The 108,346-nt window shown below is 38.7% G+C and overlaps 3 protein-coding genes across 3 annotated transcripts; 1 reads left to right on the top strand and 2 right to left on the bottom strand.

Moving 5' to 3' along the window:
* Positions 1 to 3,728: 3,728 nt before the first annotated feature.
* On the bottom strand, positions 3,729 to 77,476 carry LOC125236404. Its single transcript, XM_048143194.1, has 3 exons — positions 76,163 to 77,476; positions 14,197 to 14,330; positions 3,729 to 6,542 (listed from the first exon to the last, which is right to left on the bottom strand). The coding sequence occupies exons 1-3, from the start codon at positions 77,360 to 77,362 to the stop codon at positions 6,539 to 6,541; spliced, it is 1,338 nt and encodes a 445-aa protein (XP_047999151.1). The 5' UTR covers positions 77,363 to 77,476; the 3' UTR covers positions 3,729 to 6,538.
* Positions 77,477 to 84,243: 6,767 nt separating this feature from the next.
* On the bottom strand, positions 84,244 to 101,374 carry LOC125236469 (protein Red). The gene is made up of 13 exons (XM_048143284.1): positions 101,305 to 101,374; positions 101,056 to 101,223; positions 100,777 to 100,974; positions 99,742 to 99,805; positions 99,340 to 99,414; positions 97,039 to 97,146; positions 92,156 to 92,223; positions 91,240 to 91,322; positions 90,644 to 90,804; positions 89,975 to 90,125; positions 88,822 to 89,031; positions 86,968 to 87,134; positions 84,244 to 85,144 (listed from the first exon to the last, which is right to left on the bottom strand). Exons 2-13 carry the CDS (start codon positions 101,199 to 101,201, stop codon positions 85,070 to 85,072), a joined length of 1,506 nt encoding a protein of 501 aa, XP_047999241.1. The 5' UTR covers positions 101,202 to 101,223; positions 101,305 to 101,374; the 3' UTR covers positions 84,244 to 85,069.
* Positions 101,375 to 102,085: 711 nt separating this feature from the next.
* Positions 102,086 to 103,753, top strand: LOC125236641 (macrophage migration inhibitory factor-like). The gene is made up of 3 exons (XM_048143520.1): positions 102,086 to 102,335; positions 102,446 to 102,618; positions 103,539 to 103,753. The coding sequence occupies exons 1-3, from the start codon at positions 102,228 to 102,230 to the stop codon at positions 103,615 to 103,617; spliced, it is 360 nt and encodes a 119-aa protein (XP_047999477.1). The 5' UTR covers positions 102,086 to 102,227; the 3' UTR covers positions 103,618 to 103,753.
* The last annotated feature ends 4,593 nt before the right edge of the window (positions 103,754 to 108,346 follow it).

Here is a 108,346-nt window from a genome sequence, read left to right as displayed (position 1 = left end):
AATAGATTTAGTCAATTAAATTTTCAATTAATAAACGTTAATTTTATTGTTTCTGGACGGTATGGCAGTGACAACTAGTAGTTTTATAATAAAGATTTAGTTTTAATTTTCAACGCGAGAGATAAGCAATAAGCATTATATAACTGCAACGATTTAAGTAAAACGGAAAATTTGAAAATAAAAAAGTTTTTCCTCATCTACGTGACGGTCAAACTAAGATCAAAGCCATTTACCATGAGATTTTTACGTTCTATAATACGTTACTCGGTACTCTCGGTAGCGTTAACACGCAAGTAAATCACATTCATTGTATGGAGAAAGCACCCCAAACGCCCACAGCGCCCCAAAACGATTCCTTACGTTATCCTGGCATTTGCCACGGCTCATGGGAGCCTGGGATCCGCTCTGAAAATGTTCCTAAAAGTGCTCTGACTCGGGCAACACAATTTCCAATCTACATACCATTGCCGCGTTTGTTCAATATATGCATTTTAACTATGGAGCAAACGCGGCAATGGCATGTAAATTGCTGGCAATTGTGTTGCCAAGAGCACTATTAGTGAAAATGGTTCTGGTCGGAAGATCAGCGCTACATGGCTAGCATCATGCTGAGTTGGGTCCATTTCGTGATGAACTCTTTTATGTCATTTTGTTCTTTGCCGTTTTATGTTTGATGTCTGTACATGTCCGTACATGTTAATATGTGATCGTCATGAATAAATGTCTTTTTATCTTTACTAAAATCAATATTCTAACAAGAATTTTAATCCATTTTTTTACCTATGTAAGACTGAAAAAACCTTCGAGAACCCCCTAAATATGACATCTTTTAAGTGCCGATGAAGGACAGAGTATAATTTCTACACCGGAAAATCACGCACGCGCAGACAAACCGAGGCCAATAACGTATTATGTATTACGGTATAAAACACTTTTACGGTGGTTGTTTATAAAGATTTTTTTTTTTTATGTGATAGGAGGCGAACGAGCAGACAGGTCGCCTGATGGTAAGCGATTTAGACGCCATCTATTGAATCGGTTGAAATTAGTTTCCTTTCGCCAAAGAAAAGTTAACTTTCTCTCTAGCTTGAGCTGCGTCTGCGCATGAAAACTTATTCAACAGAGTGTTCCTGTATTTTCCGTAAGATGGCACCACTCTTCTATACTATACGTTAGGTTAGTATGAAGAAGTAGAAGTGTGCTTGCTAACACATGCACATCATCTAAAGAGAAAGACCGTGTTTTGGCATCAATATTTATGTATCGGTTTCACTAGATGGCGTTATATTAGAGGATTCAAACATCATACCAGCGTTTTATTGGACCACTTATATTTCAAAATCAAATCGTATTCGATTCAGTAAGGTACAAGGTGTTTAAGAAACTGGGTTACCCCTAAATCGCTTAGATCGCGCCTCGCTTCCAAATTCAAATAACGCGTCCAAGTCATATTATCGAGCGCTGTTGAAGTTAAAACCAAAGGAATAAAATCACGAAAGTATAAACATATTATGCGATTGAATTTGTATGTTGACGTATATTGCTCAAACATTTATTAATGAGCAAATTTAAAACAACCAGTTTCCAGGCATTTCGATTTCTCTATTTTTTCAATATTTTTATTTGTCCGTGATACGATAGTTGCTATCAAAGGACCACCTGTAGATTTTATCATCCAGATTCCGGTCCAATCGGTCGATTTTTTTAGAATTACGTCATCCGTGCGCATGTTCCTAGCTTAAATCTTTAAAACTACGCAACGGATTTTGATGGGGTTTTTTTAATAAATAGAGTGATTCTAGAGGAAGGTTTACATGTAGGTATAGTACCCATGCGAAGCCGGGGCGGGTCGCTAAATTAACTAGTACATACGAAAAGCTTAATCATGTTTAGATAATTATTTTTTAATTATAAAATTTGTATAAAAAATATTTAATTAAAAATTATTTTTTGTCGATTTCCATAAGTTTCCTTGATTAGACCATTGGTATAAATTTCATAAGTCGACGCGACTTTGCAGGTCCAATGAAGGCGACTCTCAACAAATCCTAAGCAATGTATTGTTTTAGATGCGCAGGGCATTGTAAGCACGCTGAGTATATCTAACCCACAGAATAAGGGAATCCATACGGGGACATCTCTCGTCGTACGTACCCAAGCACGTTGTTACGCTGGACGAATCTGTATCTGTAATTTTAATTTTCTTCATTTGTTTACATACTTACCACGCAAAACTGAATTTAAAATGGATTGAAGCGTTAACGGCTTCAATAAACTCATCAAAATTTCATGATAGTCTGTCATGCAACCAGCTGACGGTCATTGCACTGCAATATGGTAAACGATTTTTTAACTTACAGTATCTATAATTTTAGGTATTTAAAATAACGTAAACCAAGAACGACTTAACACTGGACTGACAAAGCCTATACAAAAAAGCGTACCCCTGAAATGTATGTCCTTTTAGACTTAAAACTAGGTGGCGCTGTTTCGCGGCCGTAAAGTGGCCAAAATCATTTCCCCAAATATTTTTGGGTGTTTTTATTTTTTGTAAGAACAAATGACATATTTATTTGTTTTAAAATCATGATGTCACGTCAATACACATTTAAAAAAAATTGTAGGCATCATCAGTGTAGTTACGATAGTATTTAATAGGTGGCGCTAAAAAATCGAGGTACGAGGTACACTGAGCGAACTGTCTTTAACCTTCTTTGGTCGTGTAATATTTTAATTTACCCTCAAGTGGTATAAGGAGCCTTTTGAGAGTACATTTTGTTTACATTTTATTTACATACCTAAAGATACAGACTGTACTTACTGGCAAGGTTTCAATCAGGAGACGAAGAATAATGTTTTAAACATGTTTGGGTAGCTTTCATATCTTATCCGATCAACGAAACGGCAGGTGATGATGATGATGATGAATTTCTCTGTTTTGCCCGAAGGTTGACTGGTAGACAATGCCTTATAGCATTAAGTCCGCCTTGTGTACAATTGTATTTTCTTTAAATAAATAAATAAATACACAAGGGTTTTTTTTTCACGTCACCCGTTTTCACCCGGGATGCTATAAGTCCGGCAAACCTGTAATCTGTGGTCTTTGTGGGCCCTCTTTGGAGAATAAAGCCAATTTTATTAATTAACGACTATTTATTTATTAAATAAAAATTATATTTAATATGGATTTGAATACATCGTTGTCTACTCGTTGAAAAGATTAAAGATTTTATTACTAAAACATTTCTATATATATACAATGGAATGTTTTATACATTGAGAAACGTAACAAGATATTAAAAATATTATTAATTTTAAAACCCAACGAATAACGTTGATGGCACTCATAGCCTAAATGACAAACTATAATGCAGATTCTCTACATTTATTTATTATATAAGGATTATTCAAGAATATTTACAATACAAAAGTTTGTCTGGCACACGGCGGGTTTCTAATGTCAAACAACATCCTATTTTCACACGACTGCCCAATTTATTTTTAAGGCCTTCAATTCCTGATATGTAAGAAATAAAATAAATAATGAATAAATTATAAACACGACTGTATTTTTAAAGTAAACTGAAAAGATGAAAATAATTTTAAGATACGTTGCGTTAGTCAGTCAACTTAATGAATGTAAATTCGAAAAATGAGTGTTTAGTCAGGTTAGTTTAGGTTACTATTTTTAAGGTATTTTCCTTATGTTTCAGTGGCGGAAATTCCTGAACCCACCAATATGAGTGGCAGCTGACATCCACGAAGATTCGCTACTACCTACTAGTGCTTTAAAAACCAAGGTGAGAAAAACACAGGTAGTGTATGTAATTAATATTGTGGATACTAAAGTACAATATCGGATTGCAGGATACTAAAATAAGCTCGTCCTTTTTACATTTGTACTAATGGGCAATAGCTGGTAAGGAGGAAATTACCAAAAAAACTCGCCATATGCCAAATAGTATCTTACACATTTAACTGTTCCACATTCTCCTCATTACCGTGAACATATAATATGTGTCGATCACACGTTTTTTTTCTTCTTCATATTTTGTGTCACTTGACTATCGACACCTTGTATATTTTTAGTAGGTACATAACTATTTTTGTATCCAAGTGGATTGGAAAATGAAACACAGACACAATAAATTGTATACAAAATCATCCTGTATCGCTGTAGATATGTGTAAGACATATCTTTGCGTGGAATTTCATATTACGTATTTATATAGATAATGTATAATACATAGCTTGACGGTTAAAACAATGCTGGGTATTCTAACAGGTATCAACAATAACATTTTATTCTGATCATTATAAGGTGAACTAAGAAAATTTTATGACAATCAACACATAATATATGATCCATAAATGGGAACAGTAATGAATAATTGTAATAAACAATTACTATTCTAAAATAACTAAGTACATAAAAATATCGTTGTAGTGTATTACAATATAACAAATGCGGTATACAACGAAATTTCAATATTTATGGAATGTCACATTTAAGTATGTACTAATTACCTTTAGTATTTTCAGACATGGCCAAAAATGTAAACTACGAGTACTTAATGTAGATGTGAATATAAAACTTTTCTATGTAAGTAATAGGTATAAGATTTAATTAAGGCCTAGTTAACCTTCGGGTTGGGAGGTAAGATCCTGGCAGTCGCTTTCGTAAACTTAGTGCCTACGCCAAATCTTGGGATTCGTTGTCAAAGCGGACCACAGGCTCCCATGGGACGCAAGGAGGATGATGAAGATTTAACAAAATTAAAGTAGTTAGTATAAATAGACAATTGCAGAGAAACTTCAATATTGTCAGCGACCGACCCATTCGTTTACACGTTAGCCATGTCTAAGAAACACAAACAATATATACAGTACACGCATCATGCCCCTCTCTTTTTGTACAAAAATGTATTTATCCTATTTTTTACCGAAGTGGCTCCCTTTGCCAGTTATTTAGGACTAAAACAGATGAACTGCGTTCCGATTGCAACTTGCGTGTGTATTGCACATCATCTGCGCAATAAAATTGGTGTGCAATGAGAAGGCCCACTCAAAGGTTATTACAGATGGCACCACCTTAGAAGTCCATTGCAAAGATGAAAAATTTCATACGTGAGAGCGAGAAGATGATATTTTTTTGCTTTCTCTCACATATGAATGACAGTGACATGCCTAGACACTTGCACAGGCGCCGCCTGGCCGGATAAAACGTCAGTGTGCCTCCTCATTAATTTGTAAAGGGCTCCACTCATCTTGCAACAAATCGCATGCGATTTTTTATAGGCTTACTCGTGACCACAGAATCCACAGACTAGGCGAAGCGAGGAGGCCTACGATGGAGCGACTTCGCCAGGAGGTGTCTATTCACCCCTGATTTGAAATTTGCCGGGTTATGTGAGATCGATAAGTAGCGGTGTTTGATTTTTTCTTTTTACCATAAATGGGCTCACTTTATGGCCACATAATTTTATAATTTGTACCATCTAGCCGCTAGTGTACCGAATATTACTATCATATGCGATTTGGTTACGTCTGTTGGAGCCCTTGAGTTGCAAATATAATCTATTTCAACTGTTTTAGCCAATGTTGGTTGCAAACTACAGATAAAATACAAAATAATGTAACATTTTACAACATTTCCTTGGTTGACACATGTAAAAATATAAAATCATATTTACGCAAAAGATCTAAAGTAGGAATACTGATTTCAGAATTGAATAGTGTGATAAATATGTTTTTTAAATAGCTTTTGTTATTTGTGAGGCAAACATTTCACTTGCAAGCATAATATTATGATTCCGTATTCATGGACATTGGACAATAATGGCTTTTACAAATGTCACCGATAATGTCATGCGAATTCCATTCACTGAGGTATTTGTACACATTGCTCAACATTCAATAGATACTTTGATCCAAAATCAGTATTACCTACATTGAAATAAAAAAATAAATCTGTAAATCTATTCTCTTACAATACGTACATCTGATAAGTATAGTCAGCTGCAGATACCAGAGGGCGTTACGATCGTAACAATAGTTAATCATCAACACCAATTAAAAAAAAAGTTTTCTAATTTTCAAAAAGTGTATACGATTAACAGTACTTTACTACAGCCTTCGGACCTTTTTTTACATTATACTATGCAAATCAAGGCCGACCGCAAACCACGCTTAACATTTTGCCTCTATGCCAAATATATATATGAATTAGCAAAGAAGCGACATGTCGAACGTAATCCGCGGTAGGCCCTAGATTAGTCTGCAACTGACTATACACTCGTGCCAAATCGATACAGCCAACCGATTTGGCAATCGTTACCCTACTGCCGTAAAACAAACTTACAGCCACATTGTACAAGGGAGTTTCGACTTTAGTCCACGGACTTAGGGCTCGACGGAGCGGCACACGTTTGGTCGTCGTTGGAAGACTTGGAACCATGTCGAGGTAAGTGCCGGCCGGTATGCTCTAGCTTGTGGAAAGTGCTTCGATGCGCCGGTAGATGTCGCTAGTGAGGTCGTGTTATCTGGAATTTGAAATAATATTGGATTAGACACATGTAGAAGAAATGAAATTGAGAAATTGTTTATGAAATCTTAAGGCAGAATTCAGATGGCGATGTAGCCGTTACAGTTTGTAACGGCTACATCGCCATCGCCATCTAGTGACGTTCACTACAATGTTGCCACTTTTTTAGGGTTCCGTAGTCAACTAGGAACCCTTATAGTTTCGCCATGTCTGTCTGTCCGTCCGTCCGTCCGTCCGTCCGTCCGCGGATAATCTCAGTAACCGTAAGCACTAGAAAGCTGAAATTTGGTACCAATATGTATATCAATCACGCCAACAAAGTGCAAAAATAAAAAATGGGAAAAAATGTTTCATTAGGGTACCCCCCCTACATGCAAAGTGGGGGCTGATATTTTTTTTCATTCCAACCCCAACGTGTGATATATTGTTGGATAGGTATTTAAAAATGAATAAGGGTTTACTAAGATCATTTTTTGATAATATTAATAGTTTCGGAAATACTCGCTCTTAAAGAAAAAAAAAGTGCGTCCCCCCCCCCCCTCTAACTTTTGAACCATATGTTTAAAAAATATGAAAAAAATCACCAAAGTAGAACTTTGTAAAGACTTTCTAGGAAAATTGTTTTGAACTTGATAGGTTCAGTAGTTTTTGACAAAAATACGAAAAACTACGGAACCTTACACTGAGCGTGGCCCGGCACGCTCTTGGCCGGTTTTAATTTCTACTCTTTTTGGTCAGACTGTACTAACAAATGTCTTAAAATACTCCTAATTCAAATTATAGTCTGTGGATTGAATAAAAAACACGCTCAGTGTAGGGTTCCGTAGTTTTCCGTATTTTTCTCATAAAACTACTGAACCTATCAAGTTCAAAATAATTTTCCTAGAAAGTCTTTATAAAGTTCTACTTTTGTGATTTTTTTCTATATTTTTTAAAAATATGGTTCAAAAGTTAGAGGGGGATGCACTTTTTTTTCGTTTAGGAGCGATTATTTCCGAAAATATTAATATTATCAAAAAACGATTTTAGTAAACCCTTATTCATTTTTAAATACCTATCCAACAATATATCACACGTTGGGGTTGGAATGAAAAAAATATCAGCCCCCACTTTACATGTAGGGGGGGGGGGGTACCCTAATAAAACATTTTTTCCATTTTTTTATTTTTGCACTTTGTTGGCGTGATTGATATTGGTACCAAATTTCAGCGTTCTAGTGCTAACGGTTACTGAGATTATCCGCGGACGGACGGACAGACAGACATGGCGAAACTATAAGGGTTCCTAGTTGACTACGGAACCCTAAAAAGATAATGTTACACCATGTCTCAGAAAATCGATACCTATTTTCAAATAAGTAGGTATTCTTGAATATGGTGTCTTATTTATGTCCTCAGTTTGATATATGTAATAGGAGCTCTTTCATAGGTTTTATGTTACTGTTGTTAGGGATCCGTATTATTTAAATGAGGTGTCATACGAGAATGTACTACACCTAAGTAGGCCAACTACAAACCTAAACTCTCTCGTTAAGATTAGTTATAAGTTATAATTAGGTAAATAAGGTTATTATTTACAAAGATATGTAATTTCAGCGGGATGATATGTTGTCATAATAGTTATATTATACAATTTACAATAGAATATTCCCAAATGGTGTTTAATTATTTTATATGTACATATGTGGTTTTATAGTTACACCGCGAATTTGCAGAACATAATATTTAATATCTACCTAGAGGTTTATATAATGTTTTATTTAACCGGTAACCATACTTAATTTTAATACTACGTCGGTGGCAAACAAGCATACGGTCCGCCTGATGGAAAGCGGTCACCGTAACCTATGGACGCCTGCAACTCGAAGAGTGTCGCTTGCGCGTTGCCGCCCCATTAGAAACTTGTACACTCCCCTTTGCTGCGTATGCACAGCAAAAAGGAGTGTACAAGTTCAAAGGAGGGTTTGGGTTGCCGACGACTCAAAGGACAATAGACGGAACAAATTAGTTCCGTAAGTCCTCCCGTGCAGGGTGCAGGCAGACCAAAAAGGAGATGGCGGGACGACCTGGACGCATTCTACCCGAAATGGTGGGAAAATGCCAACAACAGGGTCGAGTGGAGAAAGCGAGGGGAGGCCTTTGCCCAGCAGTGGGACACAAAAGAGGCTAATTAAAAAAAAAAAAAAAAAGTCCTCCCGTCGTCAGCACCCCGCACCCTCGTTGAGCTCTGGCAGCCTTACTCACCGGCAGGAACACAACACTATGTGACACTATTTTTTGTTCGTCGAACTCAGAATTTCTAACATAATTATCCTAATCTGATATTTAAAAAAAAATCCAAAAAGTATAGATAAATTTTAGTTTCTAAACTACGATACGAATGATTTTTTTTTCTAATTGTTTATTTTTGATGGAGCAAGGGTATTCAAATCGCTTTTGAAATCTTAAATTAGTAAATGAAAATGCAATAGTTAACTGAGTAACGTAATGCTTTAAAAACTCAAGTGGACTTTTTTTATCTAAGGAGTGATTTCGATAAAATATTATATTTAGCGAGGGTATTAAAAGTTGTGTTTTATATCTCAACTTAATAAATAGAAAATCAAAATGACAATAAAAATATCAATATGTTCTCTAAGACAAAATTGATACCTTCGGCTCTCCATTCTTGCTCAGTCAATAAAAAAAACGAAATTTATATCCAAAAAAATACAAAAAGTTTATATAATCCTGGGAATCGAACGCACTTTCACGGCGTGACAGACGATTGTTCCCCAACGACGCCATTACATAACACGCTGTTACCGACGAAATTGGGCTATACATATATAATTATTTAAATATAAATAATAATGTCAAATCCATACTAATATTACAAATGGGAAAGGGTGTGTGTCTGTTTGTTTGTCCGTCTTTCACGGCAAAACCGGAGCGACGAATTGACGTGATTATTTAAGGGGATTTAGTTGAAGGGATGGAGAGTGACATAGGCTACTTTTTGTCTCTTTCTTACGCGTGCGAAGCCGCGGTCAAAAGCTAGTTTATTATAAATGGGAAAAGCTGGTTACTCTATAATCTGAAGTGGAAGAATTCGTTGTTTCACCAAAGATAATTTGTGTTTGTTTGTTTGTCCGTCTTTCACGGCCAAACGGAGCGACGGATTGACATGTTTTTTAAGTGGAGATAGTTGAAGGGATGGAGAGTGACATATGCTACTTTTGTCTCTTTCTAACGCAAGCGAAGCCGCGGGCTAAAGCTAGTACAGCACGGGTAGCATGGTCGCGCGATAGACGATAAAATATCAGGCCGTCCCTGTCGCACTATTAGTAAGTGCGATTATAGGGACGGCCAGATGTTTTATCATTTATCGCGCGACCATAATTGCCTGCCTGGACCAGATTATATTGATGATAATTATTATTTGTAACCATTTAGTTAATATTGTCTTCAGTTACCGCGATAGTTACTCATGAAATAAAAACTATGAAAACGGATTAAATCGTGTATAATGAATTTACAATTTATCCCGACGTTTCGAACACTACAGCGTTCGTGGTCTCTGAGCTCAACGGGTGACTGAGGAAAAATTACAATGTGCAAAAGCTACCCACATACCTACATACATATTCATATATAACTATTTAGTTGTTGAAGAAAAACATTCACACAACAATAACATAGGTCAACTAGCTCAGTAAATGTAAGGAAGTCAGCACATTACTAATACTAATACTATGCCACACTATGACCTATGTCGTGTAATATTTTATTTTATCAACAAAATTAATATTTAGCGAGTCTCACTAAGCCTGAGTATGAAAATCTGTTTTCATTAATCTCAGTTTTGTTTCATTTCACAACAGTCCATTTAATTTCATGATCTCAGGATAAGGTATCAAAGTCCTGAACAAAAAATATACCGCCTGAATGTATCGACTTATTTTACAAGTATTATACAATACCTGTCACTGCAATGTCACAATTTTAGTTTTCTTTCAACCTCTTTTTGCCAAGAGTGGCACTGAAACTTGATTAGTTCATGTGCTCTGCCTACCCCTTTATGGGATACAGGCGTGATTGTATGTATGATTGTATGTATGTGTTATACAATAAGTCATTGCACATATTTTCTAAAGACACCAAGAGTAGAATTTGACATCATCTGTAGGTTACCGTTATGGCAAACAGAACGACGGAGTTGACCACATTCCTCGTATTATAGGCGATCTAAGCAACAGGTTACGCGGGGTCCCACGCAAAGCAGTGACTTATAATTATTAATAGATAATAAAGTACATTTTACGTGAAGAAGAAATCTGTAGAGATTTTATGTCAAAAATTAGTTTTAAATACGACATAGCTAGGATATATCAGGCCCACTTGTACCAACCACTTAACTCAGGGTTAGTGAGCTGTCATCTATCAAATTCCATATAAAATGGTGGGTTAACCCTCCATTTTCGTTGGTACAAGTTATTTTCGACAAATAATATTGTTGATGGTAGGAGGATAATAATAAAAAAGTATTTAGCATTATTGCAAACAATGGTTTATTTATAATGTGGTTACTTTAGTTAGAGGAATGAAGATATTTTTTTCGAGACTTTCTAAAACTTAAAAATTAAGTAAGCAAGATTACAAGCCTACTATTATGTGTATGCAAACTATTTTTTAATAGTAAAATTTTAAATAAAATAATTACCATAAAGTGGCTACTCAAACCATTTTTCATACGAAGCCAATTATTTAGAAAATGCCAATTGTTTTTTTACACAAGCTATTACACAGACTGATCAGGTGGATAATTTAGATAATACCTGTTAGATTGTTGCAGTTTGAAGGCTACTTCTTGCAATCCGATATCCTGCGCCGATTTTTATCAGTGCAATTTAGTATAAAAACCTAGGAATGTTATTCTGGTAGCAATTCAGTTTTTACTTGGTCGAAACAATGTTTATCAACTTAACGTTAGCTATAGGTATTTCGATTTTCGAGTTTCGTTGCCTTTTGACAAGCAGATTGGCAGTTCCTAAGGTTACCGCAGTTCCTAAGGTTACCAGGCTTCAAAAGTATTTGCCATCATTGCCATCAACATCACGCTTACCATACACTTTTACGATCAAGGGATATACTGGTGGGTAAAGGTAGTCGTGATACCCATACCCATGATGTGGTAAGCAAAATACAGAGCGGGCTCCTATTCTGTGCAGAGTTGAAGGCCATTTGAAGATACCTAACGAACCAAACCTATACCTGTACACCCTGTTTTTATTGAATTCCGTTAACTTTAAGAGAAGATTTTTTAGTTCAAATACAATCAATTTCTCTAAAAAAACTAGCCTCTTAACTCTTACGGTTATCGAATTACTAAAAAAAAAAATTAATTGCTGAACACGTGTGTGGCATTATCCCTTACCACTTCCTAATGTTATTTGTTTTGACATGTGCCGTCAAACACTTGACAATGACTTTAATGTTATGATTAAGGTCCTCTCACACTAATTAATACATTTATTATGCATGGACACGAGAAAAAAAATCGAATTTAAAAACAAGCGATATACATGGTGGTTCTAGGGCTCTGGATATTCGCCTTAGCCCCGGCGGTGCTAAGCGTCCGAACTACCCGAACCCGCCGAAGTCCGTTCCCGTGTAGTGCCGTTCGCGCGTGTAGTGCCGAATCGGCGTTCGGGGCCGGACGGCCGGACGCACGGACTTCGGCACCGTTCGGGTATTGAACACACGAGGCGGCCGGCGGACCGATCGACTTATTGCCGTGCCGGTTTGTATTTAAAAAATAGGTGAAATTTAAAATTTATATTAATTTAGCGAACGAATACGAATTGGTTTTATACATACTCGTTTTATTTTGATCAATAACGTGTTAACTATATTTTTTGTACTTGTTCCCGTTACGTTGTAGGCTACTCGTACAGATTAGATAATATGGTGATATTCAATACAAATATTATAAACGTATTCCTATTCCTATAGGTCCATAATTCGCCAGGTACACTAGTCTACTGGTTTTTTTTTTTTCAATAAAGTTGCTTAAGACAATTGCGAAAAGTAGAGTTTAATGGACTTTATTTGTCTCTAGGTTAACCAATAGAAGTCTAAACAGGGTATTGGTTTGTGTGAAAAATACTATATTAAGTAGTTCTATTACTTGATTGTTTTATAATGTTCATGGTGCCTTACTATAGGGACCATACCACCTATAGTATAGTTATATCTATGTCTCATAGTTGTAAAATAAATAAATAAATATTGGGGACATTACACAGATCGACTTAGCCCCAAACTAAGCAAAGCTTGTACTATGGGTGCTAAGCGACGATATACATTAATTAAATAGATAAATAGATAACTATGGAAACGGATTATATTGCGTATCCTGAATTTACTATTCATCCCGACGTTTCGAACACTTTACAGCGTCCGTGGTCAACGGGTGACACTCAGTTTCCACAGTTTTATTTCATAAATATCTTTCAAATTAAGGAAATGTATTTGAACTATCGAGTTATTAGTTTTTATCTAAGAAGTTAGTAGAATTAACGTCGCATGAGAAGACAAAGGTAATAATAATGACTTGTGGGCGGCACAATAACGGTGATTTTTACTGATAATAATGACACTCAAACCTCACACTCGGCTTCCCTTTGACATGGACAAACATTTTGTTTGAAAAGTTCTAGATGTAGCCGCGCTGTTTTAGAAATATCTAGTTAAGAATGGTATTTTTTTTTGTTATTTTGGAGGGAACCACTTTGAAGTGAATATGTATCCATAGTCCTGGTTCTTAACTTGAGCTAGTCGGATAGGGTGTGACAAGAAGCATGAGACTTGACATGTATATAGATAACTTACAAACACTTAACAGAAAAAAATAAAAGTACGCAGACGCCGAAGTGTCGATGTTTTCCTCAAATATCTTATCTTCAGTTTTTTTATATTGTCATGAAAACCGTGAAAGCTATAATCACGATATTTAGGAAAAGTATATTCTCCATAAATTTTTTCTACAATACTGTCTTTTAAGGTATATAGCTTTAACTCATCATTTTCAAATTATGCTTAAGTCCCCCGCATAATATTTGTGTTTAACTACTAGTGGGATGAGTAGGGGTAACACTACCGACTGTTAGTAATATACTTAAAATGGAAATATTGTAGAGAATTTCATGGTACTTCTCCTAGACATATTTCTGGTAAGTACCTACTCGTAATATTTACTTATCAAAACCTTTAATAGTTTCCGTGAAAATTTTAAAACGCTAAAAATGGGATATAATAGTGGAGGGAAGAGATTGACTCCTCGGCGTGTTTCTACTTCTATTTATTCTTATGAACGTCAAAGCTATGTGCATACCAAGTTTAATGCTTTCTGACATCATAATAATTTACCCACTGAAAACGCGTGCCCTATATAATAATACCTAAAATGTAAAACATGGAAAAAAATCGAGTAATTAAAATTTGTCCCCCAGTCACAATTGCTTCGCTGTCCCTTTCTCGTTTTAGTTATTAAGGTTTTATCATTTTTGGTTCTTTAAACTGATTTTCATATCCTTACTGCGTGTCGAATTTAACGGACAAAACACGTGTTTCCGAGCTAGTGAGGGGAAAAATGTTTTATTGTGTGCCTACCTAGGTGCGTGTCTCGCTCTGAGCAGGTGGGGCGGCACTTCTCTCCGGTCCACCTCGTCAGGTCCCAGCTGCAGCCCTGCTACCAGCTGCATGATCTCCCGCTCCTTCTTCAGTTCTTCTCGACCTGTCTCCACCTGGAATTAACGAAAAACAATCATTAGTTCACTATTTTTTTTACAGCAAACCAGGGGTCAGGGGTTCTCTCAGACATGGACATAAGTAACATCGGAGGACCCACTTCAACTTTTCCGAGCCTGATAACCCTATTTGTTGAGGTAGTAGGTGAGTGTTTAGTGAGGTAATTCAGTTACGTGCTATGTTTCTCGGGACTCGCCTATTTTTACCCCTCTAAAGTATCTCGTCCGGGGAGATAACTATTGGCCCTACCCAATATACCCACTCCGGCGATGGTACGAGCCTGTGACAACCCTAAAAGGGGGAATCCAGGAGACTTGACCGGGGGATCGATTTTTGAATTTCGAACGCACGAATTCGCCGTTCGAAAGTCTGTGGAAAACGAAGTTATGCTATTTTTGAAAAAGGACCGCTAGTAATTTTAAAACTAATGGTAATGACAATGACCACTCCTTTTAGATTCTGTTAGTAGAATTTAAATCGCTAGTAGTACAGATATTATTGAATTAATTTCACGAAATCGAATGGCCGAGATTCAAAAATCGGCCCCCAGGTGGGAGACTTGAACCAGCACATTAATAAAAGTATCAAAATGAAAATATTTATTTGTTATTATCATGCATGTGTCATCATGCGCGGATCCAGGGGGGGGGGGTCATGGGGGTCATGACCCCCCCTGGAGCCTAAGTTGGCCATAGACCACGTGACCCCCCCTGGGGCCCCGGGCCTTTACCACGTGACCCCCCCCTGGGCATAAAGCTGGATCCGCGCTTGTGTGTCATGTCCAAATAGGCATCTTTAGGTCATTGGATTGCTGATACAATAAACAATTTCATTTTGGCATGCTATGAATGAAATGGTTCAAGTCTCCCGCCTATTGTAACCTCAGGAGGTAGCTCATTCCACATTCTGCATTCTAACAGCGAGATGCTCACTTATTGTTGATGATTCTAAAAAGTGGGGATAAACTGCGATCCTTTGGCAAGAGGTGCGGTAATAAAAACGAGGCGATCGATGGCACCAATAGTATTGTTTACCATATTCAATGACATGCCTAGCGCATAATACCTCAGCCACACACTCGACGAGCGGCGTGGGAAGTAGCGAGGGAAGTAGGCAGAGGCATAGTGTGGCCGCGCTACTCGTCATACCGCTCGTGATGCTCTTCGTCATGCCCACCGCTCCCTATTTTGTCGAGTTTTTGGCGCGAGTCAAAGGGCCGGCAACAACCTAGTGCGATTATCGCGCGAGTAGGGCAGTCTGTGGCCGGAGAGGGCAACATCGCGGCAGCGCGAAGAGCATAGTGTGGCAGAGGTATAAGGCATAGTAGCGTCAGCGTGACCAAGCATACTAAGAAAATAATCTTGCAAAATGCTTTTATTACACGATAATACCTAAAGAAACAAAGCATGCCTGGTTTCTGAATACCTCCATAAACGTTTTACGTCGCTCGTTGCAAAATGCCTTATTAAATGGCGATGCCTGATTATCATAGCAATTAATTGCAGGCAGTCTTTACGAGTATGTTCCTGTTACAAGCCATATCCTGCATTTAAGTTTTGTTCACTTTCTAATCTGTATACGTACATACATACCTATACCTATAATACAGGACTACAAAAAACATTGACCCGCCCGGCTTTGCATAGGGAGTATAAAAGTTATAGGATCCTAATAGCATGTTCCTCACGCTATTATATCGTTACTGCTGCGACATATTTCAGGCCAATTTAGGAGTAACTACAACCGTAGTTTCATTAAAAATTTGAATATATCTCACGAAAGTTTAGATTAAATTTAGTCTAACTATACATTTTTCTCGAGAAGCAATTTTTTATTATCGCAAAATGAGACGTTACGACCTGAGAGACAGCTTCTTCGTAATTAGTTGCATTTCTCTAAAAATACTTTTTTTAACATAAATATATACAAAGCACGATACGCGTCCTCTAGAATTACCTGATCTTATAATATAAGTAGATAGATCAACCTAATTTAAACCACAATAATGTCGCATAACAGCGGTTAGCTTTAAGAAACCCATATGCCTGCAATGACTGCACACGCGACATAACACGTCAATATCGGTGCAGCACACGTAACACATTGCTCAACCTGCAGACCGCAGTGTAAGATCGATGGTGCCCGGTTTCCTTATTGAATCTTACTTTTTCCTGGCTTTTTGTCAAAGATTTCAAAAGTAAAGGATAGGGCAGTTCATATAATTTTGATTGAACATTCTCGTTTCATTCACTATGACGCGTGCTTTGACGCATAATGTCAAATCAATAATGCGCAAGTTTTACAAACCTGTGGATTGCGAATGGCATATGTAACCGGCTAAAAAGTTGGGACACGGAAATTATGTAACACCTGTTATGTTAACCCTTTTTAAAAGCAAATAAAGATTATGAATTATGAAGTGCAACGCAATTGGTTGATACCTACATCACGCGCGGTCGCATAGACTGCACGTGAAGTTACTGACACCACTGTTCGGACACCGTTATTGGTGCCCGTGTGCCACGTCCTTTCGAACTAATATAAATCAATGGTTTTTATGTAATCTTTCTTGAAACCGATACAACATTTGCATTATAAACGGCAATTGGAATGTGCGTGCTGGCTGCATGGTTGTTAATTGTTGGTAAAAATTAAAATTTTGAAAAAAACCCCGACGGCGACATAGTGGACCGATTTTCATGAAACAATGGCTAAGAACACTCCCGACTAACTCAGCTTTCAAACAAAAAAAGCTAAATCGAAATCGGTTCATCCGTTCGGGAGCTACGATGCCACAGACAGACACACACACAGACAGACAGACAAACAGACAGACAGACAGACAGACAAACAGACATACAGATAGACAGACAGACAGACATACACACAGACAGACACGTCAAACTTATAACACCCCGTCGTTTTTGCGTCGGGGGTTAAAAATGTAACTGGTCAAAAAATAGCCATCGAACTGGTTTACTTGGTTGAAAGACAATAGTTATTTGTTATACAAGGGGGCAAAGTTGTATTTTAACGCCGAGTGTGGTATTGAAAAACGAGCAAGTGAAAGGATTCTATAGTTGAACCACGAGCGAAGCGAGTGGTTCGAGAATAGAATCCTGAACTTGCGAGTTTTTTAACACACGAGAAGTAAAATACATTTGCACCCGAGTGTAACACAAAACTTTTCCCCTCACTATAGCGAGGAAACTACAACGCAAAAAAATGCGTTTATCACTGGTTCCAGTAGTTCCACAGGTGGTAAATCATCTTAATTAGGATTCACCTACTTTTATCAATTTTAAAGCAGTTAATTTGACTTTATTCAAGGTCAAATTACTTTACCCACTAGTGGATAAAATGCGTTTTTACCCGCTGGTATTAAAGGACAAAACACGTGTTTCCGAGCTAGTGAGGGGAAAAGAAATAAACAAGGCATTTCAATAACTCAAAGTAAAGAGGCATTTAAATAACTCAAAAGGAAAGAGGTGGTTAAAAATACAGTACATTTGAGTTTCTTAAAGTCCTTATTGTTTGTGAATTAAGTATGTAGTGGTAGTATTTTGAACTAAACCTATTCAACCAGTAACGATTTTAGAGTCTATTCTGAGAGACAAAAGTTGTGATATCTATGGAAACCCAAACGTTCTATTAAAGCTCGGTCACACATGCGCGTTTTGAGAGCGTAGGCGGAGCTTCAGCGGAGCGTCAGCGGAGCGTCAGCGGAGCGCAATGATAGCGGTGCGCCGGACGAACGCTGGCGTTGCGCCCAGCGGACGCCGGCTGGAACTCACGAACGCGGATTGCGAGCTCCGCTCCGCTGCCGCTACGCTATCAAAACGCTTTATGTGTGGCGGAGGCTTTCTCTTCTCTTTCCGCACATACCATTTCCCGACGAATAGAAGACGAAGACTTCAAAGATTTCGAAGCCGACTACATCATCATCCTCGCCTCAAGGGAGCCTGGGGTCCGCTTTGACAACTAATCCCAAGATTTGGCGTAGGCACTATTTTTACGCAGCCGTCTCTGAACATTTTAAATAACGTGCAATTGCGGCTGCTTAACAGCACTTAAATGTACCTCGCTATTTATTTAATACAAAGTAATTTACAGTGAGTTATTTGTAATCCATGCCCGCTTATCCATCCGTGCCAAGTCGGCCGCTCGAATTGCGACAGCTGAATCTCACGGTCACGATGCAGTTGCACATTAATTTCTGGTAACGCATTTCAATAAAGGAGTCTATAATAGAGATAATAGACTAAAGTGGCTAACGATTTTTAGAGAAAAAACACCTGAGACCTGAGCCTAATCATTTAGTGTGCGTACCTAACCAACACAAGATTATCATTTTGTTCCTCTCCTCTGGCGTTGAAACTTGTCTATGAACTCCAAGTGCAAAAAAGGTTTTTGCTGATGGTGAACGAACTGGCGACTTCCTCGCGCAAAATATCATCAATTTGAGCACTGCAATACAAGGAAATGCTGACAATGCCTCAAAATTGGTCAATCTAGTTATTAAGTTGCCTTACTTAAAATTTTGCTGAAACCAAATTTGACTTTCTAAGATCCTTAGGTACAATGCCTCAAAAACCTTGGTCAATCTAAAACATTATTCTAAATCAGTTGCCTTACTTAAAATTTTGGCCGAAAGGGTGGCTGTTGAAACCAAATTTGACTTTCTAAGATTTAACAATAAATGCAACAAAAAGGGCAGCACAGATGTCGTTTCGTAAAACTACCTACGCGGATAGCTTGTCAAAACGGACCCCAGGCTCCCACGAGTCATGGAAAATACCGGGATAACGCAAGGAGTGACGACAAGACAACCTACTTTATCTCATTATCTGCAACATCTGTATACTCGTAGCCAACTAAAACTGTCCACAGTTCTCAAATTCCGTTCTCACCAACCATACAATTTCACCCACAAATTGTAAATGGTAGTTTCTCACGATAATCGAGGTATGCTGAGATTGTTGTACTAGTGTAAGAAGTTTACGCAAGGGAAGTCACAATAATAAAATTATAGCAATTATGACTCCCAGGGTCTCTGCCACGAATTTTTGATGTTTTAAGAAAACTTTACTCGATATAGTAACGCCATGGTAATAGTATGTAATTTTTGTATTCTTTTCTTGAAATTTTTTTAGCAATGTTAGTTCCTTATAAATCGCGGATAATTTTTTATTTAGTTTTAGGTTCAGGTCATGTCATACCAGAACAGTTAAGTAGTTGGCAAAGGACCGTACGAGTTAAATTGCTCCACCGACAAGAGCACAGTTCTTAAGTATGAAGAAGAAATCATCATTTCCCTTGCCCTTTTCCGATTATTTGGGGTCGGCGCAGCAGATCATCTTCCTTCATCCTCTCTATCAGCCATCATTTCCAAACTATTTACCTTTCACTCTCATATCATTGTTCACACATTCCATCCATCTTTTCTTAGGCCTTCCACTACCATTATACCCATCCACCTTCATATTTACCACTCGTTTTATAACATTGCTTTCATCCCTCCGCATTACATGCCCATATCATGCTAATCTACTTCCTCTCGCCTTCTCTGTTAGGCCGTTTTCACATTATCCGATCCGATATCGGGTGTCGGACCGACATCCTACACCCGATAAACGCTTCCGATAATGTCGGATGTCGGTCCGATAAAACGCATTGTTCCAAATCAATGAAGTATGATTTTGTATCAAAAAATATTTTTAAAAAGTTTTATATTTAATAATTATAAGCACTATATTTCAAATATATTATTGTAAAATTAAAATAACGAGCATAAAAATAAACCTTCGTATAATAAGTTGCATCAAGTAAGTTTACTTCATACAATCTGCATAGCACTTTAGTTGGCAACATGGCACTATCGCACTGTATGTAGGTGTTATTGTTCGAACCAAAACAACAGCGTAATGTTGTACTATAATTGTATGATGTATGCATTAGCATTGTTACATACATGGAGTGCACATACGTAGTATATATTTTTTAATTTGAATGTTCTTACTCTTGGCCACAGACTAGCCAAAGGCAAAGACGTGGCCTAGGATGGTGTGTGCTCGCCCGAAAGATGCCTGGCCCCGTAGCTAAATGGCATATCTACGACGCAAAACGAAAACGAAACGCCGCAAAAGGTAGTCTGGCTCTATCGCGCCAATACGCAAGAGCGATAGAGATAGATATCTACGAGCGACCGAGCGTTTCGTTTCGTGCTGAGCGTTTGTGCATTCGGTTACGCATTACGCAAGCTGTTCACCCTTGCTTTGAAGGTTGCCGGCGGGTTATATCTATTTGTTTCTCCTTACCTTACGTTTATTACGATTTACTACCCCTTCAATTCATGTCACACGGAAACTTGAGCAGTTTCATGTGCTCTGCTTACCCCGTTTGGGAATTCAGGGCTGTTGGCGGGAGTTTATCTATGTAATTTAATAATGTGAGGTCCTGCAGTAAGTACAGTCAGTAATACAATCCTCTTAGCATCTTTGCATACAAACTTCTATGCTGGGGGTCACTTTTCTCTGCAACCGATTACATCTTTGCTTGCTTATTGAATATTTACCGTATTCACTATTTCTCAATAATGTTTAACTCTGTATGCAAACGGCCCGGGGCGCATTTACCGACATTCGCCGGTAACTTTCTCATTCCGGGAATTTTAGTGCTACTGTTTATTTGTGACTTTCCTTGTCAGAAGGGTCCATGTGCTTCACGGGCAAACTAGACCTTTTTTATAATAACCGTGAATCATTTAGAACTCTTATTTTAATAAAATGGTTATTGAGACCCATAGTGAAACATAATAAGCGCTGGTGACCTAGCGGTAAGATCGTGCGACTTTCGATCCGGAGGTCGCGTGTTTGAACCCGGCTCTACCAATGAGTTTTTCGGAACTTATGTGCGAAATGTCATTTGATATTTGCCAGTCGTTTTTCGGTGAAGGAAAACATCGTGAGGAAACCGGATTAGTTCCAATAAGGCCTAGTTACCCTTCGGGTTGGAAGGTCAGATGGCAGTCACTTTCGTAAAAACTAGTGCCTACGCCAAATCTTGGGATTATTTGCCAAAGCGGACCCCAGGCTCCCATGAGCCGTGGAAAATGCCGGGATAACGAAAGGGGGATGATGATCTCTTTGATTCTTTATTTAATGTTAGTTTTCTACCTATTTATGATTACATTTTTATTTAATCAATTTTAAACCAAGATTCTTGGTTATTATTGCCCATAATGCCGATGTATAATGACCCTTTTGTAAAGGAAAGCCACACAGTTACGGTTTATAAGAGAATGACGGGAACAATGGGTGCTATGGAGTTTACGAGTACAGTAATGAGCAGAAAAGTGATAAGTTTAGTGGTTAGCTTAGCCTATGTGGAACGTTCAAATTTTCAATTAAGCTAGGTAATTTTCCTTCTCACCAAATATGCAGTAATGTTGGTTGGAATTGGTAATTAAAATTTTTAAAAAAAACCCCCGACCGCGACATAGTAGACCGATTTTCATGAAACATGGCTAACAACACTCCCGACTAACTCAGCTTTCAGACAAAAAAAAACTTTTTTTTTTTTAAATTATAAATGGGCTTACTCTTGACCACAGACTAGCCAAAGGCAAAGACGTGGCCTACGATGGAGTGAGCTCGCCCAGAAGATGCCTGTTCACTCTTGATTTGAAGGTTGCCGGGTTATATGAGCTAAGTAAACTAAATCTAAATCGGTTCATCCATTCGGGAGCTACGATGCCACAGACAGACACACACACAGACAGACAGACAAACAGACCGACAGACAGACTGACACGTCAAACTTATTAACACCCCGTCGTTTTTGCGTCGGGGGTTAAAAACTAGGTTTACTCGTGAACAATAGAAAATACTGTCAGTATCAGTAATACGTCGACATGAATCTATGGATTGATACGTAATATTTACATCGTTGATCGGGTCACTACTTTCTCGAATGAAGGTTGAGGGAGAAGATGTCTGAGATACGCGTCATAATTACTCGTGAATTGAATATTAGTGTCTGTCAGGATGGCGTGAGAGATGTCTGAATAGTCACGAATTGAAACTGAAATTTTATTATTGGCAGTTTAATGAGGTACAGTTTAGGTACATTTTATTGACATTATGCCCCAGAACATAGTTCCCACACGTTGGGGCGATACACGGCTATGCGCGCCAAGCTGACGTAATGTATTTAATGTTTAATTGCTTGAGGTACAGTTTTCTTCGCCATAGGTACAGTTAGGTACAGTTTAGGTACAGTTATTTGGTGCAAATTTTGTGACTATTCAATTCAGACATCTCTCACGCCATCCTAGACACGAATATGACCTCTTCTAATCTAAACAATGACTCTAGGTAGGTATCGAGTTCCTATTAGGTACATTTTAATTAAAACATATTAACTTCCAATAAACAATAACTTTCAACTTTTTAAAATATAATGTAGTTATTTACATAAATATTACATATATTTTACATGATACATTTATATATTTATTCATATTATGTGTACATACAAATCACGGGTAAACGTAGCGTGACAATATGCATTGAGCGCTTCTCATATCGCATGCTCGTAATTATGTAGTTACTCAGCGACTAATGCGGGCGCAATCTCTCATTAACACTTCTAGTACGGGTTTTACTGATTATCATTAACATTTCATATCAAAAAGAATGTACATAAATGCGTATTGTCAAAGTTTTGTGGTCACGGTGCATTTGCTGCCACCTCGCGAAGTCGCGACACACCTTAAAACAATTAAGAACCTCAGCTTTGACAATTTCACCCATACACAACAACAAATCAAATTATTGTATTTCGTATACTCTTAGTAAGCGACTAAGCCCGCTGGTGGCCGAGCTGGGGTTCGAACACGGGTCGTCACCTTACGCGGCTAACGTCCTTACCACTAGACCACCCACCCGCCCGCCGTAGTACCTACCCGAAGAAAATTCTCTAGTGTATGTTATTTCTGATAAGGCTAGGTTCTAGGTTTGATCCCCTCAGTTAGTAACTTATTAGGTGATAATGTGTGTCCTTAGTGGGCTTAATCGTTTTTTCTTTCGTGTGTGATATCTATTTACAGTTTATTTTATAAGACCTCAGCAGATGGAATTCCAAATTTAGAGCAGAGTCACCAGAGCCTAGCTGGGAAAGTAAATATCTCCACCTTACAGAATACCGCAGCCAAATAACATTAGACCCTACTCATATTTATTGCTGTGAAGTTGTGTTCCCGTCAGTGTGTATAGCTGCCAGAGCTCAACGAAGCTAGGGTTATTAGGGGCTATAATAAGTTTACATGACTATAAAATAAATTTATTGTAAAGCTTTTTAATTACATTTTCACTTCCTCATCAGTAAGTGCTCTTTAAATGCATATTCCTTGTTCGTGTTATTTTAAGTTATATTCCATTATAAATAACTATCCTCATAAAGAACATTAAGATAAATAAGATATTAGCTCTAGATACGATAAAAGGATGGTCGGTATGCTTGTGTCAAAAAAGTGTCGTGAAACAAAAACGTACTAATAAAACTGATTAAAGTACTGATTTTATTGCCCGATTTCGGATTACCGAAGTGCCGGATCATAGATTTATTTATTTAAACTTTATTGCACAGTAAAAAATAAAAAAGCGAACTTAATGCCAGAAGTCATTGTCTACCAGCTAACCTTTGGGCGAAACAGAGACCAATAAGAGATTAGTAGGAGTAGGAAACATCGCAGTAACGTCGTATTTCAAGACAAGATATTTATCGACAGTTCCCCTATCGATAGGTAGTTATCCCTACTCCTAAAGTACCTACGCTCAAAAAACGCCCATTCATTCAGTAATTTTCACCGTGTCCCGTATAACATAGATACTTCCGTAAGTAAGTATGTCAAAATATGCCCTATAACAGCTCTAAACTACGAAAAATTCCGACTCATACGTATAAATGGGTCTTAAATCATGCTTAAAAAGTAATTTCAAAATGACAGGCGTTTTCCGAGCCTTGTTCATTAGGTTCACCTACTGATGACAGAAGCCTAGGTACTTTCTACAGGCGAGCAAACAGTCTCTATTTGCGCTTGCGCACCGCGTAAGGTAACGGACCCAATCATGGACAGTTTAAGAAAAATTTTCGCCTCTTTTTGATATTTCACTCATAAATGTAAAAATTCTACCGCTAAGCGTGTTAAATCTTGAATGTCCAATCCTTCTTTTACATTTCAAGCGTATTGCAGTATGGATACTCCTATTGGTTTCTTCATAGTAAAAAAATTAAAAATAGGTGTTTTTTCTCCAATTATGGACGGCAGTTCTCCAGTAATGGATCCCCCATTATGGACAGTGAAATAAGTTTAAAATTTTACTTTTAAAGCCAACTGATACTCAATGAGTCAATATTATATACCATAAATGCAATTAGTTTGAGTTATTTTAACATAGGATTGTTTCTTGTAAATTTTGGTTTTGTAAATTGTTCCTTGTCCATCATAGGAGGTAGGCAGTTTTTCGGTTCCAGTAATGGACAGTCGCAAAATAACGCCATTTCTTTATATCTTTGGAGCAGCAAACTAGTATGTTTTATACCTTATCTCATGCCTAATGCAGTAAGTAAATCGCATTCAAGTTTACACCGAGTATTATTTTTTTAGTATTTTTTACATGAACTCAACTCTCTTAGCAACATTACTAAGAATTCGTCTTGATATTTTTTCAGTAAACTGATGAATTTTATCTTGTCGCCAAATCCTTCAGAAATAACCGAATTAATTGAAACTTCAAAATGAAACAGCTCTACAACTCTAGTTTATGGTACATAGCCGTCAGTTTTTAGAAACTAATTTTAGATACTTATTTTTAAGGATTTGTGTTTTTTTGTCCATAATGGCATCACCGTCCATTATGGGGTATTTCACCTTAATCACATTTCTATGCGTACGCGCCGGCACGTATCGATTTCAATGAGCCCAGTTTATTTAAGGCTTCGAGAAATTTATGATAATTGGCTGTGTTTCATTTATTTCTTGATAACAAAGGAGTTGTATTCATTAATGGCTAATTAATCGTATCTAATAATAATATTAGTGATTCAGACATTTTGTTCACAGGTTACAGACACGTTTAAAGAGATTTCCAAAGAATGATTTATTTAAACAAAAAAAATACTAATGACGTAGGTTACGTAAAGTATCCGATTTCGATCAGTTCAAATCATATAATTTAAACACATTTACATATTTTCAATGGATGATAGATATTGGTATAATTAATTTTGGCAAATGCAAAGCAAACTGCATTCATGAGTTCGTTCACTCTAACCGGGTCAACCATTGTGTTCAAATTAATAAATATTTAAGGCAAATTATACGACGATTTGCATATTGAACTAGGTTAAAAGCAGAACAGAGTACAACAGCCTACAATACAGTGACAACATTCATAATGACGACAATTTTCTCAATGTGACACCTTTTTGCCAAGCCGATATAAATTGCAAATAATTTCAATGAAAACATACTAAGTTAATTATAATACTTAACGCACTTTTAATGACGATCATGAATAATACGGTGGGTGGATTGAAGAACTTGATAAGTTTACAGATATTTTTTAACTAAAATGTTATATTAGAACATAGTTATCAAGATCATTAGGTCTTATGGTTCAGTTTTATTCGGTCCCTTACAACTGACATATCAAACAGCACAGAAACGGCGCGATATACCCGTCTCCCCCTAATTAAATAACGTCTGATAGGAAAAAAGATGATAAATCTATATCGCGAGCAATATACTGGCACTGTTGCGACCACTCCTCCTCCTGTGTTAATCTTAATTAAACAACAAGCCAGGCTTTATCATGGACAAATTCAGACCAAACAGGCTTATACTTAGATGGTTTTACACTACAAAATTACACCTACTTAAAACTGCAGTCAACACGTATAAGGTCTCCTATTTAGGAGAGCTAACACACGGAAGCTAAGCAACTAAGCACGCATTCTAAGTGTCATTTCACTCCTTCCTTGTCCACCTTCCAGACATTGCTGCTATTTCAAAAACGCTTTAACTCCATGCAAAGTTTGAACTTCTTACTATCTTCATGTGTAAGTCATTGGAGCTGTATCTGTTGTGTTGTAGAATGCCGACGACCATGAATTGTGCATGTTCACGATTCGTCGGCCGTGGGAGCGGGTTGATTCGATTTTGATTGACGTAATGTTCTTTGGGATTCGCAAATGTTTTAAAGTTGGCATCTCATCCTGTAAATCCCGTAGGAAGTCTTGTGCTAGAACGGGGCAGGACATAAACCCCGCATTAAGAAAGAGACAGAACGAACTGATGTGTCAATTTCTAATTTTCTATAGAAGGTGTCCCGAGTTAGCCCGGAGATCACGTGTCACTTTTATGGAAAATCACATCGGCCCGTCTCATTCCGTTCTAGCAAGAATTTTCTTTGAGACAGTTCCATGGTAAACCTCGACTAAAAATTAAAAGTGCACCCATTTGTAAAGCTTCAACAAAAACTGCAAATTTAATTGTTGCAGCACTTCCTATCAGGGAAAGAACTAGCAATATGCAGGACTATTGAATATTGATAGATTAGCTTACTTCATTAAATCTGCATTTTCGTGACGGCCATGCGTGTGACTCAGTGATTGTCAGTCGTTAGTGCACATGTACTTATTCATAAAGACAGTACATGATTTTCCACAAGAACCTTATAGCGTTTTCACATTATCCGATCCGATATCAGATGTCAGAAGGATTTCAAAGGCAAAAATCAAAGATGGCGGCTTAAATGTGTGGGATATCGGTCCTTACATCAGATATCGGATCGGATAATGTGAAAACACTTACGTACTAGCTTTTGCCCGCGGCTTCGCTCACGTTAGAAAGAGACAAAAAGGAGCCTATGTCACTCTCCATCCCTTCGACTATCTCCGCTTAAATAATTTTTAAGAAAAAAAAACCGCCTTCCTTTGGGGTTCTGGTGATGAATGTTGGATTATGTTATCAATACGTCTGTATATTTTTTAATGTTTGTTATTCGATATCTCCGTCATTTCTGAACCAATTTTGAAATCTGGATGATTCTGAAGTACTTACAGATGAGAATGATTATCAGAACGGAACTCTAACCAGGGGCGGCTCACTCTTCATCAGCAGTTCCACTGCACCAAATGTCACTGTTCTGGACGTAAGTGCATGCTGTTCTTATAAAAATACCAAAGTCACCAAAAGTGTGCCGTTCAGATTTAAGGAGTTCCGTTCTGACCATCATCAGCAATTCCACTGCACCAAATATCACTGTTCTGGACGTAAGTGCATGCTGTTCTTATAAAAATACCAAAGTCACTATAAGTGTGCCGTTCAGATTTGAGGAGTTCTATTCTGACCATCATCAGGAGTTCCACTGCACCAAATGTCACTGTTCCGTACGTAAATGCATGCTGTTCCTTTAAAAACACAAAAATCACCATATGTATGCCTTTCAGATTTGAGGAGTTCCCTCGATTTCTCCAGGATCCCGTCATCAGAACTGGGTTCTGAGAAAAAAGGGACCAATCTGTATGCATATACATTCAATCAAAAAAAAATTTTTCAAAATCGATCTAGTAACGACGGAGATATCGAGGAACAAACATACTGCCTGCCTGCCTGCTACGCCGCGGTCCCGGGTTCGAATCCCGGTAAGGGCATTTATTTGTGTGATGAGCACAGATATTTGTTCCTGAGTCATGGATGTTTTCTAAGTATATAAGTATTTATATATTATATATATCGTTGTCTGAGTACCCACAACACAAGCCTTCTTGAGCTTACCGTGGGCCTCAGTCAATCTGTGTAAGAATGTCCTATAATATTTATTTATTTATTAAAAAAAAAAATAAAAAAAAAAAACATACAGACGACTTGATAACCCCTTCCTTTGAGATTTGGAAGGCGGTTAAAAATCACGTCAATTCGTAGCTCCGTTTAGCCGTGAAAGACGGACAAACATACATTTATAATATTAGTATGGATTGTCAAGAGGGGCACTGTTATTCTGATGTATGCGGTGACAGTTATGCTTAGGTAGTATGAAAAAAATAGTTCTAATAAAATTCCGCAAGATGGCGCGTACTCGCGTAGTCATATATATCTGGGGCCCGTTTCTCGAAAGGTACAAGCCTTGTATTATAAGTGTGTTTCCATGACAACCCATACGATTTGACAGTTCGCGCACTTGTAATACAAGGCTTGTACCTTTCGAGAAACGGGCCCCTGGTCAGGCTTTATACCAGACGAGTTTAGTGTTTAAGTAATTAAAGGATAAGTGTTAATTCAATTACAATTTACTGTCTAAACCGAAGGTTGTAATTAAAACACCAATGCTGTGAAATCCATACTAATATTATAAATGGGAAAGTGTGTGTGTCTGTTTGTTTGTCCGTCTTTCACGGCAAAACGCAGTGACGAAATTGACGTGATTTTTTTAAGTGGAGATAGTTCAAGGGATTGAGTGACATAGGCTAGTTTTTGTCTCTTTCTAACTCCTTACTTCTCTAAAATGGCGGGTGGAAGTTTGTATGGAATGGAGCATTCCGCAATTTTCGAATTTAACGCGAGCGAAGCCACGGGCAAAAGCTAGTAATATTATAAATGGGAAAGTGTGTGTGTCTGTTTGTTTGTCCGTCTTTCACGGCAAAACCCAGTGACGAATTGACGTGATTTTTTAAGTGGATATAGTTCAAGGGATGGAGAGTGACATAGGCTAGTTTTTGTCTCTTTCTAACCTCCCACTTCCTAAAATGGGGGGTGGAAGTTTGTATTCCACAATTTTAGAATTTAACGCGAGCGAAGCCGCGAGCTAAAGCTAGTAATGTAATAAAGGAACCGTAAGCTTTAGTTATGCGTTTATACTAGTTGGATTCCTCGTATTTCCTATGAATCCATTCATTTCGGTTTACAGGCGTCCTTCCGGCTTTATACTATTGGATTCCTCGTATTTCCTATGAATCCATTCATTTCGGTTTACAGGCGTCCTTCCGGCTTTATCTATTGTTAATTATACACCTATCTAAAAAGCGTTTACCAAGAGTTTTTGATATTTTCAAAATAATCTAAATGTCCATTAAAGGTACCTAGTCCTGATGTTTTGGTTTTAATTTTAGGTCGTATTCCACGAGTACCAATCTCACTGGGAGACAAAAAGTGTCCCAAATTTTACATTTTTGAGTCTCACGGCGTTCAAATGTCAGAAAATGGTCACAAAATAAGAAAATAATAGGCAAGTCACCGTTTTCAGGACCGAAAAAGTATTTTAGTGACAGTATCAGACTCAAAAAAGTCGGCCCCTGAAAGAAATCTCAGGACCTTCAATCGTGGTACTTAGATCAAAGCTTTCAATGAAATACCATGTTCATCTTACAGAATTTACTGGATAAAATTGTTTACACATCATAGAATGTCTCTCTTCTCTTTGAGACAGCAAGGATTATTTATATAGGATAATCGTACCTCGATTTTTTTAGCGCCAACTATTAAATACTATCATAACTACACCGATGATGCCTACAAATTAAATTTTTCAAAATGTTTATTGACGTGATATCATGATATTAACATAAAGAAATATGTCATTTGTTCTTATAAACAACAAAAAGACGCAAACATATTTGGGGAAAATATGATTTTTGCCACTTCCAGGCTTCGAAACAGCGCCATCTAGTTTTAAGCCTAAAGGCTCATACATTTCAGGGGTATGCTTTTTCGTGTGGGTTTTTTCAGTCCCGTATTAAATCGTCCTTGGTAAGCGTTTGGGGAGCTGTTCATTTTCTGGCAGTCATCGAGTCACATTTTAAAACGTGAAAAAATCGCTACAGATGCTAAACATCGCGATATACGAGACACCCTGGGTGGCTAGCCGAATGACACAATCGCTCACGAAACGCTCACGAAACGAAGCGCTAGTAGATATCTATCTCTATCGCGCATGCGTATTGGCGCGACAGAGCCAGCGGCGTATCGCTTTCGTTTGGCGTCGGAGAAATGCCATTCGGCTACGGGGCCAGTAAAGAATGTGTGGAATCCGTAATTACAATTTACAAAATCCGAAAGTTTGTAATGTAAATGCATGTCTAATCTAATGAGTTGTTATAAATCCGCTTGGTATGCTAAAGGATGTGCTGGGCAGTAATTTACATGCTTGGTTAATGAATAATATTTAGCGGTTAGATTGCTGGCACTCGGTAGTATGAGTAATTGAGGATTTCCTATAAATTGCATGTTTCTTGAAGCAATGCCACTATTTACATAGAGTTGAGCCGACGCCCATCCGAATAAGACCGTTTTCACATTATCCGATTCAATATCGGATTTAGGTACAACAAATTTGCTCTGGATCATTATCCTACACAGACAAGAAGTTAATAGAATTATTTAGCCCTCCATGTAAAACAACAACTAAATCTCGAGCCAGCTGAGTGTGAAAGCAGTAACCTTGAACGTCACGGCGAGCGGCCGGTGACCTAAAACCATATTGAACTGTACTATACTCTAGTCTAGCGGTACGCGACACTGACAATGTAAGGCAACCGACGATTATCTTAAAAATTCTTAGGGATGACTATAAAAAGGGGATTAAAGCCTCCGCCATACATAAAGCGTTTTGATAGCGTAGCGTTAGCGGAGCGCAATGATAGCGGTTCGCCGGACGAACGCTGGCGTTCCGCTCGCAATCCACGCGCATTCCGCTCGCAATCCGCGCTCCGGCGCACCGCTATCAATGCGCTCCGCCCACGCTCTCAAAACGCGCATGTGTGGCCGAGCTTTAAGGGGTTCAAACCACTCCGGACTCGACAGAGTCGTAAAACCATATGCAACGCTGACAGAAAACAATGTCCCATCCCTTTTCTGTACGGAATCCTCAAATCCTGGATGCTTGTCCAATTTCCTTATTATATAAGTACTACTAGCTTTTGCCCGCGGCTTCGCTCGCGTTAAAAAGAGACAAAAAGTAGCCTATGTCACTCTCTCTCCATCCCTTCAACTATCTCTAAAAAATCACGTCAATTCGTTGCTCCGTTTTGCCGTGAAAGACGGACAAACAAACAGAGACACGCACACTTTCCCATTTATTTATAATATGAGTACAGATGAAACAGTCTAAGATGTTAGTAACTTATGTACCTCTGTGTGTATGTAGTAACCAAAATTACAGTTAAATCAACCTATCTCAAAAACTATAAGAGATACTTTGATCAAACCAAAAATCGTTGAAAGAGTTAATTAGCATGCATCACCTCTATTTTTTTTAGAATTTTATACCCCGTAGTTATAAAAATAGAGGGGGGGGGGGGACATACTTTTTACGACTTTGAGAGCTGATATCTCAAAAACCGTTCACTTTAAGAAAAATGTTTTTTAGAAAACTTTATATCATTTTAAAAGACCTTTCCATTGATACCCCACACGGGTATGTACATCGAAAAAAAAAATTTTCATCCCTCAGTTACATGTATGGGGGCCCCACCCCCAATTCTTTTTTTTTACTATTTAGTGTCATAATTTTGTAGCGGTTCATACAACACATATTCCCATCAAATTTCATCACTGTAGTACTTATAGTTTCCGAGTAAATCGGCTGTGACAGACGGACAGACGGACAGACGGACAGACGGACATGACGAAACTATAAGGGTTCCGTTTTTGCCATTTTGGCTACGGAACCCTAAAAATGGACTCTTCGTGTCTAACGTAAAAGATACACAAACAATAAGTACAATACAAACATAGGTACACCCTTAGACCCTTACATAAAAAGTTCGCACAGGTAGACACATCAATCGCATCATTTATATTATTGACAGATAAACAACTGAGTGTTTGATCATTCAATTGGTAGCTTTTATTCCGTTCCACTAAGGTTTGAAAATGTTTAATGCTTAAACGATTGTATTAATAGATACAAAAGCTGAACCGTTTTGAATACCAAATACAAAGCGTCGACAAAACGTTTCCTGTAAGCTTTATGACTAAAGCTTGTCCGATATCAAAGCCCTTCCATGGCTTCCTGGGATGTACAATACCTTCACTAACCGGATATCAGCCTTTAAACCAGTATAAGTTTTTTTTTTCTTTATTTTTTTTTATATTATAGGACATTCTTACACGGATTGACTGAGGCCCACGGTAAGTTCAAGAAGGCACTCAGACAACGATCATAATTATAAATACTATATACATCATCCATGAGGAACAAATATCTGTGCTCGTCATCCGCGGCGTAAGGCAGGGTTAGACCGGTCGTCGGGCGGGAGTTGAAGCTAGAGTTCCAAATCAATTTTGTATAATCAGAGATCAATTAATATAAGCCAAGTTCTGATAAGTGTAGATGTAGCCCGTAGAAACACAGGCTGAGATAAGACCGGTTCTAAGGAATAAGGTACTAACTATGTATGGGCTCCATACAGTTACTACATTTTTCTTTTAAGGAAAGTAGTGGATCTATTAAAGTTTATGCAATGATTACATCGGGCATCGTAAAAAACGCGTCTGTTTATGTCTGAGTCTGAGACAGAAGTAAGAACAAGTAATAGTCACATTGAAATAGAAAGAGCTCGTGACTGTGAATTACTGAAATAAACACTTTCTGTAGCATAATCTTTTCAACATAGTATCAATAGAACCAAATACATAGTCTGTCCGTATGTCACAGACATGTTTACTTATTTTTTCTTATGAACAAGAATACACAATCTGGTTTCGGACATCATGTCAACGATCTTTACTAATCGGCTAGGTTTAGGTAGGCCGATATTACATTTCATATTACATATCTTTGATCATCATTAACATATTTGCCAATTACTATATTGATAAAACGTTTTTTGTAAAATGAACATTTGCTAAAATTGTTTTGGTCAAACATTAGTGAACCACCAGAATAACAGCGCCCTCCTGACAATATTCATATTATATTTCTGGTCAGGCTTTACAAATATGATCGGTTCACTAATGTTTGACCAAAACAATTTTAGCAAATGTTCATTTTACAAAAAACGTTTCATCAATATAGTAATTGGCAAATATGTTATTCCGCATATGTATCATTTTACAAAAACTTACTTGACAAATAATCATTTATTAACATTAGTACAATATGTTACTTAATAAACTATCAATTGTATATTTTTCATGTTACCTAATAGTATGTTTGACAAATTGATACATTTACCAAATGTCATGTAATAAATTGTTATAAAGGGGTTACAGTCTTTTCTTTTAGCCTAGGCTAAACTGATCCCCACTGTGTGACCCACTTTTTTAGATCAGTTTGGTTTGTGATGGTCACAGTTCTAACCTAACCTAACCCACTTTTCTAGTATTACTTCGGTTTTGTGAGGGTCACAGTTCTAACCTAACCTAACCCACTTTTCTAGTATTACTTTGGTTTTGGGAGGGTCACAGTTCTAACCTAACCTAACCCTCTTTTCTAGTATTACTTCGGTTTTGTGAGGGTCAAAGTTCTAACCTAACCTAACCCACTTTTCTAGTATTACTTCGGTTTTGTGAGATCTACAGTTCTAATCTAACCTAAGCCACTTTTCTAGTATTATTTCGGTTTTGTGAGTGTCACAGTTCTAACCTAACCTAACCCACTTTTCTAGTATTACTTCGGTTTTGTGAGGGTCACAGTTCTAACCTAACCTAACCCACATTCCTAGTATTACTCCGGTTTTGTGAGGGTCGCAGTTCTAACCTAACCTAACCCACTTTTCTAGTATTACTTCGGTTTTGCGAGGGTCACATTTCTAACCTAACCTAACCCACTTTTCTAGTATTACTTCGGAGGTTTATTAGTCAACATATTTGTTAAATATCGACTTGTCAAAAATATCGTTTATAAAAATTTTGTAAGTTAAATATTTGGTTATGAGAATAATTTGTCAAAAATGTTTTTGTAAAGTGAAGACTTGCCAAAATATAATTTTGCCAGTAGTTGGTTGTCAAGTGTCAATTTGCTAAACAAGTTTTGGTCAAACGATAGGTCACCTATTCGGGTACCTATGCGGTGACAGTTCAGTTTACTCGTAGTATCAAGAAAATAGTTCTAATGAAATTCCGCAAAATGGCGGTATAATATTGGCCGTAGGTACAAACAAAACAATTTTCCTTCTTAATTCTAGACGCGCGAGTGGGCTACCTATGTATTCCACGAATAGCCACTGATGCTATCTTACCAAGTACACGGAACAATGTAATAACTTAAACTCGACAATGGGCCAGATATCATATACAGTCAACTTTTCAATTTAAAACTCTTTGATTTATTAAGAGGTGTGTTCCCAAGCTCCCAAACATTTCAGGCCACGAGAAAGTAAAATACACAAAAAAGTGGTCTGACAAGTTTCTCCCGCCAAAACGGAGATCACTGACCGATTGACATTCGATTGGCCTCACAACGCGACAACGTACCATCGACAACATGATGAAATGGCATTTTTTTTACATATGTAGGCTGCTGTGTACGAATGCCGAATTTACATTTAAATCGAAACCTTGCATTATTTATGAGGCATAAAGTACCTACTTTTGAGAGTTGATTTTAGTTTTATGAATGTAAGTGTTTTAAGAGATTTTCGGTATTGCAATCGTAACGTGAGAAAGCTTTTTACAGTTTAAGTTTGTACAATGTAATAATTTTATAATATTAAAGCCCAGAAATAAATATTTTTTTTTTTTATGTCTTGGTTTTGACCTACATAATTGTTCTCTTTGTGACACTAACGTAAGTACAGTCAACCAATTGGAACTCTAGGTACAACCATGTCAAAATGACAAGCAGTAAGAGATTTTTACAATCTGATTTATAACGTCACTGTGACATAGTTCAACAGTGGCCTAGGGTTCCAATTGGTTGTACACATTTATGAATGGAGAAAGACCATGAACTAAACTTGTCACGATTCTCATTGTCTGTCAATAAGGGCGGCGTTGTTGTCAAAAATAATTACTTACGTGCCGACAGTAAGAAAAACGTCAGCTATTAATGCCGGTTTTAAAGTAACAGGTATGTAATATACAGTCAACAATAGGTATAGCTGTTAATATAGACAAAGTGCCAAAAATATGTATAGTATACATTGTATACAGAACTTTGTTGCAAGTACATTAAGATGTGTACTTACTTACTTACTGCGATGGCTCAGCGACCCGAAGTGGATCTTGGCCTCCGACACTAGATTCCGCCATTCGCTCCTATCCTGTGCGATCTGATGCCACTCAGTCACTTGAAGGTCACACAGGTCTTTCTGGACCTCATCGATCCATCGGTACCTGGGCCTTCCGACCGGCCGTTTTTCAGTAGATCGCCACAAGTGAGCTCTTTTGGCCGCACGATCCTCTCCCATCCTCTCCACATGGCCGAGCCATCGCAGACGAGAAGCTTTACTCTCGCCGATGACGTTGGGCTCGCCCACTAGCTCTTCCACCTCCAAGTTCTTTCTGACTCTCCAAGAGCCATCCCCTCGTCTCGTAGGGCCTAAAATCTTTCTGAAGATCTTCCGCTCTGCCACTAAGAGCTTATTCTCCTCCTTCAGGGTCAACGTCCAAGCTTCGCATCCATATAAGAAGATCGGCCTTATCACGGTCTTGTAAATCCTGATCTTGGTTCTTCTGCTGATGAGCTTGGACGTTAATATTTTGTGAAGGGCTGCTGAGCATCTTAGGGCATTCTGGATACGGATGTCGATTTCGTCTTCTCTCTGGTTGGTGTCAGTTATCGTGCAACCGAGGTACTTGAATGATGATACGCGCTTGTAGCAGTTCCCGTTAATGGTTATCCCGTCTCGTTAAGATGTGTAGGTATACATATTTCGGCTTGTCTATATTCAGTGTGTTGTTGACTGTATACCTTTATTTTATATATGTTTAATGATGGCTAAATCACCTTTGAACATAAGTTATGTTGTTTGGACTAAAATATATTACTAAATATATTAAAATATATTGCATACCTTTCATCAATAAAATATTTCTGTTATAAAAATTGTTCTGCTGTTATGGTGAATTTAAGCGTGTCAAATGTATCCACCACCGTCACCCAGCTCACTTTCCGGGCGTCAATTTTTGTAAGTTGAAGTCAACCAAAACATAAAAAATGCCTCGTTACGTGATATTCAATTGCAACAACACAAAAATTACTTCAATCAAGAGCCTGAGACATATTTAAAATTACAGGCAAGAATCAACTTTACAAAATTTGCTTTACAAATATATGAATTTGTTTCCTATCTAAATTAAGTTCTGTGGGGAATACAGGCTTGATTCCATGTATGACTGTATGTATGGTCTACAAACAGATGGTTTAATAAATCAATAAAGCGAAAGTAAAACTCAATAAAGCAATTTGCAACGATGGTTAACGAGACAATTTAATCAGTCAATTAAAAATCAAAAGTATGCCTAACGTACCGCAGATAAAGTTAATACTCCCACGCTTTTTTTGTGGATATTACGAGGTTTGGAAATGTGTCTTTGGTTATTTAGAAGAAAGTTTCCAAACAGCGGTTTTTGGTCAAGAATGCCGATTATTGCGGTACTGAGTTTCGTAATTCAGCTGAGGTATGCACAATTTACACATTTATGTATAGATATTACTTTAATAGAGAATGGACCTAAATTCTTTTGATGTTATAGAATGATAAGGCATTATCGAATAACTTATCAATACAGTCGAGTTGGTTTACACTTTACTACTATATTGGAAGAGCTTTTAGACTTTATATTTAGAAGATTTTGTTTATCATTTGTATGTTTACTTATGTATAATAGTACTTAGAGATATGACACGAGACACGACAGTAGGGACCTACCGAAAGGTGTCGTGTGAAAAAGACTAGCGGTTCACATTTTTTGTATGTTGACATAGCTGACTTGCAATATTTATGTAATGGCAGATGATCAGCCGGTTTAATGGACATTAAACGGTAAACAGGTAACATTTACAAGGGTCAGATGCAAACTCTTGATGTACAAGTTCAATGATGTAACTGAACTGAGGTATAAATTATTGAGACATAAGTAAAATAGGAAGCTTTAGTGTCCCCCCACATCTAGCGTCTCGCGAGCGTCGCGTCGGGCCAACTGTATGGGCAAAGCCTGACGCCGCGTCGACGCGACTTCGACGCGTCGTCTTTTTCCATACAGTTGGCCCGACGCGACGCTCGTGAGACGCTAGATGTGGGGGCACCCTTAGGCACATCCATTCTTCTCTGAGAGCCATCTTAGTGCGTTTTCACATTATGTAGTATCATAGATATAGGAAGGATTTCAAGGGCAAAAATCAAAGACGGCTAAAATATATGGGTCGGTCCTACATCCGATTTCGGATCGGATAATGTCAAAGCACACTTATTTACACTTGCTCTGAGTCTTGCAACTGATTTTACAATGCGGTGGACAATGAACCCCTTTTCATTTTGGAATGTACAATTTTATTTTGACGATCATACATACCTAACTTGCAACCTTACCTTTATTGATGTTAGTTAAAAGTTTAGTTACACAAGCTTCAAGGGGCGTTTTATTCTCAATTCTGCGTAATTTGTAACGTTGGCATTTGATCAGGCTTCCTGGTAGGGCAGTGGGTCCGCGATCGCGAGATCGTGTAAAGTTGTAAACCATTACTACACCGGTGTCGCAACCGCATTGCTGCGCTCGGTAACACGGCAAATTGGTTGTACTTTATTCATTTTTCGATATTTTTATCGGACATATTTAGTAGATGTATTTTTATTCGGATACAAAAATTTCTTGCGCAACGTAATGCGTCAGATACTAATACCAAGAACGTTTAATACTGGACTGACAAAGCCCATACAAAAAAGCGTAAGGTGCATTAGGGTAATTCCGAAAGTCGTCTAATTTCGTCGTAATCGTAATCGTCGCACAAAAATCACCATTACCTACTTCCATCATAGGTATCAAGATTCCCCTTTCGGAATTAGCAGAGCATTTCTGTCATTCAGAGCGCTTTCAAAAAATCTGCTTGCTCGCATTTCGACGCCGGCGGCGCTGGCGTGCGCCTGTGTGCAGACGCACACTATAACCAGAAGCATAACGATTGTAGCCTGCGGTACAGACATAGCGTGCGATCCTCTTCGAACCAACCTTACGTGCGGCTAGAGCGAAAGGGATAGCATTCATGGTCGGTACCGCCACGCCGTCAGTGGCGTTGCGGACTAACCATTATTGATACTTGCGTAAAAACACCACCATATATATTACATATTTGCATACATGATTTCGTGCATAAATACTTGACCTTTTAGTTTAATTATTAAACTTATCACAGTTTTTTTTATTAAAACGTGTGTAGCCTTGGAAGAAATAAATTAAAAAACTTTTATAATATAATAAATTGTGTATATAATATTGTCTTCTGTCACCGCGATAGTTACTCATGAAATAAATTTATGGAATCAGATTATATCGCGTATAATGAATATAATCCGTTTTCTTAGTTTTATTTTATTTTGTATATGATATGTTTTCTAGGTTCTTTTCGGTGAAGGAAAACATCGTGAGGAAACCGGACTTATTCCAATAAGGTCTAGTTTACCCTTTGGGTTGAAAGGTCAGATGGCAGTCGCTTTCGTAAAAACTAGTGCCTACGCCAAATCTTGGGATTAGTTGTCAAAGTGGACCGCAGGCTCCCATGAGCCGTGGCAAATGCCGGGATAACGCAAGGAAGATGATGATGTTTTCTAGGTACATATACAGAGTGGGGCCTGTAACAAAGGCGAAGAATTGAACTCTAGGCTATTCTCCTTAAGCCGTTTTCACACTATCCGATCCGATATCGGATGTCGGAAGCATTTCAATAGAAAAAATCCAAGATGGCGCCTGTAATGTATGGGATATCGGTCCGACATCCGATATCGGATCGGATAATGTGAAAACGCACTTATACTGATCAACATTTGTTCGGCGACTTTTAAAAATAACTTGTATTTTGATTTTTATCACCCTTGAAAGTTTTTTCTAAGAGGTAATGTATTACGAATTCTGTTAAGTCTAAAGTGTGACAGACAACGTCAATGACAACAATAATGGCGTACATTGAAGCTAATATTTATTTTGTATGAAAAATTAAAAATTTAAAGACTTCATAATTTTTAAAAGTCACTGAATAAATGTTGATCAGTATAAGGAGAATAGCCTACAGTTCAATTCTTCGCCTTTGTTACAGGCCCCACTCTGTATATAATGGAACTAAGATCGGTTTTCTTTAATTTTAAGTAGTTTTTTTTTATATTTAAAATAAAAGAGTTTTGAATGATTCACGGTTATTTTCATTAGACTTATATCTGTGCTTATATTCACGGTCTATATCCCGGTCAATATAAGTTTAATATTTAAAATGTGTTTTTAGGGTTTCGTAGTCAACTAGGAACCCTTATAGTTTCGTCATGTCTGTCTGTCTGTCCCTCCGTCCGTCCGTCCATCCGCGGATAATCTCAGTGACCGTTAGAACTAGAGAGCTGAAATTTGGTACCAATATGTATATCAGTCACGCCGACAAAGTGCAAAAATAAAAAGCGGAAATAGTTATTTGTTATACAAGGGGGCAAAGTTGTATTTTAACGCCGAGTGTGGAATTAAAAAACGAGCAAGTGAAAGAATTCTATAGTTGAACCACGAGCGAAGCGAGTGGTTCGAGAATAGAATCCTGAACTTGCGAGTTTTTTAACACACGAGAAGTAAAATACATTTGCACCCGAGTGTAACACAAAACTTTTCCCCTCACTATAGCGAGGAAACTACAACGCAAAAAATGCATTTATCACTACTTCCAGTAGTTCCACAAGTGGTAAATCATCTTTATTACTAGATTCACCTACTTTTATCAATTTTGAAGCAGTTAATTTGACTTTATTCAAGGTCAAATTACTTTACCCACTAGTGGATAAAATGCGTTTTTACCCGCTGGTATTAAAGGACAAAACACGTGTTTCCGAGCTAGTGAGGGGAAAAAATGTTTTATTAGGGTATCCCCCTACACGTAAAGTAGGGAGTGATTTTTTTTTCATTTCAACCCTAACGTATGATTTATTGTTGGATAGGTATTTAAAAATGAATTACTGAAATAGTTTTTTGATAATATTAATATTTTCGCGAATAATCGCTCCTAAAGAAAAAAAAAGTGTCCCCCCCCTCTAACTTTTTAACCATATATTAAAAAAATATTTAAAAATCACAAAAGTAGAACTTTATAAACTTTCTAGGAAAACTGTTTTGAACTTGATAGGTTCTATAGTTTTTGAAAAATATGGAAAACTACGGAAGAGCCGAGCGGCTATTTACCAACGCGGCTTTAAAAACCGGCCGAGAGCGTGTCGGGCCACGCTCAGTGTAGGCACTGAGCGTGACCCGACACGCTCTCGGCCGGTTTTTAAATATTATGTTGTTTTAATTGATTGATTGCTCAAGACCGTGACGGATGGAGATCCATGGGGGAGGCCTTTGCCCAGCAGTGGGACACCATGTAGGCTATTAATATATTTAATTGCATGGAGCACAGGAAGGTCCACATCTATGTATTGGTTTTTTGTAAGGAAATACAACTCTACGCTACGCCTACCTGCTTTAGTTGACTGTTGACACACTGAGACAGTGGATGCGCCAGAGTATAAAAGAGTGATTACCATCTCTTGTCAAAGATCTTGTTGAGACGAATCAAACGAACCCAAACACGAAGTGGTTTCAAGACCTGGTCGTGGAATACTCTTGACTACCTTCCAGCTTCATCATCAGATCCTGGGTACCATCTCTTGTCAAAGATCTTGTTGAGACGAATCAAACGAGCCCAAACACAGAAGAGTTTCAAGACCTGGTTGTTGAATACTCTTGACTACCTTCCGGCTTCACCATCAGATCCTGGGTACCATCTCTTGTCAAAGATCTTGTTGAGACGAACCAAACGAGCCCAAACACGGAGTGGTTTCAAGACCTGGTTGATGAATTCTCTTGACTACCTTCCAGCTTCATCATCAGATCCTGGGTACCATCTCTTGTCAAAGATCTTGTTGAGACGAACCAAACGAGCCCAAACACGAAATGGTTTCAAGACCTGGTTGATGAGAACTCATGACTACCTTCCGGCTTCATCATCAGATCCTGGGTACCATCACCTCTTGTCAAAGATCTTGTTGAGGCAAATCAAACGAGCCCAAACACGAAATGGTTTCAAGACCTGGTTGATGAGAACTCATGACTACCTTCCGGCTTCATCATCAGATCCTGGGTACCATCACCTCTTGTCAAAGATCTTGTTGAGGCGAATCAAACGAGCCCAAACACGAAATGGTTTCAAGACCTGGTTGATGAGAACTCATGACTACTATCTGACTTCATCATCAGATCCTGAGTACCATCTATTGTCAAAGATTTTGTTGAGACGAGTCAGTAACCTCAAATGATATTCAATAATAAATAATACTTAGTAAAAATATTAGTCAAGTTAATTAGTTAGTTACCAAAGTCGTCAACCCAAGGATCAAAGTTTTCGGTCACAGTATACATGCAACAGTACAGCCAAACACGCACACAAGTGCGGTTTTGGACACGGCGGGTGCCGCACACAATGACAAAATAACTTCGCGATCGTCGAGCCGCGTGCGGAGCGGACAAACATACGTCCTGCCTCTACAAGCTCTGCCGCGGTACTGACATCGCAAGCGCGCGTAACCGGTAATAAGGAGGCATTTTTAAAAAATCGTCAAAAATATTAAATTGCAATTAATAGAAAACTTTTGCATAAAATCTGTTTGAGTAAGCGTTGCAGATTATTTTTATATTAAAACTACTTCAAAAACACGTAAGTTTTCGAAGAAATTGACACTTATTCTGAGGTGATTTCTGAAACAAATTGGATTCATCATATCCTCATTTACTCTATTCTAAAGCCTTATAACAAAGAAGTAGTCTCAGATGATTGTAGTACAGGATATACATAATACAAATTTACCACTTGAAGCATTCAAAACTATCCAAATTTTACAAATTAGACGGACTAAGTCAGCACTTTTCGCGGGTTTTCCTAAACATGCACCAGAAAAAAAATCATAATTTATTAAGTGAGTTAGTTTTTAAAAATCCAGTCTCACAACATGTAAGTTAAGAAGATGTCCTAATCGAATCCTGAACTTAATAAGTCTTTTAGATGAAGGAAAGTGTAGCATTTTGCCGACTAAAACTATCAATTTTACATTATTACGACGTTTTCGTTGAATGCCCTCTTCAGAATTACCCTAATGCACCTTACCCCTGAAATGTATGGGCCTTTTAGGCTTAAAACTAGATGGCGCTGTTCACAGCCTGGAAGTGGCCTAAATCATATTTTCCCCAAATATTTTTGCGTGTTTTTCTTTTTAACACGCTTTTATTAGGTCGTCGTGTATGTAACTATGTATGTAATGGAATCTAAGGAAGCTAATTTAACCATCTTCCAGGAGTCGTAGCGTAATGAAAATTGGCAGCTATATGTAGTTCCGATGACAATACAATAATATGGTACTGTTGAGCTGATCTGATGATGGAGTCGGAAGATATGAACTGGAACTACATGATGGAACATCGTATCATAGCCGTTTTTGGGTTTCTTAGAAAAGTCTTGTAATGAACTTTGACTACAATTAGGTTTCAAGGTCTGATGATGAAGCCGAAAGATATGAACTGGAACTACATGATGGAACATCGTATCATAGCTGTTTTTGGGTTTCTTAGAAAAGTCTTGTAATGAACTTTGACTACGATTAGGTTTCAAGGTCTGATGATGGAGCCGGAAGATATGAACTGGAACTACATGATGGAACATCGTATCATAGCTGTTTTTGGGCTTCTTAGGAAAGTCTTGTAATGAACTTTGACTACAATTAGGTTTCAAGGTCTGATGATGGAGCCGGAAGATATGAGCTGGAACTACATGATGGAACATCGTATCATAGCTGTTTTTGGGCTTCTTAGAAAAGTCTTGTAATGAACTTTGACTACGATTAGGTTTCAAGGTCTGATAATGGAGCCGGAAGATATGAACTGGAACTACATGATGGAACATCGTATCATAGCTGGTTTTGGGCTTCTTAGAAAAGTCTTGTAATGAACTATGACTACGATTAGGTTTCAAGGCCTGATGATGGTTCCGGAAGATAAGAACAGAAAAAAGGGGGGGGCTCGAGGGGGGAAGCATGAAAGAAAGATCAACGTAGTATTTAAAATAAGTTGGGTTAGCGTTTTCTTGCGACCTTTCAGAGCAAACAAAGGGGGGCTCGGGGGCGAAGCCCCCCGCATAAAAGAAAGATCAACGTTGTATTTAAAATAAGTTGGGTTAAGATTTTCTTGTGATCCTTAAGAGTAAAGAAAAGGGGGGCTTGGGGGCGAAGCCCCCGCATGAAAGAAAGATCAACGTAGTATTTAGAATAAGTTGGGTTAGCGTTTTCTTGTGACCTTTAAGAGCAAACAAAGGGGGGCTCGGGGGGCGAAGCCCCCCGCATGAAAGAAAGATCAACGTAGTATTTAAGATAAGTTGGGTTAGCGTTTTCTTGTGACCTTTAAGAGCAAACAAAGGGGGGCTCGGGGGGCGAAGCCCGTTGTATTTAAAATAAGTTGGGTTAGGGTTTTCTTGTTATCCTTAAGAGTAACGAAAAGGGGGGCTCGGGGGGCGAAGCCCCCCGCATGAAAGAAAAATCAACGTAGTATTTAGAACCACCATGAACCACCATGACATATGGTGCCGAGACATGGACGCTCACTAAAAAGGCTGTGCATAAGATACGGGTAGCACAGAGAGCGATGGAGCGCACCATGCTCGGCATTAAACTCCAAGATCGAGTGAGGAATGTCGAGATCCGACGCCGCACCAAGGTGCGGGACGTGGGTGACGTCATTTCCAAACTAAAATGGAATTGGGCGGGGCATGTTGCCAGGCAGAGTGATGGCAGGTGGACTAAAATGTTGACCGAATGGTGGCCGTTATCGGACGTAAGAAGCGCCTGGCATCCGTTGGCTCGTTGGGTGGACGACATCCGAAAAACTGCGGGGCACTTCTGGATGAGATTAGCCCAGGACCAGTGGCGGTACAGCCATATAAGCCCAAAAGCCGGGCTTGCCCTAACATTTTTAAAATCGCGCGCTAATATTAGATAATTATTATTAAGTTCTCCATAAGTGAAGCTCACGGCCGACCGACCATACGGTACAGACCACAGCATGTTGCCATGTTTTGCCGTGGCGCTAGTGCAGCGCGGAAGAGCACGTTCACTACGTTCAGCTATATCTTGCTCGCTCGCACTCGTTGGCTTGCAATGGGGCTTGCTCTTGCATCCTTTTTTTCCTAGCTTTTAGCCTACATTCTGCCTAGCAACTTATATAACTATTTGTAGGTATATATAGAACATTTGTTCCACGATTTAAGCCGGGCTTTTGGTATGAAGTGAGGAACAAGATTGAGCGCGCGTTTGATTGACAACTTCAAGTGTATTATTATTTAGTCGAAAGTTTTATTTGCGTTAAGTGAATGTGCTCTTCTTCGTTTTCTTGTTATTAAGTGTTTAATTCGTTTAAAAATCCAATTGACAATGGATGTATTTGTTCCTTGTGACGGTGACAAATGCGTGGTACACATATTACTCGACGAAGGCAAGGTAAAGTAGTTAAATTTTGCCCAAAAACGAGACATTATTTCCGCGCGAAAACCAACGCCCGGCTTGTGTATTTCTCAGAAAAGTGCGGCGCGTAATAGAACATTTTGTAGGGCTGTGAGTTCGAAAATTGAAGATTAAGTAGTTAGATATTGCCAAAACGTACCTTTCGGCTTGCCTCACTTTGAAACCCTAGGCACGCCACTGCCCAGGACCGGGATATGTGGCGTACACGAAGGGAGGCCTATGCTCAGCAGTGGGCGATTAATGGCTGAAATGATGATGATGATGATGAGTATTTAGAATAAGTTGGGTTAGCGTTTTCTTGTGACTTTTAAGAGCAAACAAAGGGGGGCTCGGGGGCGAAGCCCCCGCATGAAAGAAAGATCAACGTAGTATTTAAGATAAGTTAGGTTAGCGTTTTCTTGTGACCTTTAAGAGCAAATAAAGGGGGGCTCGGGGGCGAAGCCCCCGCATAAAAGAAAGATTAACGTAGTATTTAAAATAAGTTGGGTTAGCGTTTTCTTGTGACCTTTCAGAGCAAACAAAGGGGGGCTCGGGGGCGAAGCCCCCGCATAAAAGAAAGATCAACGTTGTATTTAAAATAAGTTGGGTTAAGGTTTTCTTGTGATCCTTAAGAGTAAAGAAAAGGGGGCTAGGGGGCGAAGCCCGCCGCATGAAAGAAAGATCAACGTAGTATTTAGAATAAGTTGGGTTAGCGTTTTCTTGTGACCTTTAAGAGCAAACAAAGGGGGCTCGGGGGCGAAGCCCCCGCATAAAAGAAAGATTAACGTAGTATTTAAAATAAGTTGGATTAGCGTTTTCTTGTGACCTTTCAGAGCAAACAAAGGGGGCTCGGGGGCGAAGCCCCCGTATAAAAGAAAGATCAACGTTGTATTTAAAATAAGTTGGGTTAGGGTTTTCTTGTTACCATTAAGAGTAACGAAAAGGGGGCTCGGGGGCGAAGCCCCCGCATAAAAGAAAGATTAACGTAGTATTTAAAATAAGTTGGGTTAGCGTTTTCTTGTGACCTTTCAGAGCAAACAAAGGGGTACTCGGGGGGCGAAGCCCCCCGCATGAAAGAAAGATCAACGTAGTATTTAAGATAAGTTAGGTTAGCGTTTTCTTGTGACCTTTAAGAGCAAAGGGGGGCTCGGGGGGCGAAGCCCCCCGCATAAAAGAAAGATTAACGTAGCATTTAAGATAAGTTGGGTTAGCGTTTTCTTGTGACCCTTAAGAGCAAACAAAGGGGGGCTCGGGGGGCGAAGCCCCGCATAAAAGAAAGATAAACGTTGTATTTAAAATAAGTTGGGTTAGGGTTTTCTTGTTACCCTTAAGAGTAACGAAAAGGGGGCTCGGGGGCGAAGCCCCCGCATAAAAGAAAGATTAACGTAGTATTTAAAATAATTTGGGTTAGCGTTTTCTTGTGACCTTTCAGAGCAAACAAAGGGGGGCTCGGGGGGCCAAGCCCCCCGCATAAAAGAAAGATCAAAGTTGTATTTAAAATAAGTTGGATTAAGGTTTTCTTGTGATCCTTAAGAGTAAAGAAAAGGGGGGCTCGGGGGGCGAAGCCCCCCGCATGAAAGAAAAATCAACGTAGTATTTAGAATAAGTTGGGTTAGCGTTTTCTTGCGACCTTTAAGAGCAAACAAAGGGGGGCTCGGGGGGCGAAGCCCCCGCATGAAAGAAAGATCAACGTAGTATTTAAGATAAGTTGGGTTAGCGTTTTCTTGTGACCTTTAAGAGCAAACAAAGGGGGGCTCGGGGGGCGAAGCCCCCCGCATAAAAGAAAGATTAACGTAGTATTTAAAATAAGTTGGGTTAGCGTTTTTTGTGACCTTTCAGAGCAAACAAAGGGGGGCTCGGGGGGCGAAGCCGCCGCATAAAAGAAAGATCAACGTTGTATTTAAAATAAGTTGGGTTAAGGTTTTCTTGTGATCCTTAAGAGTAAAAAAAAAGGGGGGCTCGGGGGGCGAAGCCCCCGCATGAAAGAAAGATCAACGTAGTATTTAGAATAAGTTGGGTTAGCGTTTTCTTGTGACCTTTAAGAGCAAAGAAAGGGGGGCTCGGGGGGCGAAGCCCCCCGCATGAAAGAAAGATCAACGTAGTATTTAGAATAAGTTGGGTTAGCGTTTTCTTGTTACCTTTAAGAGCAAACAAAGGGGGCACGGGGGGTGAAGCCCCCCGCATAAAAGAAAGATTAACGTAGTATTTAAAATAAGTTGGGTTAGCGTTTTCTTGTGATCTTTCAGAGCAAACAAAGGGGGGCTCGGGGGCGAAGCCCCCGCATAAAAGAAAGATCAACGTTGTATTCAAAATAAGTTGGGTTAAGGTTTTCTTGCGATCCTTAAGAGTAAAGAAAAGGGGGGCTCGGGGGGCGAAGCCCCCGCATGAAAGAAAGATCAACGTAGTATTTAGAATAAGTTGGGTTAGCGTTTTCTTGTGACCTTTAAGAGCAAACAAGTAGGGGGCTCGGGGGCGAAGCCCCCGCATAAAAGAAAGATTAACGTAGTATTTAAAATAAGTTGGGTTAGCGTTTTCTTGATACCTTTAAGGGGAAACAAAGGGGGGCTCGGGGGCGAAGCCCCCCGCATAAAAGAAAGATAAACGTTGTATTTAAAATAAGTTGGGTTAGGGTTTTCTTGTTACCCTTAAGAGTAACGAAAAGGGGGCTCGGGGGCGAAGCCCCCGCATAAAAGAAAGATTAACGTAGTATTTAAAATAAGTTGGGTTAGCGTTTTCTTGTGACCTTTCAGAGCAAACAAAGGGGGGCTCGGGGGGCGAAGCCCCCCGCATAAAAGAAAGATCAACGTTGTATTTAAAATAAGTTGGGTTAAGGTTTTCTTGTGATCCTTAAGAGTAAAGAAAAGGGGGGCTCAGGGGGCGAAGCCCCCCGCATGAAAGAAAGATCAACGTAGTATTTAGAATAAGTTGGGTTAGCGTTTTCTTGTGACCTTTAAGAGCAAACAAAGGGGTTTGGGGGCGAAGCCCCCCGCATGAAAGAAAGATCAACGTAGTATTTAAGATAAGTTGGGTTAGCGTTTTCTTGTGACCTTTAAGAGCAAACAAATGGGGGCTCGGCAAAAAAGAAATACTTAAATTTTGTTTGAATTAGTTGAAATGTGACAATATTTTCTAATCGAGTCAAACAAAATCCCACTAGCTGAGATCTTCAAAACAATGTATGGCGAAAGTATGTCTCTCTAATGTCTTCAAAAAGTCCGCGATGGCACATGTCTATACTGTCTATCTTTTACGGATAACTTACTAGGTATAAACAATTTTATGATAATACCGTAATAAGAAGGTAGCCGCTAGTTATTTTTAAGTAGCAATGAGCAATAAGTACACGTTAAGCCACAAATGGCATGTAAAATCCGCCTACTTGAAATAAATTTATGTATAAATGTTAAAAGTATTTCATTATTAATGACTAAAAAGTATAAAATAAATTAATAGTTTAAAAAACACTATAAAACACGCTTTTATAAATGCACGTAAAAGCCAAAAATAAATTATGGATCGTTCAAGTTGTCTCTATTTGTGAGCTGAAGTTTAAAAACTATGTGCTTTTAATTATAATATTTGATTGTAAAAGCGTGGGGCGCTGGAACAGGAAAGACTTTCTTGTAAACAAATACTAATCCGAACTTCCTGGCGAATGAAGTTGCATAAGAACATAACGTTTACATATGCCGCCTAAGGGTTACCAAAGAGAACCAAAGATATCTCGTCCACGAACAAGAACTCTGCATCCTGTCACTGTTAGACACTTTCCCCTTTTGTACTTTGATTACCGGAAAAAAGCGGCGTTCTAAGTGTCGGTGACTGTCGACTCTCCTCGCTACTAGCGCATATTTTGTCTGAGTTCGACAAACTGGTACCTACTTTGAACACTGACTTTTAATTGATTTGACTGTTTAATGTAGAACCTACTAGTCATGCTGCAACTCCAGTTAGCGCGTCAATCTGTGTAACCTCCTTCCCGTAACATAGCATTATTTGATTTATCAGCAAGTTATACAAAAAGTCTTTCCTGTTCCAGCGCCCCACGCTTTTACAATCAAATATTATAATTAAAAGCACATAGTTTTTAAACTTCAGCTCACAAATAGAGACAACTTGAACGATCCATAATTTATTTTTGGCTTTTACGTGCATTTATAAAAGCGTGTTTTATAGTGTTTTTTAAACTATTAATTTATTTATAAGAACAAATGACATATTTCTTTATTTTAAAATCATGATATGACGTCAATACACATTTTGAAAAAAATAAATTTGTAGGCATCATCAGTGTAGTTATGATAGTATTTAATAGGTGGCGCTAAAAAATCGAGGTACGATTCTTAGTATGAAGTATGTAAATCATATATAAATAATCCTTGCTATTACGCACTTGTATCTGCCTATAAGATATTATTTATATCGGTACCAAATTTCAGCTTTCTCTAACTAGTGCAAACGGGCCGCTGAGATTATCCGCGGACGAATGGACAGACATGGCGAAACTATAATGGTTCCTAGTTGACTACGGAACCCTAAAAATTGAATGAATATTATAAGAAAAAAGTAAATAATGATGTAGCCCACGACCGTGCTAAATCCCTTTCTCATCGTCGGAACAACTATTTCTTGCCGTCTTTTTAACAACTCAATTATTACAATTCCTCGCTTTTTAGTCACCAATAACGCGCTGTAAACAAAAAGCAAACCTATAAAGCCTTGGCTATCAAAGTTCAATTTCTCCCACGCGAACCTAAACCCTCACCCAGCGGACTAAAGGTCACAATCCATCGATTTATTGTAACATAAGCAGTACGCCGACCTAACCGAAGTTGACAATCGTTGACGCTATGTCGCTATCGAAACGCAGTTTGGCTCTGTCACGCCTCTACAGAAGCGATATTAGGGTGAGCTAGCCACGATCGTAATCGCTTGTAACGTTGGCTAGGTACCCAGTTGATCTCACGTTCATCACTTTCATTGCAAGTTGAATCTTATCATTAAATGATAAGGTGTTGTATCGGTTGTAACGGAACTGAGCCCGCATTCCGACGTGCCAGTTAGCTGACATTTGCCGACGCCAGCGCTGTTTATTCCCAGTTATAAATCGTGCCATTCACGAAGACGCATGCCTTTGTTTTTATTTTCATACGATTAAAGGTTAGATTTTGTTTAGTTCGCGCGCCAACCTGAATGAAACGTAGAGCTCACAGGTAATATTTCGATTCTGGAGTTACCAGTGTAACATGACCTCCATGAAGTAACAGTTACACTTTATAAAGAGTTCTCACTTACATATATTGGTTAGATGAATAGATAGGTGGGAATGCAGAGCCGGTTTCGTTATGTTTAGAAATGCATATTGGATAGATTAGCGATGAAACCTTAGTCATATCTTTTTGGATTAGGGACACTGCAATTCCAATGGAGAAGGCAAAACGGCTGTAAAACTGTTATTTTACTATCTCTTTCGACATGTGAAACTAAGTAAGTACTATCACTAAATTACCTGATTTGCCTGATAAGTAGGTATATAATATTTGTAGCACAACTAAACACAATTGGATATTGGGTATAATATAATATTATTAATTCTACGAGTAGGCTTGCTTTGCTGCAAAGTTAGGTTAATAGGTTGGACTGACTCTCAGGCCAATCAGGTTTTCATAGTTTACTTGTGTTATCAAACGCTGTACAGTTGAATAAAATTAGCCCTTTATTTAAATCATAATTAAAATATCACATAATTACAAAAACAAAAATTTTAACTCAGTGTTAGGGGCTGTCAACTGTCAAATTCAATATAATATGGTGTCAATCAAACACTAAGGGCCACTTACACCACCCACTTAACTCAAGGTTAGTGGGCTGTCAACTGCCAAATTCCATATAAAATGGTGGGTTATCCTCGGGTTAACTCCATTTTCGGTGGTGCCAGTGACCCTAAAACGCTTTATTATTTTTAATGTTTATTCAATATCCCACATCCTTGAAACCCGATGCCTCTGTCAAAGATTGAATATCCGAAACCGGTCGAAAGCGATCAGCCAAGGCTAGCCGGTTGATAACTTGTAGATTACAGCTAATTGCTGGTTCGGATTTATGGCCTACAGCCTAATTACAAGATCTAACATGCAACTAGGTAACGCATGGTAAATTATTGCATTATTTTGTACGTGAATTCCAAAAGGCTATCTTAAATTATAGCTCGAAACCAAAGAGAATCGAGTGTTATAGAGAGTTACTCAAAGTAAAATGTGTAATCACAGTGCATAGACTGCCATCTCTCGACACAGGTTTGAAACTTTTGAACCTCAGTTTTGACAATTTGGCCCATATTGTTAGCTTGATGTGTTAAAATGTAAAACATTCATATTAGCGCCATAACGCTCGGCTAGTTCCCCAAAGGTGTAACGCCATCTAGGCCACCGTACCTTTTTTCTAGGGCTAGGTACGTTTTTTTCATAGACTTTATCCGTCTATACGGAGTTACATATGTCTTTGCTCAAAACATACCCTGTACCTTATATTTCAACCCTTAAGAACAAATCACTAATGTAGGTATCTTTGCTACTAAGTTGCACTAAAGGTGTTGTATGCCCTGTCAGTGCCAAATATAAGGGTTAATTGATGGGGTCGGGACTAGGGTTTGCAATCCGGATATTCGAATATCCGAATTATTCGAATATCCGCCAATATTTTTATCCGAAAATATTCGAATAATCGAAGTGAAATTATCCGGATAAACGGATACACGGACGGACATTATTTTTTATTTATAAGTAATATATTTAATAGATAGACGTCACTGAAACCAATTTCGAGCAATTCTTAATACGGACAATGTTATTGCTAACAAGTTAACACCTATTTATCTTCAAAATCAAACTAATATTTACAAAACAAAGAAAGCATTCGTGGACAAGAAGTAAGCAGAATGCCTCACCCCACGCACTCAGTTCTTATCAAATATTCGATTAATTGGATGATTTAAAAAAACAGAAAAACGTTCAAGTATTATTTTTTAATATGAAAACGTTACCCCAACCTATACTTTCATTACTGCTAATAGCTAACGTGAAGTTATCTGTAAAACCGTACTTAATAAGGGAGATTTATACCTAGATTTCCCGGTCCCTTGTTTTTTTTTGAAATTGAAATTTAGCGCCTCACTCCAAATTTAGCTGTTATCAGTTCCATGGCAATTTAGTACGCCAGAATTCCCTCCACTTCACTAAGAAATATAAGGCATTTTCCTTTTAAGTCCTTAGTTACATTAATACACAAAAATCGGTCTAATTACTACTTATACTTTGAAATCTTAGTCGATCTACTGATCAGCTTGGAAACTAAAACCCATCAAATCGCTGCCGAGCAATTTGAGGCGTTTTGGATTTAAATATTTAAATAAGTTCGCCTTTGTACCTCCTCCTTCTTCATTCTTTTAAATTTTATGTCTTGTATATTTTATGTTGGTGGTACAATAAAGAATTTACTTAGTTACTTATTTATCACCTCTCCCCTTCCATTGGTACTTTGGTACCAGCCACTGTGCAACTAAGGTCTAAAATGATCCACACCTGGATAGGAACTAGGAAGTGTCTTCAACTAATTGGTCTTCTCTTTTTTTGGTTATTCTGTTTTGAACGAGTACCTATATCTTTGCTCATTCCTGTTCTAAGACCCTAACCAGGACGCTTTTGTTTAGAGCCTACGAAAAGAGTTTTCAACTTTTTATGTTAAGTATCCGATCCGGTCCAAGATGGCATTTGGTACGGGCGTAGGCATTTGTGCAAATGACTAGTGACTACAGTGGTAGTATCAGCATGGGCAATTATGCCACTGTCTTTTAAGCCGAGACATACGCAATAATTACCTGTGTACATAAGGATACAGTTAGACAAACCCAAGGAAAGAATATCTATATACTCAGCGACAGTCAGGCGGCACTCAAAGCCTTCACATCGCCCAGAGGTGACTTTTGACTGGTATTAAACGGCATCCAAGCTCTTAACAAGCTTGGAAGGCAAAACAAGGTGCAACTGTTATGGATACCGGGGCAAGAAGGCTTCATTGGCAATGAAAATGCTGATGAACTTGCCAAGGCCAGGTCTGAAGACAACGTCACAAGGAACCATTAAAACGGCTATGAAAGACCATACAAAGGCTAATCACCAAAAAGAGTGGGATGCCCTGGTAGGTCTGAAGCATTCAAAGCTCTTTATGCGGAGGGTAGAATCTGGATGGAGCAAAAAGCTAGGAAAGCTAGGCAAAAGACAACTCCTAATTATAACGGGGGTGTTCACAGGCCATTACGGGATCAAAGGAATGTTGGCCAAGATGGGACACGCTGACTACACAGATTGTCGCATGTGCGGCGAAGAGGAAGAGACCGTCAGACATCTAATGTGTGAATGTCACGCCCTCGCCAGACAAAGAATGAAGAACTTTGGAGCAGGCTACCTAGTATCAAAGGACATCACAGAGCTACCCATGAGCCTCATCATCCGATACGTGGAGATGGTCGAGAAACTCGAAAAGCTCCTGAATAGCTGAAGGATCTTAAGATCGAAGGGGGTAATTGCACAAAAGATCCCGATGGGTCGAAGTGTATCCGGAAGGGCCCCGCAGATTTAAGATAAGATGAGTATCCGATCCGATCGAGCGAAGGACCGACTCCTATACATTCTCGAAATCATTCAAGGCGCCATCTTTGATTTTTGCCTTTGACATCCTTCCTATATCCGATATCGGAACGGATAATATGACAACCATCATCATATCCAATGATGTTGTCTCACGTTCCACTCTACACAAGCCATCCTCTCTACCATCAATTTCCAAGGTAAAGGTGTTGTCAGAAAAACTTCTCGTTATACCTAACACCTAACTAATCACTACTACTAACTGTCTTATATCAACAGCTCACTATCTGATTGCAAGATTCTAGTCATAGAACTAAAGATAGAGAGCTAGGTGTGTTTTAATTTCTACAGTTTGCTGATTTACGCAAAAAATAAATATAAATGTAGGTAAATTTCGCATTATGGCGCTCATCTATCTCAGCCGTTATCAATTCCACGCTTATAGGCACCTGTAACATTAATTTTGTTCTATTTAATAAATTATCCGAAATTATCCGAATTATTCGAATATTAAAAATCCGTCGGATAATGCAAACTCGGTTGTGAGCTATTAAATTGTCGAACTCTTAAAATGGCGACACTTGTGACGGACGACAGAACCCTACACTGAGCGTGGCCCGACACGCTCTTGGTCGGTTTTTATAGTTGATAGGGAAGGCAATTTTTAGTTTCATACTGTTCAATTTGCATTGCAATATTCACTGATATGCATATTGCGCATCAAATTGGTATCTACCTAGAATTAGCGTTCGTTAAGCCATGAGAGTTTTGTTGTACACCCTGTTTTTATTGAATTCCGTTAATTTTAGGGGAAGATTCTTTAGTTCAAATACAATCATTTTCTCTAAGAAACTAGCCTCTTAACTCTTACGGTTATCGAATTATTAAAAAAAAAATACTGGACACGTATGTGGCATCCCTTACCGCTTCCTAATTATTAACCGGGATATAGACCGTGATTACCTTTTTAATTTTTGTCAAAAAGGCAATCTCAATCTATATCCCGGTCAATATAAGTTCGTTAAGCCATTTTGTTAGAATTTGTGGCATAACAGATAACCCCTTCATCGCTGATCGCAAATCTTATACTGGATGGGTCCCTTGAAAATGGTCATTGAGATACGCGTTTAGCATCATTCTAATCTAGACACATAGTTTTCGCAACTTCCACATTCTTGCACAGGAATCGACTCGACTGTTAACTAGGTGTGCTAGTCCCAAGCTTGACTGGATATTTGTATAACTAGGTACCTAAACTTCTTATTCGTGAAATCGTGACTAACCTGTGCAAAAAATAAAGGGCAAGAAGATGGAAAGGGGAAAGCTGTCAATTCCGTGTTGTGGCACAAATAAATAAAACTAAACAAAATTGTATATATATATTTAGGCAGTGATATATTTAAGGTTTATTATGTGTTGAGCCGATTTATATAAAAAGATGTTAACATGATTAGTTAGGGTTATTCCAGCACGGAAGTTCGTAACAAGGTTCGCAAGCAAGCCGAATAGTTCCGAGTTTGCCCGAGCGAAGCTAACGAGTTTGATGTTTTTGTACGGAGCGCCACTTTGTTCGGAACCTTCGTGCTGGTAACATATCTTGCTTAAACATTGTATTTGTTAGTCTTAAGAATATTGATTAAAAGGCATCTGTATCGTGAACACTTGTTTGATTTAATATCCGTAGACTAGAATTAGACTCATATGAAAGATAAGAGTCCTTTTGACCGAAGTCAAAGACCAGACAGTTTAGTGACTCACGTTACGACGGCATTCCGAACCAAGGAATTTGTAATTCTAATAAGTTTTTTGCAAAAATTTCATTTTTGGCACAAGCTTTTATCGCCGACTGTACTTTTCTTTCAACGGCCATCTACTGCTCTCCGAGACTTTTCCAAAAACCCCTTACTTGATGGGATACGACGTTTCATGGCAGAGTTACTATGACCACCTTTCTACTCCATCGTCAGATCAGCTTCATGATACCATAATATTTCATTGTCACGTGATTTACATATGTCTGCAAAATTTCAGCTCAATCGGAAACCGGAAATGGGTCAAATTTAGCTTCTACGTTTTGACGCACACTAACATACTAACAAGGCACATTGAATAAAAGCTTGTAAAATTAAGAAATAGGCCAAATGGTTAAGGTGGTGTTACTCGTACATTTCACAATTCTCTGAGACCTGAAATAACGTTAGGGAAGTATTCCAATTAATGTTACGTCGAACACAGAACAGTTCCATTATTTGTTAATTAGCTTTTTCACGGGAAGGTTAGCACGTTGATTTGTTTCGTTCCGTTGGATCTAATAAAAAGGCTAAACAATCGAATAAATCGATCGCCTTGTACCTACAAAAAAACTAACTTATTTAAAAAATGTTTTCCTGTTTCTAATAGTATTAACATCTTTCTTAACTCTAAATTATACATATATGCAATAGAGAATGGAAAACTAAACCATCATAGATAGTTATTCACATCTCGAGTCCTATGGCACCAATCTGTTCGTGCGAGGTGTCATTTGAAATCTTTTTAAACCTACTTTAATTGTTTTCAAATAACTATACTCATAAAAGTAACCGTTTACGAAATATTTGAAAATATGTGTTTTTTATCGCGCATGCATTGCACAAGTACTAGTAAAAAATGCGTCTAACTCAATAAACAATAACTTTACCGCGATTGATGTTATTATAAACTTTTCGCGTCTATTCATGCTCTTTCTAAAAATATAAGTTTCATTGGTATATGATAATATATAACCATGTAATTACGAATTTGGTTTAGCAGGAGTCACTCTGCCCGGTCGCATAAATGGGCGCTGACCGTAGTAAAGTATTCAATATTTTTGAGGTTCTATTTGACGAATCCATGTGCGAGAGGTATCGTTTGAAAGCTAATTAAACCTACTATATTTTTTTACACATAACTATAGTCATAAGAGTAGCTGTTTAGAAAATATTTGAAAATATGTGTTTTATAGACCATTAATCGCACAAGTATCTACTGGTAAAAAATGCTTCTAAATCAATAAACAACAACTTTTCCGGAATTGATGTTAGTATAAGATTGACGCGGAATTTCACGCGCTTTCTAATAAAATAAGTTTTATTGATGTATGATATAATATAACCAAGTAATTACAAATTTGATTAAGTAGCACAGCGCCCGGCCACGTATGGATGCTGACCGTCGCCAAATTTTCTATATTTTTCAGATCCTATTTTATTTAACGATCAATTTGTGAGAGGTATCTTTTGAAATCATTTTATGCGTACTATCATTAATTCTCAATAATTTTAGTTGTAACTGTAGTAGCTAACAAAATATTTGAAAATATGCATTGGAACCGATGTGAGTAAAAAATACTTCTAGCTCAATGAATTATATTTTTTCCGCAATTAATATAATAACAAAATAAACGGTGAAATGTATGACCTTTTCAAATAATAAGTTTTGTCAGTATTGCATAAACAATTAATGTTAATTTATCCATCATACTTACTGCGCACCGTCATATACTTGGATGACTATTTTCGTTGCCTTTTCATATTTTTTAAGATTGTATCTTGGTGAATGACCAATAAACAATAACTTTAACGCAAATAATGTTATTTTAAGATTTACAGGACATTTCATGTGCCTTCTTAAAATATAAGTTTTATTGATGTATGATATTATACAACCAAGTAATTACGAATTTGGTTTAGCAGGTGTCACTGCACCCCCGTGACGTAAATAGGTGCTGACCGTCGCCTAATTGTATATATTTCTCAGATCCTAGTTTAGCGATCAATTTGTGAGAGGTATCATTTGAAAGCATATTATGCGTACTATCATTACTTTTTAATAATTTTATTCGTAATTGTAGAAGTTTACAAAATATTTGACAATGTGTATTTTTACTGTGTAAGAATAGCATTAGCACTGATACGAGTGAAACAATAGCTCTAGCTCAATAAATTATATATATAAATATTTGACAATGTGTATTTTTACTGTGTAAGAATAGCATTAGCACTGATACGAGTGAAACAATAGCTCTAGCTCAATAAATTATATTTTTCCGCAATTGATACAATAACGAAATAAACCGCAAACGAAATAAGCCTTTACAAAAAATGAGTTTTATTAGTTTTGCTTAAACAATTAATGTTAACTTGTCCACCATACCCAGTGCACACGGTAAATGGATGTCCACCGCCATTGCCTTAATTTTTTGATCATTTTGCAGATTCTATTGTACTGATCAATTAAGTATATAAATAAATTCGATACGTGATAAATTATATTTATTATGAATATATGATCAGTGAAATAAAATCTGAAAAATAATGAAAAAAGGCAACGACGGTGGACATCCATTTATATGATGGCGCGCATACAGGTGAGCTGAACAAATTAAAATTAATTGTTTATGCAATACAAACCAAACTTATTTTTTGTGTAATTCATACATTTTTACGTTTATTTTGTTATTATATCAATTGCGGAAAACTATAATTTATTGAGCTAGAAGCGTGTCTTATCAGTACCAATGCTAATCATGCACAGTAAAATACACATATTACTAATCAAATATTTTGTAAACTTCTACAGTTTCGACTTGAAGTATTAGAAATAAAGATAGTACGCATAATATGCTTCCAAATGATACTTCTCACAAATTTATCAGTAAAATAGGATCTGAGATGTGGAGAAAATTTGGCGACAGTCAGTCAGCACCCAATATCGTGACAGGGCGCAGTGACCCCTGTTAAACCAAATTCGTAATTACTTGGTCATATAATATCATACACCAATAAAACTTATATTTTTGGAAAGCGCATGAAATTTCGCGTAAATTTTATACTGACATTAATTGCGGTAAAGTTATGGTTTATTAAGTTAGAAGCATTTTTTATCTGTATATGTGCGACTCATGCTCGAAAAAAAACTCATGTTTTCAAATATTTTGTAAACAGCTACCTTTATAACTATAGTTATTAAAAATAATTATAGTAGGTTTAATTTTCTTTCAAATGATACCTCTTACATATGGGTCCGTAAAATAGGAACTTAAAAATATTGAATACTTTACTACGGTCAGCGCTAATTTATGCGACCGGCGGAGTGACCACTACGAAACAAAATTCGTAATTACATGGTTATATTATCACTTACCAATAAAACTTATATTTATAGAAAGCTCATGAATAGTCGCGTAAATTTTATAATAACATCAATTGCAGTAACGTTATTGTTTATTGACTTAGAAGCATTTTTTACCAGTACTTGTGCGATTCATGCTCGATAAAAAACACATATGTATTTTCAAATATTTTGTAAACAGCTACCTTTATGACTATAGTTATTTGTAAACAATTATAGTAGGTTTAATTATCTTTCAAACGATACCTCTCACATATGGATCCGTAAAATAAGACCTCAAAAATATTAAATACTTTACTTAGGTCAGCGCTCGTTTATGCGACCTGGCGGATAACCCCTGCCAAACAAAATTCTTAATTACATGGTTATATCTTATCATATACCAATGAAACTTATATTTTTAGAAATAGCATGAACAGACGCGTAAATTTTATAATAACATCAATTGCTGTAAATTATTGTTTATTGAGTTAGAAGCATTTTTTACCAGTACATGTGGGATTCATGCTCGATAAAAAAACACATATTTTCAAATATTTTGTAAACAGTTACATTTTTGACTATTGTTTTTATAAACAATTATATGTAGTAGATTTAATAAGCTTTCAAATGACACCTCGCACGAACAGATTGGTGCTATAGGACTCGAGATGTGAAAAAATATCAATGATGGTCGGTTGCCATCTTTTCCCCCCTTTTTCTCGACCCGTCCCCCCCTCCTTAAACTAAAACAGGTCAATTCGTAATCTGGGGAGAACGAGGAACACATCCATACCTGTTTTAGGTATTTAGAAGAGATGTCGACGAAAATCGTGAAGGAGACGACTTGTGGCTAAATTGGCTCTAGACCATTAATTACTGAGCCTACCCCCATTTGGGAATACCGGCTTGAGTTACTTGTGTTGTGTATATAAAAAGTATTTTTAACCTCAAATCACGTTTTTTCCAGTCACCGGACTTCCCTGCCTTATGCAGCTGATCCGGGCTTGATAATTTCTAGAAAATAAAAAGCGCGAATTCCTCAACCAGTCTGGAATGTCGGTTATGTATACTTTCGTTCCTTATCTCGTAAATGACTTCGTTAATGGGTTACATAAGGTACAAGAAACTGTTTAAAACACGGTTTATAATTATGGCTTGATCGTATAAAAGACTAATTACCTGTTAAGATATTTAAAAACTTTTTGTCTTAGTTTTGCTTGTCTGATACTAGAATATTAGTAGCATAGACTGTTCTGACGTATCGTACAATATCGGGCGTTTCGATAACTTTTAACACAAAAAATAATTTAGCAGATAGACACCTAATCCTAATACAACACGCATTTGTCGAATAGTAGCCGTGCGTGGCCCGTAAGGCCCCATGGCCAGTTAGTATCGACTGGTGCTATTATTATATTATTGTATACAAAAAAGTACAATTGTATATTCAGTGTTTGAAACATTAACTACGTATTTAGAAAACTATGTTACTTTAAAAAAACCACTTGCAGGTTGCAGACGGTATAACTTTCATATACTTACACGCGTTTGTCGAACAGTACCCCTGGCCCGTAAGGCCCCGTGGACCGTTAGTATCGACGGCTATTATTATATGTACATGTATATTGATGGTTTGAAATATTCACTACGTATTTAGAAAACTATGTTACTTAAAAAAACCACTTGCTGGTAGCAGACGGCATAACTTTCATAAATTTTACATGCGTTTGTCGAATAGTAGCCATGGCCCGTGGCCCCATGGACCGTTAGTATCGACTGCTATTATTAAGTTTGCGCCACAAAACAACAGCGCGTATCGCAGTTTTCGAACGCCAATTAGCGAGTCGCTGTCAACCAGGGATGTAACGGATGTGTTTTTAACGGAACCGAAAGCGGAAGCAGAAGTTTTGAATTTAGTTTAACGGAAGCAGAAGCGGAACCGGAACCAGAAGCGGAACTTATGGATGTTAAAAACGAAAAGAAAAAATACCACATAGGTATAACATAAACCAAAACTAATTAAATTACCTAGAACTTTTAGGTGTTTACTGTTTACGAACTAATAATTTAAGAACTGGCTTGGCCTTCCGCCTTGGCGTTTAGTATCGCAGCACGTGGCAAGCGGAGAGATGAGCGAATGACAGGTATAGACCTGTTGGTCTTTGATGTACGCCGCTCATGTCCCACAGTCGCGCTAGGTTCCGACATCCGTTATAACTTCCGTTTGAAAAATAACAGAACCGGAACAGAAGCGGATGTGCAAAACAAAACGGAAGTTCAGCAGAAACGGAAGCAGAAGCAGAGCTCCGTTACATCCCTGCTGTCAACGGTGCGTCAATCAAGCTAGCGGGCCGTACGCCGTAATCAAAGAGCGTCTACCATAGTTTGTGACGTTTTATACAATATTAATCACGTAAAATCGGGCAACTCGCATAAAATTGTCCCTGACCTGTTTACTTAATTCACCCTTAAATATTTATGCACTTATAACTATATTAGCTTATGGTTAACCACTTGCACTGGATACTGAGGTCACGGTACTGACGGTACACAGAACCCACAGTCAGCCGAGGGCTGGGCACTGGGTACTTAAAGGCTGCATATTGGTGCTCAAGGGGCTGAGCACTGGCAAAAACGCCCTTTTATATTATATTTAATTATTAGTTTTATTATTGCCAAAGAGCAAACTTAATTAAATTCTTGAATTATAAAAACATTAATCACTCAAATCGGTCTATTGGAGATCAAATTAGACGGCTTTGAAAATAGAAATATTTTTATTTTCATAAATAAATTGTAATACACATAAAATAAAATAAAATAAAAATATACGTCCTACTGCTGGGTACTCCCTAGGCCTCCTCTCATGCATGCGATAAAAATATAAGAATAAAAAAAAACGAATACACCTATCTCTGCATAGCAACCATTGGAAAAGACAGTTACCATTACCTAAATTAAATACGTTACTACCTTACTTTCTCACGCAACAAACCCTACATTTAAACTAGGTAGGTATGTAGTTTTTCAATGATTTGATTAATGATTGTATAAGTAGGTACAGGTGTTTTGCGTGTCAGGGTACAATCCATGTGTATTGTGTAAATATCTACTACATATGTCTAGAACTGGCTCATTGAGTTCACCTGAGTTGTAGAACAGGTCATAAGCATAAGTTACATACTATCATACCTTATTCCTTAGACGAATTATCTTAATAAATATAAAAAAATACCCATTTTTTGTTGACAAAGAGCTAAAAAGCATGTCTGCTCCAGTTTTCTAGTTTTTATAAGTGGCGCGGGAATCCATTATCAGTTCGAACAATGGTAGGTTTGTATCAATTAGAAGCACGGCGTTTTACAGTTAGTGACGTTGATTCAACAAATATGCTGACATTTGTATGTGATAATAAGTCTTTCCAGGCATATCATTTTGCATTTTACTTGTATGTATCTCCATATGGGGGCATGTTGCTCTGCCTGGCAGGTGGACCAAAATGTTGACCGAATGGTGGCCACTATCGGACGTAAGAAGCGCCTGGCATCCGTTGGCTCGTTGGGTGGATGACATTCGATATACTGCGGGGCACTTCTGGATGAGATTAAGTAGCCCAGGCACTATTTGTAAGTGCGATAGAGACGGCCACATGTTTTATCATTTATCGCGCAACCATACTTGCCTGCCATAAATGGCGTACACGAAGGGAGGCCTATATGCTCAGCAGTGGGCGATTAATGGCTGAAATGATGATGATCTCCATATGAGTTCGAAAATCACATATTAGTTGGTACCTATTTTGTTAGCCCCGCCTAAGAAATAGTGAATAAGCGTCATAATCATAATTTCAAGTTGCGATTGTCTCGAATTTCCAAACAATCGACAAAATAATGCCAGAGGCAAGTAGCTTTCTTAACTTTTACTTTCGCAAAGCCAATTCTTACGCATCATTTTCTTTATTTTATTTGCGAACGAGACAAGTCCATTCAATTACGGCACAGAAATCGTTAGAGATAGTTACCAGTTACGACATTTCATGGCGGCGAAACCATCCGTGAAGTTTCTGTGCAGAAAAGTGACGGATTCGTTAGCATATGGTTTTCCGATATTATTACGAACGATGAAAAAATCATTCTGCCTGGAAAGCCGAAATGACGGAAAACCTCGAAAAGAAGACAAGGCCGACCTGGTACAGAAACGCCTCATATATGTAGATCAAAATGGAAATCCACGAAAGAGGCATGTGGACGCGAATATACTTGTTCTGAGAATAGAAATAGAAGAGATCCTCCTCAACAATCATCTTGAAAAAGCTGCTTATATATTAGTAGATATGTGATCTTTTTCAAAATTATGCCTATAAGTCTTAAGCGATTAGACATCTCTTTTAATCGTGTGATTACAGGCAACACTCAACGAAAGTAATCTTTACAACTACATTCATAAGCAGTTAAGACTGCAAGTCTTTACTGTAACGTTCGCGCTTTTGTTCCGAGGCGCCGGCGCGAGAAACATTTTATTGCATTGTTCCACCAGGATGTACTAATAAAACTAATAACAGCCATAGCATATATACGTATGTACCACACTCTACTCGAGAGTGTATAGTAAAGATTTACCTTGTTTCAACGGTATAAGACCGCAAATGTAAATATAACTTTGATGCTTGCGGCTAAAATCACGATGCTGACTCACTGTAGACACGGGTAGTTCCCAAGTTGCATTAAGCAGAATTTGTTTGTATAAAAACTTTTGCATTTTCGTAGAGCAAGGTCATCGAGAGTATATTTGAGAAAGAAAAAATTGACAGAAAAATTTATTCAGTCATAGAATCTGGTCACAAAATTTCACGAGAATCGGTTGAGAATTGCGACCTGTAAAGGAGAACATCCAGACATACGAAAGCAAATTGCTTTAGTTAAAGCGTAGCCCTTCCTTCGCTTCGGTCAACAAGGGGAACTGAGATTTTAGTACTTTAACCACACATTTCACAATTAATGTATGAATTTGTTCATAATCTGCGGGCCGATTTTTGAGTCTCACGCGTTCGAATTCAGAAAATTGTCATTGAAAATAATAGGCAAGTCACCGTTTTCAACCGGTATTTTAGTGACAGTGAGCTGACATGTCAATCGTAACAAAACAGTGAGACATCAGTATGAAAGTACTAAATATTAAAGTAACAACCTGTTTCAAACTAATCAATGCTATTTCATTTTTCTTCAGGCTTCTGATAAAACGCAAAAACCTTATCATCTCGTCTCCCGCGTTACTCAATAGGCTGCCCATCATTTGCCTCATAAATATGGAGTACCAACTCGACCATGGCCAAGTGAAAAACAATAGCTTGTTAGCCAGTCATTACATTGCACTTAATTCACCGTGGCGTTATAGTCTATAGGATCCAGTCGTCACTTTCAACTTCTCTGGGATGATTGTGCAAACTTACCGAGGTTTGAATTTCACTTCGGACTTTGCTAGCTGAACGATAAAAAACTTCTGGTAGAAACTTTTGATATTTTTGTAAAGGAATCGAATCCCAAAATTAGAGTTTCATGCATATATCTGTGCACATTATAACTTACTGAATGTGAATAGAGTAAGAACTGAATGTTTAAACACTTGATGTTCAAGAACAAGAACCTGATTAAGCATCAACTTATCTCCTGATTCAAAAGTCTTATTTATCCATACTATACTATAATAATATTATAAATGGGAAAGTGTGTGTGTTTGTTTGTTTGTCCATCCTTCACGGCAAAACGGAGCGACAAATTGTCGTGATTTCTTGAGTGGAGTTAGTTGAAGGGATGGAGAGTGACATAGGCTACTTTCTGTCTCTTTCTAACGCGAGCGAAGCCGCGGGCAAAAGCTAGTTTATAATAAGTGGACTTTTGCCTCAAGGACAGCAAAACATAATCTGCTATCCATAGGATAATTGATAACAATGACCCTGACCGAATTTTAAATCATCTTTTTCAACCTTATTCCAACAGCACAGCGTGTCACACCAGGGTGGCTAGTCGAATGGCACAATCGCTCACGAAACGCTCACGAAACGAAGCGCTAGTAGATATCTATCTCTATCGCGCTTGCGTATTGGCGCGACAGAGCCAGCGGCGTATCGCTTTCGTTTGGCGTCGGAGAAATGCCATTCGGCTACGGGGCCTGAGATTTGTAAGCACAATTTTTGACCACAACACACTTACTTAAGGTTTTAGTGACACATCCAACGATTGATTTACCGTATTATCAGGGGCGGCTCACTCCGCGATTGTATCGCCGCGCTACAAGTACATGCTGGCGGGCGCGAGTTCGCGGCCTAATCAGGGGTGGCGCGCGTTCTCACGGAACGCACGTTCGCACTTTCTATTGTTACTTTATTTCGCGAGTTTTTTTAAGGTTCATATGCGATGTCCACATGTGGAATGGCTAATAATGCATAGTTAAATAGACATCATGAATAAAATAGGACAATCTTACACAGATCTTATTGATTCAGTCCCACGGAAAAGTTCAATAAGGCTTGTGATGCTGAAGGCTTAAACAAAAATATATAAATACTGTATATATACCTAGAAAGTACCTAAAACTTGAATGTATAGTATAAGATTTTATCTGAGAATTAATTCGTTTTAATCCATAGGCAACCCTAACATCCGACGCTGCGCACGTGCGGCTCGTTTCTTTGTTAGAATTTTGTAGGCATTTAAAAAGACGGCATTTCGTGAACATCAAAGCAGTGGGCCTTGTACTATTATATATTCTGTGGTATTATGCTCACCATAGTCACGCATAATTGTATGCAAGCTTACACTATTTCACTTATCATTAACTCACGTCACTACGCGTTATATTACAAGTAATATACATTCATAAAAACCGGCTAACTGGCCCTATTTCATGTCAAATCAAAACCGGGTCAGCGGCTGCCCGAGAGCGCTCCATTCATTTCGGAGATTAGTTCAACAGACGAATCGTAGACGGTCTCTTTGATTTCAGTTGACAAGTTTTTATTAAGCTTGGCTTTAATGAAACAGCTCTCAACTATTTAGTAGAGGAGTAAAGAATATTTCTGCAAAGAAAATTAGATTAGACCGTAAGGATCACTTAGGTACTTAAGTACTTTTAGTTAAGTACTTAGAAGATATTCTTCCGGTATGCAGAACAAGCAAATAAATTATAAAATGTAAAATAACAAAGGTCCCAAAGTTAATGACCTGCCAGCAATTTCAGAACATTTATATATTGTGATTAATTTGAATACTCGTGGTATTCTCCATCGATGATTTACAGCCTAACGATTTAAACACGCACATAATTTTATACCCAAGTACCTATACTATAATTTATTGCACGGGGTCATCACAAAATCGTAATAAGTAGAATAAGAAGGTCGTAACAGCCAAGGAGATTAGAAGTATTTAAAACTCTAAAAAATATGTCATAAGTATTGAATTGAAGAATACATTACCAGGTCAGGATTTTGTAAAAGAATGCCCTTTGCTGACCACAGACAGCGGTTGAGGTCAGATTAATGTATCTACCTGCTTTTGAAGGCCGTTTTTGCAATATGATTTAAATGTTTTGCAAGAATGTGGTTTTACCACTTTGGAGGGAATTCAATTAGAATACCGTATAAATATACACATATTTATTTTATTATCTTTAAGACAAATCCTTCAAAAGCAACATCAGTAATGATAATGACTGAACACCTTAAGGAGTCATTGACAGTTTGACCCCACAACTTGTACTATTATATATTCTGTGCCCACACCACAATAAGAAAGGCTAACATAGTGAGTATTATATTTTTTGGCTAACATCCGATGTTACCGTACCGGGCACAACACCTCGGGTCGCCGGGGTCTCCCCGAAGTCGTCGGCAACATAAAGGGTCTGCTAGGCTTTCTGGTAGAGTTGGGTCTTCAGAAATAGTGCCGCAACCCATCACGCAAAATAGGCGCAAAATTATGACGTCGAGTTACCTAACCTAGTCTAACAGCATACGATAATTTACAGGTCACAGTCACTTGAGTAAGTTAACCCTTGCGTCGTCTTCTCAAGACAACAGGCATCAGACAAAAGCGTGTCCTTGGCCCGCAGTCGGCCGCGCATATTGCAATCGAGATCTCTCTACACATCACATTAATTAAACGCATATAGTGTTCATTTTCATATGTATATATCTATACAGAAGCCGGCAGCAGATTATGTTTAGGAAGATCGTGAACTATCGTGTAATATGTTGACGGTGCTGACGTCAAATAATAGACCCATCAAAAACAAAACTTGTATTAACACCAAGTCTCGAAACTCAGTTCTTCTGGCGTAAAAAGAGTTGAGATCCCTGTAATACCAAGTCGGTTAATTTATTCAGTCCCTGCTTAAAGGACGTTCGCCATGAGTTATTACGTAGTTTACCTATAGCTAACCTAATAACATCTTATAGCGACCATATCAATATGAAAATTATTTCATGTGTTAAAGAAAATGAACTGCCTTGGCCTTGGCATGAAAATACAATATATACGTATCTCACAAGTTATCATATTACTTACACCGATGACAAAATTGTTTCATGCGATTGCCAAGTCAGTCCCTTTAAAACATGAAATATTTTTCACATTGATATGGTCGCTATAAGATGTTATTAGGTTAGCTATAAGTAAACTACGTAAGGTCCTTTAAGGGACTATCGTGTAATGTTTTGACGGTGGTGTCGTAAAATAATATATATAGGCAGGATAGGTTCGGTATGTTGCTTCGAATAGTTCGAATTGCCACAAGGAAGATGAATATGGTTACACAAAAAGATTAATAACTGCGATCTTATTTAATCGTTTTCGCCTAAAAATATGCCAATACAACTACGCACAATAGATGTCAAGAGTAGTCAAGACCTCCAATCTCTCTGAAGCTAAGTTTAAGGCAAAGGAGTCCTGAGGGTCTACCGCAAACCACGTTAGACGTATTGCCAGGGGCGGCTCACTCCGCGATCCTTCCGCCGCACTACAAGTACATGCCGGCGGCCGCGAGTTCGCGGCCCATTCAGTGGCGACGACCTTCGCGCGGCGCAATAGAATTCAATGTCGTCTGCGCGCGTGCGGTCCGTTTGTTAATGTAGGTAAGAATTTTGAATGGCGGCGTTTTGTGAACATCAAAGGAGTGAGCTTTCTGTACTTGTACTATTATATATTCTGTGGTATTGCCTCTCTCTCGTCTTTGTGAATTCGTACGCAAGTGTGACAAGGAAGCAAAACATCGAACGTTGTTCGCGGTAGGCCCTCAATACTTCCGTAAGAAACGAAGCCACAGCCTTACGTCGCACGATCCATTCCCGTTGACCGTTGCTATGAGACAACAACCTTGTCCGTTCACCCGCCTTGAACTCCACAACCTAGAGATTACGGGCGAAGATAGCGTGGATCAACGTCGCTGTTATGTTGGTGGTAATGACAATAGGTCGCACGCGAGCTGACTCACGGAGTAAAGTAGTGCAGTGTAACTGTGGCTTGGGATAGGTTTTTTTTAACCCCCGACGCAAAAACGACGGGGTGTTATAAGTTTGACGAGTCTATTTGTCTGTATGTGTGTCTATCTGTGGCATCATAGCTCCCGAATGGATGATGTTTGATGGAAATCAATCCACTATGTCAGGGTTTTTCAATTTTTTTATAGATACCTAGTTGGTTAAAAATAAAGGCACAAATCGTGGATGTGTATAGTGCAAATGAATGTGTGCATATCGCACTTCCTATACACACCTACCTGTTAGTTTACTCGACAAATGGAAGGAAAGCCAGCGCTCAGCGGCAGGTCGACAAAAGGTCGAGAAGATAATAACAAAGATAAGTTTCCTCGTTTTATTGCGTGTCTACTTAACGCTTACGTTACGGTAGACACAGTATTTTAGTAACAAAATGTATTAACTAAAGTAAGTGCTTCAACGAGAAATTATTAAAAATACAGGAGTTACAGGACGTCCCAAGACATGAAGAGAAAGTATTTCAAATATCGTAGATAGGGTATTTTTCTGACAGAAGAACGTCTTCTTTATTTTTTAAAGTTAGTCATTTCCGCATTCAAAGATTTTCTTAGAATAAGGGTCCCCCCACATCTAGCGTCTCGCGAGCGTCGCGTCGGGCCAACTGTATGGGCAAAGCCTGACGCCGCGTCGACGTCGGAGTCTTTTTCCATACAGTTGGCCCGACGCGACGCTCGCGAGACGCTAGATGTGGGGGGGACCCTAACGATTCGTCTATCTAAAGCCTCCGCCACACATAGACGTTTTGATAGCGGAGCGTTAGTGGAGCGCAATGATAGCGGTGCGCCGGGCGAACACTGGGGTCCCGCTCGCAACCCGCGCTCGTTAGTTCCCGCCGGCGTCCGCTGGGCGCAACACCAACGGTCGTCCGGCGCACCGCTATCATTGCGCTCCGCTAACGCTCCGCCTACGCTCTCAAAACACGGAACGCATTGATAGCGGTGCGCCGGACGAACAGGAACTAACGAGCGCGGCTTGTGAGCGGAATGCGCGCGGATTGCGAGCGGAACGCCAGCGTTCGTCCGGCGCACCGCTATCATTGCGTTCCACTAACGCTCCGCTTTCAAAACGCTTTATATGTGGCGGCGGCTTTAAGAGTATTTTCCGTCAACGTATATATTGTACGCGCGAAGCTATGAACACAGCTGTGTTATCTAGGGCGATAACCGCAAACGCGTCTAGTTACTTTACTCTGCCGAATGAACGAATCCAAATATTCAAAGTATGTAGATTTGCGAGTTTATAGGCAAAAGCATACTCATATTTTTATATTAAACTGAATAAAGAATTTTAATTTGCTGCAAACTATGAAGACAGCTGTGTGGCTAACGTGAGTTTTCAAAACGTTACTCGAAAGCGTTAAACATCACGGTAAACTTATGTAATTTTTAATTTTAGGAATCTTCATACTAAGAATCGTAACTCATTTTTAGCGCCACCTATTAAATACTACTGTGTATGATGCCTACATTTTTTTTTTTACAAAATGTGTACTGACGTGATTTTACTATCATGATATTAAAATAAAAAAATATGTCATTTGTTCTAATAAAAACACAAAAATATTTGGCCACTTCCAATGAAGCTGCAAACAGCGCCATCTAGTTTTAAGCCTAAAAGGCCCGTGCATTTCAGGGGTACGCTTTTTTGTATAGGCTTTGTCAGTCCCGGATTTAATCGCTTTAAGTTAGTAACCGTTAGGGGTGGTTCACTTTCTACGAACAATGAGGGCGATTTTTGAATCTCGCATACGGGATTCTGTCACTAAAATGCCGGTTGAAAACGGTGACTTGCTTATTAACTATTTTCAGTGACAATTTTCTGAATTCGAACGCGTGCGACTCAAAAATCGGCCCGAATGTATTATGATTTTCCGTGACATTTACGAGTTTACGCTAGCATTGCGTTTTATATCTGGGGCGATAACCGCCAACGCTACCCCGCCCCGTCGAATAAACGACGCACTAAAATAGATCTGCGTGTGAAAGAGTTCAACGCGCTCGGACAGCACATTCGGTGAATACAGTATCAGCCGATACATTTATGGAAGTGTTTTTAGGGTTCCGTAGTCAACTAGGAACCCTTATAGTTTCGCCATGTCTGTCTGTCCGTCCGTCCGTCCGTCCGCGGATAATCTCTGTAACCATTAGCACTAGAAAGCTGAAATTTGGTACCAATATGTATATCAATCACGCCAACAAAGTGCAAAAATAAAAAATGGAAAAAAATGTTTTATTAGGGCACCCCCCCTACATGTAAAGTGGGGGCTGATATTTTTTTTTATTCCAACCCCAACGTGTGATATATTGTTGGATAGGTATTTAAAAATTAATAAGAGTTTACTAAGATCGTTTTTTGATAATATTAATATTTTCGGAAATAATCGCTCCTAAAGGAAAAAAAAGTGCGTCCCCCCCCTCTAACTTTTGAACCATATGTTTAAAAAATATGAAAAAAATCACAAAAGTAGAACTTTCTACAGACTTTCTAGGAAAATTGTTTAAACTTGATAGGTTTAGTAGTTTTTGAGAAAAATACGGAAATCTACGGAACCCTACACTGAGCGTGGCCCGACACGCTCTTGGCCGGTTTTTTAAGTTTTATGTTGTGTTTTGTAAGTCAAATGTTGTCAAAAGTCAAACAGTCAAAAGTCAAGTTTTATCAAATTTTCTAACTCACAAATTTTCCAATGCCCTTCATAATTAAATAAGTGTTGTTTTGTCTGTGACGTCTAAATAACAATTTTTTCGTGTTCATTTCAGGACCCCAATCCTTCCCAAAACCAAAATTCTTAGTTCACCAACATTCTTTATACGTGCGTTGTATATTGAGAAACGTCGTCATTGGCAAAATCCACCTCGGAAAAAAGATCGAGGAGTGAAAGCCATATATAAAAAAAAACACAATAGCTTGGAGTGGCATACAACGTAATTATTTATTACAATAATGTCTTGAAATTGGTCCCAAATGTGGTAAATCTTGTAGATCATTTAACATTTCTATCAGAATTTAAATGAACGGTTGTTCCACAGATATGTAATTATATTTAATAGTAAATATTGTTCACTGGTGTGTAGGTATTCACTTATTATATCAAAGCCATCTTTATTATCTACTATAGTACTATTTCATAGTTAGTCAAGTAAGATATATTTACAATATATTTTTTGCGATACGACGAGTATCAGAAGTAAAAAGCAGATGGTTTTTTGAGACTAAGAATAAGCTAACTATAAAACCTTCATTAGTTTAATAAAACACAACTCCCCCCAGTAGTATTTATACATAAACAAGAATCATATGTTCGAATCGTGTGTAAAGTTTTTTCTCAAAGCTGACGGCATGCGATGAGCTCATACATAATTATTCAACACAAGAAATTGTGGGGCTTTTAATGCTAATAAAACGGTCTTCATAGATAATAGTATTATGTATAATCACGCTGTTTTTTAAGGCAAGGCAGTGGCTTTAGTTATTTATATCACATAATTTATTATTCGTGTGACCAAATAAAATAACGCATTTAGGTACATTTTACACATAATTACACTTTACTACTGATGACCTTAGACAGTCAAAGTATCGGAACCTGTGATCGGAACTTAAAAACATATCTACAAAAACAATGTTTTATAAGTAATTTGATCGCTAGACGGACATTTTTGGTAATATCAGAAAGAAACGTGAAAAGTAGGTAAGTATTAGAATACAAGTTGGTTCGACCAGTTAGATAAACAAGATTCGTTAAATGGATTAGTTATTGGATACATCCAATTATTAATCGAGAAATTATAGATTTATGAATAAAAATCGCATTAAGCTCATTCACAAAACGAGAACAAGTTATAAAATTAGAAGTAGTTGTGCTATTCTAAATATAAGCGCGACAGTCTCCGGCTTTCCAAGTACAAGCAAGTACATCGGTAAAGCAAACCTGCATTAAAACACCCAACTACAATTTTTCTTCGAGTAGACTCGGCGAGTCTCGAGGCGCTCTCAACTGGACCAATCGAAGAACCACGAGACGAAAAGGGATGGTCAACCAAATATATATACTTTAGTATCTTGTCTATTATAATATTCATAATCATAGTGTGACAGTGTCTTAACATCATCATCATTTCAGCCATTAATCGCCCACTGCTGAGCATAGGCCTCCGGACGCGGACGTTCATGTACGCCACTTGGCTCCTGGATGTTTTGTTCCGTGCACACTGATAGGTCGCGGTCGTGGTCGTTTTACGACGGACGTCCGCTAATCTCATCCAGAAGTGCCCCGCAGTTTTTCGAATGTCGTGTCTTAACATAGGATATCGTAAGTAATTATAAATTATTCTGATACGACGAGAAGGGATTGGTATGTTCTCGGCATATCTCGGAGTCTTGCTGCTGCTGCTTTAAAACCAGCAAACATGCCTCCAAGGATCGTTCATCGTCGCCTCTAAATACCTACTGCTGTTCAGGATTTCATGCATGTCACTCGTGTTAGGATTTTTAGCCGTTTCTAAGGATAAAAGCAGGAAAGTGACGAGTGTCAGGGTTTGTTAGATACCTCAACCTATCATAAAAGCTTTAAGCATTAGAAGCTTTTGTTGTTGGGAAGATGAAATGTCTATGATGTTGTCCGTTGTTAAGGTAAAGGGACAGCATGAATGATGGAAGGTAACAAAACTGGCACAAAAGGGTCTATTTTAAGATCAAAAATTTGGCTTGGTTAAAAAGAGATGTTGTAGAGGGGGCTTATAAATTCTTTAATTTAGAGCTCATTTTACACTGGTTACCCTGGTGATTCTACTACTTGCGAAGGCATAAGGAATGCTTGGAGCTGGTCGGAATGTCCCCGCTTTAATGGCATTTCTTAACTGGTCCCGACTGGTCAGATGACACCCGATGAGCACCGATTACGACGCTCTTACATCCGGATGCGGGCCAGATCTCTAACGCTAAGTTTACACGGGCTTAGTATTTGTCATTAGTATTAGTGATTAGAGGCTTGTCAGCAAAGCGACAAGTGGCAAGAAGCCGTCTGCTACACATGGGTTTAGAGAATAGTACCTATTAGTTACAAGGTATTGCCATGGAATAATTCGTACCTTAAGCTTGGGTTTCATAATGTTTTAGCGGTTATATCAGGGTGTCCTGAAGTATGGATAAGAGATCTAACTGCTTGTCATTTTCACATGGTTGTAGAGTGGCTTAGGATTCCAATTGGTTGACTGACAATGACACGCCTTCATTTTGGTCTATTGACATCGGGACAAAGCAAAATGGACTACTTGTACATACAATTTTATATGTGACACAAGTGCCAATGCCTCAAGCCCACAGTTTGGTGTCGTAACGGTACGTCACCCACTCAGCGAACTAGACGACAATTTACAATTTGACTACGACTATTGTAACTACAATAATTTGGATTCCACAATACCTGAATAAATATACTTCATTGCCCACGGAATGCTCCCTTCCAAAAAGAAACGTATTTTATGGAGGAAAATTTCACAGATAGGCATTCGTTGGGTGCATTTATGTTCGCTCCCCGTTTTTACCTACTGTTATTTTATTTGAAAGTAAAATTTGTACCAACACTTAGAATGTGTGCTAGGAACTACCATTTATTTGATCTGCCATTAGGTATTAACGTTTGACATTCCATAGCATTACGTGCATTTGGGACAAGAAGTGCCACTTCTCCATCCACCAATCTAGGGAAGATTGGGTTGCGAAAATAGTTATCAAAGTCAAATCCAGTGTGTGCGAAGCGAATGAACTTTACTCGACAATCAGCACATCTGTTTCTATCATTACCGCCTATTCAATTACGTACAATGGAATGAATCGCTGGTATTAATATAAGAAATTACACCTTGCGGCGTGATAAGAGGTGATTTCATTTTATTGTTTTTTTATTCGTTTGAGACATGCAAACATCTTTCTATCTGTATCAATGCATTCGTATAGCCTGCCGCGAACTAACTTATGAAAATCGGGCTACGACTTAAGCACGCTTCCAGCTTTTCCTGAGACCGAGATCCGATTGGTAACTAATCCAAAAAGATGTCACCGGTAACTAATCCAAGGTTGGGTATGAACTAGTTTTTACAAAAGCGACTGCCAGCTGACCTTTCAACCCAGAGGGTAAACTAGCGCTGGGCTTAGGTCCGTTTTTCATGTTTTCCTTCACAGAAAACCGACTGGCAAATATCAAATGCGCCTACGATCCTATATTAACCGATCTTGAACCCGCGACCTCTGGAAAGTGGCAATTAAATAGGTACATATAATAACTGTTAATTGTCATCTTATGGTATGAAAAATGCCCTTCGGTATGAAATATACATATGTCATACGACATCAACAGCACATAACCATTGTTCTAATACTAAGAATTTATGCCAATTATTTATAAGCGATGCGCTGTATTGTTATTTAATGTACTTGCCATAAATAATGTTTTCATAAAGTTTATGGTAGGTTGTAAAAACCATAATTATCTACACCTAATCGCGGAAATTCAGCGGGAAATTTTCAACACATTATGAGTTTATTGCAAGTTATAAACAACTGACGAACACGATAGCAGATATATAAGAAAATTTGCGGGTAATTACTTAAGTTAGTATTAATTAAAATTAAATACGATATTGATCGGATATGTCAGTGTCAGGATTCTTCAAACAAGTCATATCCTATCTGGAGCTAATTTGTAAAGGATATAAGTCATAATCGGTTCGTCTCCTGAATAACAATACTTAGTTCTTTCCATCCATCGACCATCATTTGCCTGCCCTTGTCCCAGTCATTTATCGGTGCAGCATGTCCTCATCCATGCCTCACTATCACCCGTCATCTCATTCACTTGTTTTCCATCCTTACCCTACCTAATCAAAGGAAAAAAAATCATTTCTACCTGAAGCTAGTCAAGACATCAAGCGACTAAATATACATGCGTAATGAATGGCGTCCATCAAGTGTGTCGGGCGAGGGCCGGGCGCGCGACCTCAGGCTGACCGGTCTATCGGCCCGTTCTTTGCGCGCCCGTGTGAAAGCCGCAACACTGTGATTGCGTTTTTGCACATGGGTGTTTAAGTTATTATCTGTGTTCGGTGTTTATTTTAGTTTTCGAATGTTGAATATGCGTGTTTTGGCCATACACCGAGGACTCAGACCTCAGAGCAGAAATCATCAGATGATAAAAAATGTGATTACGGTCCTTAACGTGCATATAATTTTTGGTAATTTTTGAGGAGCATACCTAATCGTATTGTATGTAGTTAGTATCGTAATTGGTTAATTTAGCAGTCTTTTCCTTTATATGCCTGTCTAAGACAACTTACTCTCGCTTCCATAAAGTATGGCAGACAAACCTCGTCTTATCTTATTTATTCCATCTCAGACATGAGATTTTTGTTGCCGTTAAGCGACGCTCTTTCTCACATTGCGTTTAACAGAAGAATCAAGTTTGACTAACGTGATGTCATAACCGGAAGGTGCTAAACACAACAGCCATCTTTTTCAACCACTAATAGTAAAAAGTTGTCAAACCGCAGTTACCTACTTTCTCAGTTGTCCAGCCTCCCATTGCAACACGTGATATGGATGTTAAACGCCGCATTCCTCGAGTTTATGCCTAGACACCGAGAAACATTGCGTAACCCACCGCATCACAGCGAATGATAATCACGATAATTCATTGAACGATTGCCACTCTGTCACGCGAGCTTACGCAAGACTCATTTACAACACTGCATTAAAGAATGCAACCTATTTAAGAAGCGTTCCTTACCTCGGGTGGAGCAGCGAATTTCAGGTTGGCGAGAGATCCGTGGGACCTGCTCCGGTGCTCCTGTCGGATGCTGTAGGAGAACGCGCGCTCGTTCAAGTGTCCTTTCTTCCTGTAAATTCCCCCGGCGTCTTCTACGGCTTCTAATGTGGTCATGCTCTGAGCGGCTTTCATGGAGGGTGGCGGTTGTGGTTTGGAGCGGCGAGGATCGACGGTGGCATACTGCAGGCGGCCGCGGCCGGGCGGCGGGCCGGGCGGGAACGGCCCCGGTGGCATCCCGGCCGGCATGCGGCCGCGGTGGGCCAGCGTGGCCGCGCGCGCGTGCGGGAGCGTGGCCGCCGGGTGCGGGTGCGCCAGCAGCACCATGGGGTGCCCGGCCGCCCACGCCGGCGGGGCCCGGCCTAGCGACCTGCCGTTCATCATCGGAGCCGGGCCCGGCATCGTGGCGTATAGCTCATCGGCTGAGGCCGAAGACTTCTTCTTGGTCTTTTTTGTGGTTAGCTTCTTCTTCGGTTCTTCCGGGGGCGGGGGTGGCGGCGGCACGGAGGCCGGCCGCGTGATCTGGCGCGGTCGTGGGGCTCGAGTCGGATGTGGAATGTCATCGCTAGCATCGTCGCGCTCCACCTCGCCCACCCAAACTTTATGGTTCTCGTCGCCATCATACACCTCGAGCTCCTCGTCGGGTTCGGGTGGAAGTGACGTCGGGGCTCGTTCTGCTTCTAAACGTTTCGCGTAAGAACTATCAGCGTACGCGTGGAAGCAGCAGCGGACTAGAGCGTTGGCGGCGGCCTCGCGCCGGCAGATAAAGGCGTGACATTCCAGGACCTTAATGCCCTGCGTGCGTCTCAAGACGGCCGCGAACAGGGGCGGGCGCCGCGGCGCCGGGGCCCTCGCGAACGGGGAATCTAAAGGTAGGAATCTGGGGGCGCCCTCGACGGTGACCCGGCGCACGGCCGCGCAGTAATGCAGACTCGAAATGGGAAAAAACCTGGCCACCCGCGACCCGCTCTCGTCCACATTCTCCAACAATATCCCGTTGGACCAGACCGAGAGCCACGAGTCGATGCCGCCGCTGGTCGCGCCCTTATCCGGGTACAACTCTCGCAGAGGTTCCTGTATGCCCTGGAGGCCGTCCTTGCTCTGCTGGGGCACCGCGGATCCGAGGTAGAGCACGCGACACCTACAGATCGGCGTCGACTCCATTGCGACACTGCACTATCACAACATCACACTATACCTATCACACGAGAGCACTGGCACGCGCGAGACGTGCGGCGGCCGCGAGTCGCGCGCGGGGTGTGAGTGAGCGGAATTCAAGATGGCGTCGGCGGGGAGGGGGCGGCGGCGCGGCGCTACCTGCGCTTACGCACCTGTGAAGACGCGGGCGCGGGCGCGGGCGCCGATGAACCGACATTGTGTCAATGGTTCGTTGCAATTCGGCCGCATTTCTCTCGGCGGGACCAACGTGACGGAATGCCACTGTTGTCTTGCTGCAGTGAAACCGAAGGTCGATCGGCTAATTGGCAGATAACAGTTTTCTCTTCCAACATTCCCAGAAAGTAAACATAATATTGATTACTGCCAAACAGGGATTTTTGATGAGTTGACATTTAGGACCTAAATTACCAGATATTCAGGCATGATAAAATTAGACTAACACCGAAATGATTAGGTGGATTGGGGGTAGATGCATATCAACATATCACAAAAATTTTCAATCCTGTCCAGAATAAAATAAGGTCAAGTCCAAGTCAAGTGTTATAAATATATAGCCATTATAGGTATATACCTACTTTGATATTCAACTTGCATCTACATACCTACATATCCTCCTACATATAAATAGTAAACAGCACAGGTAAACAGCTTATCGAAATCTTTTATCGGATCATCAAGTGTTACCAACATGCCAATCGTTAACGTTCCGTAACTATCACTAGATCACTACCACACAGAAGGCAGACACAAAACGTTTCTGCCTAGCGCAATCAATGGTCACCTTGGCTATTACCGCTGCTGCCTATACATTTGATCACCTCAATATTCAAATCAAATCGCTACATTCAAACGGAATTCGCTAGGCGAAGGTCGGCATAATTACCCATTTCTAGTTTTATAACTAATGGCATAATAATGAATATTAAATAGGCCGTAATGACACACATATTACCTAACTAGTTCAGTAATATATATCGTTTGGTTCAAAGTGATTGGTGAAGCAATAGGCATAAATCAAAAGGTTTTTTACTTTTTTCCTTTTCAGGCGCCACTAGTCAACTGCGCAAGTGAACTGATTTGCAAACTAATAGCTGTAAACTTTTATTTTAAGGTTATTTTATTATACATAGTACATTGTGCAACAAGGGGAGGAAGTTGATTATTACTAACGAGAGTAAGTTAAATCGCGACGGCTTGACGGAGCGATTTAAAGAGTCGAGTTAGTAATATTCATACTTCCCAAGTTACACACAATGTTTTTCATCACACTTGCATTATAAAAAATATTCAAAAAGGTAAAAAACCGGCCAAGAGCGTGTCGGGCCACGCTCAGTGTAGGGTTCCGTAGTTTTCCGTATTTTTCTCAAAAACTACTAAACCTATCAAGTTCAAAACAATTTTCCTAGAAAGTCTTTATAAAGTTCTACTTTTGTGATTTTTTTTCATATTTTTTAAACACATGGTTCAAAAGTTAGAGGGGAGGGGACGCACTTTTTTTTCCTTAAGGAGTGATTATTTCCGAAAATATTAATATTATCAAAAAACGATCTTAGTAAACCCTTATTCATTTTTAAATACCTATCCAACAATATATCACACGTTGGGGTTGGAATGAAAAAAAATATCAGCCCCCACTTTACATGTAGGGGGGGTACCCTAATAAAACATTTTTTTTCCATTTTTTATTTTTGCACTTTGTTGGTGTGATTGATATACATATTGGTACCAAATTTCAGCTTTCTAGTGCTAACGGTTACTGAAATTATCCGCGGACGGACGGACGGACGGACAGACAGACATGGCGAAACTATAAGGGTTCCTAGTTGACTACGGAACCCTAAAAAGAGATCAATACAGTACTAGAAATTTCTTAACTCCCTAGGGAGAACGATTTTTCTATAACTCACGCTCCGCCTGCGTGCAATAGCACATTTAGTGTGCGAGTGTGATGAAAACGTTTTTAGCGCTGTTTCGCCATAATACAGTGTATGGACTTCAAAATGTGTTGTCCATTTAATTACGTCAAGAAATTTTCGACTTTTTAAAACATTGTCACGCTATTTATTAAGTACTTGCTCTATATTATGTCAAAAATCGGTTACAATAAGAAATAAACACGCGTGCTGAACCTTAAAGATATTTATTAGGAAAAGTATACTATATTTACAACAAAACCAAATAACGTATTGTTACAGTTTGCCACAGTTCAAAACTCAAATATATTTCAAAATCCTACGAATATACACGGTGGGAATGAGTATACCGACAGATTTTAACTAACGCTTCTAGGGCCCATTTCGACTCAAAAAGTTCATATAAACATTGCTAGTTAAAGCCTTAGTTTTCGAGATATTAAAATATTTCAGTAATTCGCATGCTGAAAAATGTCCATGGTAACACGCCTTTATAATGTGACGTAACCATCCGCACAAGGATGCACACACGAAGTTTAAATGCGGTAATAGCAAACTTGCCTGCCAGTCCTAATAATTTTGTGAAACTTTTTGTTAATAGTTGAGTTTCAACAGCAAAGAGTTTTAATTATTTAGGATTATGTGTTAAGTACTTATGGCTGCCATAACTTAGCACTCGAACGTAACGATTGCTCTGTATGAACGTAGCTGTCCTCAAAATATCCTTAAAAGCTAGAATAATATTATCACTATTAGTTTGGTCTTATGTTTTACTACCTGTTCTCAACGATATGCAGACTTTTCTGGTCGTGTACGTTTACTGGCCTTTAATCAGTTAGGAAACGTTCTTGACATATTATGACAATAAAATCATAACCGATTGTCACCAAAGTCAAAATAATAAGTTATTATGCCGCAACATTATTGTAATAACCTAATAGCGGATATTCATTTTGTATATGGATTCTGTAACGGAAATGGACGCAGATCAGTTGCCGAATATAGGAGACGATTTCCTAATCGTCGCACTCCGCACCATACTACTTTTGCAAGTATTCATAGACAAATTCGTGAAAAGGGCTTAAAAGCGGGGCATGCAGAAAGAGCAATTAATTTAGACTTGCGTACAGAAAACCGGATCATGAATTTAATTGTCGAAGATCCCACGTTGTCTTCTAGAGCAGTAGCGAGAATTGTGAATGTGAACTACAGAGTTGTCTTACTTGTATGGAAAAGGTATGGCCTTCGTCCATATCACTACAGAAAAGTTCAAGGACTAATACCTGGTGATGGGCTAGCCAGGGTGGCTTACTGTCAAATAATACACCAAAAGCTTTTGGAAGATCCGGATTTTACAAGAAAAATACTATGGACAGATGAAGCCCTCTTTACCAGGGAAGGAATATTCAATTCGCATAATATGCGTATGTGGCTTGAAGAAAATCCAAAGGCAAAGTGGGTACATTCTTACCAGCACAAATTTTCCATTAATTTGTGGGCTGGGATCATTGATAATGTTCTGATCGACCCAATTGAGATTCCACCACGCTTGAATTCCGCAAATTATTTAAATTTTTTGAGGCATGAATTGAATGTTTTGCTAGAAGACATCGATTTGCAAACCAGACGCACTATGTGGTTTCAGCATGACGGCGCTCCACCCCACTTTGGCCGTGAAGTGCGAAATTGGTTGGATCAAGCATATCCTCGCCGCTGGATAGGACGTGGAAGTGAATCGGTAGCCTGGCCGGCCAGATCACCCGACCTCACCCCTTTAGACTTTTTTTTTTGGGGAACATTAAAGGACAAGGTGTATGCAAGGCCGGTAAATACAAGAGAAGAATTATTGGCACGGATCATGACAGCTTCGGATGAAATAAGAAATAGTAATTTCTTATTACATCATCAAATCAGATTACGTTTAGCTCTTTGTGTTGCAAATGAAGGCTCGCATTTCGAAAATTTATTATAATAAAAAGTATGTGGTATTTAACCGTATTTTTTTCCTAACTCATAGTAGTCATAGTAGTCTAGTTATCTTGCGTTACGACTAATGTGTCGATTTTGAACTCAAATTTTGATAGTCCTACCAAGCTATAAGCTGGTAGTGATTTTGACAGCCCCGCCGGTGCAAATGATATTTCAAATAGGTATTCTATGAAACTATTACGTTTACACATGCGGGTCTGGTAAAATCTTTGCCAACTTATCTTGGACTGACTCTAATTGACAAAAAGGACATAGTTTTTAGTTATTTGTAAATTACAATAATCCCATTAATTAATAACAAAAAATACCAAATCCAACCTTTGGTAAAAATAATTTAAATTTCTTATTTTGATAAAATAGTAATACCAAAATTAAGTCATAGGTAAAAAATATCAACAAAACATTTTAATCCCGCCGTCTATCTATTATAACTGGATGCTAGATGAGGTCCTTTTATTGAACTTACATAGTCTCATTTTTAGGGTTCCGTACCAAAAAGGTACAACAGGAACCCTTATGGTGCGACTCTGTCCGTCTGTCTGTCCGTCTGTCACATTCCTAAATATCTCGAGAACTACTAATGCTATCAACTTGAAATTTGGAATAGTTATGAACATTGTAAACCTCTACAAATAGAAAGTATAATTTTTTTAAATATATTAATTTTAATTGTAGAAAATGGCCAAAATGAAAGGGGGGCAAACTGTAAATTTCAAGTTACTAGGTCAAGTGGGGTATCGTTGGAAAGAGCTCAAATTGAACGTAAATAAGCTATTTTTTATAATTTTTTTGTTGTGGAAAAAAAAAAAGAATTTTGAAGGAAAATGTAAAAAAAAATACTGTCCCCCCCCCTTATCTCCGAAGTTTACCAACGAAAAATTATGAAAATTTTAGTAAACATTGGTTTTATGCTAAATATTACAGGAAAAATATAATCGTGTTTGTATTTTGAATACTTTTTTTTTAATTCACAAAAAACTTTTCAGATTTTTACTTTCAATTTACCCCCCCCTTGCGGATGTATATCGTACTTCAAATTAATACGAGATGTTACGTAAACCATCTTCTGTCCAATAAAGTAAAAACTGTTTAAATCGGTTAACATTATAAAGAATTATCCCTGAAAAACCAGGTCGCGCAAATTAGTTAGCAAATTGACCGGGAGATGGCGCTATACACAATAATACTCATTAGTGCCTATACTTTTGTCTTCTAGTCAAGTCATTAGAGTTATATGAAAATATGAGATTATTTTTACTATTTTTTTTAGGTAGTTTGAAAGAAAGTTTGTACGGAACCCTCGGTGGGCGAGTCCGACTCGCACTTGGCCGGTTTTTTTTCTTATGTACCATCCCGACCAAACTACGTAGGTTCTTGTCTGCTGTCAGGAACATTCTACATACTCCAAACGTATTTTTAATTTCGTCGTATTGTCTAAGTCTATGGATCACACTAATATGGCGGCGAAAGTCGACGTTTGTTGTCTTAAACGCTTGAACTCGTAAAAAATCAAGTGTCATACTGAAGTTCACTCGTCTCTTATCTCGTATCTTGTCGGAGCCGTTCGTGAAGTGTATAGTTTTCTTTATCACTCCTTAGACTTAGGATTTGTTCACAAGGAAGACCATCGTTAATTGATTTTTTTTGTTCCAGAAATTAACTAAGTTAAAATGTCGGTATTGGACCAATGTTGATATAACAATATTTACTTGTAATGTCACCAGGAAGCTGTTGTAAAAGTCTGTCGGTATACTCGTTCCCACCGTGTATATTGAATTAATACCTACGGCCCATTTCTCGAAGCTAAAAATTACAAATTACGAGTGGTAGTCGCTGTCCTGTGACAAGCTGAAAAGCGACTTCCAATTGTAACATGTAACTTTCAGCTTTAACACTTTCGAAACCGGGCTCTACGCGGCGCTACGACATTTTCGCTACATACGGGGAAACCCATGTAATCGGCTACGCTTCTACGAGCGGTGTGCCCGACAGTCGGGTTCTTGGTAGCGAAAGTGTTAAGAAATGGGCCACTGGTGTTTTTTTAAGAAATATCTTCAAGAATGTACACTCAATATGTATACAGTACCCAGCGATAATTATTGCACATCGGTTTTTCGTCTTAGTAGAGCGTTGTCTCGTTCTTGCTTATGTGATGTTAATTGTCTCTTTCCAAAGACCGATTTGCATTCTTTATCGCCGTTTACTGTACAATCAACTGATTGATGAACCCTAGGTCATTCTACAACCATGTCAAAATAACAAGCAGTAAGTGATTTCTTACAATCTGATTTATAATGTCACTATGACATAGTTCTACAGTGGCCTAGGGTTCCAATTGGTTGACTGTACGTATGTATAATTCATTATGGTATAATACAATATGAAACATAAAGAACGTAATGGAAGAGATACATAAATTATGTAATTATATAAATCATTGCCAACAGAAATTTGTGGCATTCCACACAAAAGGGTCCTTTATGCTTCAACTGCACTAAGGACATTTTCCTCTGAAATTTGAACAGAAATTCACAACTATTGCAGTGAACCCTTTAAACACGAAACGCTGCATATCGTCACTACTTTGAAAAAATCTCGTATCTCACACTGCTCCTCAAAGTTAAAACGCAGTAAGTCTATATGCATTGCATACATACTTATTACATTTTCTTTTCATTGACAGAAGAAGATACAAGTTTTTTTCAAAGTAGTGACGATATGTTGTTCTGATAAAGTCCGTAACATGAGTGTTATCTCATTGCGTCCCTATTTTATATATTAATATTATACACTTCGCGCACAATAAGGCGTTTAGTTCAAGTTCCAAGTAAAAGTAACGATTTTCATACAAGTTGCTAACAGCAACAACATATCGTCACTACTTTTAAAAAAACTTGTATCTTCGTCTGTCAATGAAAAGAAAATTGTAGTAAGTATACTAAGTATGTATGGAATGCATATATACTTACTGCGTTTTAACTTTGAGGAGAAGCATGAGATACGAGATTTTTTTTTAAATAGTGACGATATGTAAACTTAAACCAAGACGATCCATAATTGTATGGTCCTAATTGCCAGAGCCTTATTGAGTCTTCAAGCTACCATTCTTAGTATCATGTAACACGTTACACTTAAAAATAACTAAATAATTGTCCTGCAATAACGTCTTAATATGAAATTCTAGGAAATTCATCTTAATTGCAAATGAAGCACAAGGATTCCTTTTTCATTGAACTGCTGAACGTCCCAAATAGTTAAATGTAATATTGTCTACTTTAGTTTTTTGATACTCGAGTTAAAAAAAATCGTATGATTCAAGTTGATGGTTCTCTAGTGGATGTCATATGGTCATGTAATATTATAAGGTACTTGAACGTTTTTAACAGTGCTATTCTTGTTTTAAAATATAATATCCGTATTATTATTTGATTAATTCATAACATGTCCTACTTAAAAATGGAAACATATAACTCATATAAGGCATCGTTACACTATTAGAAGATGTTTTACTCATATACAGGGGTAATCATTACGCCATATACTTGTTGTACGTATAAACTTTTTAAATATCTGTTATATTTACCGAATAATCGTCTGGCTACATTTAACGATTACACCCTGTATGTTTCTTAGTTATCTTCAAAATTCAAACTTTAAACGGATTGGATTACAGTCATAAATCCATAAGCATAATTTGCCACACAAAGTCTCCACTAATTTGGTAAATAAACCAAATACTTATATCCGTATAATTCCCAACTACAGTAAGAAGTAAAACCAGTAACCTTAGCTAGTATTTCGGCGTCTTGTAGCCTGGCTCGTCGCCTGTCGCGGGCGCCTTTCGTTTTTGAATTATATTTTGAATCTGAAAAGGAGGAATAAATTTAGAAAAATAATAATTAAAATACGACGTCTTCTCTATGTGTCAGTTGCTCAAAGGTTTGCTGGAAAAGATCCCTTAAAGAGATAAGTCTTGTATATTTTACTAGCTTTTGCCCGCGGCTTCGCTCGCGTAATATTCGAAAATTTCGGAATGCTCCATACAAACTTCCATCCCCCATTTTAGGGAAGCGGGGGGTCAGAAAGAGACAAAAGTAGCCTATGTCACTCTCCATCCCTTCAACTATCTCCACTTAAAAAAATCACTTCAATTCATCGCTCCGTTTTGCCGTGAAAGACGGACTAACAAACAGACACACACACTTTCCCATTTATAATATTAAGTATGGATGTTGGTGGTACAATTAAAGATATTGAACTTTCAATGAATGAATGATTTTTAAAACTTTTATATAATACATCAGTTTAGTTCTGTTTGTCTTGCATGCTGTTTATGAACAACAGAAGAAGTGAAGCTATTGTATTTTTTAACCTAAAGCTGAGTTTAGACGAGCAAACTATTGCTGCAAGTTTTGAGACAGAAGTATATGCAAGAAAGAGATGCAGATACTTGCCACACGCTCTTACCTGTAGTTGTGTCTCGAAACTTGCAGCAATAACTGGCTGGTCTAAACTCAGCTTAAGACACTTAACTTAAGTAAAGTTTTAACCTAAGTACTTAAATACCCTTTTCCTGTTTCTATTTCACGATCTAAACTCGATATGTATTATTGAAAATGATTAGTTGAAACGCGGGCTTTTTGCCAATCAATTCATTCAAGTTCAGAACAAGTCCAAATAACTTATCTAATTAGAGTATGATTCATAATTCATTCTCACATTTAGGAACAATTTTGTTTATTGTCTTTATAGGCTACTTGCCTCCTAGTCAAATCAACTTGTTTTTAAGAACTGTCAAAACGAATTTGAACGACTTGCTAATATGGAATTTATATGAAATTGAATTGAGTGACGTCACGGTCAACTCAGTTACTTTATATATTTCTACCTGACTTATTAAACAGAAACTGAATTTAAAAATAACGTCTGTCCATGTTTTTCTTATATCTGATGCTTTATTTCGTGCATGGTATAAAATATTTTAATTACAGTCAAGTTCCCTAATAGTACAGTGATGCATCAAGATACATGGTGTTGAGTATACCTAATATATTAGAGATAGTACATGTTACCCTGTGAGGGCATTACAATGTCTTATATCTATACTTATGAACTATGGTATTACATATTTATGCCTAAAAGGATGTTAAAATTGAATAAAACGTTTAATTGGCGGCGCTATGAACCTAGAGTATGTGATACAACTTTGAATCATTGACACTTCTTTAATAAAGAATAATGTCATTATGTATACGTTAGAAGCGCTTTAGAAACCTGAACTAGTTAATCATAGCTTGTTAAATACAGCATTCTGTTCTGTCATGTTGAGTTTAAAGTCTCTGAGAAAGGGATAAAACAAATATATTTTTTAAATAAAACTGGGCCCTAAGTTTGTATGAATAGGAGGGTAAGTTAGTAAGCTATTTGTTATTTATCTTTATGATTTAGGGCACACCTCGGACACTGATGGCGATCAAATATATGAAAGAGGCGCGTTCCTAGCACACATTCTAAGCTCATTTAGGTGAACGCGTACCAAGCTTGTGTGAGATGACAGGTCGACTGGTCGCGTTGTTGACAGGCGGTAACTGTGAGGTAACCGAGAGCGGGTGGGCGGCACTTTCAGCGGGGAGCGGGAGTGACCATACTGTACGATAGTACTTTTTATTATACTGTGAGAATACTAACCTGTTGCCACTCTCTGTCTAATTCTGCCTTCTCGCTCTTATCCTTGGTCTTCCTTGTCTTGCGTCCATCTTGTGTCTTCACGCCGTACTGGAAGGCAGCCTTAGGTAGCGCTTCCTTGCTACTCATGTAGGCGGAGTACTCTTCTTGAGTATCGAAGTCCCATCGGCCTGACAAATGAAGGTAATTGCAACATTAATCATGACATACATATATGTGGTTAAATATCGTCACTACTTTTAAAAAATCTCGTATCTCATGCTGTTCCTCAAAGTTAAAACGCAGTAAGTCTATATGCATTCCATATATACTTACTACCATTTTCTTTTCATTGACAAACGAAAATACAAGTTTTTTTAAAAGTAGTGACGATATACAGAATAAATACTGGTCGCGTTTTTGACAGGCGGTAACTGTAAAGTAATCAGATCTGCGACATGCTGCCAACGTTCACTTTTCATCATTGCACCGCTCGCCATCGACAGGGCGCTCATCCACACACCTTGCAACCTAAATGGTCTCGCACCGTGCGGTTTCAGAGGAATTTCCTCCCGCGGACGCTCCGGCTGTGGAGCTCCCTGCCGAGTTATTTCCGATGAACGGTATGGGGTTCTTCAAAACAGGAGTGTACAAGTTTCTAATGGGTCAGCAACGCGCATGTGACACTCCCTTGAGTTGCAGGCGTCCATAGGTTACAATGACCGCTTTCCATCAGGCAGACCGTACCTATACATGTTTGCCACCGCCGTGGTATAAAACAAAAAAAAAAACAGATGTACTCACTATTTCGTGCACGGAAACTAGCCGCCTGGACTCATGCCTGATAAATGATGACGCGTCTCCATATTATTCGAAACATCTCGCCAATCGCGATATATCTATATAATCGCACATGGTGTAAGTCATTTTGATGCCAAAACCTACCAGGCGAGTCATGACAGCACATATTAAAAAAAATATTTTTTCCTAAGAAAAAGTGTGACATGAGGAAAGTGGGGTCCACAAAATCAATTTTGGTGTGACGTAATTAATCAATAATACCTAATTTCGCATTAAAGTTATCATCTTTATAGTATTTTGGTATATGTACTCACCAATAGGCCCTTTTTGTTGCCAGCATCCATCTTGGTATAGTCCACTTCATCATCAGAGTCGTCTATAGCGTCATCCATCTCGCGAAGGCCCGGGTAGCACTCAGCGTAGCCCTCGGGCTCCGCTGCAAGGCGGGAGAGTAGGGCCGCTGAGCGTTTGGACCTAAAGTATAACGTATTTTGGTATACTCACCAATAGGCCCTTTTTTGTTGCCAGCATCCATCTTGGTATAGTCCACTTCATCATCAGAGTCGTCTATAGCGTCATCCATCTCGCGAAGGTCCGGGTAGCACTCGGCGTAGCCCTCGGGCTCCGCTACAAGGCGGGAGAGTAGGGCCGCTGAGCGTTTGGACCTAAAGAATAACGTATTTTGGTATACTCACCAATAGGCCCTTTCTTGTTGCCAGCATCCATCTTGATATAGTCCACTTCATCATCAGAGTCGTCTATAGCGTCATCCATCTCGCGAAGGCCCGGGTAGCACTCGGCGTAGCCCTCGGGCTCCGCTACAAGGCGGGAGAGTAGGGCCGCTGAGCGTTTGGACCTAAAGTATAACGTATTTTGGTATACTCACCAATAGGCCCCTTTTTGTTGCCAGCATCCATCTTGGTATAGTCAACTTCATCATCAGAGTCGTCTATAGCGTCATCCATCTCGCGAAGGCCCGGGTAGCACTCGGCGTAGCCCTCGGGCTCCGCTGCAAGGCGGGAGAGTAGGGCCGCTGAGCGTTTGGACTTAAAGTATGATGTATTTTGGTATACTCACCAATAGGCCCCTTTTTGTTGCCAGCATCCATCTTGGTATAGTCAACTTCATCATCAGAGTCATCGATAGCGTCATCCATCTCGCGAAGGCCCGGGTAGCACTCGGCGTAGCCCTCGGGCTCCGCAGCCAGCCGGGACAGTAGGGCCGCGGAGCGCTTGTCGCGCTCTTCGGGGTTGGCACCGCCGGTGCGACGCGGCAGGGGACCGGGACCTAAAAATTAGTGTAGTTAGTAAGTGGATTAGTTCAAAATGTACGTAATGATCTCATATGATACTCTTATAATCTCATATGATACTGTTATAATACTTATAATATATGATACTCTTATAATCTGTGAGTTCTTGTAATTGGCTCTTTGTTTTTTATGTTTGTTGTATTATCTGTGTAAACAGCTGTTGGTACTTACAAGAAATTGATAATTTGAAAAACTGTCAAAACAAAATCTTTAGATTTGGAATAAAATCTTTTCTGTCTTTGAAATAAAACTATGGAAACGGATTATACCGCGTATAATGAATTTGCAATTTCATCTCGACGACGTTTTCAAACGCGTCTTTTCTGCTTTGTCCAAAGGTTGACAGGTAGAGAATGCCTACCAGGCAATTAAGATCGCCTTTTATACATTTTTTTTGTGCAATAAAGTTTTCATAAAATAAATGAAATACTTATGTATAATAGGAAAAGCGAACAAGTCGTCCAGTTGCCCAAGGCAGGCATCGAATCAGTTTATAATTTATATGATAGTGTTTATTTGATATTAAAAAAAAATTCATATCTCTGAATCCGGATAAAAAGAACAATAATCATATTAACTGTTTGTCGTGAAACTTAATTTTTGTTTTAAAGTCACCATCAATAGAAATTGCGAACAATGTAAACAAACTGAATGGTTGCAATATCCATATTCCAACACTATTATGTTGTTTAAATGGTCTAGGATCATGATGTGATATGAATTAACTGAATAATACATTTTTAAGCTAGTATTCGATTAGTCAGAATGGAAATTAAAGGCATTTTGAATACAAGGTTTGTTTACATTGTTCGCAAATTCTGCTGACGGCGACTTTAGTGGAGATATTCTGTGGATTCTCATTTCATTATTTATCATAACAGTCCTTCAAGCAACCATAGTTCATCAAAGACCTCTCACCTTCCTCCTTATCCTGTTCGACGGGTTTGTCGAAGTAGCCCGTCCTTGGCCGCTCGTCGCGCCTCTCTCGCTCGCGCCGCTCGCCAGCGACATAGTCGCCTATATCGCCGTATATTGAGTCGTCGTTGCGACCTTTCTCGGCGTTCTTATCCTGTAAAAATAAAACGTATTTTAATATTAATTTCTTGCGTGTATCTAAAAGAGTGGATAATTTTAAACAAATAAAATATTAAACTTTTAGGAGTCTAAGTCAGTTTTCACACTATGCGATCCGATATCGGATAATAAAAAATGCAAGTTGGCGCCTGTAATGTATGGGATATCGGTCCGACATCCGATATCGGATCGGATAATGTGAAAACGCACTAGCTGAAGTGACAATTGATTGACCTTAAACTCCATATACGATCCCTCTGCGACCGAAGTTTGGCATATGTAGCCGAAAAAGATGGCTTTTCTAGCACAACATCATTGAACTGACCTTAGTCTTCTTAAGTTTCCTGTGCCGGCCGTGGCGGAGGTAGCTGAATATCTGAGTGAGCTTCTCTAGCACAACGTCGTTAGCGCTGGCGGCGAAGCTGCGTTCGTCTGGCTCGGGCACGTCGGCTTTACTGCGCGTCAGCGTGGTAGGGATGTCGCTGTCTGTACAGTATGTCTACATGAACTGACCTTAGTCTTCTTAAGTTTCCTGTGCCGGCCGTGGCGGAGGTAGCTGAATATCTGAGTGAGCTTCTCTAGCACAACGTCGTTAGCGCTGGCGGCGGAGCTGCGTTCGTCTGGCTCAGGCACGTCGGCTTTACTGCGCGTCAGCGTGGTAGGGATGTCGCTGTCTAGACGTTTAACTTTAATGATATATATGAATCGTGCGTGATTAGAGCTGGGTCACGAGAATAAAAATGTGAAACTATTTTTAACAGCTGAGGGCCGCCATCTTGCCGAGTGAATAGGCTCGGGTGAGGCAAATATGTGGGCACGAGCACGGACGTTGGCCGCGTAAGGCTGAGGGTCCCCTCTCCCTAAGCGTGTCGCGAGCGTCGGCGTCCGGCCAACCGTATGGCAAAGCCTGACTCCGCGGCTTCTTTTTCCATACAGTTGGCCCGACGCCGACGCTCGTGAGACGCTTAGGGCCCCTTCTAGTTAAGATCTCAGTGCCGTGGTTGTTGAGTAAAATTCATCGTACTACGTGGTTTAAATCTCCATTATAAATGTGCAAACACATTGTATTATATTTTAGATATGTAAAAGACGAACACAGTGACACATACCTATAGTTCCTTCCTCGTCGAGTTCGACCACATACGCCATGCGGCCCGGAGCGAACAGCTCATTGCGGGTCACTTTCTTGTTCCTAAAATAAACACACACGATTCGTATTCAAGAATGTCTAAGTGTAAGGCTCGCTCGCTCATATTGGGCGTTATGCGGGGCAGGGCATGCGGCGAGCATGTGAAACAATTGAAACTCATAACTGTCCTGAGTCGACGCTGATAGCGCACAAGGACCATCCCACCCACCAAAGAGGATCGATTATTAAAGAGAGTTACTGTCAAAGTAAAATGTGTAATCACAGTCCATAGACTGCCATCTCTCGACACAGGCTTAAAACTTTTGAACCTCAGTTTTGACTATTTGGCCCATATTCTTAGCTTGATATGTTTTAAAATGTCAAATATTAATATTAGCGCCATCTAGCCGAGCGTACCCCAAAGGTGTATCGCCATCTAGCTCACCGTACCTTTTTCTGTGGTTTTGGGGTACGTTTTTTTCTTAGACTTTATCTGTCTATACAAAGTTATATAGGTCTTTGCACCCACTAAAAGAAAGGACTGTCTAGGACGGTTAATTTACTTTTATATATCCATCAATTCAGTGGAGTATATTTTAACAAAACTGGCTTACAACTTCTCACATTGTCTTTATGAGCGTTAATTTTTTGCAAAATAAGCGCCTAAAACCTTCGGAATTTTGAGTCAATTTTAATGAGTATTTACTCAGCAGGATTATTTCTAGCAGGTAGTTTAACACTTTCGAAACCGGGCTCTACGCGGCGCTACGACATTTTCGCTACATACGGGGAAACCCATGTAATCGGCTACGCTTCTACGAGCGGTGTGCCCGACAGTCGGGTTCTTGGTAGCGAAAGTGTTAAAAAGATTGTCGCAATAAAAAAATATTCCTTACTTCTGATCCATGACCATGTTGTAAATATTTTTCCCCATTTGTGTTTTGAATTGAATTTCTTCTTCTTGCTGAAAAATATAGATTTAAATAAACAATTGTGTTGCTAAATAAAGTTCCAGCTGAAATAAATTTACAGCAACATTACAATATTATTATTACTGACTGAGGTAATAAGCGACTTAACTAACACATTTCTTGGACCATTTGATGTCTGAATTAATTAAATAAATTAAATTAAATTAATATTTGTTTGTGGAAAACTCACATTCTCTCAAGAACAAGATAGATTGTTAAAATAGGTTTTAAAGTTTGTAAATCTGAAACTTTCAACAAAACTTCAAAAGTTTAAAGCTCGGACACACATACGCGTTTTGAGAGTGTAGGTGTAGGCGGAGCGTTAGCGGAGCGCAATGATAGCAGTGCGCCGGACGAACGCTGGCGTTGCGCCCAGCGGACGCCGGCGGGAACTAACGAGCGCGGAGTGCGAGTGTAATGCGCGCGGATTGCGAGTGGAACGCCAGCGTTCCTCCGGCGCACCGCTATCATTGCGCTCCGCTAACGCTACGCTATCAAAACGCCTTTATGTGTGGCGGAGGCTTTAAAGTTGACTCTGAACATGCAGTCACTGACACCAACCGTCAACAGGTTTATAACATCGCACAAAAAGTAAAACTATCTGACGAAATCTTATCTCTAGAGCCATGTTTCTTTAACGAGCATCTCACAAAAAAGAACCGCCAGTTATTTCGTGAGGCCCGCCTGCGAGCTAAACATTATGATTTTAAATTCTGCTGGATCAAAAATGGCAAAATTTTCGTCAGAGAAAAGGAAGGTGTTCATGCTTCTGCAATCAAGTGCCAAACAGACCTGGATGCTCGTATTGGTCTGCCCCCGCTGGCAGAGCCTTCAGCCAACCCTTCCGGAAACTGCACAAATTATCTATAAAATATTGTTTAGATATAGATATATTTATATATATCTACACACGCACTCATTCCACATCATTATATCTACACATATACACAAATACACCTCATATGTATACGCATACTTTAATCCCCTGGAACTTTTGTTGGCGATAATGATGCCTGGCGGACGAGTTCATTTCTTCTCTCAAGAGTACCTCACGTTTTGTTTATTGAGTGACATTGACAACTGCATTGTGCTTTATTTAATTAATTTCGGTATTCACATTCAACGATGATTTAGGGTCACATTTAGATAATTCATTTACCATTAAATGTCACTCATTCAACAGTATTGAATCATGTTCCCAGGTACTAACAAATGGTCATTTTAAATTACTTTGTTTTAACATAAGAAGTATTCAACATAACTTTAATGATTTTGCTGTCGCACTTAAACGTTTTAATACGATTTTTGATATGATTATTTTAACGGAGTGCTGGCTTCAGGATAACTCGATTGTTGGTCAACTTCCAGGTTACAATTCATTCCATACTACTAATCATTTGAATAAAAGCTGTGGTGTAACCATTTATGTAAGTAACTCTCTGTGCGCCGTTGTTGAGGAACCAACTGTGTCGGGGGCTGACTTCTTACTAGTCCGGGTTCAGAACATCTCTGTTCTAGGAATATATCGCTCGCCGTCTTTAACTGATTTTGAGGCATTCAATCGTTCCCTGGATTCAGCATTAAAGAGCGTAAGTAACAGCTCCTCCATAATTGTTGCAGGAGACATAAATATTGATTTGCTCTCTGAGAGTCAGAGTTCCATAACAGGTGACTACCTTGCCCTGATGGCCTCTCATGGTTTGCTACCTGCGATAACGGCGCCTACAAGAGGAAGAGCGTGCCTGGATCACATCTTCATAAAAACCGATCACAGTGCTGCGGGTATGGTATGCAAAAGTGCGATAACTGATCACGACTTAACTATAGTGAATGTATCTCGTGCCATCACTGGTTGCGGTCGCGACCGTAACGCTTGCCGGACCAACATCCAAGAAATATCAGCTGAGCTACGTGATACTGACTGGGAGCCTGTAACAAGCTGCGAAGATGTTAACACTGCTGTTTCAGCCTTCAATAATATTATTTCTAGCGCAGTAGACAAACACACTAGCATAGTCAAACTTAGCCGCAGAAGGTTCAACCTAAAGCCGTGGATGACGCCTGGCTTAATAAGATGTATGAGACATCGTGATAGCCTCCACTTACAGGTAAGAAGAAATCCCGATAACGAAATTCTGAAAGCTAAATATATTCGTTACAGGAATTTTTACGGACAATTACTACGTAATATTAAAAATCAATATGACAACGCAGACCTTACCCGCAATAGCAACAACCCGAAAAAGCTCTGGAAATCAATAAAGAGAATTTGTGAATATCCAAATAGCAACTCCGATGCCGGTGAACTAACAAAAATTTCCACAACTACTCAGGAATCTCTGAATTTTTGTAATAGCCATTTTGCATCTATAGGCGAAAATTTAGCTGGTCAAATCATGAAGAGGCTCAATACTACTCAACAGAGTCTCGCGTCTTCTTGTTTACAAGGCAGAGTCCCCACTACATCTTTCTTTCTTGCCCCAACGGATCCTCATGAAGTAAGTTGTTTTATAAAAAACTTAAAAAACGAGAGTGCGCCTGGGCCAGACGGATACAGGCCTGCTCTAATAAAAGGTATCAGGGAATTTATTTGTGTACCGCTCGCACATATTTTCAATTTAAGTCTGCGTTCAGGATTATTCCCCGAGGCGTGGAAGAGGTCCGTGGTGTCACCAATATTTAAATCTGGTCAGAAAAATAATCCCGACCACTACCGCCCGATATCCCTTCTTTGCATTTTTTCCAAATTATTAGAAAAAGTTGTAAACAAACGCCTTACAAGTTTCTTAGAAAAATATAAACTTTTATCTGACAGACAGTTTGGTTTTAGAAAGGGTAGATCCACTGAGAATGCCGTCGTACTACTGTCAGACCTAATCGCTAAACAGCTTGATCGGGGAAAACACTGTATCGGAGTTTTTCTTGATCTGGCAAAAGCCTTCGATACTGTCTCAGCGCCGATTCTTCTCAAAAAACTTGAATACACTGGCATAAGAGGTTCGGCGCTGGGATGGTTCGAAAGCTATCTCACAAATCGTGCGCAGCATGTCAGAGTCGGCGATACCGTAAGTAGCGATTTGCCTATCAAATTCGGTGTCCCACAGGGCAGCATCCTGGGGCCAACGCTCTTTCTTATATATATGAATGACATTCTATCAATCCAGATGCAGAACACTGAGATGATATGTTACGCTGATGACACTGTGGTCCTCTTCAGTGGTCGGTCGTGGCCTGAGGTAAAGTCGTTGGCAGAGACTGGCATGTCGCGTGTAGCTGACTGGTTAGATAGAAATTTACTTACTCTGAATACTAAAAAAACTAAATTTTTAACTTTTCATAAAACCTTTTCATCTGCGCCTCACTCTTGTAATACTTTGGCTTTGTCTTCCAGTTTCGGTTCACGCGACTCCATTGACCGTGTGGAAACGGTCACGTATCTCGGAGTGGCAATTGACCAAAAACTGTCCTTTAGATCACACATTAAAATATTGTCAGGCAGGGTTAGAAAAATTATTTATATCATGAAACTTCTAAGAGGCGGAGGGTCCCAAGTTGTATTAAAATTAGTATATTTTGCACTCTGCCAATCTATTATTCAGTACTGTATTGCAGCCTGGGGTGGCGCCGCCAAAAGCGTAATGATAGAATTAGAACGGGCGCAGCGAGCCGTACTGAAGGTAATGTTGAGGAAACCTTTTCGTTATCCCACCGACGAGTTGTACAGAGAAACATCAGTTCTTAGAGTTCGTCAACTTTTCATAGTAAAAGCTGTTACAGAATCTCATAGAATTGCTGTATCTTCTGTTGACCACATCAGGCGACGTCTGAAGCGTATTAATCACCTTACTATTTCTTGTCCTAGAGCCCATACTGCGTTCGCCAAACGCTTTCCATTCTTTCTACACCCTACAGTCTACAACAGGGTCTCCAAGATATGTAACTTTGATGACTTCTCTTGTTCTATCTTAAAATCAAAAACTAAAAAATGGCTTCTTTCTCAGTCCTACGATCAAACAGAAGAAATAATTCATACTTAGTTGCGTATACTCACACACACACACACACACACACACACACACACACACACACACACACACACACACACACACACACGCGCACACTCATTAAATGTCACTTCTACATATGCATGTCTGCCCTGTTTACTTAGTTTAAATAGCTTTTTTTTTTTTTATTGTCTCTGTGCATGCACTTTTCTAGAATTTAATGTAATTTGTATTACCTTTGTAAAAATATTTTTCAAAAAACAAAACGGCCAACATATTCCGTTTAGACAAAGTCCCACAGTTAAATCTATTTTTTCGGTTCCCGAGATACAGGCTGCGCCTAGTTTGGGGCCGACGGATATAACCTTAATGGCAAAAATGTAATTATGTTAAGTTCTGCTTGGAAATGTACCTATATAGATATTTTTTGGCAAATAAACGATTTATGATTATGATTTATGATTATGTGTGTCAGATATTTAGGCACTGGTCCCACCGCGAGCTAGTAAGCTATGAGCTATCGGCTATAAAAACGAACAAAAGATACGCACCCCCGTGCAAATAAAAGAGACACTGCGATTTTAATAGCTCACCGCTGGGCGAGTAACTATAAACATCGTCGTGTCTCTTTTATTTGCACGGGAGTGATTATCTTTTGTTCGTTTTTATAGCCGATAGCTCATAGCTTACTAGCTCGCTGTGGGACCAGTGCCTTAAACAGCCTTTTTTTTGTACAATGTTATTAATCCATGGTTTTTGAGTAAAGCACAGTCAGAAATATTTTATGAAAACCTATAAACTCACCGGAACAACCTCCTTCTTTTCTTTGACAGCCTCCACGGGAGGCGCTGATACAAGCCGCTCCATCTCCGCCTCCTGTTCTTGTTCACGCGTTTGGATCTCCGAACGCACCTAACAAATCATTTTATTAAAATTAATACTCATACTCATTTATTTATAATATTGTTACATATGGTATATTAAAATTAAAATTATTATATTAGTATTCGTAGTTTGATTTGTCTAAATATGGTAATACATTTTTAAATTACATTAAGGACCATTGAGCATTATATAATATTAGAATAAAATGGATACAATGTTTTGTGAATGTTAATTAAATAATTTAAAAGATGTAGAATTCATTCATGTCATAAAAAGCGTGGGCGATAAGCCATTTTTTTAACGCTCGTGTGAATTGGTTCGAAGATTCTATACAGGTTATGTCTTTGGGAAGTTTGTTAAAAATCTTGGGACCTTGTACCTGCATAATGTTCATTCTATGCAAACAATCTGACCCCCGGGAATACTTAAGCATAATATATCTACATTATCCCAGCCGGCGTATCGTACTTCCAATTTTATCACTAATCCACGTAGATAAGATATCTGTCACTCTCACACTGACATACTTGCCAAAACGTGACAGACACTTTATCCACGTGGATAAGTGATAAAATTGGAAGCATAATTCGCCGGCTGTACTCTTTATAGGTTTTGTCAAAGTAAATAAATTAATTAAAAGTAAACAAAATGAACCTCGATTAGTTCTACAGAACAGAACAATAATCACATACAATAAACAAGAGGTTAAGCGATAAAGCGGGAGGCTTAGGAGGGAAGATATCTGTCACTCTCACACTGACATACTTGCCAAAGCGTGACGGACACTTTATCCACGTGGATAAGTGATAAAATTGGAAGCATAATTCGCCGGCTGTACTCTTTATAGGTTTTGTCAAAGTAAATAAATTAATTAAAAGTAAACAAACTGAACCTCGATTAGTTCTACAGAACAGAACAATAATCACATACAATAAACAAGAGGTTAAGCGATAAAGCGGGAGGCTTAGGAGGAAGATATCTGTCACTCTCACACTGACATACTTGCCAAAGCGTGACGGACACTTTATCCACGTGGATAAGTGATAAAATTGGAAGCATAATTCGCCGGCTGTACTCTTTATAGGTTTTGTCAAAGTAAATAAATTAATTAAAAGTAAACAAACTGAACCTCGATTAGTTCTACAGAACAGAACAATAATCACATACAATAAACAAGAGGTTAAGCGATAAAGCCTCCCTGGCTGCCATGGTAGCCGACTTGAAAAAGACAACTTAATTTCATCATCATCCTCCTTGCGTTATCCCGGCATTTGCCACGGCTCATGGGAGCCTGGGGTCCGCTCTGACAACTAATTCCAAGATTTGGCGTAGGCACTAGTTTTACGAAAGCGACTGCCATCTGACCTTCCAACCCGAAGGGTAACTAGGCCTTATTGGAATTAGTCCGGTTTCCTCACGATGTTTTCCTTTACCGAAAAGCGACTGGCAAATATCAAATGACATTTCGCACATATGTTCCGAAAAACTCATTGGTACAAGCCGGGGTTCGAACATCCGGATCGAAAGTCGCACGCTCTTGCCGCTAGGCCACCAGCGCTTCCATTAAAAGACATCTTAATTTATTTCGGCATAATTAAAAATTGCATTTTGATTTTTGGAGTATGGGTCTTGAAAGGTTAGCTACGTGTATATATATACTCTTGGATATTAACCGCATTAAACATTTAAAATGTAATAAGTAGAGATGGGCCGAATATTCGGTAAATATTCGGTATTCGGCATATCCGGCAAGTTTTTCAATGTTCGTATTCGGCCGAATAATTCGGTTGCATTGCCGAATATTTGCCGAATAAACAAAGTACATAACTAATGAATATCTTACGTATTCCATTCGAAGATAAGCTCCTATTTTAGTAGCTTTCTAAGGAACTACTAAAAACAGATAATTAACTATGCGTCAAAATATAAATACAAAGTTGAAAAAACCGTAGTTTAAGAGTTGAGAAGAGTTCAGAGTTGTTTTAACTAAGATTTAGTTAAATCCACTAAATCGTAAGAACATATGTAGTTCTAGTAACATATACATATAAACATTATCAATCATTTGACAGTTTTAATCTTAACATCCGCTTTCTAAATATTCCGTAACCGAATATTCGGCCGAATGTTCGGTTCGGTAAGAGCTGAACCGAAAGTTCGGCCGAATATTCGTATTCGGCCCATCTCTAGTAATAAGTATATTAATTGTTCTTATCTTACCTTTTGCAATAGAGCATAATCAAGACCTTTCACCAAGTGAGTATGTTCCATGTCACCACCAAGATATTTGGATTCCTGAAATAAAAGTTTGTTTCAGTTTATTGTTACAAATTATCCATACTAATATTAGAAATGGGAAAGAGTGTGTATCTGTTTGTCTGTCTTTCACGCAAAACGGAGCTACAAATTGACGTGATTTTTTAGGTGGAGATAGTTGAAGGGATGGAAAGTGACATAGGCTACTTTCTAAGAAAGTCACGGGCAAAAACTAGTAAAATACTAGAATTAGTAGTCTACTACATATTAGAATTAGTAGTCTTGCCAGGCTAAGGCTAAGTCTGAAACAGATAGCATTAACATCACAATCATCAGTTGATACTGCTGTGTAGAAAATAAACATACCTGAATAAGTTGTCTCCTCCTTTCTTTGGCATCCATTCCTGATTTAACATCTGGTGCCACAGCTCTAAAAATATAAAATCACATCAAATCCAGTTGTCAGACATCTTAGTGACAATGAAACAGTTAAAAATCGTTTAATTCGGTTTTTAACCCCTGACGCAAAAACAATGGGGTGTTATAAGTTTGACGTGTCTGTCTGTCTGTTTGTCTGTGTGTGTGTCTATCTGTGGCATCATAGCTCCCGAACGGATGAACTGATTTCAGTTGAGCCAGTTGGGAATGTTCTTAGCCAAGTTCCAAGTTTCATGAAAATCGGTCCACTATGTTGCGGTTGGGGGGTTTTTCAAAATGTTAAGTTTTGTGGTTAGGTTATTGAGTAACAATGTGTTATGTAACTAGGAGGACAGGACGTGCGACAGACGAACTTGGACCTGCTTGAATGCACACTGGTCCAATAATTTCTGCCGACTGTGCCACAAAGGCCAAAGAGATGTTTGCAAAATTTTCCTTCCTTTCTCTTAATGCTTAAATTCCTTAGGGTGGCCTACAGCAACATATAGGCTGTAAAAATGTTGCTAACATACATAAATCTTAAGTATAGATGTAGTGCGAAAAGATTTGAAGAGGATATACAAACGTGTCATGCTATTTCAGTCAGTCTCAGTACATCATGTACTGACATTGACTGAACTAGCATGACAATAACCTAACCACAAAATTAAAATTTTGAAAAACCCCCGACCGTGACATAGTGGACCGATTTTCATGAAACATGGCTAAGAACACTCCCGACTAACACAGCTTTCAAATAAAAAAAACTAAATCGAAATCGGTTCATCCATTCGGGAGCTACGATGCCACAGACAGACAAACAGACAGACAGACAGGTCAAACTTATAACACCCCGTCGTTTTTGTGTCGGGGGTTAAAAATGAACATTTCCGGAAAAATATGAATGAAACACTTTTTACATTACATCTATAACATTGTTGTGGACCATTTGCCACTCAAAAAAAAACTTTGCTCTCTGTTTACCTATAAGCACTGCTAGTGTTGCTGGTAGGGTCTGTAGGCCCAACATCATTGGACCCATCTCTCCTCTCCCTAGCTCGGTCTCTGTACTTCTCCGCTAACTCTGCCAGCTTATTGTCTTCCTGTTTCTTTAGAGCAGCATAATATGACTTTTTCTTGCGACGAAGCTCACTTTTATTTTCTGTTGGTGGTGGCATGGAACTAAAAGAGTAAAAAAAGTTTATTAGCACATACATTAAATATCTATACTGATATTTTTAAAGTTAATAAGAAAAAAATTACCCAGCATTGGCCATGGCCTCGCGCACCGAGCCAGCGGGATGGGCACCAGATGCAGGCGTAGCCCTGGGCGTCATGAGGAGTTTTCTGAAATCCTCGTTTGTGAGCCTCTGAGACATTGGGGTCTCCTCCCCAGTGCGATCCTCCATGATTACTTTTTTCTGTGTTGGTCTAAATCAAAATTTTACTGTATCGGCTAATTGTTTATTAGTAGTGATAGTAACGGCGTAACTAGAATATCAATTTATTTACAATAAAGAATTTCCGAGCTAATGCAAGGTGCTATTTATCTTGACACTCTTGACAAATACGAAATGTCAACACGTACCATAGACAATAAAATTTATGAATATGGTGCGCTGTTTAAGTTATATGGCCGCTGTACACACATGGCCAACAGTTCCACCAACCCCCTTGGCCATGTGTGTAGAGGGCTACTTGGCCGTAAGTTGGCAGTTGGCGCTTGCGCTTGCCGGCCAACCGATTCGTGTCGGTTTTTTGTCCACACATCAAAGGATCTTGGCGCCAATGGCCAACTGCGTTTACACGTTGGCGCTTCATTCAGTTGGTCGTCAGCCGTCAGAGAGGACAGTAGTGATATATTTACGAAAATAATAAGTTTATCTATGCCAATAATAGTGTAGATTTTAGGAAATAAAATAACCTTGCAAATGTTTAATGTATTTCCTAAAAAAGATAAATGTTCTTATCAGAATATTCAAAAAATTGTTAATATTGCAAATAATTTAATTTTACTACGGGGTTATTAATTTTTAATATTTTTTTTCTGACAACGTCTATGACCAAGAATTTCCTAGATTTTTTCATTACACGTCCATCTTTCATGAAGAGCCAATGCCAAGTGATTGGTTCGCCAATGTGTAAACAGCGGCTCTTATCTTGGCCAAGGGGTTTCACAAAGGGCTGGTGGAACCGTTGGCCATGTGTGTACAGGGGCCAATAGATTTAAACACAGAATCTATAGTGACAATAGTGACATTTGTTTGACATTGTCTGAAGTTAGTTTCTCAAGTTTCAGTAGTTTCACTACTTGCTGCCGGTTTCCGTTCCACTGCAGTATTTTCAGAGTTTCGTGTTACTACTGTGTTAAAGTAAAATAAAAATAGCAGCAGTATTTATACAACTTCTACTGTGAGCGGACACTAGTTCTGATCATGCCGCATTTCAGGATCGAGACAAACGTCCCGCGGGACCAAATCCCAAAGGATTTTGTTTCCAAAGCAGTTCCAATACTTGCTAAAGCTCTTGGAAAACCGGAACAGGTAAACAGTTTGTTTTTAAATGATGTTTACAATAAAACTACACAAGAAGCTTCTAAAATACCTAAATTGCCATCAGTTATTATCACTATTTTTTTTTATTATATTTGTAGTACTGCGTAGTGTCCGTGCATCCGGATGTGATGATGAGCTTCAGCGGATCCACTGCACCTTGCGCTATTGGAAATGTGATGTCTATTGGAGCCCTGGGTGTGGAACAAAACAAGAAACATGCCAAAGTTCTTTTTGAACTTGTAGAGAAAGAGTTAGGGGTGCCTTCAGACCGGTAAGCGTATAAATTATAATATATGTACATATTAAGAAATCAGAATGTCTTCTTCGTGGACTTAGATGATCAGGATCTGATTTAAACTACCTAGTTTCTAGTTTGGCTTCTTAAAAATAAATAAATAATACTTACCTATGAAATACTAAATGTAATCATGAGAACCTATTATAGCAAGTCAATAATTGTCTATTATTGTGAATGTCTAATGCATATTTAATCTTGATTACAATTTAGATCATAAAAGCTGAGCTGTTTATGTTAACAAACGCAATAACGTTCCAATCCATCTGAAATTGTCATTGAAATGAAAGACTTTTGTTTTTCATACAAGGTCTAAAACTTAATGACAATTTCATGTGGATTGGAACGTTATTGCGTAACTACATCCCATTATGAATTAATTGAATATGGAATATTATTAAATTACTGACAGAAAGAAACAATGGAACTTTATAGCACATTAACAACATGCTATTATATTATTTAAACAACCTTTAGAAACAGTTCCCATTTGAGGTGCTTAGTCACTGCTACAGTACCTACTAATTGAGATATAACCAGTGTACTGTTGAGTTTACAAACATCTTTACAAGCCAACATGCCAAAAATATGTATATTTACAGTCTGTACTTTTAGGTATTAAAAAAACATGAACAAACAAGATTACAACATTTATAGTAACCATCCCGATACAAAACTAAGGGGGTCTGTCACTGAGCGACCTGTATTTAACCTTCTTATTTGGTTGTGTAATGTTTTCATTTACCCACATAAGGAGCCAAATTAGGGTAGATTTTGTTTACATGTATAAAAAAAAAATGCTTTATTTCAGAAAAACCTTGTATTTAAAAACCTAAAGATACAGACTATGATGACCTATTTCATAACACTCTAATACTCCGTTGTTTTCATTTCAGGATGTACATCACATTCCAAGATGAACCGACAGGCAACGTGGGCTTCAAGGGAACTACCTTCCATGCTATTTTTGGATAAACACTGAATCTGTTTAAATTTATAAGGTTTTTAAAATAAAATCTATGTACATGTAGAACAGTCATAAAGTTTTCGTATGATTAAAGCATTTATTATTAAGAAAATTATTTATTTAATAAAGAAATTAAGACTGTAATCTATATTCCTTATTAATCACATGATAGCGATTATCATCATCAATATCATGAACATAAAAATCAAAATCAGAATGTAGGTAATTTATTCACTTGCAAAGAACAGTTACACATTTCAAAACACATTTATCTTTCCCATAACACTTAAATTCAACAAGCATTGGAAAACAATTGAATTATTTACAAATCTATAGCCACCTTATTATAGTAAGTAGATAACAGATAACAAACGACCACACACTAGCGCGACCTTGGATTTATTTATGTAAGTGAGAGCGGAAATATTTTTTTCTCACTCATAGACTGGATGTGATGTGAGAGACAAAACTTTGTCACCCGTGGGCGCATACCCTTAGGCAGCGTTCCGCGTGTCTCGGGGCGCGCAACGGACGTCTCCGCCAAGCCGCCTGAATGTAATTCAAAAAACGTCCGTTGCGCGCCCCGAGACATGCGCCTTATGAGTGTGGATGGTTCCTTAGGCAGCGTCCCCACTTAGGCGTCTCGCGGCGCGCAACGGACGTCTCCGCCACGCCGCCTGAATGTAATTCAAAAAACGTCTCCTCAGTACATTTTGTATAGGAAGGACGTAAAGCTAGGAACATACTACGCGGACGTCCGTCGTAAAACGACCGCGACCGCGACCTATCAGTGTGCACGGAACAAAACATCCAGAGAGCCAGATTTCAATCGGACGTCCGTGCGCTCAAGGCCACGTCCGCGTCCGTCGACCGATAGTTTGCACGGTTATGTGTATTTCCATTGTCCAGATTCCCGTCCGCGGTCCGATTTACGACGGACGTCCGCGTAGTGTGTTCCTAGCTTAAGACGCGCCTCAAGCTAGGAACATACTACGCGGACGTCCGTCGTAAAACGACCGCGACCGCGACCTATCAGTGTGCACGGAACAAAACATCCAGAGAGCCAGATTTCGATCGGACGTCCGTGCGCTCAAGGCCACGTCCGCGTCCGTCGACCGATAGTTTGCACGGTTATGTGTATTTCCATTGTCCAGATTCCCGTCCGCGGTCGATTTACGACGGACGTCCGCGTAGTGTGTTCCTAGCTTCAGGCGGCGCGGCGCGTTTTGAACACAGAATTACAGTTAAACCAGAATGAGTAGTTAGGTCAAAAAGTGTGTCCACATGAGAGGTCATTGTTTGGGCTGGTGTCCCTCTCGTACTTACTGACAATGTCAACATTATTTAGTGACGTCATCACTGTCATACATTGGGGATACCAGTCAGTTTTCAAAGTTATGGTTTAACACTTTCGAAACCGGGCTCTACGCGGCGCTACGACATTTTCGCTACATACGGGGAAACCCATGTAATCGGCTACGCTTCTACGAGCGGTGTACCCGACAGTCGGGTTCTTGGTAGCGAAAGTGTTAAGACAAGTTACTACCAAATCTACTAATACCCATTTGAACATATTTTTTAATTATACAAATCTTTGATTTATTGGCATCAAAATAATTACATTTTAATTATTTCCCAATTCTTTGAAATATATTGAAACCCTAGTTTGAATATGACACTAAAATAATATAAGAAGTTATAAAGTCAGGTAATATACAGATAAAAATACTACTACTATGGTAACCTCATTAACACTGGCCACACGTGCGAGAGGGACACCAGCCCAAACAATGCCCTCTCATGTGGACCGTTTTCACTAGTCTGATACGATCACCTTTCGGTCTCAGTGATGAGGTTCAATTTAGTATGGCAAAGAATGTGATCCCACAATCTAGTTTAATAATTCTAAATCTATGGTTTTGAATTACATTCAGGCGGTGTGGCGGAGACGTCCGTTGCGCGCCGCAAGACATGCGTCTTATGGTCCCTTACGTCCAAAAAAGAAAATCCCAGAACAATTATTACTACCCATGTAAAGCAAATTTTAAAAATTAAGGTGTTAAATTGTCCCATAGAAATTTGAATTTCGCGCCTTTTTTATAGTGACAACTTACTTTTTGGTTAACATGCCTTGCACGCAACTTACACGTCAGTAATAAAAGCGGCAAATTAAAAATTAATACGAACGATAAACTTGCTATATAAAAAAATTGGTTGTCTGTAAAGTCGGTTTACGGACGGTAGTTTAACGTGATAACGTCAAACATTACAGTAGTATAGACAGGGGCGGTCAGAGTATAGCAAAAGGGGCCCGATTCTGGGACTTTTTTCACGTTTTTTTATTTATTTATTAAAAATACACAAAAGTTAACAGTATTTCACCAAAGCACTTATGTGGTAATATAATTATGTACATGTTAAATTGACATAAATAAAAGCAAACACACTTAAAAGTTAAACTATGGTTATTACATTAATCACCTAAGGAGTGTAGAGTCTATGAACCTTAAGAGTTTTCTGTAAAACACACCAACACTATCAGCAAATATGTCAATATAGTCTGTCTCCAACATGATGCGGTTAAGAGCAGCTCGGGCTCGAGCGGTGCGCCGGCCGCCGCGAACAGGCGCCGCCGCCGCCGCGCCGGCACCGCGCCCGGCATGCCAACCACCACATTCGCTCTTGGCACTTGCAGCCCCATTCTCTCAAGCACGGATGCGTCATCTACTCTATGGTGAAACAGTTGGCGGTAATGCATAATATGCAGCAGTTTCCGTCTGGTTTCTAGAGTTTGAAGACCAACCATTCCTGTTACGAATAGAGATGGATACATATATGGGTAATATCCGTACAGTCGTTTGTAAATGTGCCTACAGAACTTCCTCTGCACTCTTTCTAGCATAGTGTTTTGTTCTTATTAGAAAGAATGCATTAAAATAAGCATCTTTTATAAATGAAAGTTTTTTTAAAACCTACTAATTTAGGAGTTAGAGTGGTGCAAAGTTGCAAAATTTTCCCGTAGCATTACTAAGGCCCAGAGACAGAAAGCGATATCGACGGAGCCCCGCTTATTACAGAAACTGCACAGAATAGGAGCCTTCGGCCGTTTGAAGATACCTAACGAACCTAACTTATACCTATATAAAAGTCGTCATTTTGTATCCTAGACCGTTTGCGAGACACGCGTTAATTTTATTAAAGTGCTAGTGCCATTTACTAATCTTAGAACCCTAATATTCGCAGCTGTGGTGCTTTACTCAGGCCACACGCTACAACCATACCGACTTTTGTGTCAAAATGACAGTCAGCAATGTCAGATTCCACATTGGTCATTAATTTTGGAATCAGCACCCCCTAAAACCTATTTTACGACACCCATGATGACTTTTGTGTCAAAGTGACAGTCAGCAATGTCAGATTCCACATTGTTCATTAATTTTGGAATCAGCACCCTCTAAAACCCATTTTACGACACCCGTGACGACTTTTGTGTCAAAGTGACAGTCAGCAATGTCAGATTCCAAATTGGTTATTAATTTTGGAATCAGCACCCCTAAAACCTATTTTACGACACCCATGACGACTTTTGTGTCAAAGTGACAGTCAGCAATATCAGATTCCACATTGTTCATTAATTTTGGAATCAGCACTCCCTAAAACCTATTTTACGACACCCATGACGACTTTTGTGTCAAAGTGACAGTCAGCAATGTCAGATTCCACATTGGTCATTAATTTTGTAATCAGCACCCCTAAAACCTATTTTACGACACCCATGACGACTTTTGTGTCAAAGTGACAGTCAGCAATGTCAGATTCCACATTGTTCATTAATTTTGGAATCAGCACTCCTTAAAACCTATTTTACGACACCCATGACGACTTTTGTGTCAAAGTGACAGTCAGCAATGTCAGATTCCAAATTGGTCATTAATTTTGGAATCAGCACCCCTAAAACCTATTTTACGACACCCATGACGACTTTTGTGTCAAAGTGACAGTCAGCAATGTCAGATTCCACATTGTTCATTAATTTTGGAATCAGCACTCCCTAAAACCTATTTTACGACACCCATGACGACTTTTGTGTCAAAGTGACAGTCAGCAATGTCAGATTCCACATTGGTCATTCATTTTGGAATCAGCACCCCTAAAACCTATTTTACGACACCCATGACGACTTTTGTGTCAAAGTGACAGTCAGCAATGTCAGATTCCAAATTGGTCATTAATTTTGGAATCAGCACCCCCTAAAACCTATTTTACGACACCCATGATGACTTTTGTGTCAAAGTGACAGTCAGCAATCTGAGGTACTACATATTTGTAATCTGAAAGTAATCAAGTCAATAATTTCAGTTATTTTGAATCGACTATGATTCCGAATTATTGGTAATAGTAATTATTGTATAGATGATTAGTGATTCCTTTATATGTAATGGTAATTTACCGTTTCACTTGATTACATTACAAGTAATCTGACACCCAGTAGTGGATTACAAAGTAAAATCAAGTAATCGTGTAATCCGGAATCGATTACGATTTGCCCATCTCTGCGGCGCTGCTGCAAGTTTTGAGACAGAAGTATATGCTAGAAAGAGATGCAGATATTTGCCACTCACTCTTACCTATAGTTGCGTCTCAAAACTTGCAGCAATAACTTGCTGGTCTAAACTCAGCTTAACGAGAACAACACACGGGCGCGCCATCTGTCCCAGCTGTGGTGCTTTACTTAGG

The sequence above is a fragment of the Leguminivora glycinivorella genome, chromosome 19 (assembly GCF_023078275.1).
Source record: "Leguminivora glycinivorella isolate SPB_JAAS2020 chromosome 19, LegGlyc_1.1, whole genome shotgun sequence".
Lineage (NCBI taxonomy): Eukaryota > Metazoa > Arthropoda > Insecta > Lepidoptera > Tortricidae > Leguminivora > Leguminivora glycinivorella.
The sequence above is the reverse complement of the archived record's forward strand: the minus strand, read 5'-3'. Positions and strand labels throughout refer to the sequence as shown.

Bases quoted from the DNA above. Each gene is read 5' to 3' on its own strand.
- LOC125236404 (XM_048143194.1), bottom strand. From the start codon at position 77,362: ATGGAGTCGACGCCGATCTGTAGGTGTCGCGTGCTCTACCTCGGATCC. The intron at 14,331-76,162 runs GTAAGGAACGCT...CGTTAATTCCAG, and splicing joins AATTCGCTGCTCCACCCGAG to GTGGAGACAGGTCGAGAAGA.
- LOC125236469 (XM_048143284.1), bottom strand. From the start codon at position 101,201: ATGGAGGATCGCACTGGGGAGGAGACCCCAATGTCTCAGAGGCTCACA. The intron at 100,975-101,055 runs GTAATTTTTTTC...TTACTCTTTTAG, and splicing joins GAGGCCATGGCCAATGCTGG to TTCCATGCCACCACCAACAG. The intron at 85,145-86,967 runs GTTAGTATTCTC...CCTCCTTTTCAG, and splicing joins TAGACAGAGAGTGGCAACAG to ATTCAAAATATAATTCAAAA.
- LOC125236641 (XM_048143520.1), top strand. From the start codon at position 102,228: ATGCCGCATTTCAGGATCGAGACAAACGTCCCGCGGGACCAAATCCCA. The intron at 102,336-102,445 runs GTAAACAGTTTG...TTATATTTGTAG, and splicing joins CTCTTGGAAAACCGGAACAG to TACTGCGTAGTGTCCGTGCA. The intron at 102,619-103,538 runs GTAAGCGTATAA...TTTTCATTTCAG, and splicing joins TTAGGGGTGCCTTCAGACCG to GATGTACATCACATTCCAAG.